General features: G+C 47.7%; 8 protein-coding genes and 1 long non-coding RNA gene across 17 annotated transcripts; 2 read left to right on the plus strand and 7 right to left on the minus strand.

The window, feature by feature from the left end:
* Positions 1-2,084: 2,084 nt before the first annotated feature.
* Positions 2,085-5,739, minus strand: BCAS2 (BCAS2 pre-mRNA processing factor). Its single transcript, XM_021535329.4, has 7 exons — positions 5,619-5,739; positions 5,442-5,534; positions 5,105-5,175; positions 4,329-4,490; positions 3,612-3,662; positions 3,003-3,083; positions 2,085-2,512 (listed from the first exon to the last, which is right to left on the minus strand). Exons 1-7 carry the CDS (start codon positions 5,709-5,711, stop codon positions 2,383-2,385), a joined length of 681 nt encoding a protein of 226 aa, XP_021391004.1. The 5' UTR covers positions 5,712-5,739; the 3' UTR covers positions 2,085-2,382.
* Positions 5,740-6,080: 341 nt separating this feature from the next.
* DENND2C (DENN domain containing 2C) lies at positions 6,081-35,094 on the minus strand. 3 transcript variants are annotated; one of them, XM_021535293.3, is made up of 19 exons: positions 34,997-35,093; positions 27,649-28,579; positions 26,049-26,197; positions 25,404-25,516; positions 24,880-25,047; positions 22,118-22,214; positions 21,411-21,455; positions 18,744-18,925; positions 16,247-16,356; positions 15,512-15,581; positions 15,097-15,174; positions 13,799-13,939; positions 13,031-13,179; positions 12,506-12,683; positions 12,137-12,178; positions 11,103-11,208; positions 8,185-8,424; positions 7,032-7,118; positions 6,081-6,472 (listed from the first exon to the last, which is right to left on the minus strand). In XM_021535293.3, the coding sequence occupies exons 1-19, from the start codon at positions 35,079-35,081 to the stop codon at positions 6,441-6,443; spliced, it is 3,003 nt and encodes a 1,000-aa protein (XP_021390968.3). In that variant the 5' UTR covers positions 35,082-35,093; the 3' UTR covers positions 6,081-6,440. The 3 variants fall into 3 exon arrangements, with proteins under 3 accessions (XP_021390968.3, XP_085417504.1, XP_085417503.1); XM_085561378.1 differs by lacking the exon at positions 34,997-35,093 and adding an exon at positions 34,761-34,952; XM_085561377.1 differs by lacking the exons at positions 6,081-6,472; positions 7,032-7,118 and adding an exon at positions 11,549-11,565 and having other exon boundaries at positions 8,258-8,424; positions 34,997-35,094.
* Positions 35,095-35,395: 301 nt separating this feature from the next.
* Positions 35,396-46,447, minus strand: AMPD1 (adenosine monophosphate deaminase 1). 3 transcript variants are annotated; one of them, XM_021535291.3, is made up of 15 exons: positions 46,296-46,447; positions 43,244-43,418; positions 42,587-42,749; positions 41,065-41,227; positions 40,663-40,882; positions 40,176-40,305; positions 39,320-39,514; positions 38,976-39,107; positions 38,732-38,895; positions 38,484-38,610; positions 37,916-38,079; positions 37,452-37,572; positions 36,842-37,015; positions 36,318-36,428; positions 35,396-35,667 (listed from the first exon to the last, which is right to left on the minus strand). In XM_021535291.3, the coding sequence occupies exons 1-15, from the start codon at positions 46,315-46,317 to the stop codon at positions 35,512-35,514; spliced, it is 2,217 nt and encodes a 738-aa protein (XP_021390966.1). In that variant the 5' UTR covers positions 46,318-46,447; the 3' UTR covers positions 35,396-35,511. The 3 variants fall into 3 exon arrangements, with proteins under 3 accessions (XP_021390966.1, XP_085417506.1, XP_085417507.1); XM_085561380.1 differs by lacking the exon at positions 46,296-46,447 and adding an exon at positions 44,447-44,561; XM_085561381.1 differs by lacking the exons at positions 42,587-42,749; positions 46,296-46,447 and having other exon boundaries at positions 43,244-43,369.
* Positions 46,448-52,601: 6,154 nt separating this feature from the next.
* Positions 52,602-57,342, minus strand: NRAS (NRAS proto-oncogene, GTPase). Its single transcript, XM_021535288.3, has 5 exons — positions 57,192-57,342; positions 56,330-56,508; positions 55,190-55,349; positions 53,832-53,955; positions 52,602-53,163 (listed from the first exon to the last, which is right to left on the minus strand). The coding sequence occupies exons 1-4, from the start codon at positions 57,300-57,302 to the stop codon at positions 53,836-53,838; spliced, it is 570 nt and encodes a 189-aa protein (XP_021390963.1). The 5' UTR covers positions 57,303-57,342; the 3' UTR covers positions 52,602-53,163; positions 53,832-53,835.
* Positions 57,343-59,466: 2,124 nt separating this feature from the next.
* Positions 59,467-80,651, minus strand: CSDE1 (cold shock domain containing E1). 2 transcript variants are annotated; one of them, XM_021535287.4, is made up of 20 exons: positions 80,583-80,651; positions 76,814-77,250; positions 73,474-73,672; positions 72,447-72,556; positions 72,021-72,113; positions 71,408-71,505; positions 71,177-71,258; positions 70,718-70,846; positions 70,422-70,547; positions 69,490-69,702; positions 67,737-67,877; positions 67,491-67,649; positions 66,825-66,932; positions 65,475-65,650; positions 64,964-65,076; positions 64,191-64,310; positions 63,808-63,986; positions 62,697-62,860; positions 61,486-61,618; positions 59,467-60,883 (listed from the first exon to the last, which is right to left on the minus strand). In XM_021535287.4, exons 3-20 carry the CDS (start codon positions 73,670-73,672, stop codon positions 60,836-60,838), a joined length of 2,391 nt encoding a protein of 796 aa, XP_021390962.1. In that variant the 5' UTR covers positions 76,814-77,250; positions 80,583-80,651; the 3' UTR covers positions 59,467-60,835. The 2 variants fall into 2 exon arrangements, with proteins under 2 accessions (XP_021390962.1, XP_085417505.1); XM_085561379.1 differs by lacking the exon at positions 72,021-72,113.
* A 1,547-nt stretch (positions 80,652-82,198) lies between these two features.
* SIKE1 (suppressor of IKBKE 1) lies at positions 82,199-86,918 on the minus strand. Of its 2 annotated transcripts, none has more exons than XM_021535285.3 (5): positions 86,585-86,918; positions 86,361-86,466; positions 85,898-86,040; positions 83,918-84,031; positions 82,199-83,543 (listed from the first exon to the last, which is right to left on the minus strand). In XM_021535285.3, the coding sequence occupies exons 1-5, from the start codon at positions 86,741-86,743 to the stop codon at positions 83,454-83,456; spliced, it is 612 nt and encodes a 203-aa protein (XP_021390960.2). In that variant the 5' UTR covers positions 86,744-86,918; the 3' UTR covers positions 82,199-83,453. The 2 variants fall into 2 exon arrangements, with proteins under 2 accessions (XP_021390960.2, XP_085417517.1); XM_085561391.1 differs by having other exon boundaries at positions 82,199-83,563; positions 86,585-86,896.
* A 668-nt stretch (positions 86,919-87,586) lies between these two features.
* On the minus strand, positions 87,587-93,080 carry LOC146765288 (uncharacterized). Its single transcript, XR_014950174.1, has 4 exons — positions 92,865-93,080; positions 92,528-92,738; positions 91,542-91,638; positions 87,587-91,223 (listed from the first exon to the last, which is right to left on the minus strand). It is a non-coding gene; the product is annotated as an uncharacterized LOC146765288 (long non-coding RNA).
* A 1,789-nt stretch (positions 93,081-94,869) lies between these two features.
* On the plus strand, positions 94,870-108,248 carry LOC110473085 (bile acid receptor). 2 transcript variants are annotated; one of them, XM_085561384.1, is made up of 11 exons: positions 94,870-95,210; positions 99,506-99,631; positions 100,792-101,145; positions 101,978-102,118; positions 102,719-102,858; positions 102,945-103,052; positions 103,141-103,240; positions 104,336-104,464; positions 104,730-104,849; positions 105,899-106,012; positions 106,164-108,248. In XM_085561384.1, the coding sequence occupies exons 1-11, from the start codon at positions 94,991-94,993 to the stop codon at positions 106,391-106,393; spliced, it is 1,782 nt and encodes a 593-aa protein (XP_085417510.1). In that variant the 5' UTR covers positions 94,870-94,990; the 3' UTR covers positions 106,394-108,248. The 2 variants fall into 2 exon arrangements, with proteins under 2 accessions (XP_085417510.1, XP_031362820.3); XM_031506960.3 differs by having other exon boundaries at positions 102,948-103,052.
* Positions 108,249-110,961: 2,713 nt separating this feature from the next.
* Positions 110,962-118,289, plus strand: TSHB (thyroid stimulating hormone subunit beta). Of its 2 annotated transcripts, none has more exons than XM_021535328.4 (3): positions 110,962-111,078; positions 117,090-117,252; positions 117,922-118,289. In XM_021535328.4, the coding sequence occupies exons 2-3, from the start codon at positions 117,091-117,093 to the stop codon at positions 118,162-118,164; spliced, it is 405 nt and encodes a 134-aa protein (XP_021391003.2). In that variant the 5' UTR covers positions 110,962-111,078; position 117,090; the 3' UTR covers positions 118,165-118,289. The 2 variants fall into 2 exon arrangements, with proteins under 2 accessions (XP_021391003.2, XP_085417516.1); XM_085561390.1 differs by lacking the exon at positions 110,962-111,078 and adding an exon at positions 115,841-116,233.
* The last annotated feature ends 3,242 nt before the right edge of the window (positions 118,290-121,531 follow it).

The following is a 121,531-nucleotide window of genomic DNA, read 5'->3' on the forward strand; positions in this document are numbered from 1 at the left end:
GAATAGGAAACAGGGCACCGGGAATAGGGAGCAGGGCACCGGGAATAGGGAGCAGGGCACCGGGAATAGGGAACCGGGCACCAGGCTGGGGAATAACGCACCGGGAATAGGGAACAGGGAACCGGGAATAGGGAACCGGGCGCCGGGAATAGGGAGCAGGGCACGGGGCTGGAGTATAACGCACCAAGAATAGAGAACCGGGCACCGGAAATAGGGAACAGGGAACCGGGAATAGGGAACAGGGAACCGGGAATAGGGAACCGGGCATTGGGCTGGAGAATTACGCACCGGGAATAGGGAACAGGGAACCAGGAATAGGGAACAGAGCATGGGGCTGGAGAATAACGCACCGGGAATAGGAAACAGGGCACCGGGAATAGGGAACAGAACACCGGACTGGGGAATAACGCAGCGGGAATAGGGAACAGGGCACCGGGCTGGGGAATAACGCGCTGGGCTGGGGAATACCCATCGGGACGGGGAATACCGCAGCGCGGTGGGGAATAACCCTTCCGGACGGGAAATGACACACACAGGCTGGGAAATAACCGCTGCGGGAGGGGAATAACCCACCGGGACGGGGAATAACGCGTGAAGCGGGGAATACCCAGTGAGGAATACCCGGGAAGGGGAATCACCCATCGGCATAGGGAATAACGCACCGGGGTGGGGGAATGGGACACCGGGATAGGGAATAACCCATTGGGATAGGGAATAATGCACCGGGATAGGGAATAACCCATTGGAATAGGGAATAATGCACCGGGATAGTGAATAACCCTTTGGGATAGGGAATAAGGCACTGGGGTGGAGGAATGGGGCACTGGGATAGGGAATAACCCATTGGGATAGGGAATAATGCACCAGGATAGTGAATAACCCATTGGGATATAGAATAATGCACTGGGGTGGAGGAATGGGGCACTGGGATAGGGAATAACCCATTGGGATAGGGAATAATGCACCGGGATAGGGAATAACCCTTTGGGATAGGGAATAATGCACCGGGATAGGGAATAACCCTTTGGGATAGGGAATAACCCTTTGGGATAGGGAATAATGCACCAGGATAGTGAATAACCCATTGGGATATAGAATAATGCACTGGGGTGGAGGAATGACCCATTGGGATAGGGAATACTGCACTGGGGATGAGGGAATAACCCATTAGGAAAGGGAATACTGCAGCGGGGTGGGGGAATGGGGCACTGGCATAGGGAATAACCCATTGGGAAAGGGAATAATGCAGTGGGGATGGGGGAATAACCCATTGGGATAGGGAGCAAAGCATGGGGATGTGGGAAATGGGTATAGGGCACCAGGATGGGGGATAATGGACCAGGATGGGGAACAGGGCACCAGGACAGGAAACAGCAGACCTGGATTGGGAATATCACACTGGGATAGATGAGTCAAGCAGTGGGATGGGGAATGGCACACCAGCATAGGGAAAAGGAAACTGAGGCATGGAGCAGTGCATCAGGATGGGAGTCAGAGCATGGGGACAGGGAACAGCCAGTGGGAGCAGGATGATCAGGAATTATGCCCTGGGATGAGGAACAGTGCAGGTGGTGGCATGTGGCAGCAGCTCTCTGGCTACAGAGAGAAACACAACTTGCCCAGGCATCGTCCTGGGGAAAGTCTGTGAGATCAGAGAATAAGAAACAATTCTTATCTTACTGGTATTGTGAACATGTGGAATGTGTTGTGGAGATTTGTTTAACAAAGGGTGGTTTCTTAATTAGCCAATGCTGACGGTGTTTGGACTGGAGGACCAATTAGGTCAATCTGTATCATAACTGTCTATAAAAGCAATGGCTTTCTTAATAATCATATAATATAATAAAGAGATTGATCAGCCTTCTGGGAATCATGCAGCCAGTGCTAATTATTACCCAGCTGGGGCCCACTGCAGTGACAGTGGCACCAGAGTGGGCACTGCACGGCCCAGTGCTGCAGAGACTTCCCCAGCCCAAATTCCAGTTTCCCACCACTTCCCCTGCAGGAGATTCTCAGGGTTCACCTGGCCCAGCCACCTCCTCCACAGCTCCCAGGCTTTAGACATGAAGCAGAAACCAGAGAAATAGCAAAACAGGATTTATTAAAGGCATAGGGGAAAACATGACAACACCAGCTCCTGCTTTAAGTATATAAAAAGTTAAACAATTCACAGTACATTGAGTGGTGCCTGTGACACACTTAAATATGATGTTTTGAGTCCACCCTGCTTCTTTCTAGAATTTAAAACAAGGAAAAGAAATGATGGAAATACTTTTACCACCTCACACATCTGCAACTAGAGGTGTCTACAGACACAGCATCTCCAAAGTGTCAGGTTTGCAGTTTTTGACACATGCAGCACTAAGATAAGTCAGGATAAAGTCACTGAAAGTCTTGCTGGATATTCTCCTTGTTTGCTTCCCCATGCTGCTGCTTGATTTGTGAAATTTCATTTTCCAGCTGCACAATAGTTCGTTCAATCTCATAATTTTTACTGACAAGAGAGACCCACCTGGAAGGGAAAAGAAATAAAAAGAGCCTTTAGGTGTTATGTAAACGTCCTCTGGTTAAAAATCAAAGACAACCATTCCTTCAAATCTAGCAGAAACACCAAATAATGCTATAGTTGACATCAATGGTCATTGGAACAACCGAAGTGACAATGAATAATTTTTAACCCTGTTAAACCTGAAAACACAAAAAATGTAATGACTAGACTCATCCACCAACTGCCAATATTGAGATAAAGAACAGTTTAAGACAATTTAGGAAATTTGAAGCAGCTAATAAATACACTCTTTTCCTACCTGTTGATTCACTCAATTTCAGTAAATATAATATGGAACCAAACTACAAATACCTTAAAACACTTCCTGCAAAGCAACAGTATCCTACAGCAGCACCAAAGGATCACTGAATTTCAAGTGGAAGAAGAATTTCAAGTAAATTTCAAGCAATGGAGAAAGCTGTGGAAGGGTTAACCGAGAAATATCAACACTCACGTGGATTCCATCTCTCTCAGCTTAGCCCCAGCTGTGAGCTGCATGTTCTTCCTCTGCCAGTTCAGGTCTTGAATGTTTTTCCTGGGGAGAAAAGGATGCATTTTTATTTCCTCATTTCTTTGGCATCTGCAGTACCTGTTGCTAATTTCCAAGTACACTCAATCCCTAGAAGTACTGCCAGAAAATATTTGTGTAGCCAGGACTGTAATGACAACATCCAGATGGACAAATCTCAGTACAGGGCTCACAAAGAGCCCTGAGATAAATAAAAGTAAAAGGCCAAACCCAACATCAGGGAAGATGTCCTTACAGAGACAATTGCACACTAAATTATCAGTAGTGAAATTAAAGCATTGCTACATTTCAGGGAGGGTTCCACAAATCCAGAGCAGAGATTTAAACAAATCAAACACAGAATTTTGAGTAGAACAGACATGATGAATGGGACTGGGGAGGGAAGGGTCACATTTCTTCATCATTGTTTTTACTGGGTCTTTTTCCCTGTGACCATGGCAGCAGCCAGCATACACATCTTCCTTTGTACAGCTTGGGGGGAGAGAAAGGTTCACTTCCAATTTCAGTACAAAAATATAAATAAGAATGACCCACCTCAATTTCTGAAGCTCTTTCTGGGCTTGTTCTATCATATGAACCAGGTGCCTGATGACAGAATGCAAGCAAAGCATTAAAAACACACAACTGCTAAAATTTCAGCCCCATTTCATCTGACATTTAACTTCTCAGAGTTCAGGATTCAACAAGCCCCTGCAGCACCTTGTTCCAGCCAGCAGATCCTTTACCTGCTTCCCTTCTCCTGAGCTCAGGAACCCTCTGCCTTCTCCCTGAGCTACGTTTGGCATTCCTTTGACCTACTCTTCTATCTAAGGCTCAGCCAACCCTTCTCAAAAGTGGACATTAACATTCTCTCTCTGAATTAACCCCAGTACTTCCTGCAGCCATACTCTACAACCTCTTCTTAGCTTTTGCAGCAGCTTTATTATGGCTCCAGGCTAAGCCCAGGATCTGTAGTAACTCATCTCCATTTCCACTAGTGAGTTATTTCTTCACAGGCTATCACTAGCCTTAATTAACACCCACCAGCATCAACAATAACCCACAACATTCAAGAGTGGGATGTATTAAACACATTCTGTTTCTTGGCCACAGAGACAGCTTTGAGATCAGCCTCCTCTTTCACTCACAGCTCTCTCACAGGATTTCATCTATTCCAGGCTACATTTTAGAGATCCCCACCGGATTTACACCCAATAAACAAACAGAAATCAACACAGAACTTGGTGCTCAGCAGAGCAGCTGAGGCCTTACTCGTTGTACACCTTCCAGGCATTGCAGCCGTGCTGGGACATGAGCTCCAGGTTCTCGATGCGCACGGCCTGGTGCTCCAGCTGTGCCATGGAGTTGTTCACACACTCCTGCCACGCCGTGATGTCGTTCTTCTGCCCAGAGGAGGGGGCGGGCAGCTCGTACCTGCAAAGGGAACGGGGCACCGGGCACGGCTCACCTGGGACACCGGGCATGGATTACCTGGGCCATGGCTCACCTGGGGCACCGGGCATGGCTCACCTGGGACACGGCTCACCTGGGACACGGCTCACCTGGGGCACCGGGCACAGCTCACCTGGGACACGGCTCACCTGGGGCACCGGGCACGGATTATCCAGGACACGGCTCACATGGAGCACAGTTCACCTGGGACACCAGGCATGGCTCACCCGGGGCACTGGGCACGGCTCACCTGGGACACGGCTCGCCTGGGGCACCAGGCATGGATTACCCAGGGCACAGCTCACATGGGGCATGGCTCACATGGAGCACAGCTCACCTGGGGCACCGGGCATGGATCAAATGGGACACGGCTCAACTGGGGCACAGCTCAACTGGGGCACGGCTCACTCAGGGCACTGAGCACGGTTCACCCGAGACACCGGGCACAGCTCAAATGAAGCACAGCTCATCCAGAACATCGGGCATGGCTCACTTGGGACACTAGACTCAGCTCATCCGAAGTATTGAACACGGCTCACCCGGGACACCGGGCACGGCTCACCCGGGACAGGCACTGCCCTGCCGGCCCCACTCACCTCTTCATACTGAGCAGCTCCAGGGGCTGCCGGGCCGCCAGGCGCTCGAACTCGTTCCGCATGATCTCGGTCTGCGGGGAAGGCAGCAGTGAGGGACAGGGGCGGAACAGTGCATGAGACAAGCGGGCACGATGGAGACAGGACACAAACGGATAACGGCGGAGGGACAGCCGGGGCAGGGGCGGAGAGACACAGGAGGGGTACGGGCACACGAGAGGGGTACGGGGCAAGGACGGGGACAGGCAGGGTCTGTCCCAGCCAGGTCACGGAGTGGGGCCAGGCGGGGTATGGGGGCACCGGGCCGGGCTCTGGGAGCTGCCAGGCCGCCTCAGCTCACCTCGAAGGCGCTGTAGTCGTGCGCGGGCAGGTAGCTCAGGTAGTTCTTGGTCGGGCGGTACCGCCGCGTCTCCTCCTCCACCAGCGCCGCGGCCTATCGCACACGGGGCGTCAGGCAGGCGGACAGCCCGCCCGCCGCCCCGGCCCCTCCCCGCCGCCGCCGCGGCCCCGCACGCACCGCCTCCCGCACGCCCGGCGCCTCATAGCCCTGATCGAAGTAGGGCAGCGCATCCACCACGACATCCCCGGCCACCAGCCCCGGGCCCGACATCTTGGCCGCGGCCGCGCGCACTGCGCGTGCGCAAACACGTCACGCCCGGCGGGGCGGTGCGCTGCTCGGGCACAAGCCCCGCCCCCCGAGAACAAACCCCGCCCCCCGAGGCCAAGCCCCGCCCCCCGAGAACAAGCCCCGCCCCTCCGAGGCCAAGCCCCGCCCCTTCGCGGCCCCGCCGCTCCCGGTTTGACTCCAGCTCCGGCCCCGCCGCTCCCGGAGCGATTCCAGGCCTTGCCCCGCCCCTCCCGGAGCGATCCCGACGTGGCCCCGCCCCTCCCTGCCCGGTCCCGCCGCTCCCGGAGCGACTCCAGCCCTGGCCACGCCCTCCCCGCCAGGCCACGCCCCCTTAAGGAACGGAGACACGTGAACGGTTGGATCGATGAGCTGTTATTGATCCACGGAACTGGTTATCGGTCCGTGGAACTGGTTATTGATCCGTGGAACCGGTTGTTGATCCATGAGCTGCTATCGGTCCAGGAACTGGTTATCGGTCCATGGAACTGGTTATCAATCCAGGAGAGCAGCTATCAATCCATGGAAGTGGTTATCGGTCCATGAACTGGTTATTGGTCCATGAGCTGGTTATCGGTCCATGGAACTCGTTATCGATCCATGTACCCGCCGCACACCCGGAGCCCCCGGCCCGGCCCTCCCGGGGCACAGCTCGGTCCGGCCCCGGCGGGGTCCGCGTTCCCCCTCCCGCCGCTGTCCCGCAGCAGCGCCCGGTCACTTTTTCTGGAGGAATTTCATTTTACTGCCTGCAGAGAAAAAACAGCATTAGGAGCTTTAGGCGAGGGTGGTGAGGCTCGGGCACAGGTGCCCAGAGCAGCCGTGGCTGCTGGTGGATCCCTGGAAGTGTCCAAGGCCAGGCTGGACAGGGCTTGGAGCACCCTGGGACAGTGCAAGGTGTTCCAGCCATGGCAGGACTGGTCCCACCCAAATCATTGTGGGATTCTGTGAAATGGAGACACTCCAGGACTCATCAGGCAGAGGAACTTAAGGTGGAAAGCCACACATGACCACCTCTGCCAGCAGACAAAACTTCTGTCCCCTGGGCATGTCCCCAGCCAGGACCAAAGTTAAGGAACAAGCATGCAGAGCAGCAACTTCCACAAATTTCATCTAAAGATACAATATTTTAAAAAGAAAAGAAAAATCTTACACAGTGTTCAGTGTCCCCTGAAGGAGTAAATGTAAACAAGGGAACCCAGATACAGAAGGAGAAGCCTTTCTCTCTTTTGTAACAAGTGAATTATTCAATAGCTACAATTAATTTAAAAAATAAGCAATGAGCAAAAGCAAGGGGTGTTCCTTTACCAAGGCTGCGAAGGATTTTGTTCATTCCAGTTCGTTCTGTCTCTGGAATACTCTCCAAATACTCCAAGGCACGGACCTCAAAAAGGCCTAAAGAGAAGAAAAAATTAAAAATCACTCACCAAATCAGTTATTCCACCATTTAGCACGTGGCATCATGATTAACAAGGCCACAAAAGGAAATCCTGCATACAGTGTGTGTAAGCTGCAGGATCAAGGAGAAAGGACAGAGATGCAGAAATTCTTTGCTTTATAAACTGAATTCTTTTGAGTAATTTAGAAGGGCATGGGGCTATTCCATGTGACAGAATTCCAGCAGCAGAGGCAGGTGGCATTGTACTTCGAGAGGAGTCTGTGGAGCAGACTTGAAACAAGAAAGTGATGCCAAAACAAGAAACAAGAGGGCAATGCCACTGATGCCTCAGGTTTTGGCTTTTATATTTTTCAGATTCTGTGCTGCTTTAGTGTGTGGGTCTGGGGTCCATATTAGGGGATGGTGAGCTCTCTGCACAGAGCAGGGAGACAAAACAATTCACTATCTGGGGACCAAGGACAAATGATCCAAATCTCAGGCCCAAAAGCACAAACAACGTGGGATGAAGAGAGAAAAACAAGAAGGATGGGACTTCATGGGCTGGAGCTGTAATTGGACAATTAGCTCCAATATGCAAATTGAGCAGAACTTATAAAATTGAGAGACCTCGTGACCAGTTGTCCATTTTTTATGACCATTTTGGTTCATCTTGGGTGCAGCCCTGGCTGGGCTCTTGTGCTGCCAAGGTGGATCCATTGAGGAGATCCTTTTAATAAATCCCTACTTTATTCTTTAGCTCTGTCTTGTGGGTCTCAGATTCAAAGAGAGAAACAGAAAGTTTCTAACCAGGCAGAAGGCTGGGAATCTGCTGGAAAATAATGTAAATAAGAGGTTTATCTCCTTATTGTTCACATTGTTTATAGTTAAGTTCTATCACTGTTCGTCAAGCACTCTGCACCAATGGTGTGGTTGTTCTCACTTCGGGACCAATGGAATTGTCTGTATAAAGAGCGGTGCATTCTGAATAAACCAGAGTTTTACTCTCACAGCCTTCTCCATCAGTCTATTCATTCCCATCCTGCCTCGACAGCGTCACTGCCCAGCTCTTTCCCAGGGCATCACCTTTGGCCAGGCTCTTGCTGAGCTCGCGGTCCTGGATGAAGCCGGCGAACATCTGCGTCTCCATGAAGCAGTGCAGGAAGTGGCGCACGGTGCGCGAGCCGTGCGACTTGCGGAAGGGCTCGCGCTGGAACACGCGCTGGCCCTGCTCCGTCACGTTCATGTGCAGGGAGTAGTGCCCCACGATCTCCACGAAGAACTGCACAAAAGCCTCCGAGACCAGGGAGTTCAGGGTCGTGGCACCTGTGGGGAGGACATTTGTCACTTTGGTCATTCCTCTCCTGAGGATGTGTGTCATAGATTGCGAGGCAAGATGCATTCAGTTGTTGTCTGTTAGAGGTGAGGCAGTTGTCTTCTGTTAATTGGGCAGTTTTCTTTATCTCTTCCACAACCAGTCCTTTCTCAGGGGAGTCATCTGCTGATAACGAGCTACTGAATGTCACACCACGACTGATAAAAGTTACAGCATCCCATTATGAGATGCTCCACCCGGAGGGAGCATTTCTACCTGGATATAATCTTGAGTTTCTGGAACACCATTATGGCTTTTCCTGCACTGGATTACCCAGAGAAACAGCTGCCTCTTCAGAGGAAAACTAAACCTTTTTCTACAGGAACTGCACCCTTTTCTTCAGGAACTACATCTTTTTCTACAGGAACTACACCCTTCTGTGGAACTACACCCTTTCATACAGGAACACTGCTCCAACAGAACCACACCTGCCACTCCAGGAGGACTGCAGCCATAATTCCCAATTGGACTGCAGCCAACACCCTGACCAACAGGGTGTCAGGTTGTGTTCTGACTCTGCCAGTGTTGTTTTGGTTCACTGCATTGTTTATTTTGTCTTTTTATTTTCTTCCTTAATAAAAGAACTGTTATTCCTGCTCCCATATCTTTGCCTGAGAGCCCCTTTAATTTCAAATTGATAACAATTCAGAGAGAGGGGGTTTACATGTTTTTGTTTTTTTTTTTTTTCATTTCAGGGGGTGCTCCTGCCTTTCTGAGCAAACACCTGTCTTTCCAAACCAAGACAAGGTGACAATCTGGTCAGAGAGAGAGAAAGCTAGATTGTAGGTTTTCTGCTTCCTTTTTCTACCTCTATTTGGGTCAGGATTGAAGGCACTTCAGATGGTATTTCATGTTCAGACTCAGGTGTTTATAATTTCCTATCAATGTTCCAGTCTCACAGCAGTGAGTTCTGCAGTCTTTCATTAACCAGGCACAAAATGGCCAACTATCTCTCGTTACAAGGTCTTTTGAGGCTAAACTATCCAATTAAGAAATGACAGCTAAATTATTTTCTTTTTTAACCCAATAACTGATCCCTTGAAGCCTGCACTGTGGACTACTCTGTCCAATTACAAACCACCACCCAAACCCATGGAGAAGAAGGAAGAAGAAGGTGAAAAACAACCTGCCTCAGCTCTAAAACCTCCATCTTGATTCATATTTATTTCTATATTCTAAAACCCCAAACTCTAAGTTTTCCACCCTGTGACATTCCACACTTCCAACAAACTCCACACCCATAATCCCAGTGCTGCTAATTAATTTTGGAAGCCTTCCCCACAGCCTCAGGTCAATGCAGTGCTCTCTTGCAGGTCTGTGCCTTTCAGCACAGAAAATTTAAAATTCTCAGCATCCAGGGTTCCAACACTAGATAAGCTTTCCCATGAATTGGTCTGAGGGAGCTGGAGAGAAAGAATTAAAACAATCCATAGGTGGTGTTTTGTAATGAGTTGTTTTCCTCATAAGATGTTTACCAAAAGGGTGGGTTCTTAATTAGCCAATGGTGATGTGTTTTAATTAAAGGACCAATCAGGTCCACCTGTAGAGAAACAGAGTATAAAAAGGAATGGGTTTTTAATAAAGTGGTTATTAGCCTTCTGACCTAGAGTCTGTGTCACTTATTACCCGTTCCTGACTCAACAGGGACACTCTCCAAAAGCTGATAGGCCAAGAAACATTTATAATGTATTGTAATTAGGAAATAGTTAATTTCTGATTGTGAGGGTGTGAATTATAACACTGCATTATCTCACCCTTCACATGAGACTGAGAATGGAATAAAAGTTTTTAAAACACCTCTCAGTTGCCCCATCTCTGGGTCAGCACAGGGCTTAATGTGACACTCTCCTAAAGGAGGAGTGGCTTTTTCAGAGAGCTCAGTCACTTTTTGTGCTGTCTGTCTCAGACTAGGAGATTGCAGGTGATTGGTATCAAAGAAGTCTCAGCTCAAATATTCAATTTCCCAGTGTCAACTTTCTGCTGCAGCTGGGACAGGTTTGGTTCTAAAGCTTTTCCAGAATTTAAAACATCCATAATTTCATTGTCCCTGTCACACATCTGGTGTGTAACGAGCTGTCAGCTTGTAACAGGCTAAGTTTAATTCTCTTCAAAAATTAGGCAAACTACAAAAGACAAACTCTCTGGAAAACAAACTTTGTTTTTATGGAATTATATAATTTGTTGGTGCCATTCTCTCAAGCCACTCAGAGCTTTTTAAGTTTCTCACACTTCCTTATCTGATGAATCATGTATAAAGCAGTTCAACTTTGAAAATGATCGGCGCGATTACCCTCTAAAATACAGAAATTTGCTACATTCACTGAGAAAAACATTGTCTCTGCCACTTAGAAAAATACAACTGGATACAATTAAATTCAAAGCACAATGGAACTGATGCTGTTGGCCCAAAGGAAAGCACAGTTCTGCACACACTGATTGTGAAAAGAGGAACTGTCAGCACACCAAACTTCTCAGACATTCACAACAAGTTCTCAGCAAGATCACAGGGAAACAGCTCAAGTGTCACTTCTTAGCCTTTATTTCAATTTGCTCATTTTTATCAACTCCATGGTAGAGATCTGCTAATAGGAAAACATTTTTCCCTAGAAACTTTTTCCACAGAAAGTACCTTGTGTGTCACTCTGCTCGTGTGACAGGATTTCACTCCGTTCTTCCAGGATTTGTACAAGTGCAGCCTGGAGTTTATGGGGCAGGATTTCATCCTCATCTGATACCTACAGACAGAAACAGCCAAGGACTTTTGTGTTACTCGCATCAGCAGGAGAACCAGGGGGTTGATTAGAAATATTCATATCATGCCTAAAGCAGTTAGAGAGGAGTTATTCTGTGATATATCTTAAGGGAGACAATATATTTCTCTTGCAGCCACAGGAATTAAACACATTTGCTCAGCATGCCCCAAGTAGATTTTATTAGCGTCACACACACAACTGACCACCACACAGACTCAGGCTTATTTCACCAGTAAAACACACAAAACCAATAAAAGTCTGTTGAGAAAATATGACAGTTCTCAATAATATGGTTTTAAAAAATCCCCCATTCCTTTAATACCTTTCTCCAGTTGCAGGCTGCAATGCAAAACAGAACAGTGAGGCAAGGAAAAGGAGAAGCAAATATCCTGAACTAGTAATAAAATCTCCTGTATTTTTATAGCTACTTGTCTGGGGATGCAGAAGCACTTTTGGGGAAGTTCAGCAGAGAACTCCAAGTGAACTGTGATCATTTGGTCCCTAGACTGTCACTCCTGGGAAAAACAAGAACCCAAACCAACAAAACACCCCCCAGCAGGGTGAGAGAGGAGAAAGTGCTGTACAGAACAGGGAGAGACAGACAAAAAGCAGCAGAGAATCTCAGGGATCCCCTTCACCTAAGAAACCAAGTGAGTTTAAAAACTCAGCTCAGACAAGCAGCATCTTTGGCTTTGCAGAGCTCTCCACCTCATGCAACCTTAACCATGCAACAAGGATTTGTAAACCTGTTCCCTTCTCTGTCAGTTCAAAATGATTACAAGGTATTTCTTCAGCCACTGGAGTCTCCATATGAACACCAGTTTCTCCTGATTTCTTTTTATTATTTTCTTTCATCAATGCCTTTTCCTGGCATAAACCCATGAGTTACTGGTATTGTTATTTCACTCACCTCTTGCAAGAACTTGTCAGCACAAAGATCAACAATCAGAACCTGGGGAAACATAGAAAACACACTGACTCATAACCAGGTATGTTGCTGTATAGTAAGAAAACCCAGGTTTTTAATTTGTTTTTTTAGATGTGGGATGTTTTTTTAAATAGGGCTGTCACACACAAAACACAAGTTTTGCATAGGTGCAGTCTGCCTCTGAGAACAGTGAATATTTTTGACAATGCCGGAATAACCTGACATTTATCTGGCAAATTCACCAAGCACCTCAGAGAACTCTGAGAGCTTATACTCAGACAGAATCCAGAGATTATTCCAGAGAGGTCAACCTCATCCCACTGACATTGTCTGTGCCTCGCAAATCCTCACCTCCTCTATGGGCAGGTCCGAGAGCTGTGGCAGGCAGCAGGAGAGGATGCCAATGAGGAATGGGGTCGGAGAGCACACGATGTCGATCATGGAAGCTGGCAGGACAGGGATGTAGGTGTGCTGCCAGGTGAAGGGGTAAAGTGTTGCCACTGCAGCGTGCCCACATTTAGACAGAGTGCTGGAGAGGTGGGAGAAGCACAGGGAGGGTGGTCAGTGTCTCCTTCAGGGCAGTCTGTGCATCAGCAGAGGCCCCAAGCACCCACTTCTGAACTCAGTTATGGGGAGCTAAAACCACCATCAAACCAGGCTAAAGAAGCAGAAAGGAAACATTCCCTTATCTCCTCTTGTGTAAACAGCATGCTCCCAATTCTAGGCATGCACATGCTGTGTGGGGAGTGCAGAAGGTTTTCAACTGGAACTGCAAAACTAGACAAGCTTGCACATGGGACAGGTCCAAATGCAGAAGAAACAATAACATCCAGTGATGGCATCCGTCAGGAAGAGCTACTCAGACCTATCTCTTACCTTAAGTTGTCGGCCACAAAGATGACCCTCCTTTCCAGCAGGAGAGAGGCAAAGACCCGGATGGTGTGGGAGACACTCAGACACTGCAAGAGGCACTCAAAGTCAACGTGCTCCAGCCTGGAGTCCAAGGGGCGGCACAGCTCCATCACCTGAGAGCACACAGAGACGGGGAGAGCTGGGGGAGCAGCCCAGAGCAAGGAGCTCAGCCTGAGGTCAGAGCTCAGCAGCTCCTCCCAAGGGACAGGACCAGAGGCAGGACCCAGGGAAGGGCTGGAGCTGTGCCAGGGGAGTTTAGCTTGGGTATCAGGGAAAGATTCCTCCCCCAGAGGGTGCTGGGCACTGCCCAGGCTCCCCAGGGAATGGGCACAGCCCCAAGGCTGCCAGAGCTCCAGGAGGGTTTGGGCAATGCTCCAGGGATGCACAGGGTGGGATTGCTGGGGTGTCAGGAGTTGGACTCAATGATCCTTGTGGGTCCTTTCCAGCTCAGGATACTCTCTGAATCCATGATTCTACAGAGAATCCCTTGACCTAGACAGCTGGCATGGGGCAGCACAGAAGAGTGCCCCAGAAGCTCTTCATTAAGAAGCAGAGAATCACTTCCATGGCAGCAGATTCCACAGCAAACACATCTCTGGGACAGCCTCCCTTAAAACTTCAGGACGTTTTCTTCACACTAATTACTTCCAGGCACCACTGTGCAGTTTGCAAAGAGCCTCTGTGCCCCAGAGACTGAAGAGAGAGCAGGCAGCTCACCGTGACCCGTGTTACCTCATCTCCTGCTCCTGGCAGGAAGCTCCTGACGGTGATGGTGCGGCCCGGGGCGGGGAACGGCGCCTCCATCACGCTGCGCATGAAGGGGTGCACCAGCGCTGGGGACATCTCCCGCCTCTTCTCCACCTCATCCAGGATCTGCAGGGAAACACAGCCTTGGGTCACTGCTGCTGCTGAGCAGAGGGGAGAACCCATCAGAGCATTCCCACGGAGAAGGCTTCACACAGACCCACTGCCCTCTCCCACCTCGCTTGGGACCCCTGTGAAATTCATCCCAAATGTCTGAATGGTCAAACAGGAACAGCTTCCTGTCAGCACAACTCTCCACTCTCCTCCTACTGGAAGGAAATGTCTTCTATGTAGTAATCACATTCTCATTACTTAGAGGAGTTAAGAGGAGGAACACCCATCCCCCTCCCCAAGAAACCTCCCTACAATGCTGTTCTAGAAACTCTGTGCTCCAACAACCAGAACCATCTTTCATCAAAGCTTGTCCCTGTACTCTGTTGCAATAACTGCTCTTTATCTGCAGCAGCTTTCCCTAGTCTTCACCTCCTTATCTCCTCTCCTCATGGTGCTACAAAAAAACAGGGGAGATCCAACCTTGTCCCAAACTGATTTTCTATTTCCAAGTCACAGAAGAAGAGGATGAAGGGGCACAAAGAGGATGAAGGGGCACTGTGGCAGCAGTTCTCTGGCCACAGAGAGCAGGCACAGACTTTCCCAGGCACTGTCTGGGGAAGGCTGGGAGAAGATCAGAGAAAACAATGAGAAACAATTCTTATCTCCACTTGTTGCACCTGCTGTTGTGCCCATGTGGAATGTGTCATGGAGATTTGTTTACTAAAGGGTGATTTCTTAATTAGACATTAGACAGTGCTCGGATGGATTGACCAATTAGGTCAAAGCTGTATTGGACTGGCTCTAAGGGTTACTGAGTTTCTTAATAAGGATAGAATAATATAGTATAAGATGATATAAAAAAGCAATTGATCAGCCCTCTGCAATCATGGAGTCAATGCTAATTATTATCCAGCTGGAGGCCTGCAGTGACAGGGGCACCCTCAGTAACACCAGGTATAAGAAGGCCCTTCCTGGCAGTAATTGCTGAAGGATTTGTGCATTGGCTGACAAGGCTCAGCACCTGCTGATTTTATTTCCCTGCTCCAAGCAAAGACAGAGAGGAAGCGCCACTCTCCTGGGATGAGCTGCAATCACTAAGCCTGACAGAAGATCCAGTCACTCTGTGGAGCCTGCAGGCTGTCAGGGCTCAGGAACAGGCTGTGCCAGCTCACCTTGGAGAAGAGGTTGAAGCAGCCCAGGCGGCTCACGATGCAGTACACCTCGGGCAGGCGCTTCCCTTTCCCTTCTGGCTGAAAGGCAACAGCAAGCTCTGCTGAGAACAGGGGGGCAAGGAACAACCCAGCACCCACACTGCAGCTGATCTGCAGAATTCCTTCTGCTGCAGGCCCCCTACACTGATGACTACGAAGGTTCTTGAGGAACACCCAGTTCCAGGAGCTGCTTCATGCCCAGAGCCCATTTGGCTGTTTCTGAGCACCATCGTGACCCTCCCTTCTGCATCCCAAGGGCTGGCACCACCCCAGCAGCACAGGATGGGTAGCCCACATGGAAAAGCAGCCCTGAGTCATGTCCTGACAGTGCTCAGACAGTGCTCCCTGTACCCCCAGCCCTCCCAGAGATGCTCACCAGGAGCTTCCTGCAGTACCCGAACCAGCGGCTGCCGTCCTCCCCCGTCAGCACAAAGGAAAAGGTTTCACTGAGGAACAAGGCAGAGTCAGGGTTAAATTCACCACACAGCTCAGGGGGAGAGACTGACAAAACACACAAACTCCTGGTCATGCTGTCAGGGCCAAGGCATGATTAGAAAGACTCTGGGATCTGTTCAGGGTAAAAACTTGCAATCCATAAACTTTTCCATCTCTCCCCCTTCCCAGCTCCTCTCACTGTGCTTTTCCATCTCTCCCCCTTCTCAGATGCTCTCACAGAACTTTTCCAGCTCTCTTCCTTCCCAGCTCCTCTCACTGAGCTTTTCCAGCTCTCCTCCTTCCCAGCTCCTCTCACTGAGCTTTTCTAGCTCTCCTCCTTCACAGCTGCTCCTCACTGAGCTTTTCCATCTCTCCTCCTTCCCAGCTCCTCTCACTGAGCTTTTCTAGCTCTCCTCCTTCACAGCTGCTTCCCCATTCAGCCAAGGAGCAGAAGCACTTCCAGCCCTAGCAGCTGGCCCTGGACAAATTCCTCCTGCTTACAGGAAAGGCAGCAGCAGCCCTCTAGCCCAGCTCCATACCTCATCCTGCCTCCTACCACAGGGATTTCCTGGATCCTTTCCCCTCTTCCCCTGCTCTGGCTGCAGCTCCTCTGGCACAGTCCAAAGCTTTCAGCATTGCCTGTTTCAGTCACAAGTTTCCAAAACCAAATCTTTACCTTTGAAGGTCTGATGAAGGGAACCAGTCTTTGGGATCTGGAAAGCAGAATTTGGGAATGACCTTTAGCCTCTCTTCAGTATCCTTTGATGGTCTGAAGGGATGTTCAGGCTGGAGGGGTAACAGATGCATTTCAAGTCACTGAAGTTAGTGCATAGCTGCAGCATTTAAAATACAGAAAGCATCTTCCTGACACTTCCAAAGGCTGATCCATCCCATTGCTAATGCACAGGTAGAGGAGAACATGCTCTGATCATTAGCAGATTCCCAGTCCCCTCTTGCATTTTTCCTACTGACTGGACCTTTGTAAAATGGCCCAGCTTGGTAAGGACAGAGTAAGGATCTACAAGCATGGCTAGGTTTATTGGAAAATGTAGAAATGAGCCCCAAAATGATGGCTGGGTCAGCCTGCCTTGGTTCTACTTCTAGGAGACTTGAAAATACTATTAGGAACAGGAATGTGTTCAGCTTTTGATGTGCAGATCACTCATAACTGAAGTGCAACCCTGAATCATATGTTCCAGCCACACCACACGTGGGTTCAAATCAAATCCCTCAAGGACTCCAGGACATTTTCCATGCCCAAAACTGCCCAGAAAAGGCAAAAGAAAGGTGTTTAGATAAGAGGTTCCATAAGAAATGTAAGGAAATTTTACACATTTAAGTAGGAAATGCCCCTGAGAAGTGGAAAGTTTATTGCATGAAGTTGATTTTAGGCACTCAGCACATCCAGGCTATTCCAGTACCCCAAGCTGTGACAGCACAAAGTGTTAGGAAAACAGAACAGCATTTTCACAGAGTGACACTTGTACAAAAGCTTAGATGTCCTTGGGCACACTGCCCAAAGCAGAGGGTGACAGCAGATTACTTGGAAGCAAAGCTAATATTAGAAGGGAGACACCCAATCTGACCCACTGTCCCATCTAAGTCACTCACCAAAACACTTTCCCTTGAGCAGAAGATAAATAAATTTGAAAATATTTTTTTTTGTGTCAGTGCCTTTATAAAAGCCAGTAAAGAGCAGAAGGGGAAGCCTGCCGTGCCCTTCCCAAAGGCAATGGACAGACTGAGAGGCTGCACCAGGGAAAAGCCAAATCTGCTTCACTCCTTTCTTCCTCCCAACACTCTAAAGTCTCACTTTTAGTAAGTTTTATTTGGGTGTGTTCAGTTTTACCCATTAAATTAACACTGTGCACTCTTTCTGCTGTAGTTCCTTATTCATCTTGTGAACCCAAGGCATTTACACACTTAAGACACTTGGAGTTATTTGCACACAAATCCTTTGGGACACTATGGGATCTGCTGGGTTCCCACACAACCTCCCTGAATGGATCTGACATCTCCTCTGTGTGGATGAATGCAGAGTCCTCAATCATTCCTGGCTTTCTGATGGCATAGCCAGAATTGCTCTGTTCTGTTTGCAGTGGAAGGCATCAAGACACTGACAACTGAATATTCATCTCAATCTGGTACCACAGAAACATCAAGGCTCCCTCTCAGCTTCCCAACTTAGTTCACTGAGCTATAATTCAGTCACACACAGGTTTTGTCACCCATTTGGCTGAACAGCTTATTTCAAAGGATTTGGTTTAGCTTCAGCTTCCACAGCTCTCCTGGTTTTGGGGGCTTGTACAAACAGCTTTGCCATTTTTTTATTATTCTTTCTCAAAACAGTACATATAAGCATAAAAGCCCTGGGATTCCAGTTCCTGAGCACCATCAGTGCTTCACTCATTGTTTGTAAGGGACAGACTGCCAGGATGAAGTTCCTGCCAGCTTTGGGACAGAGCTCTGCACTCCTTCGTCTCCTTTAGCTGGTATCAAATACCCCATGGCTTAATAAAAATTTGAATTAAGTAGGAAAAAAGCAGTTCAAAAAACACAATAAACTCATTATCAAGACACATATTCAACAACCTCCTGACACCACTCATTAGGTGTGTGACAGAGCAAGGTGCCTCACATTCCAAGCCCAGGTCCTGACCAGAGTAGTTCAGGAGGGGAAACAGAGCTGAGCAGCTCCCAGGGCAGGCTCCTGTAGGAATGTGCCCCTTGTTGACGGAGTAAATAAGTTCCCCTTTGTCTCCTTAAAAAAGACAAAAGCCCAAAAGTTTCTCTCCTCAATTTGGTTAAAAGACACCTCATAAGACCTTAGAGACTTGACCTCAAACTTAAAGATAGCTAATTAAACAGAAGCCAAAATGTCCAGCCTAAGCAATTCACTAGAAAAAGAAGAGAACCAAAGAAGTAAATGACTTTTGTGAAGTATTTCAGCAGGAGCAAGAACCTCTTGCCCTAGCTCGGTTTTCATCTGTAAAAAGCTTTTTTATTTTGCCTTTTATTAAAACTTTTTTGTTTCCAACACTGTCACAAGAGTCATCCTGCATCTTTTATGCCACCTAAAGTAGCTAAACTATCAAAAGTATAATGCTTGTCTCTAAGACTTTATATGACCAAGCTTAAAGAGAAAAAGCATTAGGTTCCCACACAGCTCCTACCTTGCTGGGGAACTGCTGGATGATGTGTGGTGTGTAGGTGACCTCAGATGCCTTCTTGTGCAGGGACACCACCACGAAGAGCTCGAACAGCCGCTGCTCCTGGAGCTCAATGAGATCCCTCTCCAAGGTCTGGTAGTGTGGGTTCCTCTTGGAGGCCGAGCGCCTCAGGCACCTGTGGCGACCTGGGGAGAGAAATAAATCCCAAACTGTGGGAACTCAAAACGTCCCTCAGACATTTTTGGAGGTTCCAGGCCCCGGTCAGAAGCATTTGAGACCCTGGCAGGCAGCTGGAAACAGCTGGGATTTTGGGTTTGAGCCATGGAATGATTTACCAACCTTGCAGGAAGAACAAGAAGTCACAAAAGTTTAGATATTAGAGTAGAAGTAGTCACAAAGTAAAGGAAAGAATTTTTGAGTGCTGTACAGGGGGGTTTTGGTTTTGTACATGGGGGTCAGAGGGTTTAAGATGCAGGGATTTGGGCCTGCCCTGTCCTCCCTCTTTCTTCTTCCTCACCTCCATGTTCTTGGTGATGTTGGCACTCACAGATTGGTTTAGAGTAGAAAATCACCATTTAATATAGGTAATAGGCATTGGGGAAAACTGTAACCATGTAACACGTAATGTACCATATAAAAGATAGAAATTCACCATTTAATATAGGTAATAGGCATTGGGAAAAACTGCAAACATGTAACACGTAATGTACCATATAAAAGATAGAAAATCACCATTTAATATAGGTAATAGGCATTGGGGAAAACTGTAACCATGTCACACGTAATGTACATATAAAAGACAGCAGCAGCCCTGGGCGGGAGAGAAGAAGCAGTCGGGGTCAGAGAGGATGTCAGGGTGTGTGTGTGCCTCTGCCTGAGCTGTGAGCAAACCACAGCAGCCCGAGAAGAAAATCTTTTAGATAACTTGCAATAAACTGCCTTGAGACCCAACAACAGAAGAATACTGAGCCTTTCTTGGGAAGCTCGGGTTGGAGGAGAGATTTTTCCACCACACGAAGCCACCCCACAAATTAGGGTGGTCTTCGAAACCAAACCAGCCTGTGGCTGGCACTGCCACACTCCTACAGGGCACAGAAGAGGATTCAGCAGTGCCATCAGAGGGGGAAAAGGGATGGGTGGATTTCCACAACATTCAAATTCTCCCCCCATGGGATATGAACCTGTGTCAGCTCCTCATGCACAGAGCTGATCTTCCCCCAGTGAACAAGTGACAGGAGGAGAGGAAATAGCAGATTCCACTGGAAGAGGATCAGATTGGATATTAGGGACAATTTCTTCACTGGAATGGTTGTTATCATTGGAGCAAGCTGCCCAGGGCAGTGGTTGACTCATCATCCTTGGAGGTGTTTAAAAAATGTGTGGATGTGGCACTTGAGGATGTGGTTTAGTGGTGAGCATGGTGGTGGTATTGGGTTGATGACTGGACTTGATGGCCTTGAGGTCTTTCCCAACCTTAACAATTCCAGGATTCTGTAATTCAGACTGGGAGCACTGGCCTGTAAATCCAGAATCCTGCAAATCTGCAGCTCTGAAAATCCCCCCTGAAAGACAGTGAAATTTCTCCTGCTGCCCTGATGTTCTTACACATCTCAGAGTGGCACAAGAGGCTACCAGGGAGTGAAGGCCAGCTGCACCAGGAACTGCCAAGACTCAGGGAGCCACTCCAAACACCAACTCAGGAGAGGCAGAGGCAGCAGCTCCCTGGCCAAGGCAGCCCCAGGCTGGGCTGTCCTGACAGGCAGCACAGATTCACAGGCACAGGCAGGGCCCTCTGACGTCAGGAATTCCTGTGGCCCAGCCACTGTGACACATTCTAGACACTCTCAAACAACTCTTCCATCAGGCAGTGACTCAGTCTTTCTGAAAAAAACTCAATTATTTCTGCTGAGATTCTTCACTCTCCATTACTCTCCTTAACATAAAGAAACGGAACTTCACTTTTTGTTCCAAGTTAAAGCCTTTTGAATGTTTCCCTCCAAGAAAATGAAACACCTAAAATAAAATCATAGAATTCATAGAATCCTTGAATGGTTTGGGTTGAAGGGACCTCAAAGCTCATCCAGTACCACTCCCTGCCATGGGCAGGGACACCTTCCACCATCCCAGGGTGCTCCAAGCCCTGTCCAACCTGGCCTTGGACATTTCCAGGGATCCAGGGGCAGTCACAGCTTCTTGGGCACCCTGTGCCATATCCTTCTGTTTAACCAGCTAAAACCAAGTAGGTGTTTCAGGTCTAGAGTTTGGGTCTATGATCCAGCTCAGGGCATTGGAACAAGACAAATACCCAGGTGAATTCTCCCCAGAGGAAAGGACATTTCACAGCATTACATAAAACAGAACCAAGGGAAGGAATCGGGAGGGAAATAACCTCAAGCAGCAGCAAAGGTGATCAGGAACAACCTCCTACCAACCCAAAAATTACTCTGCTTCTGCTGACTGGCAGATTAATGGCATTATCTCAAGGGCTCAGGGGACAGGGCAGAACCAGAGGTTGGCTTGTCACAGCAACTGTGTCCAGACTTGGCCATGTGGCTCTGAGAGGCTCCCTGGCCCTGTCTCAGCAGATCCCCACACGTCAGCTCATCTCAGCAGGGCCTGAGCCAAAGGTGCAGTGCTGTGGGAGAGGACCAGCCCCTGTGATTCACTCACTTTTGGGCTGATTTTCCGTATCGCTTTCATTCCCACTGGTTTCACCTGAAACACACATAGTTTTCACTTATTAGCCATGCAGAAGGAAGATGGGCAACACCCAAAGTTGGGAAAGAGAGAAAACGTGAGACTCGTCAGATCAACATCCCTCAGGGCTGCCCACCAATCCTGCCCAAAGCATCAGCCAAGGGCAGCTGGAAAATGTGGTACAACAGCAAATTGCAAAGAGCAGAGCTGATATCAAGCCAGTGGTGTCAGTGAATGACCTGCAGGTCAGCTGAACATGGGCAGAGAACACAAGCCAGCTGGTTGGTTGAGGCTGCTATAAAGCTTAATAGAGCTCCTGAGCTGGATAATCATAAATAAAGATCCTACACAATCAGAACAAGGCACACAGACAATGAATGCAGTAGTCACTGGTAGTTCTCGTGCCAAGTGGTTTTCTGAAGAATTTTTGCTTTAATCTGCTTTTTTGAAAAAGCACTTTTAACCAGCAGCCCAGCTCTCTAGGCTCAGAATCCCTCCCCTGTGACAGTGTTAAATTTAGGTTAGGCAGGTGTTCCTTGAGCTGAAAGCTCAATCCCAGCCACAAGTGTGGGGTTTGCACTGCTGAGTCAGCATGAGGTGGTGGTGCCAGGCCAGGGGCAGAGGAATTGTGCCACTCAAGGTGTTCAGAGCACAGACAGTGGTGCTGGAGACCCCAGTACCTTTCACTGGAGCTGCTTCTCTCCCAGCAGGACTGAGCAGCTTCACCTTCTTCTTTCCACGCTTGGAATCAAAGATCTCCTGTATTTTTAGTACCAGCTGAAATCCAAAGCAGAAGCAGAGGTTAATGTGGGGGTCCAGAGAAGGCTCCAGGTGCCAACAGGAGAGCAGCCCAACAGCCACCATCCAAGACTTGGGGAAAGCTGCCCAAATCCTGCAGCAACCCTGGCTCAGAGGCTGGAGCCCTTCTAGCCCAGCTCAGTGGATAAAGAATGAGCACAGATTTCTGCTGCAAGAGAGAGATCCCTGTCAGCACAGCTCCAAGCTGACACCAGACTGTAGAAGCACTCTGAAAAATGTCACACTTGCCTTCCCAAATAGAAGTGACAAACTGTCTGGCATCAGATCTCCATCTTCTATGCAAAGGCACTTGAAAGAACATATCAAACCCTCCATCACTGAGGACTCAGAACATGCTCCCCAGCACCCCAACTCATTCCAAGCCCAGAAAAAGCAGAGCTCTCTCACTGTAGCTTGGGGGTTGGTTTGGGGGTTTGCTGCTGTAGTTGATGTCAGCTCAAGTCTCCTACAGCCCAAGGGAGGCTGCTCCAAGCACAGGTCCTGCCCCAGCTGTTTGCTGGAATGAGAGGTTGATGTACTCAGAGTACCCTGCTCTAGTGGAAGTGGGCCCTGCCATGGCCATGGCAGGGGGTGGAATGAGGAGGAATTTAAGGGCCTCTCCACCCAAACCATTCTGTGATTTTGCACAAATGAAGGCAGCTAGTGGGATAGAACAATGGGTCTGTGCTGCAGGACCACACACCTGGTCCAGTGGAAGAAAAAAGTTGGGTAAAAGCACAGCCCAGTGCAGACTAAGCCACACACACGAAAGAAGGGTCAGCACTTTGACACTCTGTGTTGGCAATCTTCCCTCCACTGGTCACAACAGCCCTAAAGCCAAAGTCCTGACACTTTCTGTGTCCCTGTCACAGCCTGCTCTGTGCTTTCTCCTCACCTGCCCGTGCCCCAGGGGCTCCTGACTCCCCACATCAAAGGCGGCTTTCGCTTCATGGCAAAAGGGATTTACCCTAAATGCAGGGAGCAGGTCAAGTTCATTCCTGCCTCAAGAATTCATTAAACTCAACACAGGAGGGTGAGGCCCAGCCATTTGTCATCACAAATACAGCATAAAAAGAACTATATTAAAGAGAACCTGTTTGTTCAGCTCAAGCATTTAATCCCCACATCAGCAATCTAGACTTAGGCTGTCCTTTTCCAATGGATTTCTCCCCATTTTCTGCCTCAGCCAGCCCTCCCAGCACGAGGAGGCTGCAGGGAACAAACAGCCCACTGCAGAGAGCAGTGCTCCTCCTGCCAAACCTGCCTTCTTTCCCTTTTTAGCCAGCCTTACCAAGGAGATCTTCATTTCTGTCCTGATTTTTGTGCAGCTGAGTCACCACCCTGGGTGTGTTTAAGGCAGCCATGTGTTTCTTAGGCAAAAGGTTTTGTCTTTTTAAGACCCCAGTCCTTTTCTTAACCTCTCAAGCAATCTTGGCTCAATTCCTCATGAGCCAAGAGAGTAAAGTGCTCTTCCTGCATGTAAATTGTTACCAGATTTTTGGAATAGGTTTGCTTTTGGAGAACATTTTATTTTCCCTCTCCAAATGAGAGATACTCTCCATCACAGCATTTTTATAATCTTGCCATCTCCTTCCTGATTTTCCAGACCTAGGGTTTGTTTAAAAATGCAGACAGAAGTTACTTGATACTCCAAAGCACTTTAAAGGTTTGAAAAGTCCTTTGCAGCTGCCCAACTCTACCTCAGTCTTGTGCAATCTGAGCAAATACACGTGATTTTCAGATGAAATAAAGATCTGCTGAAGTGAAATGATTTTACCACAGCAAAAAGAAATCCTTCTCATTACCACAGCTGGAATTTGAGTCCCATGCACAAAGTGTCACCACAGTGGCAGCTGCCCTTCTACAGCACGTGGTGCCTTTTGTCACAGAGGGATGTGAGCTGGTAACCAACAGGAGGATCTAGAAACCTTCCCAAGGCATCAAACTGAACAGTCCTCTGTGTGAAGGTGGGTTAAAAGCCTTCCTCACCCCTCTGGCCTCAGCAGCATAATTGTCTTTACAGCCAGGCAGGAGGGAGAGGCCAGAAGGGACAGCTGGATGAAGGCTTTGTGAAATGCTCTTATCCCTGAGAGTTCCTCTGCACCCCTAAACTATGCAACAGCTGTTCCTGGTGCCAGTCCAGAACTCCAGGCCAATATTCCAAGTAACCAAGGGCCCCACAACTATCCCACAGCTCAGGCCCTGCAGTGGAACACAAGGATCAGCCTGGGAAGTCACTGGAAGCAGAGGACATGTCCACACAGGATTACAGAACTGCCCCAGGAGCTCTCCAAGAGCACAAATCCAGCACCAACACTCCATGGAAACACTGGGAACAAGGCTTAGGTGACAAAGCACGAGGAAGGGCTTGTGTTCACACACAGCCCTGACCTCCAGGCCAACACTGAGCACTCTGTCCACCCATAAAAACACCACTGTGATTCCTGACCAACAAAAACACCACTGTCCCAGCTAGAACTGGCACTCAGACCCCCAAACACCAGCCCTGCCACTTGGAGAGGGAATGGCTGGAGCAGCAATGCCAAGCAGCAATCACCTGCCTGGCCCACAGCTCTGTGGCCACTCACAGCAGCAAGAGCTTGAAATGCCAGGCAAGAAGTGAAGTCTCACACTTGGATCTCACCCAGGGCAGGTTCTTTCTCCTGCTGGCAGCCTCCACTGCTCGGAACAGCTTCCACTCAGACAGAGTGACAGGCAGGGAGGTCTCCTTCCCCATCTTTCCCTGGAAACTTGTCTGGGAGGGCCTCAGCTCCAGCGACTTACGGCTGAGGAAGGCAGGTTTTGGGGGAGGCTGGAAAACAGAAGCAGAAGAGATAGTCAAGTGTGAGATCCAGTGTTGGTCCAAGGTCACAGACAGAGGAGTCAGATTACAGCTGGTAAATCCTCTTCCAAGCTCTCCATCCCACCTCCTCACTCAAGTATCTCACCAAATCTCTCTTTTTCCTACTCTTTTGTTCCTTGGCAGCTTAATCAGCTGTCGTGGCTGTTCATTATACATTATATAGTATTTACATTAATGAAAAGCAATATAACAATAAGGCAAACCAATGGCTTGCAGTGTGGAATGTGAGGCTGGGGGTGGGCACAAAGGAGGGCCCTTGTGGGAATGATCCTGCAAACACCTGACCCTTTAATCCCCCACCCTACCTTGGGAGCCCTGCTGATGCTCCGGGGAGGGGGCAGCTTCCAGACAGATGGGACCTTCCACAGGGGCAAGGGCAGTGCTCTGATATCTTCATAAGGATGGTCTTTTGTAGGACCTGGAAAAAGTATTGGATGGGGGATTTATGAAAGGAGGTTAAACCTTGTAATTTTTGCCAGGGGTATAAGTGGGGAGAGCATGCCAATAACAGGGTCTGAGAGACTTGTTTAAAGTTGGATGAGGTTCTCACCCCATCCTTCTGACCCACTGCCATCAACTTGGCAAACTGTACATGGACTCGGCAGAACAAAACACTTCTTCCCCTGCAGAGCAAGCAGCTCTATTGCAAAGCAGCTCATTTTGGCAGAGTTCACACTGATCTCTGTGCAACACTCGAGCAAAGCATTCCAAGAGCTAATAAAGAAATCAGTTTAGCACAGGCCAACGCCAGTGACCTCCCATGACATCTGAAATCAAGCTGTTCACATGCAGGTGTCACCAACACCAACAAAGAACCCCAGATGGGGGAGACCTTACAAGCCCCAGAGCCGGAAAGGGCCTCGATGCATCCTCACCCTCACTCCTCCCTCCCCAGCACAACTGCCACCCTCAAGCACGGTGAGAGCACCCCCAGAAGCAGAGGCACATACAGATAATGTCCTCGTAGATGTTGTCCTCAGACTGAGTGCAGAGCAGCCTGGATCCTGCTGTGCCATTTGTCTCCTCCCGGGGTCTGTGGGAGCCACTGCCCGCCGGCCGCTTGCGGAAGCCCTGGATGTCCTCAAACTCAAAAGATTTCCTAGAGGAAAACCAGTGTGACTTCTTCCAGAGGCACCTGCTGCAGTTGGTGTCTGCAGTCCAAACACAGTGTGGCCCTCCTTGGGACCATCCAGCACATGGATGCTCCACTCTGGGCTCACGTTTCCAAGGGTCGAGCTCAGCCCCTCACTCCCAGCCCATAGGATGGGGGTGGGAATCAGAGGGTAAAAGAGAGAAAACACGTGCATGGGTCAAGATAAAGACAGTTTGGAAGGTAAAGGAAAGCTGTACAAGCAAGGAAAGCAAAAGAAGGGATTCATTCCCTATTTCCCTCAGTGTTTGACCCAGGGGCTCCGTCATGCGTAACAGTGAACACAAACTCCAAATTTCCCCTCTTCCTGCTTCTTCCCCTATTTTTACTGCTGAGCACAACATCACAGAGTCTGGAACACCCTTGGGGTCATCTGTCCCCACTGTGTTCCCTCCCAGCTCTGCGTGAGCATAGCTCACACACTGCTGTGTTACCAGTATTTTCAGCACAACCCCAAAACACAGAAGCACACAAGATGCCAAGAAGAAAATTATCCCAGCCAAAGCCAGCACACCAAGTGAGTCCTGCTCACCTACTCTGGGAGATTTAATAAGTAAGAAAGGGAGCTGGAGGCTCCATGGCCAAGAACACTCCAAGCAGGCATGGCCAGACCATCCTGTCAAAGGCAAGAACCCAAACCATGTTTTGCAGACTTGCAGCAGCTCAGAACCAGGGCACTGCTTCCTATTGGCCTTTCCTACTCATGCTCAAGGTGCTCATGCCTTTGTGGGTTGGCATTTCCATCCACTTGGCCACTATTTTGAAATTTGGGCACTGAGGCCACAGAAGAGCTGACAGGGATTTAGCCCATCATCATCATAAAAATTGGGTTGTTGCTGCCCACTTTGCCACAGTGGAAGGTTTCAGAGCCTCAGGCCACATCTCTGCTGGTACTCTGCACATCAGTCTAGCACAGGCAGCTCAGCTCTGAGCAGGATCTGCATCAAGCCACCTCAGAAGGGTATGGGAAAGAGGGAAAACCAGCCAAACCTACTGCAAGAGCAGTATCCACAGCCTCCAGCCTTAAGTAGCAAGAGAAACTTTCACTCCCAGAAAAGCCAAACGCTCAGCAGCCACAGTGCCCCAGGAAAAAGCTACTCTGCCACCCCCAAATTGCAGCTGAGGGCAAGCAGCAGGCAGGTCTCTTCCTGGGGCTAGCATACTGCCACTCCACTCTGTTCTAAGGTGTGGGCTGACTTCTGTTTGGAACCTGGAGCCTTCTTTGCAAGGCTGTCAGCAGCAAAAGCGGGATACTTTCACCCAGGAACATCCTTTCCCCATGAAAAGAGGCATCATCACTAGTAGCACCTCCATGAGGACATCATGCCAAACAAGCTGCTTAAACCCATCTAGAAAGTGATTTAAGGAAATGTTTTAGACATGAGAGATGGATTATGTACCTCTGGGCTCTCCCTCTGATCCTCCTGCTGGCTATTTTCTTCTCAGGGCTGTTGGAAGATGACACCAAGTCCCTTCCACACTGCTTTTGCAGGGGAGCTTCCCTGGTGGCACTGGCATCTCTGCCACCACCAGCACCCTTCTCTTCCAGGTAGCGGAAAGTCCTGCGGGGTTTGGGTGGTGGATCAGGAGCCGCCGCCTCCTCCTCTTGCCCCTCAACCTCAGAGTAAATGTTTCTCAAGCTCCTCTCTGCCCTGCAGAGAGTATCCACTCCTTTGATTTGCAGTTCTCTTTCTGTGGAGCCAGAGCTGCCTTGCTTCCTCTGGAGGTCCCCAGGAACAGGAGAGGTTCTGCCAGGCAGGGAGGGATCTGCTCTCCTCCACAGAGCTTGTGAGGTATAGAAGTTCCCTGGGGGCAGTGTCACCCCTGGGGCTGGGAAGCCTGTTTGCCCCTCTCCTTTCTCCTTGGCTCGGGAAGCTGGGCCACCACAGCCCCCAGTCTGCCAGCAGCTCCGTGCATCTTCCCTGAAATCCAACCCCAGGCTCTTTGGATCTTTGGACCGAGCCCTTCTGCCGTTCTCTGTGCATTCTGCCTTCACTTTGGGTAGTGCATTACAGCTGGGATCATACTTTACTCCGAAGTCCTTAGGCTGCTGCCTGTCCTTGCTGGGACAGCCCCGTGCCCTGCCCTCCCACTGGGAGATCTTCTGCTTGATGTTGCGGCAGTGGCTGCGGGACAGGGTCTGGCCCTGCACGGCCACACGGGAGAAGCTGCTGTCCCCAGCCCCCGCGGGGTGCATGGCAGGGCCAGAGGGCTCACACACAGCCCATGGCCAGCCCTGGCCACGTCCTCCTGTGTGCTGCACACATCCAAGCTGGCACCACGCTCCCAAGTGCCCCGCGGTGCCACAGAGTCCGGGCTGGCAGCTCCGACCTGCGGGCAAAAACGAGAGCCATCAGTGGCACCCCAGCCATGCCCCCACCCCAAAGTCCCAGCTGCTCCCTGGCAGCTGCTGTGGAACATTCCTCCCCAAATCACACCCAACACGTGCTCGGGACAGGCTTCCAGAGCTCGCTCCCCACAGGGGCTGTTTGTGCACACATCCAAAGGGAGCTGGGGCTTCACCGGCCTAAAAAACAAACACAGCAGGCACAAAACACTCTGAGGGATCCCAGGCATGCAAACTCAAGGAAATTATTTAATGGCAGAGGAACACAGCAGCGTGGATCTCAGCCAGCCCTTCTGCAGGAGTGCAGCTCCTCCTGATGCTCAGGCAGTAGAGATAAATCCCTGTGGCACCTGAGCTCCCCACTCAGCAGAGACACAGCAGCACACGAGGCACCAGGGCAGCTCTAGAAAAAAGAAACCACATTTGTCTTTCCAGAGAGGAGCTGCTGCTTCACACAGGACCAGAAGAGCTGTGGTGGCTGGGGAAGAGCCTGACTCTGGCAGTGCATCCTCCTCCCAGAAGTGTTCTCTTGCTCCACAGCGTAAGTGAAAACCTGCCTGGTGCTCTGTTTGTCAGCACCTGACCTAAATTTGCCTTCCAAGAGACTGGAGGGCAGTGATGCCCAGACTGTAGCTTGCAGCCAGGAGAAGTTTCAAAAGGCAGAAGAAACAGGTGAGTTCTCATCTTCACGTGAAAAATCACCCCGTGTTTAGATCAGCAGAGAAGGAATACTAAAGAAACACTCTGGCTTCTCCTAGCCAAGCAGAGCCTGCAGGAGCTGTGCTCTTTGAGACTTCCTACACATGTAATCCAGGGGATACAGCACACTTCCTCCAGATAACCCAGCAAGGAATGCAGGTGAAATCACCAGGGAGAACTGGAGTGGCTGTACAGAGCCAGCACCTGCAGGTCCAGCATGGCCTCAATACAGACATCTCATGTATGGAATCCTCAGCCTTGGAGCCCTTTGGCTCTATGTGTAGCTCACAAGGCATCCCAATATTCCCAGATATGCCAGCACAGGTGAAAACTCATCCTGGACAGAAGACAGCAGCCCATAGGCTCTAACAAGCCTTCTTCCTCCCTTTCTCTGGGCAATTATCCCATTGCAGAAGTTCCAACCCTCCAGCTGTATTTAACAACCTCCATTTGCCGCAGGAGACAAGTGCTCAGCTCAGGCCAGGGGCCACACTGGCCCTGGTACCATTCCCCTGGCACCAAGCAGTCTCCCTGCAAAAGGCAGGGAAACAGCAGAATTCCACACATGCACAAAAGCAGAGGATCCCTGCAGAAAACAGCCAGACCTGCTCCAGGTGGGACCAGGGTCCAGTCTCACCGAACCTGTGCTCAGGCTCCAGCTGACAGAGCCAGGGAGCTGCCACTGCCACCCTGGGCACATGTCCTCCACAGCCACTGCCACCACACCCGGCCAGCACTGAGTCACCACAGCCTGGCAGAGTGGGCAGAGCCAGGGATGGGCAGCAAACCACGCTGGGAGCCACGGGAGCTTAAACCTGCCTGGCAAGGGGTCATGTCCCACTCTCCAGGCTGGGTGTGGAGAGGCCCCACCACAGCAGACCCGCACCCTGCCCACTGCTGGGACCACACCTCAAATCCCAGGGCTCAGGGTTATCCCTGGAGCTGCTGATCTGCTTGGCAGAGGCATCTGCAGTGCAGTTAAAAGCAAAACACTGGCCTTGGCAGATGTACTTGACAGCATTAGTGAGAAAGCTCACCGGTCAAGGACATGCCAGGGCTCCCAGGCAGTTCAGGGATGGTTTGGGCACACATGGCACCAAGCCTGGGTTGTGCTGTACTCTCCCCCTCTGCCAAAGGAGCACAGTTGCTGTGGGAAGCAGCTCCCTGCCTCCACAGCGTGGGTTCCTGCAGGCTGGAATTGCTCAACCCATTGTCCCAGACAGCTGCTGGTGACTCTGCCACTCAGCAGTGAAGGGGATAAACTTGGACAATCTGGGTAAGCCCTGAGCTGGGGATATTTGCTCCATCATCAGCCCTCTGTCCCTCATCAGCATTCCAGCCTGTCCTCAGTGCTTCCGTAGCCACTGGAGACCCTCTTCCCACAGCAGCAAGGGGCCCCTGCCCTCTCCTATAAATAGGCATTGTTGCCAAAACATCCTGAGCCAGAGCAGAGCCATCCTTCCTCAATCCCTGTCTGCACAGCCCTGATTAGCAGACAGGAAAGCAGCTTCCCTCTGCTGGGCCACTCAGCTGCTGCAGCTCCAGGATGCTCCCCAGGACCTGGCTGGCAAAGGACAAGGCTCTGCTGGGGACAGCCAGGGGGGACAGGGCTCAAACAGCCTCCCCAGCAGCCCAGCTTCACACCAGGATCCCCCAGGGCCTGCCAAGCCTTCAAACCCAGCACTGCTGGATGCAGGGGTGGCACAGGGAGCAGAGCCCAAAGGAGCCCGCAGGGTGGAGCAGGGGTTTATCCACAGGACTGGGTTTATCCACAGTCCAGCACCTGCACCCACAGCCCGTGCCCACAGCTGCTTTGTTTCCAAAAGCACTGGCTGTTTTCTCCTAAATGCTCCAGCTGTGAGCTCCTCTGGGAGCAGCCTGGCAGAGAATCATGGAATACACTTGGAAGGGAACCACGAGGATCATCCTGTCCAACTCCTGGCCCTGCACAGGACACTCCTGGAGCTCTGGCAGCCTCAGGGCCCTGCCCATTCCCTGGGGAGCCTGGGCACTGCCCAGCACCTCTGGGGAAGAACCTTTTCCTGACACCCACCACCATCCATGAGGACAAATGACTGCACAGAGGAGGCTGAGTAGCCCTGCACAGCTTTCCAGGTGTGTCCACCCTTGCTGTGCCCAAGCTGGGCAGCTCTGCTGGCTGCCAGCCCATCCCACATCCTTCCTGCCATGGCTCTTGTTGGGAAGGCTGCAACAAAAACTGTCTGTGCTGCAGCTTCCTCAGACAAACAGACAAACAGACAGACAGCTCCATTTCTGCTTCCTCATCTCAAGCCATGGCTGAAATCATGGCCTAATGCTCCTGCCCTCTACCCCTGCCCCCATGGTAAGGCACAACCAGGACCTGAGAAACGTGGAGGAGAAGCTCAGCCTCGGCCACCACATGGAATTCCAGAATCCCCAGAATGGGCTGGGCTGGGTTGGACTGGAAGGAACCTTAAAGCTCATCTCCTTCCACCCCCTGCCATGGTAGAGACACCTTCCACTGCCCTATGTTGCCCCAAGCCCTGTCCAACCCAGCCTTGGACATGCAGGAATGGGATCCACGGAGAGCTGAGCACAAACCTAAAGTTCTCACTCAGTGCTGCTCCCTGGACTGTCTCTTCCAAACTATCCATCCAAGGAAGAGAGGAATGCAGCTTTTCACCTGCCCAGGCTTGCTATCAAGAACCAGGTGTTTAATCTCAGCTCATCACGTGAGCCCAGGCAAGAGCAGAGACTGATCTTTGGTGAAGAAAGAGCACACTGGGGTGGTGTGATCCAAGTTAAGTAACTCTTAAATGTAGTCCAGGACAGGCTAAAAGACAGTTCAGGGACACAGAGCTGGCAGAGACCACCTGGGTCAGGCAGCCAGCACTTGTATCAAGCACTGTACAAATCATTCCTGTCACAGAATAACCAGACTTGTGACTGCTTCCATCCTGACCTCCCTTCCAAACTCCTTCAGTGGCCCCAGTGCACTTCCCAGTATTTCCAGAGAAGCCAAATTTATCATCCTTACTGCATCAGGACTTAGAGAAGATCAGTGTCTAGTTAAGAATACTGAATTATTTCACTGGAAGCAGCAGTTTGGGGGAAAATGACATAATTTCTAGACATAACATCACCCATTTCTGCCAAATGACTGCCTCACCGACCCACGTTGTTTGGAAGCTCCCAAAGCAGAAAAATAAGGCACGTTCCCAGCACATGACAGGTAGCTCTGACTCTTTTTCCAGCCCTGAAATCCAGAGAGCACACTACACATTTTCCATGCAAAGCCTGGAGACAATTCCATTTCCTGAAACCACATTCCCAAGGAGAGAAAGCTGCCAGCTCTGCTGTTCCAGGATAAATCCCTGCCTAGTGCTGAGGTCAGGCCCCCCACCAGCTGTGCTGCTGGAACCCCCAGCACCCCGAGCACCCTGCAGCAGGGGCACAGAGAGAACAGAGGCACTGACACAGCACCTTACCTTGTCCTGCTCCTGGGAACACAAACACCGCCTGGACCAGCTCGTGCAGCTCTGAGGCAATCTCAATCCTTTTGTGAAAGCTGTGCAGTCCTAAACCATCCCAGAGCCTTTGTCACCAAGCCTCCTGTGTTAGCAGGCAAATAAAAAGCAGTTTCTGGTCTTGTGCAGTCTAGGGAAGCCAGCAGCTTGTTCCTGGAGGGAAAGGACCCCTTCCAGAGCTCTCAGCTACTCCCATCCTGTTCCTCTCCAGAACTACCCTGAAGCTCCTCTGAACAGCTCTGCCATGCTGATGCCTCAAAGACATGGGCAGTACCAAACAAGATGGTTTTAAATCAAAATAAGTAACTCTCCAGGAATGCAGAGTGCTTAGTCATTTCCATCTCGATACAAAGCTACTCTAACCACGAGGTATTAACTCCTTCCATGCTGCTGCGTCTCCTGCTAAGGCAGGTTTGCTTTATCAGATCCATGGCCACAGCCCCTGGACACAGAAAATGTGCTGCTAATCCAAATTACACAGGAAAAGGAGGTTAAGTCTGACCCTCATGGGTCCTAAGACTTCTCTACTGACTGTCCTTTCCTAAAGTGATGAAATTCAACTTCTTGAAAGCAAGTTTTTCCTCAAGATATAAAAATACCCCAAACCAAAGCACTTCCAACATGTAAGCCCTGAAGGCTGCTACGCCAGGGTGCACATGGACAGAACCCACAATGTACTATTTATAAAGTCGTGGGTTTTTAACCTGACTCACAGTATCTGAATGCCCAGAGTAGCAATACTGACAACAGCAGTTGACTCAGCCCCTACACCCCGGGCTGGCTGCCAGCCCCAGGAATGCTGCAGCTGCACACCAGAAATGAGGCATGGAGTTAAAAATCAATCATGACTTATCCTGGAGCACTTCCTTGGTGTCACCATCAGAGGTGAGGTTCCAAAGGAAAGTCACAAAGCCTGTGTGGCTTTACATGGGCCACCCCAGACAGGCTGTGTGGGGCCACAACCAACCTCTCATTCCTTTGGGAATGTCTCAGCAGCACTGAGGCAGCAGCCCCAGGAGGTTCAAAGGGTGCAGAATAAGGCAGCACCAGAAAACCTCTCAGACACCATTCAGATAATGTGTTCCAGAGCTGCCCACTGAGTCATATCCATATTAGATTATTACAATTAGAAGACTGAGATAAAATATTTGCTAAGCAGCAACGGACAGCACTAGGACTCAAGGTCACATCCAGGTCAGATCCTCCAGCCACCAGTGCTCAAATACACATTTCCAGGGGCAGGTTTTCCTGCAACTTCTACTTCCATCACTCGCTGACGCCAGTCCCAGCTGCGAGGAGGAATTGCTGCACCAGTGCCTGGGCTCTGTCACAGCCAGGTACCCTCCCATGTCACTGGAACTGAGGTGTGTGTGCATGCAGCGAGCTGGGGGAGGCAGGGGGAGGCTGCTCCAGCGTGCCCAAGGAGCTCTGTAACCACCCAGCCCCGCACCTCAATGCAACAAACACAAACAGCCAGTGAGACCTAAACCAGCCCAGTAGTGCAAAGCTCTGTACAGAACCAGAGTGCTGCGGGGGGGACAGACCCTCTGGAGGTGTGACCTGCACCTACAGCAGGCCGGCTCTCGGGCAGCCCCGGGGAGAGACCCTCGGTAGCCCCGGGGAGAGACCCTCGGCAGCCCCGGGGGGAGAGACCCTCGGCAGCCCCGGGGGGAGAGACCCTCGGCAGCCCCGGGGCGAGAGACCCTCGGCAGCCCCGGGGAGAGACCCTCGGCAGCCCCGGGGGAGAGACCCTCGGCCTCGGCAGCCCCGGGGAGAGAGACCCTCGGCAGCCCAGTGGAGAGACCCTCGGCAGCCCCGGGGGGAGAGACCCTCGGCAGCCCCGAGCAGCCCACGCTCCATCGCCCTCACCGGGAGAAGCCAGCGGGGCCCTCCCGTGTGCCCGCCCGGCACCCTCCCCGCAGCCATCCATCCGCACGAGTGCGGGAGACGAACCCACCCCGACCCGAGCGAGCCGGGTCTCCTCCGGGCAGGTGGGGCAGGCACCTGCCTCCTCCGCCCCTCACACACGGGGAAGATGCTGCACCGGCCGCTGCCCGCCCGTCCGTCCGCAGCCGGAGCACGGGGACCCCTCGGAACCCGCAGCCCCGAGCCTGCCGCCACTGCGGGAAGCCCCAACCCCCGGGCCACCCGCTCGCCCTCCCGGCGGAGCCCCCGCCCGGTCCCGCTGCTCACCGCGGCCTCGGCCCGCTCCCGGCCCCGCTCCCGCAGGACGCTCCCGGCGCGCACGGAACCACCTCCCATTGGCTGCTCTGGCCATCACTCAAGCGGTGATCCCGCCTCCCCCCCGCCCCAGAGCGCCAGGAGCCGTTTCCTGTTGGTTGACGTGACCGTCACTCAGAAAGAGGCCCCGCCCCCGCCGCGCCCTGTCCCGTCTCTCCGCGGCCTCGGCCCGCTCCCGCAGGACGCTCCCGGCACTCACGGAGCCGCCCTCCATTGGCTGCTGTGGCTGTCACTCAGATGAGATCCCACCCTCACCCCGCCCCAGAGCGCACTGCACCACCGCCCATTGGCTGGCGTGGCTGTCACTCAGGCGACGGGCCCGCCCCCTTTCCCTCAGGCGCTCGGAGCCGCTTCACGGACGGGGTTTTACTGCGCTGCCCCGGGGCCTCACCGTCCAGCACGGCCCCGGCCCGGCCCGGCCCCCCTCACAGTCCGGCACGGCCCCGGCCCCGCGGTCCGGTCCCCGCCTATTCGTTCTTCAGCCCCTCGGCGATGAGGTTGAGCTCGTAGCACCAGGTCTCGTAGCGATAGGCCACGCGGATCTGGGCCACGTTCGTCTTCCGTATGTCGTTGCCATCGGGCCCGTCTTCCCGGTAGTTTTCACCCAGGAACTTCACTTTCTCCTGCCAGAGGCAAAGACAGCGGTACTGACCTCAGAAGCCCCGCTGACAGCGCCCGAAGGAAACCCTGAGCCCACGAGTGGAGCTGGGTGCCATTCTCAGGCCGTGGGCAGGACCTCCCCAGAAGGACAAACCCCTCGTGCAACAGGAGACACTGCAGGACACCCCTGCGTGGGAACGACACCTTCTTCATGGGACAGGACATACTGCAGGACACCCCTGCGTGGGAACGACACCTTCTTCATGGGACAGGACACTCACGATGTGGGAGAGGACACACCTCATGGGACAGGACATATTGCAGGACACCATTGCATGGAACAGGAACACCTCGTGGGATATGAGACACTGCAGAACACCCAGCTTGTGGGACAGGACTCATCCCGCATGGGGATAGGACAGACTGCAGGACACACTGTGTCCCTTGCATGGGGACAGAACACCCACCTCATGGGATAGGACACACTGCAGGACACACCCCTCAGGGGACAGGACACCCCTCACGGTGCAGGACAGACTGCAGGACACCCCTCATACGGCAGGACACACCCCTCATTGGGCAGGACACCCCACATGGGGCAGGACACACTGCAGGACACCCCTCAGGGGACAGGACACACTGCAGGACACTCCTCAGGGGACAGGACACCCACCTCGTGGGACAGGCCGCACTGCAGGACGCTGTTCCTGGCGATCTCGCACATGTCACAGGTGCTGAGCTTGAATACCTGGGCGGCGATGGCATACTCCTCCATGAGGGGCTCCTGCAGCACGGGGTTAGGGGTCAGCAGCCTCTGCCAGCACAGCCTGTGCTCTGCAGGGGTTGTCCCACAGCTCACAGAGCCACTGAATCATTGGAGCTGGAAAAGTTCTCCAGAATCAAGTCCAACTTCCAACCAACACCCCCGTGCCCACTAAACCATATCACAAATAGCCATGTGTTTGCATTTTTTGAAAACTCTCAGGCACTGCTGCCTTGTGCAGCCTGTTCAGATGCTTGACCCCTGTTTCAGTGAAGAAATTTTTCCTAATATTCTACCTGGACATCTGCTGGAGAAAGGGGACATGGCCCAGCATATGTTGGACCCTCTGCAAGTGCCACTGGCTTCCAAAAAAACCGAGGCGCACACAGTGCCAGCCCCATAGTCCCAGCCCCGGCGCTCAGCTCACACTGTACCTTGGTGTAATGGAACTGCATGGGGTCATCTGTAGAAAGGGACACCATGAGCCCTTTCTGGTGGAAGTCCAGCAAGGGATTCTTGGCATACTCCAGGAAGAGGCTGTTGTTGCTGAGTGGGGACATGGCAATGGGAATTCGGGCAAGGAAGTACAGATACTGCAGCACCGGGCTCTGCAGAGATGAGCAGAGGTACCACGTTAGGGATAAAGTTGCTGCACCTTCCACCTCTCCAGGGTCACGCCTCAGATCAGGCTGGTCCCAGCCAGGGAATTGTGTGCAAGGGGAGAGATGGGCCAGCCAGCAATCAGTGCTTCAGGCTAAGGAGCACAAGAAGCCAGGGAGCTGTCTGATACCAGGCTCAGCTGGCTCTAGTGATAACATATTCTGTGATAGGTCTGTGGGGCTAAACCCCCAAAATCGAATACAGTACTCAGCCACATCCCCAGATATGCCTGGAGAAGCCCAGAGAACCATTTAACACCAGCCTGAAGCCAGGCTGTGTCAGTGTAAAGCAGAGGCACAGGTAACTGCCAGCTACCTGAGGCACTGGGAGCACTTCTCCTGCTCTGCCATGCATGGGCTGCTCCTGGCAGCCTGCTCCACGTACCTTCTTGAGGTTGAGCCCGTGGGAGATGTTGTCAGCTGTCATGAAGGCCGCCAGCAGGTGTGTGACGGCCCCGGCCTCGCCGCAGTGCGGGCGGAACAGGAACGTGTTCATGCCACGCTGCCTGGGCACAGGGAAGGAGCACTCAGAGCAGGCAAACAGCAGGCTTGGGTGGCTGGACCCAACTTCAGGCCCAGCTCTGCCCCTGCCATGAGTCCCCGGGAATCCAGCTTGACCTAGGAGCACATTACTCCTTCTCTTTTCTCCTCTGTGTGTGCAATAGATGCATCTCTGCAATCCCTGAACTTTCTCCCCAGTCCATCATCCCTCCTACCGAGGGGGGCCTGGATTGCTCTGGGATGTGATGCTCCAAATACAGAGCGAGGAGAGCCCCACTTCTTCCACACCAACAACCAAAGAACTGAGGCAAGGCACGAGGCAGCCCCTTGGCAGATCCCAGGCCTCACCTGCGCAGGTTGTTCAGCACCAGGATGTTGGCATACATGTAGTAGATGTAGTAGGTGTAGGATGGGTTCTTCTGAGAAGTCCACTCCTCTGGCTTTGGACTTTTAGTGCTGAACATGTGTCCACTGTGCTTGGATTCATCATCCACGCTGTCAAAGCCTGTGATCTGCTTGGCAAGGGGACAAAAAGAGGTGCATCTCACACTCCCCACCTTGTCATGCCCAGGTGGGCTCACTCTGCCCCACCACAGCTCACCAGAGCCCAGCTCTGCCCCTGTGCCCCACAAGGGCAGGGTGCCCTCGCTCCTCACACCCCCCAAGCACTGTCTAGGACAGGAATAAAGTTCACACCTCCCCAGGAGATGAGTGGATGAGAATTCACAGCCCTGCAGCAGCCAGGCCAAGCAGTCTGACCCTTCCCCACACTTCTGGCCACACCTCCCTTCACCTGAGTGAGGCAGAGCCCCTGGCCCACTGATGTCATTCCCATGTCAGGGAATACCCCGTTTCTTGTGCACGAACAGGAATGTGAGTTCTCCCCACACCTGACAACATCACCACTGACACTCACATGGCGTAGAAAGACACTCAGCTCTTTGTGGGCTTGGGGATTGACAGTTGCCTCAAACACAGGAACAAAGATATATTCCAGCATTTTCCCAAAGTGGGGAAGGAAATTCTTAGACCTGAACACGTCACTGTGGACAGAGACAGGGATTAATTGCTACCAGAGGGACAGCATGGCCCACTGTCCCCGCAACCCTTTCAGGGATGAGGAATCTAGAAGGCACAGTGCTCCCTCAGCCCCGCAGCACGTACTAAATCCTGGGGACTTGGATCATCCACTTCATGTTGGGGGAATAGACCCGGTGGGTGTTGAACCAGCTGGCCAGCTTGGCCCACTCCTCAGGCGACCGCCCGTAGATCGAGAGCCGGGGCTCCGTGTGCTGGTACTTGGCATCCTCCAGGTCAGAGCCAACCTCCTGCAAACCAGAGCAACCATGGCAAGGGAAGCCACAGCAGCAGCACAGCTTCACCTTGTTCTCCTCCCCTCTCTCCGTACCTTGATGATAGTAGCAAAATACTCGCCATTGATGGCGTTCTCCGTCTTCAGGTAGAGGTCCCGCAGCTCACTGGCCCCCACGGGGTTGTACTTGTCATTGAACTTGTCAAAGCGCTGAAATGTCTGCCGGCCCTGCAGCAGGGAGATCAGGCTCAAACACTGCCCTCACAGCTTGGCAGGGAGCAGGGGCTGAGCCAAACCACCCAAAATGGCACATCCAGGAGCTGCTGCACCCTGACACAAATATTAGTGCATGCAACAAGTGTGGGTGCACAGGGAAGGCAAGAGCCATGGGGGGAAGAGTGGCCCAAGAGTGATCTTAAATTAAATGTCCTACCACTTACAGCATGGACATCCAGGGAGTCCACTGTCAGGTCGTACGGGTGCAGTTTGAGCTGCTGGAAAAGCTGTTTCAGGGTGAGCTGTTTGCCCTTGGCATTATAGACCACGCGGTCAGCATCCACGCAGTAGGATTTCTTGATGAAACGCAGAAGGTGCTTCTGGTTCATGCAGGCTGCAGCATGGATGTGCGTGTCCACCTGGGAAAACAGAGGGACACTGTGGTATTCACATGCCCTCTGGACAGAGACTTGGTTTTCTCAGGATTTCTCCTGAGAGAAGCAGAGAAAAGAGAATAAAAACAATTCTTATCTCACTTGCTGCTCCTGTTTGTGCCTATGTGGAATGTGGTATGGAGATTGTTTACCCAAGGTGATTGCTTGATTGGATTCTGGTGATGGTGTTTTGGATTCATGGACCAATTAGATCCATGTGTGTGTCGGGACTCTCTGGAGAGAGTCATGGGTTTTCTAGTTAGGTAGTTAGTGATAGTTCTTGTTAGTGTATTATAGTGTAATAAAGTAATTAATTAGCCTTCTGAAATCATTGGAGAACTGCACATCATTGTTCCTGAGTTGGGGATCCCAGCAATGATAGGACACCTTCAAGCTGGGATGCTTGGGTACCATCACAGGGGGTGAACAAACCCCTCAGGTGAGCACGTTGTGTGGGGAGCAGGGCTCAGCCCAGCAGGAGAACACAGAGGGCACAGCTTTGCCAAAAGCATCGAAGGCAGCACATCCCCTTCACAGGAGCAGTGCTGCTGCTACAGACATGGACTAACATCCGGCTCCCAGGTAGGGGCAGGCACCATAACAGCTCCTCTCCAGGGTCCCTGGGGCTCTGAGCCTTGCCTTTTACCTTCCTGCAGTTGTAGAAGTCACGGTGGGGGTTGTTCTTCAGCTCCTTCATCTCCTCCATCTCATTGAGCATTTCATGCACTTGGAACTTGGACGAGAGGAACTTGAGGCGCCGGTGAGCGTAGGTCTTCCTGGTGAGAGCAAAGGGCAGAACAGACACTGGCTCCTCACCCCTCAGCACAGGGACACAGATTCCACCTGGGGTGCAGGGGCTCATGCTGGCCAGCCCTGCTCCCCTGAGGTGCCTCCCTTGGCTCTATTACAGAGCTCTGAAGGAAGGCTGGCCAGCTGGGAGCCTATCTGCAGGTCCTGTCTCCAGCCTGAGTGCTGCTTTGCATGACCCAAACCAAGAGGGCTAACAAGTGCTGAGGACACTTGCACAGCCAGGTGTGTCACCAGCAGGTTCCTCCCTCTTGCCAGGAAAGGAAGGGGGCTGCCCTGACCTCCCTCTGCCCACCGAGGCAGGACCTGGTGGGTTGTGCACTTACACAGGCCCCTGTGCAATCAGGACCAGGAGGAAGTTCATGTCATCAATGAAGTGCTCGAGGCTGGGGTAGGGCAGGTCCTTGGGCTCATTTCTCTCAGCCGCTGCCTTGTCTGCGTAGACATAAACTATCCCGTCCTTCATCTGCACGTGGTATCCCAGGTTCTCAGGGAGCTTCCCACTGTCCAGAGGATCCTGTCCATCCTTCGCTGGGGGGGTGAACACTGCAGCAAAAGGAGAATTCCATGAGGCTGCCAGCCCAAACCTCCCAGGCCTGCCTTGCTCCCCCACCCCACGCAGCAGGCAGGGACACCCCGCCACTGTGACACCAAGGAGGGGACCTGGGCAAGTTCCTGAGCCCTGCCCTGCTGAGGGCAGAGGAAGCCCCCGGGGTGCCTGGCTGTACCTGGGCCAGCGTCGCTGGGTTTCCAGGGCTCGCCCTCGATGGCGCGCAGGTACTGCGAGGGCGTCTTGGGGAACCTCTGCAGCGACTGCTGCATGTTCTTCTCCCGGATGCACAGCGCCCGGTACAGGCCCCTGCACACCACTTCAAAGTCTTCCACTGTCACCTGCAGGGGAGGGGATGCTGAAGGCGACCACACAGTGTGTCCAAGAGGCACCCTGGTGCACCCAGGTGGAGGGAGATTTTGGTCACAGCAAGATAAATGTCAAAAAACATTTTGGGCTGGAAGGGATCCTAAGTCTCATCTTGTCCTAGCCCCTGCTGTGGACAGGGACACATTCCACTATCCAAGGGTGCGCCCAGCCCCTCCAACATGGCCTTGGACACTTCCAGGAATGGAGCAGCCACAGCTTCTCTGGGCAACCTGTGCCAGGGCACCCTCACAGGGAGGAATTGCTTCCCAATATCCCATCTAACCCTGCCCTCAGGCAGTGGGAAGCCATTCCCCTTTGTCCTGTCACTACATGGTATTGTAAAACGTCCCTCTCAAACTTTCTTGCCATATCATAGAATCATATCTCATATATCTCATCATTTCATATATCAAATCATATCATATCAATGTCCTACACTCTGCCTGAGCAGGGCGAGGAAGGGATGATAAGCAGAGACCCAGGCATGACAAAGGGAAGCACTTGGTTGCAGAACCAGGGAATTCTAATGTCTCCCCCTCTTACATTTCTCACTGCAATCAGTAATTGACCCTGAAATGGAAGCCAGGCCTGGGCAAAACATTAAAGCTATTTTTGGAGCCCGGGCTGAAACTGAAGCAGGAACAACAACATGCACTAACCCTGTGTGTCAATGATTTTTGATTTACTGCACAGACAAGTGTTTTGGGCAGTCAGAAGAGGCTGGAGTGGAGCAGGTCAGGAAACGAGCACTCCCAGCTAGGACATTTATGGCAGGGGGAATGTGCTCAGTGCCTGAGCAAGGAGGGATTTCCAGATCCCCTCTGCTAGACAGCTCCAGGCTGAGCAACTTCCAGCAGCTTCTTAGAAGCAGCACCAATGTAATAGGAGGCTGAGGAGGAGAGGGAGGCAGGATTAGCCCGGGATGTGATAGCAGTCCTGGTTAAGTGGCTCTAGGTGACCCTGCCTGTACCAGGGGCTTGGTGACTTCCCTCAGCTCTTCTGGGATCCTTGGATGTGCACAGACCTCAGACAGAGCTGTGTGCAAGCAGAGAGGATGTGACAGAGTGAGCACAGCCAGCCCTGCCAGGCCCTCCCTGGAGTATCCCATGGGAATATGCAGCACCCCACAGCTCCTGCTAAGGAATTCAGCTCTGCATCACCAGGGATGCAGCAGGGCACCCCCAGATGCTTATGAGGCACAGACTGAGCTGGGAGAAGCCTCCCCACTGCAGCTGGTACAGACTCTGATTGACCCTGACAGTGGGCACTGAGTGCTGAGGGACAGGCAGGGACCGGAGAGGTGGAAAGGGAGCAGCCACGGAAGCACCTACCCCAGAGGCGTAATCCCCAGTGATCTGCACCCGCTGGAAGTCGGGCACAGTCTGGTACTGGGGACAGGCGAAGCTGGCATCGGGGGCAGCCGGGCTGGCTACTGCCCCCGGGGCCATGGGAGGTGCCAGCACAGTCGTCTTCATGCGGATCAGCTTCTTCCTGCTGCGGAGAAAGGCTCAGGCGAACAGCCCCGTCCCATGGTCGCACACGGCTGCAGGGCCAGGGCACTGCCCGCAGCCGTGATCCAGCTGTGCACAGCAGGATCCGCTCACCGGGCATTTCTGAGCACCTCCAACAGGCGCTGCCAGAAGCACTGGCCACAGCATGCAAAATAGGAAGTTTAAAGAGAAGGAGGAGATGTGGAAACCCAGGACACTTGGAATATTTCTCTGTCTGCTCTGAGAAAGTTGCATCTTTCCAGAGTCTCCCTCCCCAACAGCTCTGTGGCCATTGCTGTGCTGACGCCCCGGGAATGGCTTTCTGTCCAACAGTGGAAGCAGTTGGAGAGGAAATCCTGGAGTACCTGACAGATGCCCTGGGATTATCAAGGATTTATTCCACAGGTGTGGTGAGCTGTGATTTACATCCCCCCTGTTTGCTGTGGCCGGGAGGTGCAGGCTGTGCTCCTCTCCTTGCCCGGGCTCCTGGGAACTCACCGCATTTCCACTGTGGAACTGGCCTCCTGGAGCATCATGTGCATTGTCATTTCCTGCCGGGAGATGGGACAGATCTCTTCCACATCAAAATGAGAGATTTCTCCCCTGGACTCCTCATCCTTCACCTCGGAGGCAAAGACCTTCTCGGCGAAGGAGCGCAGGGACTCGTCCATATCTGCAAAGAGGAGTTGAGCGTCCCACAGGGAGGTGATTCCCAGCCACTGGAACAGGCAGGTGCCCCTTGCAGGCAGCTCCGTGCTCAGCTGCCATTTCCTCGTGGCCCCCACACCCTAGAGAAGACTCTGAGCCACCTCCCAGATTTGCAGCAAGGCCGGGCCACACCTGGTGGGCTGGAGACATAACTTGATGTACCCCCAGTACAGCAGGACAAGTAAATACATTCCAAGAATGCTGCCAAAAGGCCCAGAGAGAAGCAGGTCCTTGGGAAGAGCAGTTATGGGAACATGCAGTGGGAGGAAGAGGGAAAATGTGGCAGAGCCCTTAAGGCTCCAGGGAGCCCAGAATCCACTTGCTGCAGCAGTCAGGGGGAGACAGAGGCATGGATGGGGCAGAGCTGGCAGCCCGAGCACTCAGTTCCCACCGTGTCAGGGCATTCCCAGCTGGGCACTCCCTGCCCACCACGTTCAAAGGTGCCACAGGGCTGGCTGGAGCTTTATGGAGGAGAACAAGGGAGGTTAAAAGCCCTTCCAATGCCAACAGAACACCATAAAACAAGAACCCAAGGGTTCTGCTGGCAGCAGCTCCCAGAAGCAGATGTTTGCATGGCAGCACAGGGGTTTTGGCAGCTGGGCACGAAGCAAGGTGAGGATCAGTGCCCAAGGATGGACCTCACCATCGAGTGTCACACAGGACATGGTCACAGGTGAGGACCAAAGCAGAACAGACAGGGGGTTCTCAACAGCACTCGGGGTGCTAGAATGATATTTAACAAATTGCATATTTTGGTGCTGTATCAAAGGACCAAAAGGTGGGACCATTCTGTGTAACGCCGATGGGCAGAGCTGGCACTGCCAGGAAACAGCATTTCCCAGCAGCTGAAGGATCACCCTGATCATGATCTTCATGATCTACATGATCTTCACAGTCTACATGATCTACATGATCATGTAACTGCTGCTTGGTTCCAGGGATCATGTCTAGGCAGTAATACAGCAGAGCATAGAGAAACCCAGCAATACTCACGTTTCTGTTCTGCTGTTTGAGATAAAACAGAGACAAAATAAAAGCTGTTGTGATCAGCCCCTTAAAATTAGTGTATTTTTGCCTTATCACCTCATCAGTCTTTAAAAAGGGATTTGCAAAGTACAAGTTTAGCCAAATCCTTCCACTTATGAAAAAATCAGAGAATCCTAGAATGTTTTGGGTTGGAAGGGATCTTAAAGCTCATTTAAGGGGCAGGGACACCTTCCACTGTCCCAGGTTGCTCCAAGCCCTGTCCATCCTGGTCTTGGACATTTCCATGGGCCCAGTGGCAGCCACAGCTGCTCTGGGTACCTGTGCCAGGGCCTCCCGCCCCTCACAGGGAGCAATTCCTTCCCAATATCCCATCAAAACCCGCCCTCCTTTGGCTTAAAACCATTCCTCCTTGTCCTGTCATTCCCTGCCCTTGTGAGAAATCTCTCCAGCCTTCTTGTAGCCCCTTCAGGTGCTGGAAGGAAAAGGCAGAGAAGAAGTTGTGACTTTGAGGAACACAAAGAGGGACACTGTGCGTTGCCTGTCCCTCGACAGAGCCTCGGTGATGCCTCAGCGTGGAACCAAACCCCACTGCAGGTCCATCCCACCCATCCAGCCCAGTGTGGCTCTGGCACAGCTTCTGCCTGGCACAGTCCCTGCTTTCCCTGCAGTGCCCAAGGTGGAGCATCCTCCAGCACCCAGATCCTCTCACTGCACACCGGAGAGGCAGCATCCTGTGCTAAGGCCGAGCTGGCCTGGCAGGGCTCTCCCTGCACCTGCAGGGACACAGCAGGGACACAGGGAGGGCAGCACAGCCTTCTGCTGACCAGGCAAGCAGATATCCCAGAGACTCAGAGCACCAGGCTTTGCTGCTTTTTGCCCTTCCTGCCCTCCTTTGTGGCCCTCAGCTTGGGTGGTCATGTCAGAGATGCCGAGTTCCATCCCCCTGTGCCCACAGCTCCCCTTATTCCCCAACAGGATCAGGCAGCTGGGGCACTGCAGCCCCACATTTCCTCTCTGCTGCTCAGGCAGGCTGGCAGCAGCATTTTGAGGCTGCAGCTCCTGCCCTTCCCCTCTGACCCAGCAGTTCAGGCTGCAGCTCTGGCCTCACAGCTGCCGACTTCCCAAAGCCCAGCCTGCAGAACACACCCTCCAGAATCCTGACTCCACGTATTATTTACCTACAAAGCATCCCAGAAATGCTTTGTTTGACCTTTCATCTCTTTAGTGGATGGAAATTACACTCAGGAAGGTTCACAACCTCCCACTGATGGTGCAGGGCTAGGCTTCAACACCAGCTTCACGTGCTGGGACAGCATCTCTGACACCACAGCCCTGCAATTCCAAACATGCTCCTATCAGGGCTGTTTGGTGCTGTTATCACTCAGGGCTCTGCAGTCACCTGCCACATGTCCCTCTGCACTGTCCTGCAGAGCCTGGCTGGCCCTGCTCCTGCTGCCCAGCTCCTGCTCCCATCCCCACAGCTGAGCTTCACCAGGGTGACCAGAGATTCCCGAAATCCCTCGGAGTGGGTGACCAGAGATTCCCGAAATCCCTCAGAGTGAGTGACCAGAGATTCCTGAAATCCCTCAGAGCCCTTCCACAGGGATTTAATGATGGCATTACAGGACACATTACGCTGCAGGAGAGGCAATCTTTTCCTTCAGCACAAGCAGAGGAAGATTTAAACAATAACACCGTTTCTTTACTGCACTATCCAAAAATGTCACCAAGCAGGAAGAAAAATGCCCAAAGGCCCCAGAGAGGTCCCCTGGACATCACACATCCAAATCTCCAAGGCTGTGGGCCTGGAATCTGCCCTGTGGCCCCTTGGCTCACACTTGGCTTTCAGACCTACCTGGAATTCTCACCCGGGACATCGCAGCAGCGTTTGCAGAGCCTCAATAACACCCCAGAGTTCCCGAGCACAAGGGGCCAAGTGACTGCCTGGCAGCCCAACACTAATTTTACTGCTTTCCCTTCCCTGTAATCAGACTCTCCCACTCTAAAAGGAGAGTGGAGATCAACTGTAGGACTATTTAAAGTGCAGCCATAAACACTTGAACTGAAACAGGTGAAAGCAGGGCTCAAATTTAATTAAATTTTATTTAATTTAATTAATCAAATTTGATTAATCTTTTTCTTTAAGTAAGGTTTGCATTTTACATTTTGTGAAGTTTCAGCTGGTGTCTGGCCAGATTTCTGCTTTCTAGCGCAGCTGCACCTTTCTAATGTGGTCTGGGGAATTCAGTCTTTTGAGAGAGACTAAACCTGATGTCTTCTATGCTGAACCACAGGTTTAAAGGAAATTCCCAAACAGAACAGGGGTTGTGGATAGGTACAAACCACGTGCTCTCACCTGAGCTGTTCAGAGGTTTTTCCTGAGGGAGGGATGTGTTTGAGAGCCTGGATTTTACCATCAGGACTGCCCAGATGTCCTCACTTCTTCACAGCTGAATCCAACTAATAAAAGGGAGGTGCAAGGAGCCACAGTTCGTTCCTGATCTTTTCAGGAACTGCCTTTTCCAAGATTGGTGTCACAATGCTGATCTGATAATCAGTTCTGTACGTGCTGAGCCACAACCAAGGTGTATCTGAGCAGCTCTCAGTCAAACCCAAGGGGGGTCAGGGAGCTCCTGCCTCAGTTTGGCTCTGGCAGAGCAGATCTCAGGCTGGGAGGCACCTCCTGCCTTCATCTCAAGCAGGTTGTTTCCAGCATGTTGGCTTTGAGGGCTGTACCCTCCTTTAGGGTGGCCTCAAACCTTCTTCAGATCTCACCTGCAGCTGGAAAACACCTCCTGTGTGAAGAGAAAGGCCAGAATTTGTTGTGCCCTGCAGTTGCCAGGATAACTCTGAGCTCCTCATTCAGGTTCCTGGTGGGAAGTGGTGAAACTGAGCAAGTCAGGGGGATAAAATAGATTTGAGGTGAAGCAGAGTCTCTCCTGTTTGTGCTTTCATTTTTGATGGCGTTGGAAAGCTGTCCTGGAATAGGACAAAGCATTTGGGCACAGCCTGGCTCTGGTTTAAAGGGTGGCTTTGGTCAGAGCATTGAAGGGAACAGAAAAACCACCTGGAACAGACAGCATTATTTGGAATTATATGTGCATCCAAGGGATGCCTGTACCATGTTTTGCAGGAGCAGCTATGGAAAGCTTTTGTCCAAGAAGAAAGCTGGAATAGGTGAGAGAGTCACCTGCACAAATAAAATAAAATGCAGAGCTGGAAGTAACAAGCCATGGATTTTGTCCTTAGGAGCACAGGAATCCTGTGGCACAGCCAGTGAAGTGAGGTGAGCTGCTGCAGTTTCTCCAGCTGAAATAATTTCCACAGCATCCAAGAATTCTCTGGAACAGATGTTCCCATTATTTGATGGGCACAACTTCAAAACAAGCTGGGTGACAATTGAGAAATTCTCCAGAATTTAGGGAATTTTACCCCCCTTCCCTATTATTCCCCAAAAATATAAATTTTCCTCCCTCCAACTGCAGAGGTGCAGCACCAGGGCAAAGCTGGGATGATGGTATAGCTTTGGTCTCCCTCTCATGCTGATAAAATTTTCAGGTTCTGAATTCTTCTTGCTTTCACCCATCCCCAAGTTTGAGAGTCTCCACAGCACATTATTGTTTAACTGTTTCATTCAAGGGCTATAAAATCTGTCTCTTCTTGTTTGCTCTCCCACAAGGACTCTATCAACCCTTAACCCTCCTTGGGATCTTGGGATTCACATCTGAAACCAAAAATAACCTTTAGGATGCAGAGGTCATCTTCCTCAAGAGAATCTTGATCGTGTCTTGAGCCCTCAGCTTTTTTAATCACAGGGTGAGCTTGGGTGGGCTCATGGTGGAAATCTGAGTAAAGCCTGGGCATGCTGTGCTAAAGTTAGACCCAGGGCCTGTGCAAACTCAAGGGCTGACAAAAACAGCCTGTCTTCCCACTCTTTTTCAGCTGGAAAGTGAGGGATTCACACCCAGAGGCTTTGGAGTGCCTCCAAACCCCCCCACTTTTACCTCTGAGCTGCCCTGGTTCCACCCAGCTCCAGCCAAGAGTGGTGGGACCAGAAATTTGGGAGCTTGGGTCCGAGCAGGATCCTCCTCCAGCTTGCCTGGCCCTGCACCCACAGCACAGGGGCAGCTGTGGGGCAAACTTTGCCAGAAAATGGTTTTAATTCCTCAAGAGGAGGAGTCTGACCAGAGAGGGGATAAGGTGGATCCCACCTGGGCCTTTGATGGAGCACTGGGGACACCCTCAGCAGATTCTCCTCACCTTGCACAGACCCCACCAGCTCCAGGGCACAGCCAAAACCAGTTCCTCTGCAGGGAGCTCGTGGGTAGGGCCAGGGAACAAATCCATGGCAGGGAAACCTTCCCTGCAAGCCACGAAACCCCCGGGTTTTCAGCACCCAGCTCAGGGTGTGAATGCTCTGGGGACAGGCTGGACCTGCTCCTGGGGGTCTGTTTTTAATTTCCTGGCACAAAACCCAGGTTGGACTCCAGGTCTCAGATGCTTGACACGAGGTCTGAGGAGAAATACCCTTGGAGCACATTTACTGACTGTGTGCTCTGACACAATTTGCCTTCTTGCAGGAGGGAAGGCAACAGGGAAGTATTTTAGAAGACTGAGTCAAGCCATTTAAAAGCCTAACAGAGCATTATTTGGGCACAGCAGTAATTTAATAGCTGGTTTTGCCATTGGAACATCAGGTAAAGTATTGATTTACATTTTTTTAAATATAAATCAGCATGAGGGACACCACTGCAAATGGAGATTCAGCAGCAGCAAGATGCAGATTGATGAAGTCATTAAAAGTGGACTGGCCCAAGGCTGTGGCAGTCTCAAGGCCACTCTCCCTGATGCTCTAGGGCACATCTGTGATAGAGCTGAGCCTGGCCCACGACTGAATGGACTGAATCCCAGCCCACAGGCAAAGCAGAGGGCACTGTGATAAACCTCCTGTAAGCCTCTCATGGATCCCATGCCCAGAACTCAAACAACCAAAGAGTTCAAAGTTTATTCTTTAAAAAAGTTATTTAAGAAGCAAAATAATTTACTTCCATTCAAACCAAAAGAGATGCATTATTGAAAGCAAATAATTAAACAGTGACAACAAATTAGCCCTTGGGTTAAAAGTCCAGATCCCAACATTTCCCCACCATCCTGAGGGTTACACACAGGCACACACTCAAGGTTTGGGGTTTTTGAGGAGCACAGTCAGGTCAGAATGTGATTCAAACTTCCACTGCACTCCTTCCCCCACAGGCCTGAGGCTGCTTGAAATCCAATTTGAAGGCTGAGCTGCACTAAAAATGATGTAATCTTAAACATCCTGCTTAAAATCCAAAGTCCCAGCAAGGATGAGGACAGAATCTGAGCAGTTGTTTGAGCAAGAAAGTTGTTTGAGTGAGGACACAGAGAAACAACCACAGAATTCCACTGGCTCCACTGAGCTGTGCTCAGCCACAGCAACAGAAACATTTGTTCCAGTCATTGGCACTTGGAAGTTCTGAACAAGAGCTTTACCCTTTTAAAATATTTTAATATTTTTAATATTTTACCTCAAAAGTTGTTCATGTCTGTTCTGCCCATCAAGGCAGTTAAATCACCTTGGCACAAGTGCAGAGTTGTGCTGTTCTAAATAACAATATTTGGACCAAATCTACTAAACCACCTTTTCCAGGGACCTGTCTTGTGCAAAACCTTCTGTGCTTATCTTCTAAATAATTTTCCCAAAAGTTCACAGGGTTTTGTCCTTCCAGTTCTTGGCTGCCACCAAACCCAGAGTTCTCTGTGAGGCAGTTGGAAACAAATTACAACCATTCAGTTCACACTCCTGACTAATACAACACCCTCATTTTGTTTTTTTTTTTTTTTTTTTGCTGGATTTGGAACTACACTGATGGAGTTGGAAGTGTCACCTCTGCAGGTCATCTCTGCAGCACCCTAAAAACTGAAAAAGTCCTAAAATCCATTCAAAAGGTTCCAAAGGTGACACAAATGCAGACTTATCCTCACCAGGGCTTTCTCCCTTTTCAGGTTTTATAGAGCCCAAGAGAAAGGGAACAGCAAAGAGCAGCAGATGCATTTTCCAGTCAGTTCCCACACATTGCTGAGAATTCCCAGCTTTTGGAGCTACAGCTGGTACATTTTCATGGCAACCAGAGCATGCTGGGGAATGTGGAGCGTAGCTGTGATGAACCTCCACCCAAATAATTCTCCAGGTTGACCAGACACCCTTCAAACATCAAATGCCAGAGGCTTCCCATGTCTCACAAATGCAGGAAACAAATTCCTGCATTTCCCAAGAAATCAAACCCCATCCATGGGCCTGGGTGACAGAATGTCACCATTCAGTGTCCTCACAACTCCACACTGCCCCTTCCTGCTGGCTCTGCATGAGGAGGTGTGAGCCCCAAAAGTTTTTCTCATTTCCCAGGGGTTTTTTTATTAACCCCTCTTCAGGAGCAGACCCACAGGGAAGGCTTTCACAGAAAATCCTCCTGGCAAAGTTTTCTCAGCCCTGGCTATGCAGTGGTGGCAGCTCTGTCAGGTTTAACCTGCAGCATCACATCAGTCGTGGAATGGTTTGGGCTGGAAGGGACCTTAAAGCTCATCCCATGGGCAGGGACACCTTCCACTGTCCCAGGTTGCTCCATCCTGGCCTTGGACACTTCCAGAGGTGGGGCAGCCACAGCTGCTCTGGGCAACATCAAACTTGAGCCAATGGTCCCCACAATTCTGCTCACCATTGTGTGTATATTGCTGGAAAAGAATATTTTATGTTAAATTTTTTGTGGATTTAATTCTTACCAGTCACGTCAGTCAAAGTTAAAATAAATTGAAAAGAGTATTTATAAGGATTATCGCAGATAAAGAAAATGTGATGCAGTTTGATCCTCTTCATTCCAAGAAGAGAATTAAGACTGTTAAGTAAGCAACTTTAAAAGGAAAAAATTCTTCTCTCTCTGTTTACTGATTTCCAGTGCCCATTTGAAATCGAGCCCTCCAAATGAAGATGTGTGACTGACACCAACAGCCTGAAACTGAGCCTCCTGCACTGCCCTGCTCCTCGGGCCTGGCACTGACCAAATGCTCCCTCTGTTGGCTGAGGCTCCTTCCTCCTCCTCCTCCTCCTCCTCCTCCTCCTCGCTGGGAATTCAGCTCTGCTGCCTGAGCAGCCCCAGCAGCACAAGGAGAGGGGAGGACGTCCCAGGGCACTGGAGCAGTGACTACACGTGTGCACCTGGGACCCAAGGGAGGAGGTTTTGTTCTGGGAGGAACTGGCTCAGCTCAGTTCCCTCAGCTGGAGGGAATGGTTCACAATTTCCTCGCTCAGAATTCCACCAGTCTGTCCCACACCTTCTGTGGAGCCATCACTGAACTCATTTCCTTCCTCATTTTTTGAGGACCCTGCAATCACAAGCTGGCTCAGGTGCCTGTGGCAGCTCTCAGCCTTTTCCCCTCCATCACAGAATCCCAGGATGGTTTGGGTTGGAAAGGACCTTAAAGCTCATCCCATCCCAGCCCTGCCATGCAGGGACACCTCCCACTGTCCCAGGCTGCCCCAAGCCTGCCCAACCTGGCCCTGGGCACTGCCAGGGATGGAGCAGTCACTTTCTGCACCCCTGACAGAGTCAACCCCACCCCCCCACTCCTTCCCTGACAAGGAAATTCCAACTACATTTGACAGTCTAGAGACATTTTGAAGAGACTCTTTACAGTCTGTGGTAAGAAAATAATTCAGAATAAAACAATTTGCAAGTTACAGAGAGAGCTGAATAGCAGCTGTCCAAAGCAACCTCCAGTTACCAGATTAATTAGTGAGAAGCTGCCCAGAAATGCTGGCAGTTCATGTTAAAAACAAACAGCTGATAGGTTTGGTCCAACTTGGAAGAGATCTGAATGCTGCAGGAAAACAATACAGAGTATAAACTGTTCCACCCACAAAGAAAGTAAAACACAGATGCAGTGTGTTCCCTCCCTTGTCCCAGAGTCTCACAAGTGCCTGCTGGACCTTCCAGCCTCCAAATTCCTGCTGGAGGATCCTGTCAGGCCCAGATCACCCACAGCACACTTGCCTGCTTGACACAATGAGCTCCCAAGAAATTCCAGTCCTTGGGGTTTTCCTCAACCCAAGGGACAACTTCAAATCTTCTTAGCAAACAGGCACTTAGTTAGGAAAGGCTTTCCTTTTTATTACAGAAATGGAGGATCGGGTAGGTGGCACTCCTGGCACTGGAGATGTTGCACTTTTGCTGTTCAGGTGCACAGAGAGCAGACACCCAGCTGAGAGGGGACAGGGGCACTCCAGGTGGCACAACCCCCTGTGACACCAACTGTGCCACTCCTCTGACAGCACTGCACGGAATCCAACAGACAGGGGACACACAGCACTTCTAGCTTTTACTCTAGAGGTAAAGTGTCATCTTTTTCACAGCATTTAGTCTCTATAGTTCACTTTTGTGACTGGTTTTCTTCTGGAACAAACCCAGGTAACAGTGAGAGAAGAATCCCAGCACATCCCGAGGTGCTGCTGCTCCGTGAGCTGAGCAGGGAGGTAGATGCCATGGATGTTCTCTTCAGATGGAGCACGGAGAAGAACCTTGTGCTAATTAACTCTGGTGCCCAGAGTCTGTCCCTGGCACCCCAACACTGCAGGGGTCAGCAGGAGAGGCAGCACAGGAGATCGAGGCTCGTCCAGCAGCTGCACCTGAACCACGTTTTCTTGGCATCTGGAACAAAAACACCTCCAATTAGCACTAATTAGCTCTGTCCTGCTCTGGGGTGGATGTGCAGTGCAGCAGTGCAAGTCCTGAGCTGGTCTGGCTGTTTTCATAGTCATGAGCAACATCTTTCAGGGAATGGCTGAAAGGAATTTCCCTCAGTTGGGAACTCAGATTCCATTACTGGCACACCATTTTATTTGGTTAATCCTGGAATCAGCATGCTCCAGAGGAACACAGCTCGAGGGCAGCTGTGCAGGGGTCAATCAGTCAGCTGTGCATACCCCTCTTTCAAGGTATTTCTTCAGAAATTATAAAAAAACAGTCCAAATGGTTTCCCAAAAGTAGGAGACAGAAAGAAATGAGAAAATCACACCATTGGAATTGGTGGAAATCATGGAATGTTTTGGGTTGGAAGCAACCTTAAAGATCATCTTGTTCCATCCACCCATCAGCCAAAAGGGTGACGTGAATAAAAATTCCTTTTCTTAAGCTCTGTCACCAACTTTGAGGGCAATTTTGCTTTTTTGAGCATTAAAGCATTGTAGGATGCAATCTCTGGGAATCAATATGTTCTGTAAAAGGGGAAAACCCCACCTGCAGCATTTCTAAGCCACACTTATCAGCTGCTGGAAGGCAAAGAATTCTGCCAGGGGAGAAGGGGGGCTCCAGCTCACCTTCTCACATGACAAGGCAGGACAGTCCCATGCAGCCCTGGTTCCCATCCTCGCTGCTGTTGAGCTTCTTCATCCGGTACTGCCGGATCTCCCTCACCAGGGTGTAAAAAGCATCTTCCACACCCTGAATGCAAACACAAAGTCAGGTATTTTCTTCCCTGAAGCTTTTGAAATCACTGATCTGTCCATCCCAGAACCCCTTAATGGATTTGAAAGGCACAATTCTACAGAAGAGCAGCACCCAGCTGATCCTGTGGTTCCTAAGAGGAAAAATCCCATATGGATGTCCCAGCCTGACTCCTCCTGGGGTAACAACCACTAAAATAAACATGGAAAACTGTATCTCAGGGAGGTTCCATGCAGGAAACAAGCTACTCCCTGCCTAATTTTAGAATTCTTACCATTCAGCTCTTCAGGATTTTCTGGCTGCTGCTCAATAATTGCACCTTCCCTGCTCTGTTCCCCTGCTCCAGGGCTGGCTGGCCAGGCCCACGTGGCCAAGGAGGCTTTGGAGAAGCCCATTAGTCCAGTCTGGGGAATTCTGTCTGCAATCATAATCTGCTAATTGGCTTTCATTAACGAGCCAAGAAAGCCCAGCAGGTCTGGGGTGAGCGAGCTCAGCCTCTGACACTCCCCAGGGAGAGCAGCTGAAACTCTGCTGCTCCTCCTGCCAGCACTGAGCACTGCTGGAACTGGCTGCAATCAAATTTTTAACATCGTTTGAAGCAGTAGAAAGTAGCTGTGTTTCTTTTTCTTCTGTGTGTTCTGTGAGACTTTATAATGAGGTATTTATTTATTATAGTTAAAATGTGTTTTTTATTTAAGACCCAAATATTATTTTTTAGGAATTATTTTGCAAGCATTTGTTTCTTATTGGGAGGTTTTGTATGGTTTTGGAGGTTTATTAAGAGGGGTTCTTGATGGTTGCATTTGAAAGTTGTGATAGTAAAGGTGAATTTTAACTTTTTTTTGGGGGGCATGTGTTATTTTTTCTTGTTCCGTAATTTTCCAGAAAACTACTGTAGGTCTCTTTATCTCTACATTTACTGGTATTATGTTTATTATTAAGAGTATTTTTTCCCTAGTTAGTTTTTAAGTTTTATTTAGTAACTTCAGGGGAGCTGAAATTTTTTTATTCTCTACATTATTTACCCACTTGAAAGGAAATCAGGGTAAGTCTGAAGTGATTCCTGGCCCAGCCCAGAACTCTTTCAAGCTAAGAGTGAGTGAGGAAATAAAAGCTAAAAACTGTAAAGGAATTGAGAAAATGCCTCTCCTGTAAATAAGGCAAAAGCACATGGGAAAATGTCATTGCTGCATTTCCCAGGAAGGAGCCAGGCCCTGGGGGAGCCCCTCACCTGTCTCGTTTTTGCAGAGGTCTCTATGAAGGGGATTCCGTAGCTTTTTGCCAATTCTTGGGCCTGTTTTGTGTCCACTGTTCTTGTGGGCAGATCACACTTGTTCCCCACCAGCACCATGGGCACGTCATCCGAGTCCTTCACTCTCTTGATCTGTTCTCTTTAGGAAGGCAAATAAAAAAAAAAATAGGAAGTATTTTCTAAATATAAAAACTGGTATCAATCAGTATTCAAACAACCTTGTGCCACAAAAACACATTAAAGGTGAGCAGGGCCTCAGGGGTCAGCAGGATAGCCAAGCTCTTTGTACGCTTCATTTTCTGTGCATGGATAACTCCACTCTGGATTTCTCACCCATTTTCTTAGGGATGACATTCTGTAGCTGCAAATGGCATCTGATTCACAGAATCCCAGAACAACTGGGGTTGGAAGGGCCCTCTGGAGATCACCTCTGGCAAGGCAAGATCACCTGGAGCAGGTGACCACATGCTGGTGGGTTTGGAATGTGTCCAGACAGGGAGACACATCAACTCCCTGGCAGCTGTTCCAGGGCTCTGCCACCCTCATAGAAAGAAGTTTTTTCCCCATGTTGAGGAGTTTTTCCTCATGAGAAAGAAGTTTTTCCTAATGTTAACCTTCTTGTGGTTTAGTTTATGGCCACTGCTCCTTGTCCTGTCCCTGGGCATCATGGAAAAGAGTCTTACACTGTTCTTGTGACACCCCTTGGAGATATTTATATGGATTGATGATATGATTAACACAAAAAACCCACTAAAAACCATCTCAGTCTTAATTGACTAAAGGTGGTGATGAGGCCCTGGCACAGGGTGCCCAGAGCAGCTGTGGCTGCCCCTGGATCCCTGGAAGTGTCCAAGGCCAGGCTGGATGGGGCTTGGAGCAGCCTGGGACAGTGGGAGGTGTCCATGGCAGGGGTGGAACTGGATGAGATCTGAAGTCTCTTCCGACCCACCCCTGTTATGATTCTGTGCACTGGCGCAGAACAGTGCAAAACTTCCCAAAAGAAGTGGGAGATTTAATATTTTTCTGCTCCTGAGCCTTCAGTGAGGCACTTCAGTGCTCCATTCCCAGTGTCCTGCCCTGTCCCCGCGCTCCCTGCCCGTGGGGCAGCCCCAGCTGTACCTGTAGAGGTTGATGTCGGCGAAGGATTTGCTGTTGTTGATGGCGAAGACGCAGAGGAAGCCCTCCCCTGTCCTCATGTACTGGTCCCTCATGGCGCTGTACTCCTCCTGCCCCGCCGTGTCCAGGATGTCCAGCAGGCACGTCTCGCCATCGATCACCACCTGCTTGCGGTACGAGTCCTGCAACACACACACGGGCACCTGCATGAGCCCTGCGCTGCTCCTGCCCCCCCAGGGGCACCGGTGGGAAGGAAAAATAATCATGAAAGCGCAGCAGGAGCTTTGCCAGCTGCTCTGCAGAAGCTGTGGCTGCCCCTGGATCCCTGAAGTGCCCAAGGCCAGGTTGGACAGGGCTTGGAGCAGCCTGGGGCAGTGGAAGGTGTCCTTGCCATGGCAGAGGTGGAACGAGATGAGCTTTAAGGACCCTTCTAACAGTCGGGACTTTGTGATCTCATCTGTCTCTATCTAAAACTACAGTATTTTAAATGTTACCCAAACGATTACATTTTGAACCATGCCCAAACGATCCCATTTTAAATGAGACTCTAAGCCCTCTCACCCTTTGTTACAAAACACAGAACTCCCGTTGCTTTAAAGAAATTCCTCAACAGGAGAAGAAGAGAAAAGCCTGCCACAGACACCCTCGCAGTGAGCAGAACCTCCGCCCTGCACAGACCCGCGCTGGCCGCTCCGGTTGCCCGTGGCTGCTCTAGAAGCCCGAGGCAGAACGGGAGGGGCCGGGCCGGGCCGCGGGGAGCCGGCGGCGCACCCGCTCCGCCCGGCGCGGGCAGGGCCCGGCGCGGCGGCGCTTCCCCGGCCCGCGGCCCCGAGCCCGCCCCGCTCCGCACCGCGGCCCCGCGCACCTCGATGGTGGGGTCGTACTCGTCCACGAAGTGGTTCTGGATGAGCTGGATGGTCAGCGCGCTCTTGCCCACGCCGCCGGCGCCCACCACCACCAGCTTGTACTCGGTCATGGCCCCGCGGCCTCGCCGGGCCCGGCCCGGCCCCGCCGCCGCCGCCGCCGCCGCCGCCCCGCGATCGCCCCGCGCCGCTTCCGCCTCCCGCCCGCGCGTCACCGCCCGCGCCGCTTCCGCACACGCGACACGGCGCGACACGGCGGGACCGGGACACGGGAGAGACACGGGACACGGGAGAGACACGGCGGGACCGGGACACGGGACACGGGAGAGACACGGGACACGGGAGAGACACGGCGGGACCGGGACACGGGAGAGACACGGCGGGACCGGGACACGGGAGAGACACGGCGGGACACGGGAGGGACACGGCGGGACCGGGACACGGGAGAGACACGCGGGACCGGGACACGGGAGAGACACGGCGGGACACGGGAGGGACACGGCGGGACCGGGACACGGGACACGGGAGAGACACGGGACACGGGAGAGACACGGCGGGACCGGGACACGGGAGAGACACGGCGGGACACGGGAGGGACACGGCGGGACCGGGACACGGGAGAGACACGGCGGGACACGGGAGGGACACGGCGGGACCGGGACACGGGACACGGGAGAGACACGGGACACGGGAGAGACACGGCGGGACCGGGACACGGGAGAGACACGGCGGGACCGGGACACGGGAGAGACACGGCGGGACACGGGAGAGACACGGCGGGACCGGGACACGGGAGAGACACGGCGGGACCGGGACACGGGAGAGACACGGGACACGGGAGAGACACGCGGGACCGGGACACGGGAGAGACACGGCGGGACAAGGGACACGGGAGAGACACGGCGGGACAAGGGACACGGGAGAGACACAGGACACGGGAGAGACACGGCGGGACAAGGGACACGGGAGAGACACAGGACACGGGAGAGACACGGCGGGACCGGGACACGGGAGAGACACGGCGGGACACGGGAAAGACACGGCGGGACACGGGACACGGGAAAGACACGGCGGGACATGAGAGGGACACAACAGAACACGGGCTAGACAAGGGAGGGACACGGGACACGGCGGGACACGGGCGTGACACCGGAGATTCATGAGAGGGACACGGGAGAGACACGGCGGAACAAGGGACGGAGGGACACGGGAGGGACAGGAAAGGGACACGGGCAGGACAGACGGCACCGAGCCCGAAGCACGGGGCTGTAACGGGAACGGCACCGGGCCCGCAGCCCGGAGCGCTCAAAGGGGAACGGCACCGGGCCCGCAGCCCGGGGGCTTTAGAGGGGGCTGTGAAATTGGGAATGACATGGAGCTCTGAGGTTTGAAAAGGGATTCAAGTCCAGCTTTGTGCTTTTTAGGAAGCTGTTAATGAACAGCTGAGCTGGGCAGGTCTGGCTAAGGGCCTGCAGTGCGAGCATCGCGCACTTGGGTCACGTTTTGTTTCAAGAGACCCCAATCCCAAGAGGAAGGGTCTGGCTCAGAGGCCCTGGGAAAGGGAATTGCAGCAGTGGGATCAGCAGTGGGATCAGCAGTGGGATCAGCAGTGGGAGCAGCAGTGGGAGCAGCAGTGGGAGCAGCAGTGGGATCAGCAGTGGGATCAGCAGTGGGAGCAGCAGTGGGAGCAGCAGTGGGATCAGCAGTGGGATCAGCAGTGGGATCAACAGTGGGAGCAGCAGTGGGATCAGCAGTGGGATCAACAGTGGGAGCAGCAGTGGGATCAGCAGTGGGAGCAGCAGTGGGAGCAGCAGTGGGATCAGCAGTGGGATCAGCAGTGGGAGCAGCAGTGGGATCAGCAGTGGGAGCAGCAGTGGGAGCAGCAGTGGGAGCAGCAGTGGGATCAGCAGTGGGAGCAGCAGTGGGATCAGCAGTGGGATCGCAGCACCGCCCCTCTGACCCTACTGCACCCAGAGCCCGGCACGAACAGAACCGAGCCCGGCACGGCTGGGAACAGAGCGGAGCTCAAAAACGGGGGTTGGACACGAATTACAAGTGATGTAATTTGTAACCAAGGAATGCTGCTGTTATAATGTATAAATAGTGTAGGGTAATGATGGGGCCTTTCGGGGGAACTCCCTGCTTTGTGCAAACTGCAATAAAACACAGAAATCCCTCAGGGTGCTGTGAGAATTGGAGGCAGCAGGACAGAGACTGATGGGGACAACACAGGTCTAACCCAGGCCCCGCTGAGGAAAGAGGCTGAGCACAGCGAGGCTTTTTTCAAAATCAGTAAAACTTTATTCTATTTCCATTCTTTGCCATTAACAGAAAAAAAAATTGGAGAAAGCAATGTTTTGTTTTACAAAGATAATGCATCTCCCAGAGAAGAAAACCCTAAATTGAGAATAGAGGTAACATGAAAAAAAAAAAAAAAAAAAAAGAAACAAACAAAAAAGAAAACAAAACAAAAAAAAATTAACCAAAAAAAAAAACCAAAATGAAACAAACCCAAACCACAGTACTGCCCTCTATTCCAAAAAGTAACTCCTGATCTTTTTGGTTAAAGTAATACTTAGACCAATCATTCAGTTTTCTTGCTTGATAAAAGTGTGACTGAGGAAATGGAGGGAGGGGGGCAGGGGCAAAAAACAAATCAAAACAAAACAAAAAAAAAAAACCCAAAACAAAATAAAACAAAAAAAAAAACCAAAACAAAAAAAAAAAAAGCACACAGACATCAACTAGTCACCTTGATGAAAGTCTCAATACAGCTATGGAAAGCCTAAGTATTCTTTTACAGTACACTGGGTGCCGGCTGCAAAAAGAACAAAAAAAAATGTATCCACTTCAGGCACAACTTCTTTCTTTTTAAATTTAAATCAGTAAAAGAAACTGGGTTTAGAAGCTGCAGTGTTCTAAGCAGCAGCAAATTTGTGCATTGTTTTAAATATATTTAAATTACCACACTGATGGCACACCTCATCCTTATGAAATTCTGCACTGTCTGTTCCAGAACACTACAAAGTCCACCGACCCTGGGAGAGACTTGCACTGAGCTCTAAGGACTGGCTAAAGGAGTCAGGTTAAATGAACTAGGACAACACTGTAACATTTGGCCATCAACTCAAGGTATCTGAATGTTTGTGGAGATCTGATAGAAACAGAATGCATTCCACCCTCACATGTTCCTCAGAATTTGAGCAGAGTGAGCTGAATGAGTTTGCCCTTCCACTTGGGAAGGAAGATAATGCAACTGAGCACTAAGGCATAATAAACCTTGGCCAAAAACAAGGATAAAGCATAATAATAACTGTAGTGCAGAATTCCACAAGGTCTGCCCGAGCAGAGCTGTCTATGTTTACTCACAGAGGCAATGGAGATTGCAGTTACCAGTTGCGTTAAATGCACCATTCAAAACAAGCTTCTAAAATGTGATACTATAAGGCGCCACCTTAAAGTTCTCCAGAATGCAACTGTGCAGAAATTTAAAATGGTTTCGTAAATTTAATTTTAAACATAACATGAGAAGGTGTTAAAACTGGTGGAATAGCTTCTGAGAATTTGGAGGAAGGGGTGAACAGGGAGATATTCAGTACCCTTCGCCAGCCCCACCGCACGGCCCAACGTCACCGTGGGGTTGGGATCAGTCTATAACACCAGCCTGGCGGATCTTTCTTTCTGCACCAAATCCCTGCAAGGAAAACAGAACACACTTTTAGCTCTGGCATCACACAATCATGAAATCATTTAGGCTGGAAAAGGGCTTTAAAAATCAATTCCAAACGTGAACCTGGCACTGCCACTGGGCTTTGGGGCAGAGCCTGGTATGTTCCACCCAAGCAGCTCCCTTCTAATTAGTCATGTTTGTCTTCAGAAACAGAGACAGCAACAAAACAGGTTCTGTGGGGTGTTCTTTGTAGTCCAAAACACAACAGAGATTCCAAACACTTTTCTCCTGCTTATCAAGAAGTGCCAGAACATTGTGTGAAAGCCACATCTAGGTAAATGGATTTCACTTGCTCTCTCTGAGGCTTATAAATGAAGAGCAAACTAAGACAAACCATGACAGAAAGGCTCCAACACAGGCAGCAAGTGGGTTGCTTCTCTCTCTGGAAGCACAGCACACAGCACTGACAGAGGGAACAGCACTGTGCATGAACACAATCCACCCTCACACAGCAGAGCTCACCACAGAACAGCAGCAGACACAGCTCAGGCCCCTGACAGGCAGCAGGGCTGTGTTCCCCTGGCCAGGCAGTCCCTGCAGGGCTGTAGCCCTGTGTGTGTGTGTACCTTTGAGTTGTCAGGGCCCCGGGGCTGGCGGAGCACCGTGAGCCGCGGGGCGTTGGCATCGTCCAGGTTGATGCTCTTTAAACGGTTCACGAGTCTATCGGGACGCGGAGCAGCCACGGCCTTGGCGCCTTCACTGCAAGAGAGCACACACAGGGCAGGGTCACCCCGAGCTGGGCAGGGTCACCCCGAGCTGGGCAGGGTCACCCCAGGCTTCCCCAGGCCTTCAGCACAGTCATTTATTGCAGGTACAGGCTGCAGGATTGATGCTGTGTGACAGCAGACCTGCCTGATGGGCTGGCCCTGCCCCAAACCTTGCTGTCCACACTGGACTCTGCACTAGCAGGAGCTCAGTGATCTCCAGAGATTGTTCTTTAGGGAGAAGAGGTCTTGTATTTACTCTCATGCACACCTAACCAGTATTTCCTACATTTCTATTGCCCAGAGAAGCTGTGGCGGCCCCATCCCTGAAAACCTCCAAGGCCAGGGTGGGTGGGGCTTGGAACAACCTGGGATAGTGGCAGGTGTCCCTGCCCATGGCAGGGATGGAATGAGATGGTTTTTAGGTTCCCTTCCAACCCAACTCATTCTGTGATTCAACTGCAATAATAAAGACTTTCAAGTTGGCGGCATATCATTAGAGCATTAACATCTCTGAAGATGATGGGTACACAGAATTTTGAGACAAAAACACTAGCTTTCTGTTACTGTTGAAGTGCTATCTCAAGCTTCAACAAAATACAAATTATGCAGTTTTATTCAAGTGTGTATATAGTTAAAAAAAACCCAAACCCATCACTTTTAAGAAATGCCATGCCAAAAAGAAGAGTCTCTAAAACATGAATTTTCTATTTAAAAATTAAAGCTGCTCTTCAAGAAAGAGATAGCAGCACTGCGGGGGAAAGCCATCAGTTTCCTTATCATTAACTTCCACTTGCAAGCCTGTATCCAAATTCCTGCTACGAGGGGGATTTTAAGAATAGGTTAAAAAGAGAACAAGCCATCTGTAATTAGGAAGAGCTGGGAGTGCTGCTGCTGCCTGCACTGGATCCCCGGGGAGAGCTGGGAGCTCTCAGGTGTGGCTCTCCCTGGAGCCAGCTGGAACCCAGAGCTCCTGCTGCAGGAACATCCAGCTCAGGCAGATCCAGCCTGCAGGGCTCTGCTGGGCTGCAGACACCGTGCCAGGGTCACTCCCTTCCATCCCAAAGCCTCACCAGACACGCCACACGTTACAGGCACTGCATTTTCCTGTGCGCTGGTTCAGGATTACGGAGAACTCCACTTCATCCCCAGCCTGGAGCTCCACACCATCCTGCACTTCTTTGACATGGAAGAAGAGCTTTTTGCTGTCACCAACTTCATAGTTAATGAAACCAAACTGAAAAGCAACATATCACAAGGTTATTGATTTGCTCTGCATCCAGACAAATGTAGTAACTTACTCATCACTGTAGTTTAACTACTTTTTATTTAAAACTTCAAAACTGTGGTGCCTAATAGAAGTGGAAATGCAATTTCTGCAGTGATCAGAACATTCTGTCTGGAAACAACACTTCTGGAAATCCAGACACTCTTCCTGGCACTGTAAAGTCACATTTAAATCCTAAAGTCTACAGAACAAGTTCTGAAAACTGCCCCCAAGTGCTGGCAGCTGTATTAGACAAGAGCAATGCCCCAAGCTCTGAAACGCCACCCTGAAGTTACATAACAGCAATCACTCAATTTTTGGCCTGTCACTGGGATAAGAAGCCATTTACTTCTATTTTCCATTCTACTCCTGTATAAGCCAGGAATACTGATGCAGCCTCTTCATAAATGACTGGAGATTAGTGCTGCATGGTATATATAAAACCAGAAAGCATTTACAGCATTTAACTTTTTAATCATTCCAAGATGCAACAAGGGCAAAGATCAGCCTTTGCATTTCAGGTGAGCTATAATCACCAACTGCTTAATACTGTGAAGAAGCTTCTTCCAGAAGCAAAGTACATGCATGTTTTGTTTGTTTTTCTGAACACTTTTTAAATACTCTGTGCAGCAGAAACCAGTTAGAGCAATTTCCAGGACATCTGAAACCCAAATCTTCAGAATTATCTGCTGTCCAGCAGTTCTGATGTTTCGGCACCAAACCAGGCTCTGAGCCCACCTTTACTCAAGTCACACCAGCATAACCTGGGTGCCACACCTGCTCCCTAGAGCTGGAGTCCAGAGCAATCTGTTTGGGCACAGCTCCCTGAGTTGCAGTGCTGAAGTGGTTGTGAGCTGCTCTGTGCCAGCTGGAGCAGTGATTTCCCATCAGCATGGCCCTGGTGCCCAGTCACTCACCTGGTCCTTGACGCACTCCACGGTGGCCCTGCGGAACGGGGTGATGTTCACAGCCATTGTCTGCCCGTTCTGACCCAGCACACACAGCTGGAACTTCACTGTCTCCCCCTTCTGCAGACAGTCACCTTTGTTTGCCATGCCAACAATTCCAAAGGGATAGACCTCTCCTTTCATCTCACCTAGAGGGGGAAGTACGAGACAGAACTAAGAGGGTCCTGCCAACTGATGTCAGATTTCCAATATTATAAATGCTGCTTTTACAGTCAGCCTAGCTGTGTGGAAACAGTTTGTAGTGTGAACAAAATCTCCAACAGCTCTTTTTACAGTGCATTCAACTTGTGAACTTGTGGAAAGAACGCTTAATTAAAAGGAATCAATCTTACCATCCTCCATGAGTTCAATCATGCCCTGGTACTCTGTCTGTGTGGGATCTACACTCCTCAAGGGACGAATTACTTTACCAGAGTAAACAGTTGGATCAGCTTCTTCAGTAATACCATTCACTGAAAAGAGACAGAGAACAAAGGAATAGGATGTTTTAATCATAGCTTATTTTAAAACTGATTTAAGTAAAGTGATTCAGATTGACCAGGAGTCAACATTTTGCACTACATGACACCAAATCAAAATCACACTGACATATCATACATGGAAGTAGAAAAACTCTTCTCAAGAAACTTAAGGTCAGGAAGGTTGAAAAGCAAATCAAAGTGTTTTGTTCCTTTCTTTCCCACATTCCCTACTCGTGTTAATCATCCAATAATCTTGAAGTGTGCATTCCCCCCACCCCCAAGTCCTTAATAGCTGCCCCCCACATCTGCCCTGCTCCTGCAATCTTTTCCTCTGTGAGGTACAGCACAATTAGTGCAGGTACTGGTACTGATCTGGCCAGTTCTGCCATCCAGCCTCTCCTTATAACCCCCAAGTGAGGAGGACTGAGGACATAAAGGTCCACAGAATTGTTACTGTGCACAGAACTGTTGGCCTGTGCTTGTCTGTTCTCTGCAAGCACAGGCAGCAGCTTTCAGGGAACCAATAACCACCCCACACTGAGCATCTTGCTCTCAGCTCCAATTGTAAATGGATCATTAACAAACTTTACCCCTCACCACGTGCCAAGAGCCCTGCAGACAGAAAACACCAGGTACAGCCTTACCTGCATGTGTTTTGTTTACTTTCTCTGCACTAACTTTGTTTCCTTTGCCTTTTGACAAGCTGTATTCCACAGTGTCTCCAAGTTCCAGGCTATCAATATCACCACAATATTCACTATAGGGACAGAATGATAAACAGTTTTCCTTTATTTACATGACAATAGTGATGGTCACCCAACATCCCCATCAGTTATCAGAAATTATTTTAAACCCTCAGCAGTTCAAAAGGAACCTCCATTCAGGAAAATGAAGCATTTCAAATACATAACACAACTGGATTTCTTGGCCTGGGAATTAGAGGCATGGAACACCAATTCTGCTGACTAACAGAAAAGCCTGACCCAGTCCAGCAGAGATGATAAAACTGTAAATATCTAAGCATATATATATAAATATAGATATATTATGTGTGTGTGTAAAGTACAAATGGGTTCAACATTCAACCCAACAAAACTCCACACCCTCACACTCCCCCCCAAACAGACACATAATCAAATAATAAGTGTCGTTCACCTGTAGTGGAAGAAGATCTCCTTATCATGATTGGCTGTTTCAATAAACCCAAAATTATCTTTCAGGGCTGCCACATATCCCAAGAGCCTCTTGGAGCTGTAGTTGCGTCCCAGCATCCTGACAGAAACAGCCGTCTGCAGCCCGGTCCTCTTCACCTCACACACACAGAACTCAACCTGGTGGAGACATGGCCATCAATACCACACACAAAGAGGCAAAGAAAAGCATGACCACCAACAAAAAAAAAACCCCAAACTAATTCTGAAGCTGTGCAGCTCTGCAGCAGCACCTGGCCTCTCCAGGAAAGTAATTTCCTAGTCACTACTTTCCCATAACCACGTCAGTCACTGACTTTCCCACATTCCAGGGAGCAGCACCACACCTGGGATACCTGCAAGGCAAGCCAGTCTCCAGCACTCAGCTGTTCACCCCTTAAACTTAAGAACTTTGCTATTGTAAATGCAGGCGAACCAAATAGGAAGAAATGACGATGTCTGACTTAATTCAGAAGGCTGAATTATTATTTTTATTATAACTATGCTAAAATACATCAATACACTATATAAAAGGAGGATACTAAAACTACATACTACTTTCTCTAACTCTAACACAACTCATGACCCTCTCTCCGGAGTCCAGGCACAGGTGGGTTGGATTGGCCATCAGGCTCAAACAATCCTCACCAGAATCCAATCAAACACTCACTCCAGGTAAACAATTCTCCAAACATATTCCACATAGGAAAAACAAGGAGCAGAAATTGTTTTCTCTTTCATTTCTCTCTGTGCACCTCTATGAAAATCCTGAGAGGGAGAGAAATGTGCTTGCCACACCTTGCTGTCCATGGGGATCATCTCCTTTCCTGACACTGCTCACTAGTGGCCCAAAGTGACATGTGCCTCACTTCACTCCTTGTTTCAGTTTTTAGAAACAATAACCAGTAACTACAATGGCTCCTGAGGGTTTTGTTGTTCTTCCCAATCTCCAAGCTTTTTCCCTTTCCATTGTCTCTCAGGCCAATATGCTCATAAGGGAATATTCTCCCACTTCAATGTCTATCTCAGTCTCTATGCTAATTAATTTCCTCTTGACAAGCAGTGTCCACTTAGTGATAAAAATTATTTGTTTAAGAAGCATCATTTACACAGTAAGACACTATTTCCATCTATGTATCACCAGGGTATTTTTGGAGGATATTTTTTACTTACAGAAGATTGACTCATTTAAACACAACATTCCAGGTGATATCACACCTTGTCCTCTCCATTTGTTCCAAGAAAATGCAAAGAGAAGCTCACACCCCACAATGCCCAGAACAGCGTTTCCCAATACTACCCTTAATTCTCTTACCTTATCACCTATCTGGGGATTAGTAGATCCTTCCACATCCTTGGCCTGGTAAGGAATGGTCAGTTTTACTCCACAGTCATCATACACAATTATTCCATCCTCAGCTTCCTGAAAACAAGAGGTCAGAATTCAGCAATGTCTCTTCAGGAACAGTTTCCTACACACAGTTCAAGCACTGCCCATTGGAGTCTCAGTGGTTTTACAACAACTGCTCAAAAACACAACCAAACTCTGGGTAAGGAACTTTAAATGGTGCCAGACAGTATTTTAAAAGGCAATGAAGTTGCCACCAGATCCAGGAAGCATTTATTGGAACTTTTAAGTATTCTGGCATTGCTTAAAGCAGCAGAACAAAACAGTAAGAGATTCTTCCCATTAAACTTAAATATTTCTATCTAGAATCTTGTGTACTGAGAGGCAGAAAGAAAATTCCCATCAATTTCCTGGATCATTTTCCTCAACAACAATATGATCATTAATAATTAATACTTTTATTATCTTGTTCAGAGCAGTTATTTTTCACTGACTGCTCTCAGCTGTAGTTCACATCTATACAAAATGAACAGTGCTTCAAACCCAGTTGAACTAGAGATTTTAAGGAAGCAGCCTCAGTCTGCAATGGCAGGAATGCAGAAAAGAGATTCACAAGCAGAAGAGCAGCATTACCTTCTCTTTGCCTTTATTTGGGCTAGTGGCTTTGGCTGGAGTGGCTTCTTTGTCTATAGTGCCCACAAAGCGATGCTCTGACTGGGTGTGGAAAGAAACTGTGCCCTTGGGGAGCTTTTTAATCCTTATGGCATGGTTCCTCTGGGCAGACAGCATATCCTGGAAAAGAAATCCATCAGGTCACAGATAGACTGTGCATAATTTCCTTAAATGCTGAGATTTTATAGGAGTTTTAATCCCACTTACAGGAACGACGGTGAACTCTACTTCATCAGAAATATGGAGCTGATTTCCATCCATGATCTCACTGAAGTGGAAGAACATCCGAGCATCCCTGTCCACACACTTAATGAAGCCAAAGCCATCCCTCATTGCTGCAATCACACCCTGGAACAGCCAAACCAACAATTACAGTTTAATCCCTGGTATGTGACACCTGTCCAGCTGCTCCATGAGTCAGGAGTGGGCAGAAAGGCCTGAATCCTAGGAAAACACCTGGTTTAAGCAATGTCCTTCCTTGCAAACTCTGGTGTTCACAGCCCTGGTCAACCTGAAAGGCAGACAAGTTCTTCTGATGAAGAGTGAAGTGGAGAATATTAATTCAAGGACTGAAGTTAAAGAACCTACCAGTACAGGGAACACAATGGGGCAGCTCTACAAACACTGTACCATCTATAGGAGCATATAAAACATACAAATACACACTAAAAGTACAACCATCTATAAAAACATGAAACTTTCAGAGGTAAGTTTAAGAGAAAAACCATCAGATTTCCAGTCACAAATGAAGGCATTATAAAGAAGCTGTTAAACAAGACTCCCATAGCCGTGGGTGTGTTTTGGGAACACTCCCATGTGACACAGGAGTTTAGTGGCCTTCCTGATAACCACTAGAAATGGAATGCTGAATGATAAACAGAACATACTGACAAAACCCTAAACCCTAGTACCAGATGCTGCCAGAATTAAGGTAGAAATCATTAACATATTGCCTTCAACCCATTTAATATAGAGTTTAGCAAGTCTCAGGACAAGCTTAGAGGATCTGAATGTCAGTGCAAAGGTACCTTCCACCTTTAGGAACATTCTTCTCTTAAACAGCTTTTACGAACACCAGCAAACCAACCAACCAACCCTCCTAGAAGCTGCCTGCACCTATCACCCCCATGACAGCTCAACTCAGGCAGGCAGGTGAATATAGCCAGAGCAGAAATACAAGAAGTCTATAGGACAGAAACCCAAAATCTCAAAGGATGAAATCAAAACTCAGGGTTTTTTCTTAAAGCCAAGGGACAATAATTCACAGCACACTGTTCTGACAACACTGTAACTGAACTCCAAATTGTAAAGGAGAGCAAAGTTACAGTCTAGCTGGAACAGAACCAACATTCCAAGTTACAGGAATGAAAGATATTCTGTAATACTCATTAGCACATCCATCTTAGTCCCTGTAATCCACAAAGAGTTTCTTGTACTGAGAGAACTCTGCTCTTTACCATCCTTCTGCTTGACCCTCAGACACAGACTGGCCAAAAACCTGAAACACAAAAGCTGCTCACAGTCCCTTGTCCAATTATTTACACTTTTCACTACCTGAACCAGGTTAGTCCCAGTGTCTTCCAAAGGAACATAAGTAGTTACCTCTTTAGACTCAAGTATGTGAATTTTAAACTGCCACTTAAAGACTACATTACTTCTGTCTGCTACAACCAGCCAGCAATCCCATCATCCAAGAGGGCCAATTAAGGTAGAATTTCCTAACATAATTTCATTTAAATGTTAAAAAATAGTTAAGACTTTATTATTTTAAGGCAAAGATGTAGAGCATTAATTCTGAATTTTCTGCTTTGCTTGCTCTGCAGGTCCTAGAGGTGGATTTCAGAACAGGCCAATGGAAGACACAAATTATTTTTATATCTATTGCAAAAGACAGTCCCCAACTCATGTTTTACTTTCACTTCCCCTCAAGAATTAGAACTGTTTAGAGATGGATACTTGCCATTTCTCTGGTTTCATTAGTAAACTGGAAGGTGTTGGGGAGAACCTCAATGTTGGTGGCTCGTTCCAGTTTGTCGCGCCTGTCCGTGGAAATGTTGAACCGAACGTGGTCACTCTCCAGCAGGGTCACCTTGGATTTTGTGTCCTTGTCCCCAAAGGGAAGCTCTTTAGGAATCACAAAGTCCACTTTGATGCGGCCAGGTAAAGGATCGCTCTGGGGACAGAAAACCAAGGGAAAGCTGAGTTCACCTGCAGGGCTCAGCACAGCTACCAGCAGCACAGGGGTTCCTGCCAAATCCTGCTGGACTCGGCCTCTGCTCCATCTCCACCACTCCTCATCTGGAACTTGCCCAATGCAAGGTGGCTTTTGGAGCTGTTGGCTGGCTTGAAGGTTTTTAAGCCCCATCCATGTCCTGCTGAAGGAATTCTCTCTATTTCAAGAATGAATTTTATAACCGTAACACTTCTAAAATGCAGACTCTTTCTTACTTAGTCTTCAAAACACCCCAAACATTCCCACACTAAGAGGCTCACCTAAAACCTTAGTGAAGTGCACATAACACTCCTCCAAGTCAAACATTACAGCCCAAAAGCCTCATTAACTTAATGCTCACAAGAATCCACAGATCTGGCTTATCCCCCAGTAAGTATTTTTCCCTTTTTCCCTAGACTTTTGCTTTAAGGATATGTCCTAACCCCACAAAAATTTATAGCAAGTATTTGAAACATTAAACACACACTCCATCATGTACCACTACCCTAACTCTTCCTCTTTGGATTTGAAATTAAGAAAAAGAGTGAATCTTTACTCTGACATGATGCTTATGCAGCAAACAGGTACTGGGAAATGGGAACAAATGCTTCCAGTTATTGACTGGAATTCAATACAACCAAACCAGCATAACACAAATTTATTTAACTAATAAAATTCACCTGGTTTTTGCTGGGTACTTTTGGAATTACTTTGGTTACAGTTCCTTCAAAATGTTCAATGCTGATATCTTCAAAAATGACAGTTCCTTGAGGCAGCAGTCTAACATCTGTTGCAACTTCTTTACCCTAAGAGCACAAAATCAGTCAAACACCCAAAGAAAAGAGAGAAAGTAGCAGACAATTTCCCAATGAACCTCAATGAACCTCCTCCCCCCTTTTTTAAAGCTGGGGAAAGCAGAGAGCTGTGCAGTTATTCCCAAGGACCTTTGCTTCCGTTTTACTGGATTTCGTCTTACATTTCTGTCTTTGATTGTAAACTCCACATCATCACCAGGCTGTAAGGTTTCTAGGTCACCTTTAAATTCACTATAATGAAAGAATATCTCCTTCACGACATCACCTCTCTCAATAAATCCAAAGGCTTCCTGTGGACAGAAAAAAAAGCATTTAATTGTCCATTACTGAACATACCAATAAATCATTTCACAGGTTCTGTTAAACACAAAATCTCTGAATCCCAGCACAGCACTTACACGTGTACACAGCTCACTGCCACAAGAAATATATGAACAGGAATAAATGGAACTTTCTTTGTTAAAAAGGGTATCAGTATCAAAGATGAGCTGTTTAAAGCATTTCACACAATTTACACCTGCAGCCCAAGCTGTTAATAGCTCTAAATAACTTAAGTATGACTTTGAACAGCACTCTTCAAAATAGCATTTAATTTTCAAATGAAACTTAAAATCACTTACTTTCATGGCACAGACTACTCCTTGACAGCGAGCTTGTTTCTTTTTTAGTAGCATAATGTTACGAGCACTTACAGCACCAGTACTAGAGAGAAAAAAAAAGAAAAATTCTGAAAACTCAAAACTGAAACAATTAACTAAGACTGTATTTCATGTAATAGTTCTTGGAATAGGTATAACTTCTGCCTGACTACTAAAACAAAATATGAAACCAAAAAAGCAATACCAACTTACTGTTTATTTGTATCAATTATAAAGTTTATTTTATCTCCTGTTTCCAGCTGTACATTTCCTTCAACATCCTCTGGGGTGTAAGTCAGGTAAAATACTTCCTGTAAATTAACATTAACTAAAGTTACTCTATTTGCAGAATAGTTGTTTCAAAGAAAGATTAACACAATTGAAATAACAATATCTGCTTAATTTAGTGAGAAAATCAACAGTAATAAACACGGCATGCAACACATTCTTTTTCTGTCGTGCTGTTTTGGTGAGTATGTAACAAGCAGCTTAAGATGAAAGCTTTTGTACATGACCATCTTTAAAGGCCAATTTCTAAAGGTTAGAAGTTCAAGGTAAGGACACATGAACTTCATCAAGTTTAAAAGACAACAACTATTTGGCTCTGGGAAGTTCTCCACAGATACAAGCAAGCAAACTGTCTAAATAACATTATTTTTCGTAATAATTACCAAAGCATGCTTTTTTTGGCCAAAAACTGCACAGTTTTTGAGCGCAGTGTCAATTGTCTACATTAAATTGCTTTTTTTGTTTTTTTTTTTTTTTTTTTGTCATAGACCACAGCGATGGACCAGTGAAGAGTTCAAGTAAAATACGCAAGCTTTACCCCATTACGTTCGTAGCAAACACTCCCTGTTGGACTTTGACCCGGGGCAGCTGGAGATTTACTCTCTAAATTGTGAGGAACAGCACACACAACCTACCAGTCAAAAAAAAAAAAAAAAATCCATTGCTAGTCATTTCAGGAGTGGCATTGTTGTACACAAAATGAATCTCAGTATCCTCTACTACACACTCAGCAGGGAATGCCACACTGCAACTTTTCAATCTCACAGAACCCCTCTTGGCTCTAAGAAGTGTTTGGAGCCAAGTAAGAGCTCAAACTGAACCTCTAAATTTTTACCAGAGCACACTGAAATAGATTTCAGTGTAACTATACTGAAGGTAGTTAATATACATGCTCAATTAATCCAGTTTTTCTGTACTGGAGAAAAGTATGGAAATTATGTAGGTATAGAAAATAGGCACTAACTTGTCCATTTATTCGTTCTTCAGGTAAAATTTCTGGCTTTATCTTCACCAATTTAATAGCAATGGGTTTTCCAGTTCGGCGATCAGAAGACACTTCAAACTCAACATCGTCTGCAAGACAAGCAAACATTGCAGTGCTGTCAGAGCTCTGCCTGGGACTGGGGTTTTTTACAAAAATCGCTAAATGGCTGTCTTTCATTCACTGCTTGTAGCCAAACACAAGCAAATAGAACTCAGGTCCTTTTGTTACCAAGGAAGGACACATGATTTGCAAAAATTTTCTGGTTATTCTGCTTATTATCTCCTGCTGCCAATTAACTACTCTGGTGTAATTCCACAGCAATTCCCTCCCCCTGCCTTGCTCACTGTACAGCAGACTCCACACTGAAGTTCAGACAACACAATAAAGGCCATGGAAACAGTTTAAAAACTTCAGTCTCCCGGCAATTATCAGCAAGAAGTTGCAGCCTCCTCATGCTGAAAAACACCTGGCCATCCTCAAACTAACTTTAACCAAAGAATTAGGGAGCACAAGAGGTAAATTCTCCCACAGTCTGAGTACTTGCCTCCATCTCAGCTAGACAATTCTGACCTAACACTGCACCTTTTCCTTCTCCACATTGGTTTGTACCACAAGCTGCACAAAATGCTGGGAAGGGCTCCCACCAGGAGCAGTGATTTATTTACAGGCTGTTTCTTTACATTATCAGTGAAAAAGAAAAGTTTGTTGGGAAAGAAGTGTTCTAAAGAGTTTGTTTTGATTCTTACTACTTTTTTTTCTTTTAGTTACTTATAATAAAATTTTCTTTATACCCTTTTAAAATTTTAAACCTACTTTACCTTTCTCCTAATCCTATCTCACAGCAAGAAATAAATACCTTAATAACTAACCAACACTGAAGCTCACCAGCGCATTAATCAGGAAATCCCAAAACTGGGAATATCTGAAGTTAACAAACCAAAAGCACTACACCCAGGAAGCAGCAGAGGGTATTTGCTGACAAGTGCTGGTGCCAAAGCTCAGGTACCTCCTACTTTGAGCTCCTGCAGGTTGCCGTTGTACTGGGAGCAGTGGAAGAAGAGCCGGGCCTGCCGCTCCGAGCACTGGATGAAGCCGTACGAGGTCAGCAGCTTCTCGATGACCCCGGTCTCGCGCAGCGCTGCCGAAGTACCATTGGGGTACCCGTTGTGTCCATTGTTGTGGAGCAGGTTTGGATCAAAGCTCATCTGGGCCACGCAAACAAAGAACAATACTGAGCATCAGCTTCCTTCCTTCACATCCCCATGACACAGTAAGAGCTTGTGTAGTTACTGACAGGTTCCTAAAATGTGTTTTATAACCACCAAAAAAGTTGAGGTTTTTTTTAACACAGTAATCCTTCAAAATTATACGGGCAACATATTTATAAAACAAAGCTTTGTAACACCAAAACAAAGCTTGCTTAGAACAAAACAGACTTCTGGCATTTTTCAAGTATTACACCTCAAAGTACTCCCACATTCACTGTTTCACACCAGAGCCTGAAAATATCTGAAGTATCTGCTCTCCCAAGCAGGTGATTAGGAAAATGCAACATTTCTGAATCAACACAGTTAGGTTCAAATCCCTGCATAGTTTCTCCCTAGTTCATGTGTTCAGTCTTGCATACTAAAAAATGCTATTATATAATTAAACAGTTTTGCAGTTATGGAATTAATAACCAGAATTCAACATTCCTGTGGCATAGAAGCTCAAGTGCTAGAAAGACACAGAAAATTTGAAAATCACACTAAAGGTGCAATAAGCTCCTAAAATAACTGTCATCTATTAAAACATTTTATTTTATGGGGTGTTTTTTCTTTTCTAGTCACAGATTCACCCTTGAAACATTCCCATCCCTTTACCAACTCATTGGCTTTTTTTGCTATACAAATCTTTTTAAATCAGGGCACTTGGACATATAGTTAGCAATTAAATCAGATGAAATGTATTACGCCTCACTAAACACTGCAATTCAAGAGACAACTGAAAAAACCCTCTTCCCTCCAAACAGTCAATATGCATCTTAAAATATACAGGATTATTTGTTAGTTTCCAGGGGTTTTAATTTAGAAACAGTGAGATCATATTGGTTCTCTCCTTTCTTGCTGCAGCAAGCAGAGAGATTAAAAATTATTCAGCAATGTGTTTAGTGGAGATAAAAGACACCTGAGCAACTTGCAAAAGGGTCATGTTCCTCACTCTAACACAGCCAGTGAGTTACTGAATGTGTTAGGAGGCACAACATTATTATTCTGCTGTTTGGGAATCAGTTTAAAAGTGATCAAAGAGCACAAAAAAAACCACCTGCTGTGAAGTTCTTGGGCAGAAATCTTTGGTCTTGGAGACTGACATTAAAAAAATAAATTGGAAATAAGCACACAAAGTAAAGAGTGACAGTATTTTGAGCTCCAATAAGAGGAGGTCTTCTCCCCCCTTCTGCTTCAGACCCTCATGGGGTAGATGTAGATGAAGAAAAACACAAGTAATAGAAGGTGGGGGAGTGATTTGAGTGGGCAAAAGGATCCCAGGACACTGTGTAATGGTCTCCATCCCCCAGCACTGGTCAGCACAGTACACTGGTACCACCCAAGGCTCTTTAAGAATTCACTGAACTGCTAAATCTGCTGTGGTATCATTTCTGTAACACGCACCGCTTATTTCCTTGCTCTACATCTCACTTTTCCTTCCCTTAAAATCTAATAACAATCTCTTAATTTCAATCAATGCTGCCCTCTTATTCTTACCCGACCAACCTGCAGTAAGTGGCACAAATCAATACCCTTAACATGTTCAAGCCATGAAATACTGCCATGCCAGAAGATAATGAATCAGAAACAAAACCCCGTCAGACACACAGAGAGCTCCACCCATCCCTCCTCAAATGCCTCCTGCCAACAAAGGCAGTCATGGCTTTGTCCAGCTGAGTCCTGGAGACCTCCAAGGACAGAGGTTCCACCACCTTTCTGGGGTAACTGTTGCCTCAGCAAAATTCTATTTCCCCTCCTGTCTGGCCTAAGCTGCTCAAATAACAAAAGCCACAGCAGTCACATCGTTTTTATGCACTGGATTATGTTTAAAAGACATATTTTCTCTGAGTATTTTACAAAAAGCACTTGACAAAGCTGCTAAGGTTTACTGACTAGTTCCTATCAGCATCATCCCAAAATAATAATCCTCATCTTCTGAGGAAGGCAACCCCAGGACACTCCACACCAGGAAATGTCCTAGTGGGAACACAACGGCTGCAGTGTTTTAGGCTATCCTAAAGTTTGAAATACTTTTCAAAAATAAACTGGTCCTGCAAGTAGGGTGGCTGGGGGAAGAGAAAATGATATGTTATTATACCTTCTCCCAGGAGAATTACAGGCCATAGCATTAACCCATTCTGCAAGATGGAATGAGCCTGCCAAAGGCTTCAGTGACTCACCAAATGGCCACCTCACCTCTGATACAAGGGAAGCAACAAACAGACACCTTGCCTCGAACCTGAACTAAAGGCTCATCAGAGAGAGAAAATGACAAAAATCTAGCTTAAAATTTAGCTCAGAATAGCCTTTCTTAGGGTTAGAAAGCCACAGTGCTCCACCTCCTGCTCAGACTATGATGCAGAACATCATTCAAACAGTTTGAGTTTAAAGGAGCTTTAGCAGCACTGCACAAAAAACTCCTCATCAGTGCTCTAAAGCCTGACTTCAGCTCAAACAAAGATTCCTCAGGTGGCACAAAAACTTCCTGTACAAAGATACTATAAAGTGTCAGCAGCTCTTCCAGATAACTGTCAAATTCCTACATCTTAGAACAGGAATATGAACTATTAAGCCCATCAAAAGAAATATTTCGAGAAAGAAAAAAATAACTGTGCTGTAAGATTAAAATACTAAAGAGAAATTATTTGAGAAAAGGGATTGGCCACAAACCTACTGTTACTAGAAGGGAGAAACACCAATAATCAGCTCTCAAGGGTTATAAGTATTGTAAAATAGAACCACATTGCTGCTACTATGAATTCACCAAAATAAATGAACATAACAGCAAAGAGTCATGGAACCACTGAATGGTTTGGGTGAGAAGGGGCCTTAAAGATCATCCTGCTCCACCCCCTGCCATGGGCAGGGACACCTTCCACTATCCCAGGTTGCCCCAAGCCCCATCCAGCCTGGCCTTGGACACTTCCCAAGATGGGGTAGCCACAGCTGCTCTGGGCACCAGGGCCTCACTATAAAATTAATTTATTATCAAGAACTATTAAAAAACCTCTAACCAACCCCACACCATTCTGTTAAAAACTTAGTAAAAACCAAACTCAAAAATACACATATAACTCTTTCTCTAGCGCGTGTACCAACCTCGCAGTGATATTCAAATATTGCACTTTCAGTAGTATTTGCCGATTCTTCTGTTTCAGCACAAGTTTCTAAGGATGAAGACTGCTATTATTTTAAAAAAGGGAACAAAAGGAAGAGAGACAAAAAGAGAAAGAAAAAGGTAGCAAAAGAAGGTGATCTATCAGGCTCTAGAGAATACAAGTGCTGCTGCCCTGGGCAGTTTCACTACAGCACTGGAGAAAACAAAGACTACTATAGCAGCGTCGGGACGTGCTCTTTTGAAGCTGTTGAGTAGGCACAAACTTCTTGTTTCAGATCAAGCCTTGTATCTTCTTCAGTGTTAAGTTGTCTCTTCTTTGGTCTTGAGTTGTTACAATGTGGTATACTTATATTCTTTTCCTGATCTGAACTTGAAGCAGCAGTTTCAGGTGGTAAATTCTGTTCTGTTCCACTTCATACTGGAGAAAGGAAAAAGACACACATACTAAGGATCACTTTGAAAGAAATTCTCATCAAATCACAGAATGGATTGGTTTGCATGGGACCTTAAAGACCATCTACTTACAACCCCCCTTGCACATCAGTTCTAGGTCTTAATAACAGGGACATTTCCTCTATGTTAATGCAGCAGGTTAATCCACATTAATAAAAGCTGTTTTATTGACATATTTGACATTCCCACTTCCAATTTTACTTCCAAAATACTGGCTGACTCTAAGCCAGTGAGATAGTTATTTCCAATTTTGTACTCTTCAGACATACTTAGGCATCTCAGGGAAGGTCTCAGTGTGTACCATGAAAATGGCAACTTCGTTTTGATCATTAGTATTTGACCCATCAGCAAGCCTTAGTCCTCCTATCAATAACTTTATATGGGTGCTTATTAAATTATAGCATAATTTATATAAGTGTTCAAACAGATCCTCAGAGGAGCAATGGGATGTATATATACATGGGAATTAAAATTTTCTAATTACTTCTGTTCCAAAGGTTAAGGACTAGTGATACCTGTAACACATTTAGAATTGTATAAAAATCAACAAACTTCTCTATGTATACAGACACTGCATGTAAAATAACACAGAGCCATTCTCTAGACTTCTGAAACAATTTTTGTAAAATGTTGATTCCATGGACTGATTTTTGTAGCTAACACCAGGAGAAGACTTTCTGCACCAGTTACTAATTAGCAATTAATTCCCTCCTAAAGTCAGCAAACTGCCACCTACTACACAAAACATAACCTTACAGAAATAGAATCCTTCCTTGAGAAGAAATCAACTTTTGAGTTTGTTGCTTACTCAGTAGATAGGAAAAAAAAAAAAAAAAAAAAAAGGAGGATATTTTTGTGGACAAAAGCGGGTGAGAAGCAGCACAGCTCTGACCTCACAGATACACTGGAAGTTCTGCAGTCACCTAAAGGCATGAAGCACGACTCTTCCCCAAATAATTTCACAAGTCCCACACCAAAAGAGAAAAAATATGGACAAAGCCTATTTCTCCAGTGTAGCAGGAAAAGTGAATTTCACAACTTATGCTGAGCTTTGAATTCCCTCTGGTGATTTGAAAGAATAATTTAAGTGACTGAAACCTGAATGCAAAGACACTTCAAAGTCTCACCCTCACCCCAGTGAAAACGCCGAGTTGAGGCAACTATTGCAAGAACCCCAAATGTACAAACTCATCTCCAGTTTTACTGAAGTTTGTATTTCAGTGATTTTCCCCAGCTGAAGCATCTCCTTCAGCCACCACTGAGAATTTCCAGCTGAAATGAGTTTTCCTGCCAGACCATCAAACTCACGTGAAACAGATTAGATAAACTGGGTGAGGGTTGTTCAAATCTTTGCACTGGAAGATTTGATTAAAAAATAAATTAGAAGATGCAAAGCTATTGCAAAGATAAACAGTATCACTGTTTTTCTCTCACCTCAGCATTACTGGGGCAACTGTTACCAAAATCTTCCAGGACAGTGTTATTTTGGGGCAGCATTTCAGCTCTCAAATGAGCACACTGCATCCCAGGAACTGCACAGACACACTTGGAATCTTCTCACGTACTTCTCTCTCATTTAATTAGACTGGTATTATTAGAGCTCTCCTAGAGATGGAACTCTTATCATATTGCATTTATCATTTTGGCCATAAAATATATCACTTTTTCATTTAATAATCAAAACACCTCACGTGATCAAATATGACTGAAGCTAATTTTATCAGTTGTGGAGTAAAGCATACCTTTCCATTAAGTAAACTTTCCCATTAAAACCCAGTCTAATTTGATAAAAAGATGGGTTTACTGCACTTAAGTTCTTAAAAAAAAACCTCATCAAGTGAGCATAACTCAAGCAAAAAGAAATCTCACTGTGCTCATCTGCCTCAAATTCCTTACTTTTTAATTCAGCTACTATAAATACTCCTCCAAATGGTAAACACCCTGAGCAGCTGCCCAGCCCCCAAGTCTCACTGCATTTGTGTATTTACAGCTGAAAGCTTTAATGCAAAGGCAGGGAAGAGCTGAGCTCTGCTCTTGAGGCCTCTCCTGAGCAGATCCTGCTAAATGACAGCGGGTCACATGAAGCTGCTCACAGCCAGAAATCACCCACAGAGCCCCACATGGAACCTGCCCGATGACAGCATTGTTCTGCTTCCCATTTCCTTCACAAAAAGAGGCAACTGCAAGGACACTCATTCTGTGGATCAGAGCACGTGCTTCCAGAAACAGCCCTCTCTGACGTGACCAAGGCACAATTTGATAAAGACTTCGTCTTCTCAGTGTGCACGTACAACACAGATCCGTGGAGATCAGGCTGCTCCATCTCTTTTTAGATGGATATTGGAAAGCAGCACAGAGCCCTTGGGCACCCCAGCCAGTACGTGACAGCCATGAGATGAGCCACCACAACAGCAATAAAGTCCTTTTCATGTCAGCAAAAAATACATATATGGGGGAAAAAGAATTAAAGAACTATCAAGGACATCTGTAAAGAATGTATGGAGAAAAAAACCCAAAAAAGTCGCTGAAAGAAATATCCGGATTTTTTAGGGGTTCTGCGCTGCGAAGACGAGCCCGGCGCTGGGTATCGCTGCGGACAGCAGAGAACCGACCCGGGACCGACGGAGCCGCCCAGGCCCGGTCCCCGCCGCGGCCCCGCTCGCTGCGCTGCACCAAGATGGAGGCGGCGGAGCGAGGGGCGGCCGCGCCGAGGGGCGGCGCCGGGGCCGCCGCCAGCGGGGCCGCCGTGCGCGGGGGCGGGCGGCTCCGGCCGGTGACAGCGGCAGGGCCGTTCGGGCAGGCCGGGCCGGGGGCAGCGCCCGCCCCGCACACAAAGGGGGGCGATGGCGGCCGCTCACCGCACACAAAGGGCCGCGGCCGCGCTGCGCCGGGCGGGGCCGCGCGCGGCACGCCGGGAGCCGCCGCCGCCCCTCCGCCCGCACGGCCCCGCCGCCCGCCGCGGCCCGGAGCCCCCGCGGCGCCGCCCCCTCCCGGCGCGGCCCTGAGCCCCGGCGGCTCCCGGGACGGCCGGTCTCAGGGCGGCCTCGGCGCCGCCGCCGCCCCCGGAGCCCCGCGGAGCGCAGCGCGCACCCCGCGCCCCGCGGCCGCCGCTCCATCCCCGCACCGCCGGCCTGGTAGGCCGCACCCCCCAACCACCCCCCCCACCCCACGCGCAACGCCGGCGGGGCTCCCGGCGCGCAGCCCCGGTACGAGCAGAGATCCGCGGGCGTAGGTGCCGCGTCGCCCGGAGCCCGCCGGGGCGGGCGGGGGCGGCGGCGGCGCCCGGCCCGCACTCACCCCAACAGCTCAGCGCCCCCGCTCCAGCGCCGCCATGAGCAGCACGGCACGGCACGTAGGAGAGAAATCACGGCGCTCTCGCGAGAGCCGCCCGCGGCCGGGGGGGGAAAGGGGCGGGGCCGCGCGTGCGCGCCTGGAGCCCGGCGGGTGGCGCTCGCGGGCACGCGCCACAGGGGATGGGGGGGCGGCCAGTGAGGGTGGCAGCGCCCCCTGGCGGCCTGGGGAGGGAGAAACGGCTGAGGGGAGACGGGACCGGGGGAGGGGAGAGGAACCCCTGAGGGAATAGGGAGCCCCGGCTGAGGGAAGACATAAAACCCGCGCTGAGGGGAAAGAGAGCCCCGGCTGAGGGGAGACACAAAACCCGGGCTGAGGGGAGAGGAACTCCTGAGGGGAAAGAGCCTCGGCTGAGGGGAGACACAAAACCCGGGCTGAGGGGAAAAAGAGCCCCGTCTGAGGGGAGACACAAAACCCCGGCTGAGGGGAAAGAAAGCCTCGGCTGAGGGGAGACACAAAACCCGGGCTGAGGGGAAAGAGAGCCTCGGCTGAGGGGAGACACAAAACCCGGGCTGAGGGGAGAGGAACCCCTGAGGGGAAAGAGAGCCTCGGCTGAGGGGAGACACAAAACCCCGGCTGAGGGGAGACACAAAACCCCGGCTGAGGGGAGAGGAACCCCTGAGGGGAAAGAGAGCCTCGGCTGAGGGGAGACACAAAACCCCGGCTGAAGGGGCAGAGCCCCGGCTGAAGAGCAGGCAGAACCCCGAGTGAGGGAGGGAGAGCTCGGGCCAGGCCAGGCCAGCGGGCACACTCCAGGCCCTCAGGAAACCTCCATGGGGGGATGCCTCCGTGCTGGGCAGGCAGAGCTCAAGGGAGGGACACGAGCCTTGCGCTCGCTGGAACTGAAGGACCAGAGGATCAGGCGAAAATGCTCTGCCTTGTCCGCATGTCATGAAGCTTGAGTCCAGTTTCCAACACACGTGGAGCAAGTTCTGAAACTGCCCAGCAGCCCTCAGGAACTGTGTACAACCAGCCATTTACAGTCACAGGTTCCAGTCAGAGATCCTGAATAGGACAGGAGCAAATGGACCATGGAGCTGTGCCAGGGGAGGGTCAGGCTGGAGATCAGGAAAGGTTCTTCCCCCAGAGGTGCTGGCACTGCCCAGGCTCCCCAGGGAATGGGCACAGCCCAAAGCTGCCAGAGCTCCAGGAGAGTTTGGACAGTGCTGCCAGGGATGCACAGGGTGGGATTTGTGGTGTTTGTGCAGGGCAGGGGTTGCACCCCATCCTTGTGGGTCCCTTCCAACTCAGGATATTCTGTGAATATATTTCAATTTCCTTTGCCTATTCATGCCTGCTACTTAATACACTCAATCAAAGCAACTGCTATCTAGTTTCTGGTTTTTTTCTGGCTGCACAGCAAGGACCAAGTTGGAGGGATGTTACTCTACACTGAGAGAGGGAAGATGAAAATGCATCACAGTAATTCCAGATTATATTAATTTAGAAAAGAGAAAGTTCAACATTTTGGTCATTGCAGTATTTCAGTCAGGTACAAAAGGCTTGGTAATATGCAGAATACATGGAATTCCCCCAGGATACACAAAACACTTGAGAAAGGCTTTCCCATTGGGTTTTTTATTCCCTCCTGAACAATTTCTAATAGAAAAGGATTGTATACAAGAGCACTCCTGTACAGAAATCCCTTAGATCTACCAGTCTTGCTGGGTATTCCAAATGTTCACAATGTCTCCAGCGTTCACTGTCTCTCAGTAAGCACAGGAACGAGTCACCTTCTGCATCTATCAAAAGTCTCACTTGGGAAAAAGTGGCATTAAAAATGTAAGCAAATAGTGGAAATGAGATGTTTACCATTCTTGGAAGAATATTCTTTGATCACGGGTAGGACAGAAATCTTTTTTATATAAAAGTGTCTTTAAAAATACCACAGTACTGAGAAACTCCTACAACACTGCACCTCAAATTCCACACAATACAGGCCCTGCAGTAACTATGGAACACCAGACTCACCTGTGATGTGACATTAAAATTCTGTGTATGAGGGAGGTTTGGTATGGCTTTGAGGCAGACCTAAGCTCCCTCTGCCCAAACCCAAATTTGTGGGAGGCCAAAGAGCTTTGATCTGCAGGTGCTGTGCTCTGGCAGGCTCTGAGCACACCAACAGAGCAGGGCTGGCTGCTAACTGGGAGCACTGGGAAGGCTGGGACAGGTCTATCAATCAAGAAAGAGGAATCCTTCAAAAAAGTGTGCGTTAGAAAGGGTCCTTAACCCCAGTCTTCACCCCTAAAACAAGGCAAAGTTTGTTCTGAATAGGACTGACTCCTTCAAGTGCTCTGCTGGCATCTGCTGCTCTCTCAGCTGCTCTCAGCAGTGGCCAGGTGACAGTCAGGCCAGCCAGACACTGAGGGTCACTCACTGCAGAGCCCAGCTGCCCCGTGCAGCCAGAGCAAACCACATCCCTGCCTCTCACACTGTGGTTTCTCAGTCATCTCCTGCTCCTTCTAGCAAGCACAATAATCACAACCTGCATTATGTTCTCTAGCTACAGACAAGGTGGATTTAAGAGCCATCTGCACAGCTGGAATTACTAACTAAAGCTCATAAAAAATAACAAAGGGAGAGAAAATGAGCCATCACAAGGGAGGATACATCAAATACTTCAGTTAAGCATCTGAGTGCTGCAGGTACTAAGACAGGGTGCAAGCTTTTGCCATCAACACTTCATAAAAATGCAGAGAAAACAGCCCACAACTTTAAAGATAAAACAAATATACAAGGAAACACCTGAAACAACAAATCTTTGTCAGGTAGTTTCGTAACAGTCCCTTGAAGGCTTGGAGATGAGGTTTGTGTGGCCTAGGCTTCACAGTCTGGCAGATCTTCTCTCCCCACCTCGAAGGACTCCTTGCTGATCAACAGCAGCTCACGCAGCTCTTTGTTTTCAAGCTGCAAAATCAACATTTTTGCTGAAATAGAAATGAGCTAATTCACAACTAAAGGACTATCACAGAAAAGTGCCAACTTCATAGTTAGAAGTTGCTGATCTTTAAACAATCCCACTCCTTCACAGATACATAAAGTTTGTACATTACACTTTGTAATGCCAGCATTAGTACAGTGCTGGCACACTGGAACCAATAATTTAAAGTTTATCTTCTGGCTTAATTTGTTTATATATAGTTACAAAAATAATACGAACATTAAAAACTTAAAAATAAATAATCATGTTCTGCATTTCCTGACCCCATCCCTAAATTTTTTTTAAGTCCTTGACAGGAACATAGAAAACACAGAGAAAGTCTGGAGACCTCTGTTCTTACCTCCAACTGAGCCAGTTTCTCCTGAACTTTAAAGAACTGCTCATCATCCACTTGAACAGCTTTTCTCATCACCTTTCCCATCTCACATATTCTGTCTATTTGACTTTCAATTTCCTAAAAGACATAAAATTAATACATTCAGTAAGTTGAGGCAAAAGCAACAGTCATAATTTATCCCTTATAAATCACTTACTTCCATCTTCCTGATTTTGGATTTTCTTTCTGTTTTGAATTTTAATAATTTCCTCCCAAGGACTTGAAAGCCTTTCTGTCTTGTATACTCAAGAATAAGAACTTGTACCTTATTGTCCTCTATCAGCAGTCCTTTATCAGTGAAAACAGTGCAGAGAGACACAGCAGGCATCAAGATAAGGCACCCTGACTTAAAAGGAAATAATTTCAAGTGTGCCAAGGTCTGAGACAGCATTCAGGTTCATGATTAGTAGGCAGCAAATTTTATTTAGCTTTATTAGAAAAGCCTGACTGAATTTATTAAGACACCAAAAATAAATGCAAAGATGATTTCAAGTGTGGAGTAAACAACTTTACCTCAGAAAAACATCATGCAACAAAAGTAGAGCAAGTAAGATCAGAGCCTCCTGAGGCAGATTTTACAGAATTTGTCTAGATACAGCAATAATCCTCTGGAAAATGCATTTTGCTGAAGGTCAGAAATGCACATGGAACAAACACTGACAAATTCCAGTATGAAGCAACAGTTCCTGCTTGAAGAGCAATACATCACATAATGTGACAGGTGACAGGGTGGAGTTTCTTTAAGTGCCCATAGTTTTTCTACTACCTCTGAAAGATAAATTTATCACAGAGCAGAGAATTGATTTTGAAGTCCATTATTCAGAAAGAATGTAAACAAATTAGAGCATTCAGAAGACAGCTGGAGAACACGAGAGACTTCTGGGAAGAAAGATTATGATTTTTTCTAAACAGGAAGATGGTTATACTGAGAACATAGTTCTTTTAAAGAAATAAGCAGTTTGTTAATGTTCTCCAAATGGTGGGGAGGAAAAAAACTCATGGACTTCACCTGAAGTACAGAAGACTTTGTCTAGACATTGAGACAATCAAGGGATATCCCTTCAAGGATTCCTTCAGAGCCCTTTCAGCTTTGCATTGTCAAGTTTTGTTCAAATGTAAAACCTTGATAAACAGCAATTCGTGCACTCAGGGTGGCACTGGAAAACAAACCCAGCTACACCTTCACATGAGTTAAGCAACTTAGAAAAGAGAAGTGAATTGCCACATATCAGTGCACAGAAAGACATGAGAGGAGTTAGGCTGGCTCCAGTTCCAATTAAAAAACTACAAGATATGAGATGTCACTGGGTTGAACCAACCTGCTGTTCTCTAAGCAGATAAAATGCATTTTAAAAAATGCCTAACACAATTCCTAAGTCTTAAATGGAAATGTAACATTATTCTATTGTTAATAGATACCTAATAGGAAACAGGCAGCAGTTATCAGCAGCCACATCTCAGAGTACTGAAGTCACTGAGCCCAATGTACAAAAAAGGACACTTTAGACTACTACACAGAGTATCTGGATTTAAAAACACTAGGGAGTAAAATCGCTTAAGAACTAAACATATACAGTTCACAGAGTTTAGGAGTTTTCCCCTTTGTTACAGCTACTGAATAGGAATTATAACAACTTGTACATCTTTGATTTTACTACAGAGGATCAGGCACATTAAGCTTAAGCCAGGGAATTCACCACCCAGTTAAAAGTAAAAGCCTCCACCTGGGCTGTGAAGGGGCTGTGCCTCTCAGTGTCCTCTGGGACAGCTATTACTGGTTGTGTGCTCTGAAAGGAGCAGAGGGTAAAATACCAGCAAAGAGAGTCAAGATTTGGAGAAAATGTATTTTGGGGCACAGACACTCCAGGAATGGAAACAAAGATTGCATGACAGCAAGCAGGGGACAAGGGTCTTGAGCACTCTCCTGTCCCCATCCCACCTTACCCCAGAATTAGCCTGATGGACTTTCAAGACTGGCTCTGCCTCTTCACGTTTTCTCCCTTCCAGCAGCTGCAACATCTGCTTCCTGTACTTGCTCATGATGAGTTCCAGCGCGTCCTGGTGCTCCTCCAGTGAGACCCACAGCTCTGCAGAACACAGCACGTCAGGGCCACGACCGGCAGCCACAGGAGCCCCGAGGCGCTCGCTGGGTACCAGCTGCGGGACCGGCGCTGCCCCACCGCTCCCCGCCCCGGCCACTGCGGTGGGGCTGCGCGGACCCCCTCGGCCGAGGAGACTCCCTGACCCGCGACCCACCGGGGCATCAGCGCCGCTGCTCTCCTCGACAAGCCCCTCTGGCCGGGACCAGCGGCCGCGCATCCCACCGGGACAGCCCCGCACACCGCTCAGCATCCCCCGCGGCCCCGCAGCACATCGCCCGCCAGGACCCGCCCCCGGCCCCGCTCACCCCGGTTCTCCTGCTGCAGGTCGCGGATCTGCGTGTTCTCCTGCGCCAGCACCACGTGCGGCCGCAGCCGGGACGGGTCGGGTCGCTCCGCCGCGGGGCCCGGGCCCTGCCGACGAGACGCGGGGGTCGGTCCGGCCGCCTCGGGCCTACCGAGACGCGGGGGCCGGTGCGGCCGCCCCGCCCGGGCCCCGCCGAGGCGCGGGGGCCGCCCCGCCCGCGCTCACCTGCTCGGCGCAGCCCGCGCCCGCCTCCCGCATGGCGGCCACGCGCCGGTGCAGCACGGCCGACTGGTCGATGAGCGACTCGGCCGCCGTGTCGTGCTCCTTCAGCCGCTCCAGCAGCGTCCGCGCGTCCGTCAGGATCTTATCGATGGTGCAGCTCATGGCGGGCGGCGCTGCTCACCCCCGCGGCGGGCCCATGTCCCGCGCGGCCCCGCCGCCGCTCTCCCCCCTCAGCCGCTCTCGGCGCCTCTCCGGCCCCGCCGCCGGGCGCGGGCGGACGCGAACCCGCGGGGCCGGGACGCCGCTTCCGCCCGCGGCCACGGCGCCGCCAGTGCGCAGGCGCGGCCCGGCGCGAGCCCGCCATCCGCCAGCGGCTCGCCTGGCGGCGCCAGAGCGCCACGGCCGGCCCGGGGGGCGGGGCCAGAGCGGGGGCGGGGCCAGAGCGGGGGCGGGGCCCGGGCTGCCCCCGCCGCTCCCGGGGGATGCTCGGAGCTCTGCAGCTTTGGCTGGTTTTGGGGTGGTTTGGGGGCGTTTCGGGGCGCCCCAAAGCCGGTCTCCCCCGGCACACGGCGCCCCAAAGCCGCCTGCCCCAGGTGGATGTGCCCCCGTCCCACGAGCTGCCCACGCCGCGGTCCCGCGTGTCCGAGCCCCCCGTGCCCCGAGAGCCCCGGGCCCCGGCCCCAGCGCGGTGGGGGGAGCCCGGGACAAGGCCGGCTCCGAGAGGCCGCCGATCGACACAGGCTGTTTGCGGAGGGCCGGCGGCCCTGACCCCGGGTCCCGCTTATCTCTGCGGCTGCTCCCTCCCAGCGCGATCAATCCCGGCTGGGATCTGCGGGGCTCCCATCTTATCTGATCCTGCTGTTTGTCTCTTCCAACAGTAAACATCCGCCACTCAAAATAACAAGCTGTGCAATGCTGACTCGCTGCTTTGATTCTTATTTGCTAACTGAAGCTACTGTTGGTGATCTGGGGTGTCCTTGAGGCTTTGTACCACAAAGTTTTGTTCAATAGCACCAGCTTCATTAACAATGTTTTTCAACAATAATATTTCAGCAGGACTGCCTTTGATTTGAATAATATTCCTAATTTAAATCCCTATTTACACAGACACATGAGAAAACTCCAGGATGCTCTATCAGATGAAGGTTCTTTATGATCCCAGAGATAATCAAGGCTGGTGCAGAAGTGCTGAACGAGATAATTTTATAAAATCAACAATCTCAAAATATGCACACAAAGCAAAAGAGAACAGGGTAAGCAGCTGCAGTTGGAATATTTCATCAGAATCAGATTAATTAGTAAAGTATGAGAACTATTCTGCAAATTTGGGAAATGTAATCCTTCTGCTAGTTTGGAAATAAAAGCCCAGACCATGTTATAGCATATAAGGACCTTCTGGTCCTTCCCTATTTTTCATCTTATTAGAGACTACTAGAAAGTTAGGACAGTTTATTGGAATTCCTTTTTCCTAATAGGCAAGTCACGAACACTTGGAAAACTGACAAATATTGCTTTGTGGACCATCCTGGGTATGGAACAAGTTGGGTAAAATCGTCCTGTCCCAAAATGGACACATCGTCCCTAAGCCCTAGCCAGCGCTGGTTTTCCTGTCCCACTCTCACATCCTCACATGACCCCTCGTGTGCAGTTCAGCACCTGCTGCTGCCTCCCTCTGCTCCCATTCCCAGCTCTGTGCCTGCCTCCAAAGCCTCTCCCAGAGCTCCCATTTCCACAGAGCCTGGGCAGGCTCACAGAGCAGGCCTGACACAGCTCCATGGAACGAGCTCTGTGTGCCAGAGCCATCTTTTCCTTTTTCACTTTCTCCAACACAGGGATTTCTGTGAAACCAAACTTGCAGTCCCTGAGGTTCCACTTAATTCAGGCACTCAATGAGCCATTGAGAGATGTGGCCCTGGGAATTCCAGTTCATCCCTAGGAAATCAGCCGCAGGAACCCACAGTCTGGGCAGAGTGAAGGATCATTTCATCATTTCATCGCTGCAGGAGCTGCACCAGGATGTATCTGAGCTGCCTGTTCAGCTCTTGTGTTTATAGTTCTGATTTAACACTCACTTCCCCCTGGTGTCAGAGGTGCCATCCTGGCCCTAGGCAAGAGCAGGGGTAGGTGAGGGCAGCACTGCTGTACCAGACTGTCATTTCAGGATCAGTTTATTTCCTCTGTGGCATTCTGGCTTCTAGGAATAAAATTCCACGATGAGAGAGATGAGAATCTATGACACCACTGTCACACTGCCCTGAGCCCGTGCTCCCACTCAGGGCTGGGGCTCAGCCGCTCTCCAGCAGATCTGGACATGGAATCATTTGTCCAGCTCCAAGGGACAGCAGAGTGAGTTCCTGTGGCGCCAGGACACAGAGAGGATCCCAGTAGGACAAAGATCCTTGGTTTAAATGCTGGGAATGCTTGTCACCAAAACTTTGAGTGTGTAGCAACAGAGCTTAAACAAATCAACAGATGAGCATTTCTGAGTAGGGGTGCCTTGTAATTCCTTTGGCTTATCACAGCAATTCTGTGTAAACTAAATAGAATGTATAAATTTGGCCTCTCAAACTTTTTAGTGTTTAACTTCAATTCGATTAAACACTTATGTGTGTGTACAAAGTGAAAAATGGGGTTATGAGAGGTTAATGTTTTAATGCTTTTAATAACTCTTAACCACATGGCTGTATTTTGTCAAACAGAACATGGGGTTGTTGTAGCAGGAGAAGTGAAGGCAGGATAGCAGAGTACTGGGACACTCAGAACAACAATGCTGCTGCAGAGCCCAAACTGCTCCCAGGCCATCTTTGGAAAATCAGAAATAGTATTTCTGTGCTGGGATAAATACATAACAGTTCTGAGTACAGCTGAGAAGGCTCTTGCTAACATTAGGAAAATCACAAAGAAAAGAAATCTAGCTGGACATAAAGTGGACAAAATTGCTCAGGGCACAGGAGCCCCTCCCCTATGGATACAGGCTGAGAGAGCAGAGACTGTTCAGAAGATGAAGTTGTGTGGAGACCCCACAGCCATCTCCAGGGTCTGAAGGGGCTACAGGGAAGCTGGAGAGGGACCCCTCATCAGGGACTGGAGGGACAGGACAAGGAGAAATGGGTCCAGGCTGAAAGAGTGGAAATTCAAGTTATATACATGGAAGAAATTCTTCCCTGTGAGGGTGGCAGGCCCTGGCACTGGGTGCCCAGAGCAGCTGGGGCTGCCCTTGGATCCCTGGAAGAGTCCAAGGGGCCAGGCTGGATGGGGCTTGGAGCAACCTGGGATGGTAGAAGGTTCCTGCCCATGGCAGGGGTGGAACAGGATGGGATTGAAGGTCCCTTCACATCCAAACCATTCTGGAATTCTATGAACAGATCAATATCAAATGGCAATGTCTGTGACAGATGGAGTGACATCTAGATATTGGAATTAGAGAACAGAATAAAGGGCAAATCTTTAGAATACTTCTTGGATTTTCAGTAAAATTATATTAATTGTAAGTGTGGTCAGCACAGGTAAAAACATTGTGGCTAAGTGTCTGAAAGCAAAAGTCTCCCATGGTGATGCAGCTGGGCACAAGCTTTTAAAAATGGAATGTGACAATTCTCATTTCCATTAGAAGCCCTTCCTTCAAAACCCAACTATTTCAGCAGTTACAGCTGTTTAAAAAGCAAACCAGCCCCCTCTCACACCACACACCCCAACACTTTCTGACTGCTTGCTTTTAAAATTAAGTGGTAGTGTTAAGACAAGCTCTCAGCTACTGTCACAATTTCACTGGTTTTGCCTTCAACAAAAGTGTAGCACAGAGACTCACGGGCCAGGAGCCCAAAGGAATCCTCCTCTTGCACTTCCCAGCCCATACTTCAAGGTAGATTAAAGTGGGATAATGCAGAGTTGTCCTGTGACAAGAATTATTACCAAGGAACTCAGTCTTATTGTTCATACTAATTATCTTGCTTTGATAAATCTTGAGGAGTCACCCACTGCACCACAGCACTCACACTTATGAGTCTAATATTCTTTCTACTGTTAAAACAAATGTCCTCAAGATGGAATCCAGGCTGGAAAAAAGGAAAAACATTATCATTGATAAATGGATACATCCAGTTAGTTCAGTCTCAGCAGCAAGACCACTGCTGATAAAATGCTGAGCAAGGCATTCCAGAATAATTATTTTGTAATGCTTAACATAGAGTGTCAAGATCTGCTTTATGGAAATGAGGTCTTGGCTTCCCTTTGCTGTACATATAAAGTACTGCAGTGCCTGTAGTTAGGAGTATTCTCTATGAACTACCAACTCTGGGGATTGTAATCAAACTTAATTGATAGTTTTGCTTTCTTCCACTTTGTGCCTTGCTGGAGTATCTGATTAACAAATCTGGTCTTCCAGCCAAGGGGAAACAGTTTTGGCAGAGGGAACTGAAAGGGGGAGGTGTTAGGATACCCAGGAACTTTGTCAAGGTTGAATGGATGGGTTTATTGTACCTACTCTGCCTTCAGCCACTGCAGATTAAGTTTAAGAGAATAAACAGGAGAAACAGTAACATTTTGTGGGTCCTGAGACTTTCAGGTGAGTTTAAGGCATCTTCAGTTTTCTTGAACTGAAACTTCACATAATGTTTAGTTCTTCAAGGTTGGCCTTACAAACCTGTAAGAAAATTCAAGGTGAAACTATCCAACAACTTCATGATTAAGAAAAAAATGAGTCTTAAAAAGATTTAAATTGTTCTTCCTTTCTGGTCTGCTATTTCATCATTTAATCCCACAAAAGCATTTAAGAATTTAACAAAAAAATGCATCTTCTGAGCTATTTCTCGTCCAGTTTGCTAATGAGTAGTTGTCTGATACATTTGATGCAAAACAAAGAGTATTTCTATTATCTCACACTAAAGAACATCTCTCTGCAGTGCCACATGGGAGCTGTTCACTGTGCAAAGTAACACCATCAGACAAAATCAGTACTCACAAGGCTTTGGGCTGCTTCTCACCCGGGACTGAGAGGTTCATCCACACCCATGAAGAACAATCCCAACAGTGTCAGCATTCCTGAACCTTTGGAAGATCTATAAATAATAGAAGAGAGGGGGAACAGAAAACTTGGGTTTTTTTATTAATTCCTCAACAAATTGGAAAGGGAATGCAAGGTCTCAGATCTCTCAGATTTTGGCATGGATGTATTTGCCAGTGTATTTTATGCCTCTGAACGATTTTATTTCTCTGACACAAAAATAGGTAAAGATTAGGTTAGATCATTTTGATACATGATCTGTATTGTTAATACTTCACTTTCTGTAATATTGCTCAGAACAGTTTACCAACAGGAAAGATTTAATCCTGTAATGAAATAATAATTGTTTTAATGTAACCTTTAACTCACATAGAACAACAATTACTGTAATTAGCAATTAGTTTTCTGAAGGCTTTAGTCATTTAGTATTTGACTCTTGCTTTCATCATTTAATGATTTACAGTAATGAGCTGGAACATCAGTATTTTGTACTGAAGTGGCCAAAATAGTTGTCCAGGCATGCTTGCCCTCATGTGACAGATCTCAGATGGCTTGAGGAGAAGTTAGCCAAGAGCAATAGGCAATGCCATCACTTCTGCTTCAGTTCTACTGAAAAACAAAAAAGTGACTGCTGTGCCTTGCAGTCAGGGCTCAGTAGCTCTTGGAGGGCTGTTACTTTGCTGAGATTCTGCCCTTTGTTTGAGTTTTGTTTGACAAATGCTTTATAAATGAGCAGAAGAGGTGGTTTATGTTTCATTAATGAGGCTGATAGTGGTTAATTACTGAAGTTACGTAAACAATCCAATACCAGATCAAGCCAAACGGGTCATTTATGTAGAGAAGATCCAGCTGGAGTAGATGCAATTTCCTTTAACTATTCGGTTACCAAATGAGTCACAGACATGTGGAAACTCCAGTCCAGATGAACAAAGAATTGTGCTTACCTTGAAAATGGATTGTGTCAGCAGGTATGGATCCAGGGAAGCTCTTCCTTCATCTCCAGCTCCCTCACCCACCAGATCCTTGGAGCCAGCTGCCCAGTCTCCAGGGGGATTTGGCTGCCCAGAGCTCCCAGTTTGCAGTGGTGGCAGTGAAGCTGCACAAGTGCTGCAGCAGTGTCCAGGTCAGGCTGCTATCACCACATCTGCTTCTTTTCTGTGGAAAAACGTTTGTGTCCCTTATTCCCCACTTCAGTGCCACTTCTGGATGTTGGCTCATGGCATGAACTCCTTCAGCTCCTAAATTCAGGCCGTATCTATAAGTGACACTTTGTTTACTTACTGCTAGTAAAGCAAGCTTGGAGTCTGGTATTATTTCCTTTGCCACTGAAGCAGCTCTGGGCACGTTACTGACCAGAAACTTCAGCAGTGTTTTACAGAATTGATGTATGTATAGGAAAATAACAGAAAACAGAGCTGGAAGCGAGTTTTCCAAAGTCCTTTACAAGAAGTCCTCTTTACAAACCAAAGCAACTCAGAGAAAACAATTCCTGAGTTCAATCTGGTTGCCCAAACTGATCTTCAAAACAGCCAGTGGAGAAGATAGTACAAGGAACTCACTCCAGTGCTATTTTTACCACAGTAATTGCTTTCTCTAGTTTGTAATTTAAATCTCCCTTACTCCTAAATAACCTTTCTGGGTTTTGATTATTTAGAAGCATGGAAAAGAGTTTATTTTCCTCTTCTTTGCAGCAGTATTTTAGGTGATTCAAATGTGCCCTCAAGTCTCCCATATTTGTCATGCTAAACTTTGAATAGGAGCAGTGATTTATTAAAATAATGTAAATATCTGTATTTACATAAATATATGTATTTAGCCAGTCACCTGGTCTGAATCACTTCATGATTATACAAAATAGTTTCATTACTACAGTGTAGAAGTTAATTAACATTGGGCTAATATTTAATTACTGCAATTAATTTCTACTACAACTTTTATATGGTTATTTTATAAACTTATTTATATACTGATTTTAGAAACTGATTTTACCCTGAATCCAACAGGCTTTATAAACTGAGTTGAATGAGGATTTGATGCCTTTTAAAAACCTGAGCTTCAGGCTTAAGTTCCCCTGGAGTCAACAGGCTCTAAATACCCACATCCTAGAGCTAATTTGAACATCTTATCAGTAAGGTGACTTCTGTCAGAAAAAAAATGCTAAAAATAAAACTCAGTAGCATTTAAAAGGTAACCACAAAATTTCACAAACCTCTGCTTGTTTTTTCAACTTTCATGAGAAAGGCTGGATGAAAAAGTCAATGGGATATTGTGAAAGAGATGCTTCTGTGAAAAAAATATTTGTTATATCAATTGTAAAACCTTCAGTTTTACTATTGAAGTTTTTTTGACAACTTGTCAAGTTTCTGTATGAGGCTGCTTTTACCAGAAAGACAAGTGCTGACCATAATTAAGCTTAGAACATCATTATCTTCATTTCTGCTGTGTAATCACTGTGTTACAGTCCCCCATCACCACATGTGATCAATGCAGGACATCTGAAAACTTAGAAAACCCCATAATATGCTCAAATAACATTTATTGGTGAGTGCTGTTTGTTCTTGAAAGACTCAACCATTCCACTCCACAGACAGAGTTGTAAATGGCACATGGAAATAAGTAGCCTTAGGGCAGCTCTTTTCTGGACCCCAAGGAATAGAACTATGTCCCTCTCTTGAAGGGTGATGGCCATTTATCCATGAAAACCTACTGTCCCAAAAGAGGATTTTAAGTGATTTTGCTGTAAGTTACCCAACAGGAAATTGCATTTTCCTTTTCCCATCTAATTCCATGCAGTATCCAACAGAAGCAGTTTTTCCTGAGGTGAATGGAGAACTGATCTTACACAGAAGGCAGGTGAGCTCCTCCTGGAGTGAGGAGATTTGCTGGGAGCACTGGAACAGCATGATACCTAACAAGAAAATTCCCTATCCTAAAGGTCACATCTACCTAGGAAACAATGAAAACATCACATTGCAATATTAATTTATTAGAAGTTACTAATAATGGAAGTACTCAGGGGGTTAAGAAGGAAATTTTGCTGAGTTAATGGCAATGTGAAGTTAAGTTCACTGAGGTTGTCAATGAACTGAGTGTGAGCCTGGTGTGTGCCACAGGGGTGTCTGAATCAGAACATGGAGGACAAGGTAAGTGTTTGGTGTTTGGAGGTCTTGGCCTGATCTAGCCTTTCCAAATTAAATTATTATGTCATGCGAAAATCTCCAAATAGTCCTACTGCAATATTTTCCCCCATTGGGAATTGAACATTTTCCATCACCACCCCGACATGTCAATGTGAAGCAACCAAAATGGGAGAATTTTGAATTCTAGCAAGAAAGCAGGATCTTCGTGCTGGGCAGGGAGGACTCTGGGAAGCAGTGACGTGAGGGTCCCCATGGCCTCTGTCCCTGATGACCCAGTTCTGCTGTGATTTATGTGGGCTCGCAGCTGCCCTTGCTCCGACCCCAGAGGAGCTGTGTGGGAAGTTGGTGTCTCGGAGCCGCGGCGTGGCTCTGCCGAGTGTCTGGAGCCCGGGCTGTGCACACAAACTGATAAATAGGGAAAGGCCTGCTGGGCTGCAGCTGGAGCAGAGCTGGGACCGGCACGGGAGAGGAGCTCCCTGCAAGCACCGTGAGTATTTCATTCCCTTCTCTGCATGCTCTGAGGTTAGAAACTGCTGCTCAAGCTATAATTCAGTTTGCCATGTGAAAATATTCCAGGCTTTTTTCTTCTTTACTTCCTTTTTTCTTTATTTTTAAACATCTGACTAAATGAAAACAGCAAATGTGCACTTTTAAATCTGGTATTTACTACTGCCAAGGGTTTGTTCCAACAGTACTTCATTTGACACACAGATTGAAGAAAAGCAACTTTTAAATTCAATCATTTTTTTCCCTTCCCAAAGTACCCAGAAAACTGTGAGCTTCAAGCAACCTCTAACCTCTTACATTAGAATGTATAAAAATTATGCTTTTGAAATAATTATTCATGGAATAACAATTCCAAAGGAAAATGTCAAGATTATTGCAATGTAGTCTATTGGTAAAATAAGCCAGTTCCTATTATGTTTATTATATGGAATATAATAACCAGGAAGGAGCACATTTAATAAGAAGAAAAGTGGCATTTCTTCAAAAAGGAGCTTTTGGGAGCTTCTTGGCACATTAAAACCAGGAAGAGCCGAAAAACCTTTAATAATGCATGTAAGCTGCATACAGGATCAATCAAGTGATCCTACAATTTCCCCTGCAAAATCATTCTTTAATTAAGCAGTGATTACTTAATTGCTTGAGTGAAATTAAATAGATTAGCTGGCATCACACCTACTTGGCACTGACTATGCTCAGTTACATTTTTTTTCAGTTTTTGGCTTAAATTTTCACAAAATAAAAAAACAAGCTTTGCCTTCCAGCTGCAAGCAAAGTACAGTGATTAAAACTGAGCCTGAAACATACTCTGAGTTCCACTACGTGACCACTAACGTGGCCCAAGGTGTACCAAATAGATGGTGAAGACCTTCAGCTCGAATTCCTAAAATTCCCTGTAAACAAGAAATTTCCCCATGACTCAACTGTCAAAATATTTACGATAGCAGCTAAAGCACTGTCAGTCCCAGCCTCTGAAAGGGCTCCCTGTAGCTTTGCTACATGAAGGATGTTTTGTATCCCAATAAATTTGATAAGTTGATGATATGTTGCTTTATGATATGGGGTTTTATAGCAATAAAAATGATAAACCCCACATCTTTCACCATAAATAGAAATAAATAGATGTACAGTTCAGATTCTAGTCTGAACGTGTACATTCTATTTATAGTTCTACTTTACTTCTATCAATCAATGGCTTTTTTTTTTTCTTTAGTGGATCCCATTTTTGATAAGTTGTCAAGCCTTTCAGTTGGGACTAATAACTAAATTACCAAGCCCTTGAACCAACATGTTGTGGTTTATACTGAACATTTGTAGTTCAGAAGATGAGCACTGGCAAAACTAAGCCTGTAAAAGCACAATTTCAAACGTGCTTAAGCTACCTTGAGCATAGGTCACCTTTTCCAAAAAACACCATTCCCCTCACCTGCTCAGGACTTCACAAGTGAAAATGCCCAGCAGTAGAAGGAGAAGCAGGAACAGCATGTGCTTTACACAGATGACATTTTCTGTCAGCTCAGTCTCTGTGACTGAGGGCTCAAGGCTCCCACCCTAAGACTGTTACTGCTTGGGATGCTACAAAATAAGTAATTTAAAATTCATCTTTTGTTCCCAGTTGTTTCTGCTTTTTAGGCTAAAGACCTTTATGCATCCTCTCTCTGAATGTATTAAGATTTTTGCTTCCTTTTAAAGCACTCATGCACAAGTTATATTTGGAATATACAGAAAAGAGAAAAAGGGACACAAAACATTTTGTTTTGGGAATGGCACTGCTTCAACTGCCCCAAACATCCAAACCTGTTGCTCCATTCTTATTTCAGCTTTGTTCCAGTCACTGCTTTGGACATTACACCTGGGCATGTCTGGTACCTTGTGTCAGGAGCTTCACCATGCTGGGCACGTGCAGAATTCCCTTGCCTGGCTAAGGTTAATGAGTGTCTGTGAGGGCTGGGGAAGTTCCATGAGGTGTGAGGGGTTTGGGATGGCCACAGAGCTTGGGGAGAGCAGCACATGGTTCATGGAACCCCAGGGACTGCAGCAGTTTGGAGGAGACCTCCCTGCTGCTGCCTCACTCACCAGGGGGGAGGCAAAGGTTGGAAAACACAACTCTCACAGTCACTCATAAATAATCAAAACCTCCCTGGCCTAGGAAATGAAGTTCCTTCCCTACATATCTTATTCTCTCTTTTTTTTTTTTTTTTTTTTTTTTTGGCTTTTTTGCTTTAAAAATCCCAATGCTTTGTTTGATCAGAAGAACAAGCTTGTCAACACTAAATTCTCAAATGTCAGAAAATGAAACAATGTTTATGCATGTCTCATTCTAAGACACTAGAGCATTCCTCAGATAACCATTAGATTTATTATTCCCACTGTTCTAACATCCTCTTAATTCTCTTAATTTAAGATTTCAGTTTATGAAGTCCAGCCTAAGCTGGAAATTTTGTAGGTGCAACTGGTTACTGTTATTAGCCACAAAAATTAGTAAGAAGGGCTGAATCCTTTCTCATACAATACTAAGCTGAGGAAACTTTGCCTAAGGAAAATCTGCTTCCAAGTTTTAGAATGTTTAAGCACTTGACCACCTTACATTTGGTACTTCATACTCCCAATATACTGCTTTTATTAGACTGGATCAGTGTAATTTTTTAATCTACTATTCAATTATGACTTTTATTTGAAGAAACCACAGGAATTCAGAAACACATTTCTTCAGCAAACACACATTTTTGGGAAAAAAATGTAGACTTTGCCCAGGCCAAATTGATCTAACTGATAAGACCTCATGATTCAGTGACTTATTTTGCTCTCAAACAAATATTTACTAGGAGAGATAACAAACCCCCAGCATTCCAGCCTCACTGCATCCTTTCACCTTCTGCTGACAACACGAAGTGAAAGTGGTCAGCCCCAAAGCTCTGTGCCCTTTGGGGGAAGGGATCTGTGTTTTACCACTCAGGACTTCAGATTCCCTGGGGTGATTCATTCATTGTCTCAGCTGCAGCAAGGTACAGGTACAGCACAAACCCCTTCCTTCAGGGAGAATCTTTAAACCAAACTTGCTGTAAATTCTGCAGAGAATTCTGTTGAAGGAGTTGGATTTGCTGTATTTTCCAAATCCTTCCATGCCTTTTTCATCTTTTCTATCCTTTCTGTCTGCTCAGGGAAAGCCTGTGAGTGGTTCATGGGCAAATTGTCTCTTACAGCCCTTGCTCAGTGGGCATCAGACTGAGCAAAGATTTAACCTGTGGCCACATCCCACTCATGCAGAGGGACAAGGGGGCAAGGAAAAGATTCCTACTTACTCCTCTGATGGCTACTCTGTTAGCTCTCAATTCTGAGCAACACCAGAGGTTTGCTGTAGGTGTGTAAACTCAAACCCAGCTCATGCCACTGTCCATACAGACTTTTTTTTTTCTCTAAAACTCGTTTAAGAGTTTTTAAAGCACACTTCTTCATAACGTCTCTAAATTTGAATTTATAAGCCAAATAATTGAAAAATGAGTTAAGTTTTGAACTCCATGCACAACAGCTCTTCTCACCATGTCACTGTGAGCTCTCAGTGCACTTTGTTATTGGGAATGTCAGTGAATCCAGCCAGGAGCCCAGCTCCTTCAATGACCAAGGAACAGTGGAAAGCTCTTTAGAGGCAGCACATCCTGTAGGAAATCAATATTTTGGTCTTCACTGAAAACTTTACACCGTTAAAGGAACACAGTAGGTATAATTCAGGCAGTGCTTAAGCTGGGCAAAGTTGAGTTTTAATGCATAAATGAGTACTTACATGATGAAGAACAGATATTCCATGCTGGCCTTTCCATGCCATTTTCCTTGCTTCAACTCTGCATAAAAAGTGAATGAAATAAACACAGTAAAAGCCCATCTTTGTGCACAAACAGGACAGCCTCACATATACACCAGAGCAAATGATCCAATTCCAACCCGAAGCAAGTTTTTTTCTATCTGTTAAGCTCCTTTTAACCTTCTCTGAATTAAAGAATTTACCAGTCCAATTCCCCCACACGGTTTTGTGTAAAACTCAGAGCAAAACATTTCTAACTATAGCTTGGAAACTTAGGAAAGAATTTTACCCTGAATCTGTAATATCAGGACACTCAAACATTTTGTAGTCTCATTGAGGGTGTTGTGTGACTTCACACAGACATCTGATTTTCTTATGATCTGAAAACTCTGCCATATCCTGGAGTTTTCTGGCTCTGTGTATAACCTTCCCAGCAATTCTTTCCCACTGGGTGTTTCTCTTCCTTTCCCCTTTCCCAGGTTGCTTTTTAGAGGCTGGTCTCACAGCAGAGTGGATGAAGCAGTGCAGCTGGGAGCAGAGCATGGCCAACACGTTTGTCACCGTCCCTGATGGGTACGGCCTTCCCGAGCCCATTCAGTACTACGGTGAGTAAAGCAAGTTTTGTACTCTGGAAATGCAGCAAAATGAACTCCAGGGGGATGTTTTTTTTTATTATTATTAATTTTAATTTATCTTTAATGCACTTGAAAGCTCTTACCAAGCTCCTACTGAAAGTGTATGGAAATCTATTACTGTGTGCTCATACAGGCTTTTGAGCACAACGGGATTATTCTGACTGAGCATTCCCTATAAACATCCCCAGTTCTGTCTCCCTTTGACCTGCATGGAGAAGACACAGGTTTTATTGCACTATTCCAGATACATTATAAATAGATAACGCCTGTCCTATATCTTATGTAACTATAATTACAATAACTAATTTGATTCTGGAAGACTAAAGGCAGAACCCAAAGCCCACTAAAGGGGAAAAAAAACAGTTTTAAAAAAATCTTTCCAATTTGTTTTATAGAGATTTTTTAATAATCCCAAAGGAAGAATGAAACATGATGCATGTTGCACAGGCTTTCTTTGGTATAGCTGTGTGTATTTAAGGGAGGCTGGATAAAATTGAAATTCAACAGACAGAAAGGCAGGAAGAATCTCTCTTTGTAATTCTGTACCTACATTTTACTAAACTAAAATCTCATAACTGTAAAGAAATGTGTGGCAAAATACTAAATAAAACAAGTCTCTACTTTTTAGTCCTCTGAAGTCCAACTTTAAGACCCCTGTCACAGTATTTTTTAGTACTCTCTGATTTCTACACAATTTTTCACAGACCTTTGTGCAACGTTTTCAAAACGATGTCTCCGATATGTATCAGTAACAAACACTTTATTCATTAAGAAATTCACTTGTGGAAGGTATTTGACTGTAGTGTTGACAGTTAATAAAAACAACCCTTAAGTGTAAGATCTGAAGGCAACTGTGCCATCAGTTGGCAAGTGATATTCAATTAATTACTAACACTATGCAGTGTCACACGCATGACATTGCCCAAACTGCTACTGAGCCATTTTTGCTACATTTCAGATTTAACTTATGAACATTACAGGTTTAAATTTAAATAGAATGTGTCAGATTGCACCTCTGAAAGCACGTTCCTCTATTATTTATGCTACTAAATCTATTTTTAAACCTTGGAGCAGCTGATGTTGAGATGTTCTCCAGGTTTTCACTCCACTTTCGATCTCCCCCGGAACAGATGTTTTACCGGAGCACATCAACTACCAGCTGCAGGACACGGATTTCCAGGCTGCCCCGTACTGCCAGTACTCAGCAGTGCCAGTGCCAGCCCTGCCGCCCCAGCCCGGCCCGGCCCCGTACGGCTCCTACAGCCTGGAGCCGCCGTATGATGGGCCCTGCGTGGGCAGCAGCTGCGAGCTCAGCAAGGGCCCCTTCCTGGCTCCCCACGGCGAGGACGGGGGGTACCAGGGGCTCAAGAGGCCCAGGTTAAACCACTCGGTGAGGCTGAAGGGGCAGGAGGAGCTGTGCGTGGTGTGTGGGGACAAGGCCTCGGGGTACCACTACAATGCCCTGACCTGCGAGGGCTGCAAAGGTGAGCGGGGACACGGGGCCTCGGTGCCACCTCCCAGACAGATTGGGCTGGGGTTAGAGCTGGTGTTACCGCAGTGGCTTTTAATTTATCTAATGAACCCCCTATCTAACCCTCTTTCTCCAAATTCACATTTTTGTAGCATTCTTTGAAAAAATATTTTCACAGTCTGTATTTAATACGAGCACTTCAAGCATCTCATTTTTGCATTGATGACTCACTAAAATAGTGTCAGCTTAAGCAGGTGCTGGTTTTCGCATGAACATTTCTTAAAAATTTATTTCAATGTTATTAATTTCACTTGTGAATAAAAGCAAGTAGAAATTACTTGCTAATCATATTTTAACTTGTTGCTATGGGAGCTGTCTCATGAGGGGCAGCTCTGATCTCTGCTCCCTATGACCAGGCACAGGACTTGAGGGAAGGGCTGGAGCTGTACCAGGAGATTTAGGTTGGATATCAGGAAAAGTTCTTCCCCCAGAGGGTGCTGGCACTGCCCAGGCTCCCCAGGGAATGGGCACAGCCCCTCCAGGAGCATTTGAGCACTGCTCTCAGTGATGCACAGGCTGGGTTTTGGGGCTGTCTGTGCAGGCTCAGGGGATGGACTTGGTGATCTTTGTCCCTTCCAAATCAGCATATTCTATGATTCTATGTACGGAAAATGTTGATTAATACCAGTCAGAAAGAACCAGACATAACTATATTTTTAAAAATCAGATTTAAAATCAAGGTGAAGTTTCCATTTGAAAAACCCAACGATTCAAACCCTTTTAAATACCTGTGTGAGATAAAGTTCCTTCGGTTGCCCCAGCCATGACCTGGTCCTCGTTCCCAGGCTTCTTCCGGCGCAGCATCACCAAGAACGCCGTGTACCGCTGCAAGAGCGGGGGGCACTGCGAGATGGACATGTACATGAGGAGGAAGTGCCAGGAGTGCCGCCTCAAGAAGTGCAGAGCTGTGGGAATGCTGGCAGAATGTGAGTGCTCCTTCCTGCTCAATTCTTCTCTAGTCACCACAGATAAAACCTTCTCCAAAGTCAGTCCCTCCCCGATGATGCTGCTCTAAGCTTTGTTTGGCTGTAGGAAAATTTAACTTTGGGGATGGTGGCACCTGTAGCATCTTGGTGTGCAGAAGCCAGCAATGCTTGGGAAGTACCCCCTCACCTTAAAAGAGCTGTTGGTCAAAGACAGTACAAGGAAAAAAAAGGAAGTACTAACAAGATAAGCTAAATATCCTAAGTTTTGTCTGGATAGCAGAGAGCAAATCAGATGAGCTTGACAGTTTGAAGGAAAAAATGTAAATAAAAATGACACAATGGGCTTTGATAAAAAATTCTGATACCTGTGTGTCATAAAGCCACAAGGACAAAGATCCCTGCAGACCCTCAGGCCTTTGGTGGCTACTGAACATCAGCTCACCTGATAAGTAACACACAGCCACATTCTCTAGGACACATAGCTCATTATAGGTGACAGCTTCTGTGATGCAAGACTGGAGTTATCTCTAAAAAAAGTGATGACTTCAGACTGCAATTAATTGAAAATGCAAGCACTGATGGCCACTTCACACCTCACAGGTTTGCTGACTGAAGTCCAGTGCAAGTCAAAACGACTCAGGAAGAATTTCAAGCAGAAGAGCAGTTTCCTTTGCAATATAAAGCTGGAAGATGAGGGACTGAATAGTAAGCAAGTATCATCTACAACAAGATCTGGAAAAGTGGGATATTTTTCTATTTAAAATATCTCTTTTTATCACTTACTCTTAGTCCAAGTCATTGTGACTCGATTGGTTTATTTTTTTAGCAGGTCCCAGAGAAGATGGAACTTACTCCAGGAGAACATCAGCTTCTTGACCACATCGTAGCAGCACACCAAAAATACACAATTCCTCTTGAGGAAGCCAGGAAGTTTGTAGGTATCCAGCACACCCAGCCTGCATTGCTGAGTCACTGTTGTACTCTATCTTGGCTATATCCAATGTGTAAATACTCCTTTGCAGCTACAGGAAACTGCAAGTCCTGAGGAAAGTTTCCTCCACCTGTCTGAGACAGCCGTTGTCCATGTCCAGGTGTTGGTGGATTTCACAAAAAGACTCCCAGGTGAGTTCCTTCCTTTGGGGAACATTAGAGGAACCAAATCAAACTGATGGCATGAACCAGAGAAAAATACAGACTTTAAGAAAAGGCTTTAAACTGATTATTTGTACTTCTAACTTGCCATTTATGTGTCATGAGGACAACCTAGAAGCTTTCAGTTCAAAACTTTGCTATGATTAGATTTCTTCTCCATTTCTGACATGGAGTAGAGACATTTTCTGGAAGCACGTGGACTTCAAAATACAACCTTGAAGGAATTACTATCTCCCCACATTCTCTGAAATCCAATCTGAGTCTACAATTTATCATAGTCACCAAAGGAAAAAACAGATGTTTCTTCAAAGGAAAAGGCAGCACAGAAGGGACCAACCAGGTGTTCTTATTCATATTTTTCTTTCATAAAGAACGAGGGAACATGCAATTAAATTCACTCAGTTTCAGTGTAAAGTTGACAAAGTAACATTTGACAGGGAGGGTGATAACTTTTCTTTGTAAAACTCTGACAAAGGTCAATCACCATATCTAAAGCAGGTATTTGATGTAATTTAGCATCTCTGTGGGGCAGAGCTGAAGGAAGGGGTGAGCTGTCTGTTTTCTTGTGTTACATATCCTGCTTTGATCAGTTTTAAGAAAAAAATCACCAGAGTTCCTTTGCTCTTGAATTACAAGTGCAGACAATGAGCTTGTCAAAAGAGGAACGCAATTTCTAAAAAGAAACTAATGTAACAATTAATGGACTATCCACAGTCACTAAACAATGCAGCAAATTTATCAGGTGTTAGGCCTATATTTATCAGATATTAGGAAAAATGTTTTCATAACCCCTTGCTTAGTCCCAGATTTTTTACTTCTGTCTTCCTGTGAATCTTTTAACACTGAAAACTGCTCCCTCTTTTTTTTTTTTTTCTTTTTAATTGACTAACCTGCAAACTAGCAAGAAAGATCCCAAGTCTTTGGTACATGCATCATTTAACTATGGCTCCCTCTTTCCAGTAAAGATATTATTTTTTTTTTTTTAATAATCTTTTTCACATGATGTTGGGGGCTTAAAGGCAGCCCCAGCCTTCCCTGATCCTGAACATGCACCTTTCTCTGCAGGGTTTGAGAGTTTAGCCAGTGAGGACCAGATTGCTCTGCTGAAAGGGTCCACAGTGGAGGCGATGTTCTTGAGATCAGCCCAAATTTACAACCAAAGAATGAGCGAGTGCCAGCCATCAAACAGTGAAAGTAGGTCTGAAATAGCTGACTTGCATCATTGTGGGGTGAGGGGATGATATCAGTTATAGTAATTACATATTATGCATTGTGTCACATTTAACACAAGAGACCTTGATCAATAAAAACACAAGCAAAGAACTTGGATCCAGATGCCAAAAAGGATTTTTTACCTCTGTGGGTCTGGAAAAAAAGTCACACATTTTCAGCAATGATACAGACAAATATTTAAGATCACTTTAATCTTGACTGGGAACTGTCATCTGCCTTGTTCCAGGTCATGTAAGACTTTCTGATCACGGGACATGTTGTCATGTTCAAAACCTTGATAAAAACAATATTTATTCCATGGAAATGTGTCATAATAAAGAGAGACCAACTTCTACTACTACCACAGGTAATGGAGGTCTCAGAATGTAAACACTGTGAATTTTTTTCTTTACTGGCCCTATTTTTCTTACACTGAGCTACATTGTCCTTATGGCCACTGTTCCAGCTCCTTGTCTCCCTCTCCCTTTCCTTTTCCTCTCCCTCTCCTTTGAGCTTCTCTGGCATTACCTACTCAGGTATTACACAGTGGCATGACATCCTCATGGCAGAAGAGGTGTCTTCATGCTTGCTTATATCTTTTGAGTAATATATAAATTCAAAGCTCCATGGTACAACTGCCATGCAACTTTTGTTATTATTTTAGCAATTAACATTGTTTTCACAAAGTTAGTTAACTATTTCATGCAATGGAACAGCCCCAAAAAGATTCACAGAATCACAGAATCATGGAATGAGTGAGGTTGGAAGGGATCACAGTGGGTCACCTGGAGCCACCTCCCTGCTCCAGCAGGGTCATCCCAGAGCACATGGCACCAGCTCATCTCCAGATGGGTCTGGAATACCTCCAATTAGAGAGACTCCACACCCTTTCTGGGCAATCTGTTCCCTCACAGGAAAGTTTTTTGTCATGTGGAACTTCCTGAGCATCAGTTCCTGCATGGTGCCATTGCTGGTCCCTGCAGACAGGGACACCCAGGCCTGAGGGCCCCTCTCAGCTGGGAATCCTCTGGAGCCGACAGCCCAGCTCCCTCAGCCTTTCACAGAATCATGGAATCACTTATCTTGGAAAAGGCCTCTAGGATCACAGAGTCCAACCGTTCCCCATTTCCTCCAAAAGAGCTGCCCCAGCCCCCTGAGGAGCTCCCCAGCCTCGGCTGGACCTGCAGCAGGAGCTCCGTGTCCCTTGTCCCGGGGGGCCCAGAGCCGGGCACGGTGACCCCATGAATCAGGGAGGGTCACCTGCACCCTTCGGGCAAAGAGCATTTGCAACTCTTTCTGCGCTGAAATAACATCCTCGTTATTCTGCACATTTGTTGGGGGTGTTGTTGTTGTTGTTGTTGTTGTTGTTGTTGTTGTTGTTTAAGCAAAAAATGTCGGGTTTTTTCCATTTCCCAGGCATAACTGAGGAGTTCATCACCGCCCTGTTCTACTTCTACAGAACCATGGGGGAACTCAAAGTGACCGAGACCGAATACGCTCTGCTCGTAGCAACAACAGTGTTCTTTTCAGGTAAGTTGGGAAGGTGACAACAAGCTGTCACTCGCCCCGGGTGAGCTCTCACTTGTCCCCTCAGGGGCGGCGGCGCCGACCGGACCCTGCGGGGCGGCGGCGCCCCGAGCATCCCGCTCACCGCTCTCTCCGTGCCGCCGCTCTCCCGCAGACCGCCCGCTGCTGAGGGACAAGCGCCACGTGGAGGAGCTGCAGGAGCCGCTGCTGGGGATCCTGTACAAGCACTCGAAGCTGCAGCACCCGCGGGACCCGCAGCGCTTCGCGCGGCTGCTGGGGCGCCTCACGGAGCTGCGCTCGCTCCGCCACGCCCACGCGGGGGCGCTGCGCGCGCGGGACCCGCGCCTGGCCGCGCCGCTGCGCGACCTCTGGGACCTCCACTAGGCGGCGCCAAGGCCGCCGGCCCGCGCGCCCCTTCCCGCCTCGGGCGCGCGCCGTCGTTTCCCGCCCTTTTCGCCCTCCCTCAGCGGCCGCCCTGAGGTGCCGGTGCCGCTGTCGCTGCCGGTGCGGGTGGTGGTGGCGATGTCGCTGTCGGTACAAGTGTTGGTGTCGGTACCAGTGCCGGTGCTGGCATCGGTTTGGGTGCCACGCTTAGTGCCGCTGTTAGTGCTGGTGTCGATGTCGGTGCTGGCGTTGCTGCCGGTGTAGGTGGTGGCGGTACAAGATGCCGCTGTTGGTACAAGTGTCGATGTCGGTGCCAGCGCCAGTGCTGGTGCCGGTATCGGTTTGGGTGCCATGCTCAGCACTGTTGTCAGTGCTGATGCTGATATCAGTACCGGTGCTGGTGCCAGTATTGGCTTGGGTGTTATGCTCAGCGCTGCTGTCAGTGCAGGTGCTGATGTCGGTGCCAGTGCTGGTGCTGGTATCAGTTTGGGTGCCATGCTCAGTGCCGCTGTCAGCGCTGGTGCTGATGTCGGTGCCAGTGCTGGTGCTGGTGCTGGTATCAGTTTGGGTGCCATGCTCAGTGCCGCTGTCAGCGCTGGTGCTGATGTCGGTGCCAGTGCTGGTGCTGGTGCTGGTATCAGTTTGGGTGCCATGCTCAGCGCTGCTGTCAGCGCTGGTGCTGATGTCGGTGCCAGTGCTGGTGCCGGTATCGGTTTGGGTGCCATGCTCAGTGCCGCTGTCAGCGCTGGTGCTGATGTCGGTGCCAGTGCTGGTGCCGGTATCGGTTTGGGTGCCATGCTCAGTGCCGCTGTCAGCGCTGGTGCTGATGTCGGTGCCAGTGCCGGTGCTGGTTGTCGCTGCTGGTGTCAGTGTCAGTGTCAGTACCAGTGTTGGTGTTGCTATCAGTGTTGGTGCCGGTGTCATTCGGTCCTAGTATCGGTACCAGTGGCGATGTCGGTGCCGAGTGTCAGTGTCACTATTTTCCCTAGGCCCACCAAGAAAAGCCCGATCAAACGGCTCGTGCAGCCGCGCCCGAGCGCCGGGCAGGGCCCGCGGCCAAAGCTGGTGAGCGCTCGGTCAGCGAGGCTGTGCCAGGTCAGAGGGGCCACTGACCACCCCCAGCCTGGCCACAATGGGCCGGGGACACCCACAGGGACATGGGGGCACTGATGGGAGCCCCTGGCACAGTCCTGAGCCAAGCACACACATCTCAGCCTGTTCACGGCCAGGTTGGACCAGACTTAGAGCAAGCTGGGATAGCAAAAAGTGTCCCTGCCCATGGCAGGGGGGTGGCACTGGATGAGCTTCAAGGTCCCTTCCAACCCAACCCATTCTGTGGTTCTATGTGTGAAATTTGCTGAAGTATTTTCTCTGCAGACTGCCAAGATTGGTGCTGGAAGGAACATCTTTAATTTCAAAGACTTCTGCTGTTATTCTCTATCAAGACTGAAGGAAATCATCTTTTCGATCATCTGCGCTTTGTTGTAACTGCACATCACCGATGCTAAATCCATGTTTGATGTGGGTGATCCAGCAGTGAGCAGTGGGATGCTTGCACTGGCTTTGAAGTCCTGCTTACACCAGACCAAATGTGCAGTGAAAACGTTCTGTCACCACACTGAGTTATGTGAATTAAACAAATTATTGTTTCATGTTGAGGTTCCTTAAAGAATATATTTAGATTCAAATGAGATATTCTGACAGGAGATGAGTTACATTATTTATCCTATTTTTTTGTGACTTGAAAACCTTGTAAAATGGCATTTTCATACTAAAACATAGTCAGATGTGGTGTTTAAAATTACCCATGGGGGTAAAGAAAAAAATAAATATCAACTACTGGACTTTAAAGAAATATTTTTGCTTCTTGAATCCTTTATCATGCACCTGTGCACAGACAGACAGCAGCTGATGAATTCTCCTCATCAGAACCTTCCACTCTGGTCACAGCCTAAAAAGTAAACTACAAAACACCAGTGGTTTGAAAAGCCACTGTGAAATACAAAGCAAGCAAGTTCCAAAGCCATTACCAATTTTGGTAATTTCAAATATTGAAGGCAGTTGATTTATGAATTAAAAAATGTAATTTCATGTTAGCTGTAGTTTTTTTTAATTCTGGATTTTATAATCCTCTACAAATCTACCCATAGGAAACTAACTTTTACGTTTGTGCAGGAGTTTAACAAATGCCCAGGTGATGATTTTAATTTGCCATTCAGTCCCTGTACTGTGCAAAATCACTGATTCAGGTAAAACGAAAATATATTTTACCTTGCACATTCTTTAACATTTTAAAATATTGTCGGGTTTTAATATTAATGAGTGTTCTAACAGTTTAGTAGCTGTAAATGTTAAATACGGTTTCACTGTTAGTTTTTTAAAAAAATATGTTAATCAAAATCACTTCATAGTTCAGATACTATTTCACAGCAAGTAAAACAGCTCTTAAGTAGAAGAAGTCAGCTATGCATCAACTCTGCTTAATCTAAATTCTTAGGGCCTCTTAATTTGTTCACAAACAGTTCCTCAAGTATTATTCAGTGGATATTTCAAGGCTAAATAAGAAGGCAAAGGAGAATAATAATTCTCTGTTTCCTGTTTACAGCTGAATTACTTAGAGGAGACATTTGTGATTCAAAGAACATGCCTAGAGACAAAACTTTAAAAATTATGGTGATTCCAAGTTTGTAGTTGGTTTCTTTTTTTTTTGTTTTGATTATTTTTTCTTTTGTTTCTATTTATTTGGGTTTTTGTTTGTTTGTGGTTTGGTTTTGTTTGTTTGTTTTGTTTTTCTTTTAAAGTGCCTGGGAGAACTGTAAGTTTTAATCAGAATAAGATTTAGGCACTTAAATATCTTTGTGAAATTGGTTTTGAATAGTCTGTTGAAAGGTAGAAGGATTGAAGCCGAAGTATTCTTTGGAAAAATGAAATAGATTATCCCAGTTGCACTGTCTGGCATTATCTATAAACAACACATTTAGTGGAGTGGTTTCTCCAGAATTTAATTCTTCTCACATTGTCTTCACCAACTGCTTCACTACAACTCAGCAAAGCTCATTCTTTTCAGCACTTCTGTGTTTCCCAGATACAAAATGCTGTTTGCTGCTACAAAAAGGAACTGATTTCTTGCCATTCTCCTCCTGATTTTCATATCCCTGAGGACTAAACGTTAGTCCTGGCAGCTCCTGAAGTCCAGCCAGGACTGCAGCGTTCGTGTGGTGCAGCCAAGCCCAGGGGGAGTGGGGACATCACACCTGAACCAGAGCCTGTCCCAGCCCTGCTGATTTCGGATTTCACTTCTCTCTGGCCATGGCTGAAGGCACTGGGGGATTTTCCTCTTGTGTTTGTCTCCTCCTTGTCCCGCAATGTCTGTTCCTTCAAACACAGCAGCTGCACCAAGAGTCAAACTTTGGTTTTTAATCGTGTACAAATCATGTTCCTAATCATGTTCCATCCTCTGTGGAAAAGAATTTACTCTTGTGATGTTTTGAAGAGATAAACAGGTATTTATAACATTATGAACTAAACAGCATTTGAGATTAAATTGTGGAACTTGTTTTAATCGAGTGTAGAAATAATGAATGAATTGTACTCGAAACTCTACAAAGAGACTGAAAAGATCAAGCAGTGGAAATTGGCTGTGGAATCAGAACTAAACCAGAAAGAAAGTGCAAGAAAATAGAAAGGTTATTGAAGCACAGCATAAAGACATTCAAGAACTGCAGGACAGGATAGTACAATATACACTGAACAGATGAAGCAAAGAGAAAATGCTTCTCAATTTAGCATGACAATATTACTAATACAATTAAATACTAAAGAATGTTGCATATTGATTTTTGCATTGAGAAAATGATTATTCCGAGCAGGGGTGTGCACCTGTCCTGTGTGAATGTTTGGATGAAGAAACTGCAAGTGTTTTGGTTGCTGGTAAATTATTGATTTTTATTCTTCCTTTCCTGCAAAAGATGACTCAGCATGGAATACCAGATAAAACAGACTTCTGTCTTCTGATGAACAAAAATACTTTTCCATGCAAGATTTGAGAAACAAAAGTGTATTCCTAGAATATTTTTCAATAACGATGTAGTTCCCTATTTGTTCACTTTGAAATTAGTTTGAACATGAAAAACTCACTTTAAAACTGGAAGATGAGTAAGTAATCCAAATTTATTTTTATGAAGCATTTTTTGTGCTGACAACAGTGCTGGCATGAACAGGTATGTTTAACTGTTTTATTGTAAAGGTCACTACATTGTTAATCCTCAGGCCCAGGAAGTTTGTGCATTCCTGTGACACATATTATGGGTTTTTCTCTCTTTTAGAAGCATTACTTTGAGATTTCTGTGGTCACTTCACAGAGAAGTCCAGCAAACATAAATGCTCTTCAATTCTGCTGTTAATTCTGTTGGAATTTGTGTTTTGATTTTGGAGAACTTTCCCAAGACTTGATCAATATTTGGCTAAGACCAGCCACTTTATTTAACTTGAATTCTGCTTATTAGACACAGGGACAAATGAAAGTAGAATCTGTCCTTTTTCCTTTATTATCATGTTATTCTTATTCTGTTTGATTTCAGCTCTAACCATAAAGAGTGATGAAAAAGATGATTTAATAGGAGAAGACATCAAGGCTCAGCTGCAGGACTCACAAAATCAGTTTGCTGACTTAATAGAATCAAAAAGTAAGAGTTCACTTTGCTACAGTAAAATATAATTGCTTATAGAGGTATAGAAAACAGGATCATGACAATTTTACTCTGTTACTAGTCAGCAGCAGAATTTTGGGGCATTGTAGGCCTTATTTTTGTCTGGAACAGACAAATGATGTGGGATCAGGACTGGAAGGGTAGTTTTTAGGACAACTCAACCAGTGAGAACTTTTGAAGATTACAAGAGGAAAACACATTACTTGAGTTTTAAACACGTATAGTTAGGTTCCACTGAGGAAATATACTTTTCAGAACCTGCTTTTCAACATTTTAAGCAATTTATACTAAAAATATTTATAGCATATAATACAAATATACTTTTCAGAACCTGATTTTCAATATTTTAAGCAATTTATACTAAAATATTTATAACTATAATACAAATATGTTTGATCTTTGTTAAAATTGATAAATATATGTAATACTATATTTTAGTAGCTTTTTAAAGTAAATATCCTATTTTTTTAAAATATAAAGGTGAATTGAAAATTCAGTTCTGTAAAGATAAATATTGAGCATTTACCTCTTCTCTTCTGTCACACCTGGGGCAGAGTTTTACCTTTAGCATTTTTATGATGCTGGGTTGGTACCTTTCATCCTTGACACTACTGCAAAGGCTCTGGATTGTCTTTGGTGCCAATTTGTTGTTTGTTTGTTTTTTGGTTTTGTTTTTTTTTTTTGTTCTGCTTTGCCCTCAGCACAGTGATTGTGTATCTCAGACTAACAGAAATATCTAGCACTTTCCAAAGAAATGAAACCAAATCCAAAGGGCTCTATCATCTGAAGCAAACAGCAAATTGGATTATGAAGCATTTTCAGACCATAAATGGAGATTGCTGGCATATGATATGCAACAAAGAGATTTGCTGTTTTAATCTGTGGTTGGAAGGAAATGCTGCTGCTAATCCTAGGAAAGAAAGAGAAGAGCAGCCTGTGAATCTATAAATTTGAGAGATGAGAGCTGTGTTTCAGGCTGTTACAGAGACTGGAATAGGCAGAATAGCTTTGAAAATTCAGCAGCCACAGACTGTTTAAATGCAAAACCTGGCAAAAACACTTGTTTCTATGGCAGCATATCAGGATCTTATTTCCTTTTATCAGTGGAGGGCTGGAACTGGATGGAGTTGGAAATAATTCCTCTACCAGAATACTCATCTTTCAGAATATGATTGCTTTTGTCTGTTTTTCATCAGCAGAGCTTCCAATTATTGGTTGTTTGCAAGTGTGGACATGTTTTTATTTTACTATCTACAGCTGCATATTTCATGGAAATAAGAGTGGGCCTGCTCTGTAAGTTTTCTTTGTGTTGTACCACTACAAGGGGCAGAGTGAGCAGGAATAATGTCTGATAACTTCTGACTGTTCCTCCTTTTATTTTAGGCATTGGTCAGTGACAGAGAATCCTATTAAATTACTGTTACATATGAGCTTCTGGTATGCACTGAATTTCTGTAGCCCATTACGGAGACTCCTGGGGAATGAACCCAAGGTTTTTATAATTACTAAATTCTATTTAAACATATCACTTGAAGCACTTCCTGTAGAACATCAGCACACCATCATTCACTTAATGAAGGAGTAAAATCACTGATGTCAGGGATTGGTTTGGTTAACAGAAAGGTTAAAGATAAATAATTAACAGTCTAACTGGCTGTTCCAGAACAGGGCTGCAAAGCTGGGCTATAAAAGCACATTAAAAATTTCTATCACTGAGTCTCTGCAGGTCAGCAGGAGGGCAACCAAAGAAACAGATCCATAAGTATCAGACTCTGGATGATGGATTTTAGGAAACTGTATGGAAGAAGACTCAGGCACTCACAAATTGTGACACTGGACTTTGTTGTCCTGCACAGTCTTTTGTCTTGCTTCTCCCTGTAGCTCATGGGATCTCACTCCCATCAGAGAGCTCAGTAATGAATGATCCATGGTCACAGCCATAAGGACAACCCAGGAGGTTTTCTGCCAGCTTGGCAGTTTGTGTAAATGACTGAAGATACATCAATATCACCCTTTTGATGGGCAGGATAACAGTGCCAGCAAGGGAAGGGCAGCAGCCAGGAGGTTCTGTGACCATATCAGCATGGGGCTGAGCTGATAAGCAGCTCTCACACTGGCCCCAAGCTCCACTCAGAGTCATTTATTGCCCTTCCAGACAAATGGATTTTCACTCTTAATACCTGGTCAGGTATTTCCCCAATGCACTGCAGAGTGTTCAGAGGTTGGGTAAAAACCTTGCAGTGCATAAAGGCACCTCTGAGATTAAACCAACGGCTCCAGTGGTTGATAATTGCCAGCACCCAGTATCCCCACACTGGGATGACAGCTCCAAACCTTCCTGACAGGGGGGCTCTGCACAGATGGAACCAAAGACATTGCATCTGTGCAATTGCTTTAACAACCAAATTTGTAATCACTGCAAACAATGAAATTGGGTTTGTGTGGCATGACCTATTTTATGTAACATCAGTAATTACATTTTCATCCGTTAATTCTTTATTGCTCAAATCCTGTCTCAATTTTCTGTTATTTTACCTGGCTGGTGGAGAGTTACCTGGGTCAACACTTTTTCCTTAAATATTGCCATTATATTAGCACTTTCTTTTAATGTTTTGAAATTTCCTCAGTATTCCAGACTTCTTGTAATGAGCATTAACTAGCTAATAATGTAGAGTTTAAAATATTTTATTCCTTATATTATTTATTCAATAATTTTTGTTGCAGATCTGTGTGTGGTTGTTCAGTCACTATGTTTTCAAAAGCACAAGTACTTGCTGAAGCCTTTGCACTTACTCTGCATCAACAGCTTGTCTTCATCTTGTAATGTTCCCTGACTTTATTGTTGGCCTCTGGCCTCCAGAAGTCTATTTCCTACTCTTCAGGTTCCTGTGCAAGTTTTCTGCATTTTCTCACCTCAGACAGATATTGTTGTTAGTTTTCCTCTATTTTTGTTGCTATAGTTTTTTATTGCTGCACTCTCTTTTTCATCTTTATTATGACTTTCAAGCCTTGTTACAATTTGCTGCTGATGTTTGCAGACATCTCACTAAATCTTATTAAGGCAAATTCTTAAACCTTTTTTTTACCCTAATCTCCCCCTCCTCCTGACACCCAGTTTTCTCAGCTCAGAGAAATTGGCACTTTGAGGCAGCAAAGAGTACATGTCCTCACACTCTGACCTGCTCTCTGCCTATGTTCTTACAAAGGATGTTGAGACATTTAAACCTGGCTCGGGTGGTCTCCAGGGTGCACAAATGCAGCTCCAACTGCCTAAAGCTGTGAATCTTTAGAGGAAAGAATCAGCTGTGCATGCAAGGCTTACATGTCATATTTTTCCTTTAAGAATGCTGGTTTTTAATTCTTACTGTGATCATTTTTTGTCTTCTCCAGGTTTTAGTTTTATGAATTTTTTCAGGTTCTTTGTGTCCTTTGAAATAGTGCCTGTATTTCCCAAGAACAAACATTCTTTTCTGTGGTTAAAGCTTCAAATGACCAAGCCCATACACACGTATGTAGTGTGTGTGTGTGTACAGTGTATATATACACATTTACATTATCTGTGTGGGATTGTGTTGTGTATACGGAGTAAACCTGAATGTTTGTATTCCAAATATATCAGAAAAATACAGAGTTAATAACATACTGGAGTAGTAGCAAAGTGAGCGTTACTCTGCTGTTGCTAAGTGAGATGGACAAAAATAAAGAGTACAATTAATACTCTGATGTCCCTAAGCCAGAAAGAGGTTTAAATAGAATTAAATTATATTTCATTCCTGAGAAATTATATGGTAGAAATTAACCCAGAATTAAAGACTCCATGAAAACAGAAAGCATTTGGCTGGTCTTAATTGAACAAAACCTCCACTATGTTATCCTAAAAATGCTTGAAAAATCAGTACAGGACAAAGACTTATGTGCAGCAGTCTGAAACCACAGGAAAAGGTGACCCTGTTGTACAGGAATTAGCTGAACACCAACTGGATCACTCCTCCAACAGCTCAAAGTAACCACGTTTACCACCTCAAACTCATGTTTTCCATGCTTCTCATGGCTATGTAAATCAGGAATGTGGTTGACCTGCATAAGACCATCTGATCAGATGACATCCATCAGATCAGATTACAAACAGGAGTTAGGTGATGGCCTGTTCCCAGAGCTGCAAGGAGGGGCTGACACAGAACAGTGGTTTTGTAGACCACTTCTCCCTCTTGCTCCCCCAAATGTGTTTTCCCCCATCTGAGGACATTGTTTCATTGGTATTGATGCAATATTTTGTTTCTTACTGTGCTGTGAGGAGTGGTTTTGAAAGTTTTTTCCCTATCAATCAGTATTCAGTGAATTGCTTGTTGCTTCAATGTTTGCTGAGAAGGTTCCAGGCCAGACAGTTTCTGAATGTGCTTTGCTTGAGCAGGTCAATCAGTCTGTGCCAGGCTGCAGTGCCATGGGTTTGATTTCAGATTTGTTGCTTCATGGGCACTGCACAGACTTAGAGAACACCAGAATGGTTTACGTTGGAAGGAACCTTAAAGCTCATCCCATCCCCTGCCATGGGCAGGGACACCTTCACGATCCCAGACTGCTCCAACCTGGAGCACTTCCAGGGCTGGGACAGCCACAGGTTCCCTGGGCACCCTGTGCCAGCATCTCACAGCTGTGCCTGGCAAGGAGCAAGCAGAGTGAACCAGATCTCGTTAAACCTTAGCAAAACACAGGTGTAAAATTCAGCAGCTGTGATTCTGGAGGACTCCATATCCATGCCAGCCTTCCTGCCATGGTCTTGCTGTCCTATGGACCAATTAAATTAATCAATAATAACAACTTTTTAAAAGCACTGGCTAGTTTAAAAGCCTGAGGAGGGAATGACTGTTAATATAATTAGATTTCCAGCTCCAATTTCCAGGTTAGGATATTATGGACATGTTTGTTCCTATCGCATTTGCTTTGTGGTTCAGTATGAATTTTCAATAGATGACTTTGTGATAAGAAAGCAGCAGTTCAGATGCAATTACGTAAACAGTAAGATCAGCCAGGAGAGTATAAAGCACACACAGAGCTTGTGCTGGGTCACTGCCTCTCCCAGCTCAAGGCAGAATCAGGTTCCTGTAATAGGGAAGAATTCTGCTGACAAGAGGTTGGTCTTTCCAGACTGGTGCTGTTGCAGCTACAGGGTAAACCAGCCTGTGAAATGGATGGCTTTGCTATGGGAAACTGGCAGCTGGAAGAGACTAGAGGGTGATGTCCAGATGTTGGTATACACTGTCATTTAAAGTTTATCATTTAGAGGCTCTAGAGTAGTTCCTGAAATTGTCTTGGAGCTAATCAAGGCTTTGTTCTCGGGATCCCCCTGCAGGTCTGAGAAATGAGGTCAGCACAACAGACAGATAAAGCAGGATTCATTAAGTGGAACTCTTTGCTGATATTCTTTATTGTAATTTGCTTGAATTTTTTGTTTAGTTCTTGGCCGTGTTCCCATCTCATCATGCCCCCAAGCCACTGGAAATTGAAAAATCCAGTTTTATGCCTGATATGCACAGCCTTGTCTTTTTGTCTCTTTAACATTTTATAAGATGCTTTCTTTAGAAAATTGTTTTAAAGTGGTGAGATTATTTTATTATCTCTGCTTAATGCTAGAGCTCATGTTATATTATGTGTCACACTTTCATATCTTTCAGCTCCTCTTGTTTGTTCTATGCCAGGATTTTATCACTCACAAGTGAGAAAATCCATGTAATACACTTTAGCGGGGGAAAGTGAACTTGTTCTGTGCTGTTAATGGCCTCTTTGCCCTTGTTCTCTGTTTAATGGTCAGTATTATTTCAATAAGGACTGAGACTGGAAAGAAATTGTCAGGCTGTAGGTAGAAACGTTAAGATTACTCCAGGTCTGTGGCTGTCCTGGCTGCTCCTGTCACATGCTGAGGACATGGCTGGAAGGTACATCCCATTTTACCTGTGCCTTGCTCTGTTTGTTTCTTCTCCCCCATCCAGCATGAGTCCCTTCTTTGTGCTGTCTCTCCTCTTTGGGCTGATTTTCGGACAAACAGCGTCACTCTGTGCTCCTTCTGAGTACACAATCCATGTGGAGAAACGGGAGTGTGCCTATTGCCTGGCCATCAACACCACCATCTGCGCTGGATTCTGCATGACTCGGGTACGAGGTACAGATGTTTCTGTAACAGCCACCCCTGCAAACCAAGGCTCTCTTCTCACAGAAAATAGTGTGCAAATGAGCAAACTGTAAAAGAGTTTATCACAGGCAGATAAACTGCACCATCACCTTGCTTTTAAGTTAGCTTTTTGCAAAGGTGTGGGTGAAAAATGCCAAGCCTCTGGGACTATGGAGTTGATAACACCAGTGGCACAACAGAGACCTGACTGCTGCTGCCACTGCAGAGCCTCTGTGGGCAGTTGGAACAGGTGAGGGGCAGATTTTATTGGGTCACTCTAAATTAATGTAAATAACTTCCGTAACTTCTGCTCCCACTGCTGCTATCTCAGCTGGCTGTGGGAACAGCTCTGCAGCAGCCACACCACTCCACACAACTTCACTGTTCCACGCAGCATTTTGAGTTCCAGCTTGGGCAGCAGGGAGCCAGAAGAGATCACAAAGCACAGGGAACACTCTGAGCCATGTGGATTAGTTAAACCATAAAAACAAGGGAATGTGCCTGTGTGGGGAGGAGCCCCAGTCACAATTAGAGCTCTGAACTCAGTAGTACCAGAGCTGGGCTCAGGTATGAGTTTTGGTCTGTGCACCTCACAGGATGTTTCTGACACACGTGTGCTTCAGTGAAACACCACATTTCTCTTCTCTTTGTAGGACAGCAACGGCAAGAAGCTGCTTCTCAAGAGTGCTCTGTCCCAGAACGTGTGCACCTACAAAGAGATGCTGTACCGGACAGCGCTGATCCCGGGCTGCCCTCACCACACCATCCCCTACTACTCCTACCCCGTGGCTGTGAGCTGCAAGTGTGGCAAGTGCAACACTGACTACAGTGACTGTGTCCGTGAGAGGGTCAGGACAAACTACTGCACTAAGCCACAGAAGCTCTGTAACCTGTAAAGCTTTCAGTGGGATGTGGGTGAAATGTACTGCTCTGCTCACGCCTCAACAGAAATAAAACTGTTTCCTATTCGGTTTGCAAACTGCTGTGCACAAAGATTTATTCTGAAGGTGTATCATTAGTTGCTTCAATTAATTTGGTGCTCTGAGACAGGCAGAAAGGATTCATAAAGGCTGTATGTTTGTATTGACAACCAACATGAATTTACTTTGGAGAAGGAGACAGAACTGTGTGGATGTATCAGCCTTTGCTCACAAATCCCAGATATTTTCTGAAGAGATGCTCAGAGATTTGTTATATTGACATATTTCAGAATTTGATACTGATTTATTTCAGAGTTCACCTATTTCACTTGATATATTTCACAGTTTAAAAGAGAGGCCATACACACTGTTGGTACTGAACTTTTAAAATAGATTTTGACACATACTTACAGCCTTCAAATTAGCACAGTATTTTTCCATCTATGTATTACTAGTTTAGACACTGTAGATCTGTGTCCTCCCTGCTGTTGTCCAGTTCTGTGTTTATTATGCTTCTCTACATTAATGTCTCTACAAGAATGGCATAACCCCCTTCCCTGCTGAAACCCAGTTTGAAATACACCTGTCTCTGTGAGCACTGAGGAATCACTGCAGCTTCAAAGCTGGCTGCTCTGTTCTCCACAAGGGGAGTGTGCTGCCATCAAATGGAAAGCAAAACTCAAAACATCCTATTTTTCCTCACAGGTGAAAACCCCCTCTGGGAGTGGAAGGAGAGCTGAGCTGTGTGCTGAACATGCACAGGTGAGAGTGCAGAGCCAGGAATAAAGAAAAGGGATGCCTGTAATTAATGTAAATGAACAACTGCTTCATTTCCACTGAGACTGTAGCTCCCAAGAAATTACAGATACTCCATTCATACATTGCTTGAAATAGTAAATAAAGGAACCAGAATTCAGAGGATACAAATATGAAATTAAACATTCTTAGAAAAACCCTGCTTTCAGGATTGCAGTTTTCACGACTGTTCCTAGAATCTGACTCTGTTCCAAAAACCCTAATTTGATTTAATCTGCAGCAAAACCTGTGAGAAAGCCCAAGAGAAATTGCTGGTGCCCCCCTGGAGCAGGAGTTTGGACTGGATGAGCTCCAGAGGTCCCTTCCAACCTCAACCAACCCATGGCAATTTGAATATGTGTCACGGATTCTACACAAGGTATGAACTGCAATTATCATGTGCATTATTTGGTGATAAAGAAATACCTTCACAGGCAAAGTTTGAAAATTTTAATTCTCCAAAAACAAGTTTGAAATTTACAGAAAATCCAGAGCATATGCAGGAGCAGCTCTACTTCTGTAAAACCAGATCCCTTATACCTATGGTTTAAACAACCAAGTATAGCTAATTTTGTACAAGACTATTTCTAAAACTCTTTGGAGCAGAAGAGGTTAGTTACAATTAAGTTACATATATTTTCTGGTGGTGAGAATGTGATATGTGCAGCCCCTACTGTGTATCAGACAGACGAGCTATGGTCTCCTAAGCTCTCCAAGGAAGAGCTGCAACATGAACTGCTGCTCCCTAGTTGATGAAGAGCACAGGAGAGGTAGAAAAAAATTGGAAAATAGGTATTTTTTGAACAAAACAGCCCTTATGGTATCTGGTAAATGCCAAAGAAACAAAGTATTCACTTTTATTAAGATCAGCCAGAGCTTTCTCAAGATGTCTGGACTGTTAAAAAATGTTATTTAGCACAGAAAAATATAATTCTGTTTACTATTAAGAGGCATTTCTACTTAGCAAAACAAAAAGAGGGTACTTGGCCTATTTACAGGATCAGCAGCACTGCTAAGTTATTGTAATGTCCTTTATGGCCTGACAGATTTGTCTTCAGTACAAACAAAAACCAAGTCTACTTTTATGGTTAATGCCTATGGAAAATCATTGAGAGAAAAATAACTAACATGCCTTCTTTTACACTTCAGAAAAATCCAAACTGAGACGTTTGCATTGTTTTAACATATCTATTTAACCATACGTTTCCATGCCCTCCAAGGACTGTGTTAAGCAGTTTTCGTGTTCAAGTTTAAGACCACAAGCTCATTGATAAATCCCTGTTCAGGTGACGATCCTTCCAGACATGTGTTTGTTACCTTCCATTCATCCCAGGCCGGTTTCCCCATCACTCAGTGATGGATTCGCAGTAAATCCAAACGCGCTCGCCTGGTGTGCGCACCTCGGTGCGGCTGGGGAGGGCACAGAGCGGGCTGGGGCAGAGAGGCACAAACCCGGCCGCGTTCACAGGCGGAGCACGGAGCAGGAGGAGCAGGAGAGGCAGGAGCAGGAAAAGAAGGAGAGGCAGAAGCAGAAGAAGCAGGAGAGGCAGGAGCAGGAGAAGGAGAAGCAGGGGCAGGAGAAGAAGAAGCAGAGGCAGGAAAAGCAGAGGCAGGAAAAGAGGCAGGAGCAGGAGAGGCAGAGGCAGGAGCAGGAGAGGCAGGAGAAGAAGAAGAAGAAGAGGCAGGAGCAGGAGGAGGAGAGGAAGAAGCAGGAGAGGCAGGAGCAGAAGAAGGAGAAGCAGGGGCAGGAGAGGCAGGAGCGGCAGGAGAAGCAGAGGCAGAAGCAGAAGCAGGAGGAGCAGCAGAGGCAGGAGCAGGAGAAGGAGCGGCAGGAGAGGCAGGAGAAGCGGGAAAAGCAGAGGCAGGAGAAGGAGAAGCAGGAGAAGCAGAGGCAGGAGCAGGAGCAGGAGAAGCAGGAGCCGCGCCACCCCCGCTCCCCGTGGCGCAAGGAGCGGCCCGCGCTCCGCACCCGCGGGGGCTGCGGTGACACCCCCGGCCGCCGGGGGGCGCTGTGGCGAGGGCTCGGAGGGGCGGCCCCGCCCGGCCCGCGGGACAGCGCCGCGGGTGAAGCCCTTGGGGCGGGGGACTCTGCCCCTCCGCCCTGCGCAGGTGAGACCCCGCCTGCCGAGCCGCCCTCAGCACGGGAAGGAGCTGGAGCCAGGCCAGAGGACGTACCAGGATGATGAGAGGGGTGGAGCAGCTCTGCTGGGAGGAAAGGCTGGGAAATTGGAATTGTCCAGCCTGGAGAAGAGACACTTCGGGGTGACCTCATTGTGGCCTTCCAGTACCAGAAATAAGACTACAAGGGGGAATGGCTTCACACAGACAGCAGGTTCAGAGTGGATATTAGGAAGGAATTGTTCCCTGTGAGGGTGCTGAGGCCCTGGCATAGGGTGCCCAGAGAAGCTGTGGCTGCCGCTGGATCCCTGTTAATGTCCAAGGCCAGGCTGGACACGGTTGGAGCAGCCTGGGACAGTGAGAAGCGCCTCAAGGTCCCTTCCCGCCCAAACCAGTCTGGGATTGTGGCCCCGCCCTCCCTCAGCGCGAG

The sequence above is a fragment of the Lonchura striata genome, chromosome 26, assembly GCF_050655825.1.
Source record: "Lonchura striata isolate lonStrDom1 chromosome 26, ASM5065582v1, whole genome shotgun sequence".
NCBI lineage: Eukaryota > Metazoa > Chordata > Aves > Passeriformes > Estrildidae > Lonchura > Lonchura striata.

Excerpts from the sequence above, each read along its gene's own strand:
- AMPD1 (XM_021535291.3), bottom strand. The coding sequence starts at position 46,317 with ATGTCCCGGGTGAGAATTCCAG. Across the intron at positions 40,306-40,662 it reads CTGATTGCACAGGGGCCTGT|GAAGACCTACGCTCACCGGC; the intron begins GTAAGTGCACAA and ends TGCTCTCACCAG. Across the intron at positions 38,896-38,975 it reads ATTTTGCTACTATCATCAAG|GAGGTTGGCTCTGACCTGGA; the intron begins GTACGGAGAGAG and ends TCTGGTTTGCAG.
- NRAS (XM_021535288.3), bottom strand. The coding sequence starts at position 57,302 with ATGACCGAGTACAAGCTGGTGGTGGTGGGCGCCGGCGGCGTGGGCAAG. Across the intron at positions 55,350-56,329 it reads GCCGACATCAACCTCTACAG|AGAACAGATCAAGAGAGTGA; the intron begins GTACAGCTGGGG and ends GCCTTCCTAAAG. Across the intron at positions 53,956-55,189 it reads CCTCTGCAAAAACGAGACAG|GGTGTGGAAGATGCTTTTTA; the intron begins GTGAGGGGCTCC and ends GTTTGCATTCAG.
- SIKE1 (XM_021535285.3), bottom strand. The coding sequence starts at position 86,743 with ATGAGCTGCACCATCGATAAGATCCTGACGGACGCGCGGACGCTGCTG. Across the intron at positions 86,467-86,584 it reads GCGCGGGCTGCGCCGAGCAG|GGCCCGGGCCCCGCGGCGGA; the intron begins GTGAGCGCGGGC and ends TCTCGTCGGCAG. Across the intron at positions 84,032-85,897 it reads TCCATCAGGCTAATTCTGGG|GAAATTGAAAGTCAAATAGA; the intron begins GTAAGGTGGGAT and ends TATGTCTTTTAG.
- BCAS2 (XM_021535329.4), bottom strand. The coding sequence starts at position 5,711 with ATGTCGGGCCCGGGGCTGGTGGCCGGGGATGTCGTGGTGGATGCGCTG. Across the intron at positions 5,176-5,441 it reads ACGACTACAGCGCCTTCGAG|ACCGAGATCATGCGGAACGA; the intron begins GTGAGCTGAGGC and ends CCTTCCCCGCAG. Across the intron at positions 3,084-3,611 it reads AAAGAGCTTCAGAAATTGAG|GAAAAACATTCAAGACCTGA; the intron begins GTGGGTCATTCT and ends TTTTCTCCCCAG.
- TSHB (XM_085561390.1), top strand. The coding sequence starts at position 115,962 with ATGACTGTTAATATAATTAGATTTCCAGCTCCAATTTCCAGGTTAGGA. Across the intron at positions 116,234-117,089 it reads AAGAATTCTGCTGACAAGAG|CATGAGTCCCTTCTTTGTGC; the intron begins GTTGGTCTTTCC and ends TCCCCCATCCAG. Across the intron at positions 117,253-117,921 it reads CTGGATTCTGCATGACTCGG|GACAGCAACGGCAAGAAGCT; the intron begins GTACGAGGTACA and ends TTCTCTTTGTAG.
- DENND2C (XM_021535293.3), bottom strand. The coding sequence starts at position 35,081 with ATGGCCAGAGCAGCCAATGGGAGGTGGTTCCGTGCGCGCCGGGAGCGT. Across the intron at positions 26,198-27,648 it reads ATCAGAGGGAGAGCCCAGAG|GAAATCTTTTGAGTTTGAGG; the intron begins GTACATAATCCA and ends GTTTTCCTCTAG. Across the intron at positions 12,179-12,505 it reads CGGACCTGCCCATAGAGGAG|GTTCTGATTGTTGATCTTTG; the intron begins GTGAGGATTTGC and ends ATGTTTCCCCAG.
- CSDE1 (XM_021535287.4), bottom strand. The coding sequence starts at position 73,672 with ATGAGCTTTGATCCAAACCTGCTCCACAACAATGGACACAACGGGTAC. Across the intron at positions 70,847-71,176 it reads GAGTAGTCTGTGCCATGAAA|GAAGCCTTTGGATTTATTGA; the intron begins GTAAGTGATTTT and ends TTCTGTCCACAG. Across the intron at positions 69,703-70,421 it reads AAGTACCCAGCAAAAACCAG|AGCGATCCTTTACCTGGCCG; the intron begins GTGAATTTTATT and ends TTCTGTCCCCAG.
- LOC110473085 (XM_085561384.1), top strand. The coding sequence starts at position 94,991 with ATGACCCAGTTCTGCTGTGATTTATGTGGGCTCGCAGCTGCCCTTGCT. Across the intron at positions 99,632-100,791 it reads CGAGCCCATTCAGTACTACG|ATGTTTTACCGGAGCACATC; the intron begins GTGAGTAAAGCA and ends CCCCCGGAACAG. Across the intron at positions 101,146-101,977 it reads GACCTGCGAGGGCTGCAAAG|GCTTCTTCCGGCGCAGCATC; the intron begins GTGAGCGGGGAC and ends CCTCGTTCCCAG.